The 135,179-nt window shown below is 54.5% G+C and overlaps 3 protein-coding genes, 42 non-coding genes and 10 pseudogenes across 45 annotated transcripts; all 55 read right to left on the reverse strand.

Annotated features, from left to right (window-relative positions):
- Window positions 1-31,988: 31,988 nt before the first annotated feature.
- LOC149338626 (U2 spliceosomal RNA) lies at window positions 31,989-32,181 on the reverse strand. Its single transcript, XR_016283915.1, has one exon. It is a non-coding gene; the product is annotated as a U2 spliceosomal RNA (small nuclear RNA).
- Window positions 32,182-33,078: 897 nt separating this feature from the next.
- Window positions 33,079-33,271, reverse strand: LOC149338627 (U2 spliceosomal RNA). Its single transcript, XR_016283917.1, has one exon. It is a non-coding gene; the product is annotated as a U2 spliceosomal RNA (small nuclear RNA).
- An 897-nt stretch (window positions 33,272-34,168) lies between these two features.
- On the reverse strand, window positions 34,169-34,361 carry LOC149338628 (U2 spliceosomal RNA). Its single transcript, XR_016283918.1, has one exon. It is a non-coding gene; the product is annotated as a U2 spliceosomal RNA (small nuclear RNA).
- Window positions 34,362-35,258: 897 nt separating this feature from the next.
- On the reverse strand, window positions 35,259-35,451 carry LOC149338629 (U2 spliceosomal RNA). Its single transcript, XR_016283919.1, has one exon. It is a non-coding gene; the product is annotated as a U2 spliceosomal RNA (small nuclear RNA).
- An 897-nt stretch (window positions 35,452-36,348) lies between these two features.
- Window positions 36,349-36,541, reverse strand: LOC149338630 (U2 spliceosomal RNA). The gene has a single exon (XR_016283920.1). It is a non-coding gene; the product is annotated as a U2 spliceosomal RNA (small nuclear RNA).
- An 897-nt stretch (window positions 36,542-37,438) lies between these two features.
- On the reverse strand, window positions 37,439-37,631 carry LOC149338631 (U2 spliceosomal RNA). The gene has a single exon (XR_016283921.1). It is a non-coding gene; the product is annotated as a U2 spliceosomal RNA (small nuclear RNA).
- An 897-nt stretch (window positions 37,632-38,528) lies between these two features.
- Window positions 38,529-38,721, reverse strand: LOC149338632 (U2 spliceosomal RNA). The gene has a single exon (XR_016283922.1). It is a non-coding gene; the product is annotated as a U2 spliceosomal RNA (small nuclear RNA).
- Window positions 38,722-39,618: 897 nt separating this feature from the next.
- Window positions 39,619-39,811, reverse strand: LOC149338633 (U2 spliceosomal RNA). The gene has a single exon (XR_016283923.1). It is a non-coding gene; the product is annotated as a U2 spliceosomal RNA (small nuclear RNA).
- An 897-nt stretch (window positions 39,812-40,708) lies between these two features.
- On the reverse strand, window positions 40,709-40,901 carry LOC149338634 (U2 spliceosomal RNA). The gene has a single exon (XR_016283924.1). It is a non-coding gene; the product is annotated as a U2 spliceosomal RNA (small nuclear RNA).
- An 897-nt stretch (window positions 40,902-41,798) lies between these two features.
- LOC149338635 (U2 spliceosomal RNA) lies at window positions 41,799-41,991 on the reverse strand. Its single transcript, XR_016283925.1, has one exon. It is a non-coding gene; the product is annotated as a U2 spliceosomal RNA (small nuclear RNA).
- Window positions 41,992-42,888: 897 nt separating this feature from the next.
- Window positions 42,889-43,081, reverse strand: LOC149338636 (U2 spliceosomal RNA). Its single transcript, XR_016283926.1, has one exon. It is a non-coding gene; the product is annotated as a U2 spliceosomal RNA (small nuclear RNA).
- Window positions 43,082-43,978: 897 nt separating this feature from the next.
- On the reverse strand, window positions 43,979-44,171 carry LOC149338637 (U2 spliceosomal RNA). Its single transcript, XR_016283928.1, has one exon. It is a non-coding gene; the product is annotated as a U2 spliceosomal RNA (small nuclear RNA).
- Window positions 44,172-45,068: 897 nt separating this feature from the next.
- LOC149338638 (U2 spliceosomal RNA) lies at window positions 45,069-45,261 on the reverse strand. The gene has a single exon (XR_016283929.1). It is a non-coding gene; the product is annotated as a U2 spliceosomal RNA (small nuclear RNA).
- Window positions 45,262-46,158: 897 nt separating this feature from the next.
- Window positions 46,159-46,328, reverse strand: LOC149338639 (U2 spliceosomal RNA; annotated as a pseudogene).
- Window positions 46,329-49,046: 2,718 nt separating this feature from the next.
- LOC149338640 (uncharacterized) lies at window positions 49,047-50,372 on the reverse strand (annotated as a pseudogene).
- A 115-nt stretch (window positions 50,373-50,487) lies between these two features.
- LOC149338641 (uncharacterized) lies at window positions 50,488-51,864 on the reverse strand. Its single transcript, XM_089550769.1, has one exon. It carries the CDS (start codon window positions 51,862-51,864, stop codon window positions 50,488-50,490), a length of 1,377 nt encoding a protein of 458 aa, XP_089406895.1.
- Window positions 51,865-52,953: 1,089 nt separating this feature from the next.
- LOC149338642 (U2 spliceosomal RNA) lies at window positions 52,954-53,146 on the reverse strand. Its single transcript, XR_016283930.1, has one exon. It is a non-coding gene; the product is annotated as a U2 spliceosomal RNA (small nuclear RNA).
- An 897-nt stretch (window positions 53,147-54,043) lies between these two features.
- LOC149338643 (U2 spliceosomal RNA) lies at window positions 54,044-54,236 on the reverse strand. Its single transcript, XR_016283931.1, has one exon. It is a non-coding gene; the product is annotated as a U2 spliceosomal RNA (small nuclear RNA).
- An 897-nt stretch (window positions 54,237-55,133) lies between these two features.
- On the reverse strand, window positions 55,134-55,326 carry LOC149338644 (U2 spliceosomal RNA). The gene has a single exon (XR_016283932.1). It is a non-coding gene; the product is annotated as a U2 spliceosomal RNA (small nuclear RNA).
- An 897-nt stretch (window positions 55,327-56,223) lies between these two features.
- LOC149338645 (U2 spliceosomal RNA) lies at window positions 56,224-56,416 on the reverse strand. The gene has a single exon (XR_016283933.1). It is a non-coding gene; the product is annotated as a U2 spliceosomal RNA (small nuclear RNA).
- An 897-nt stretch (window positions 56,417-57,313) lies between these two features.
- Window positions 57,314-57,483, reverse strand: LOC149338646 (U2 spliceosomal RNA; annotated as a pseudogene).
- Window positions 57,484-64,103: 6,620 nt separating this feature from the next.
- On the reverse strand, window positions 64,104-64,296 carry LOC149338647 (U2 spliceosomal RNA). Its single transcript, XR_016283934.1, has one exon. It is a non-coding gene; the product is annotated as a U2 spliceosomal RNA (small nuclear RNA).
- An 897-nt stretch (window positions 64,297-65,193) lies between these two features.
- Window positions 65,194-65,386, reverse strand: LOC149338648 (U2 spliceosomal RNA). Its single transcript, XR_016283935.1, has one exon. It is a non-coding gene; the product is annotated as a U2 spliceosomal RNA (small nuclear RNA).
- An 897-nt stretch (window positions 65,387-66,283) lies between these two features.
- On the reverse strand, window positions 66,284-66,476 carry LOC149338649 (U2 spliceosomal RNA). Its single transcript, XR_016283936.1, has one exon. It is a non-coding gene; the product is annotated as a U2 spliceosomal RNA (small nuclear RNA).
- Window positions 66,477-67,373: 897 nt separating this feature from the next.
- Window positions 67,374-67,566, reverse strand: LOC149338650 (U2 spliceosomal RNA). Its single transcript, XR_016283937.1, has one exon. It is a non-coding gene; the product is annotated as a U2 spliceosomal RNA (small nuclear RNA).
- Window positions 67,567-68,462: 896 nt separating this feature from the next.
- On the reverse strand, window positions 68,463-68,655 carry LOC149338651 (U2 spliceosomal RNA). The gene has a single exon (XR_016283938.1). It is a non-coding gene; the product is annotated as a U2 spliceosomal RNA (small nuclear RNA).
- Window positions 68,656-69,552: 897 nt separating this feature from the next.
- Window positions 69,553-69,745, reverse strand: LOC149338652 (U2 spliceosomal RNA). The gene has a single exon (XR_016283939.1). It is a non-coding gene; the product is annotated as a U2 spliceosomal RNA (small nuclear RNA).
- Window positions 69,746-70,642: 897 nt separating this feature from the next.
- On the reverse strand, window positions 70,643-70,835 carry LOC149338653 (U2 spliceosomal RNA). Its single transcript, XR_016283940.1, has one exon. It is a non-coding gene; the product is annotated as a U2 spliceosomal RNA (small nuclear RNA).
- Window positions 70,836-71,732: 897 nt separating this feature from the next.
- On the reverse strand, window positions 71,733-71,925 carry LOC149338654 (U2 spliceosomal RNA). Its single transcript, XR_016283941.1, has one exon. It is a non-coding gene; the product is annotated as a U2 spliceosomal RNA (small nuclear RNA).
- An 897-nt stretch (window positions 71,926-72,822) lies between these two features.
- LOC149338655 (U2 spliceosomal RNA) lies at window positions 72,823-73,015 on the reverse strand. Its single transcript, XR_016283942.1, has one exon. It is a non-coding gene; the product is annotated as a U2 spliceosomal RNA (small nuclear RNA).
- Window positions 73,016-73,912: 897 nt separating this feature from the next.
- On the reverse strand, window positions 73,913-74,105 carry LOC149338656 (U2 spliceosomal RNA). The gene has a single exon (XR_016283943.1). It is a non-coding gene; the product is annotated as a U2 spliceosomal RNA (small nuclear RNA).
- An 897-nt stretch (window positions 74,106-75,002) lies between these two features.
- On the reverse strand, window positions 75,003-75,195 carry LOC149338657 (U2 spliceosomal RNA). The gene has a single exon (XR_016283944.1). It is a non-coding gene; the product is annotated as a U2 spliceosomal RNA (small nuclear RNA).
- Window positions 75,196-76,092: 897 nt separating this feature from the next.
- LOC149338658 (U2 spliceosomal RNA) lies at window positions 76,093-76,285 on the reverse strand. Its single transcript, XR_016283945.1, has one exon. It is a non-coding gene; the product is annotated as a U2 spliceosomal RNA (small nuclear RNA).
- An 897-nt stretch (window positions 76,286-77,182) lies between these two features.
- Window positions 77,183-77,375, reverse strand: LOC149338659 (U2 spliceosomal RNA). The gene has a single exon (XR_016283946.1). It is a non-coding gene; the product is annotated as a U2 spliceosomal RNA (small nuclear RNA).
- Window positions 77,376-78,272: 897 nt separating this feature from the next.
- Window positions 78,273-78,465, reverse strand: LOC149338660 (U2 spliceosomal RNA). The gene has a single exon (XR_016283947.1). It is a non-coding gene; the product is annotated as a U2 spliceosomal RNA (small nuclear RNA).
- Window positions 78,466-79,362: 897 nt separating this feature from the next.
- Window positions 79,363-79,555, reverse strand: LOC149338661 (U2 spliceosomal RNA). Its single transcript, XR_016283949.1, has one exon. It is a non-coding gene; the product is annotated as a U2 spliceosomal RNA (small nuclear RNA).
- Window positions 79,556-80,452: 897 nt separating this feature from the next.
- Window positions 80,453-80,645, reverse strand: LOC149338662 (U2 spliceosomal RNA). The gene has a single exon (XR_016283950.1). It is a non-coding gene; the product is annotated as a U2 spliceosomal RNA (small nuclear RNA).
- An 897-nt stretch (window positions 80,646-81,542) lies between these two features.
- On the reverse strand, window positions 81,543-81,735 carry LOC149338663 (U2 spliceosomal RNA). The gene has a single exon (XR_016283951.1). It is a non-coding gene; the product is annotated as a U2 spliceosomal RNA (small nuclear RNA).
- An 897-nt stretch (window positions 81,736-82,632) lies between these two features.
- On the reverse strand, window positions 82,633-82,806 carry LOC149338664 (U2 spliceosomal RNA; annotated as a pseudogene).
- A 4,979-nt stretch (window positions 82,807-87,785) lies between these two features.
- LOC149338665 (uncharacterized) lies at window positions 87,786-89,446 on the reverse strand. Its single transcript, XM_089550343.1, has one exon. The coding sequence runs from the start codon at window positions 89,174-89,176 to the stop codon at window positions 87,869-87,871; it is 1,308 nt and encodes a 435-aa protein (XP_089406469.1). The 5' UTR covers window positions 89,177-89,446; the 3' UTR covers window positions 87,786-87,868.
- Window positions 89,447-90,250: 804 nt separating this feature from the next.
- On the reverse strand, window positions 90,251-90,443 carry LOC149338666 (U2 spliceosomal RNA). Its single transcript, XR_016283952.1, has one exon. It is a non-coding gene; the product is annotated as a U2 spliceosomal RNA (small nuclear RNA).
- An 899-nt stretch (window positions 90,444-91,342) lies between these two features.
- LOC149338667 (U2 spliceosomal RNA) lies at window positions 91,343-91,535 on the reverse strand. The gene has a single exon (XR_016283953.1). It is a non-coding gene; the product is annotated as a U2 spliceosomal RNA (small nuclear RNA).
- An 898-nt stretch (window positions 91,536-92,433) lies between these two features.
- Window positions 92,434-92,605, reverse strand: LOC149338668 (U2 spliceosomal RNA; annotated as a pseudogene).
- Window positions 92,606-98,285: 5,680 nt separating this feature from the next.
- LOC149338669 (U2 spliceosomal RNA) lies at window positions 98,286-98,480 on the reverse strand. Its single transcript, XR_016283902.1, has one exon. It is a non-coding gene; the product is annotated as a U2 spliceosomal RNA (small nuclear RNA).
- A 7,617-nt stretch (window positions 98,481-106,097) lies between these two features.
- Window positions 106,098-106,290, reverse strand: LOC149338670 (U2 spliceosomal RNA). Its single transcript, XR_016283883.1, has one exon. It is a non-coding gene; the product is annotated as a U2 spliceosomal RNA (small nuclear RNA).
- An 897-nt stretch (window positions 106,291-107,187) lies between these two features.
- LOC149338671 (U2 spliceosomal RNA) lies at window positions 107,188-107,380 on the reverse strand. Its single transcript, XR_016283884.1, has one exon. It is a non-coding gene; the product is annotated as a U2 spliceosomal RNA (small nuclear RNA).
- Window positions 107,381-108,277: 897 nt separating this feature from the next.
- Window positions 108,278-108,449, reverse strand: LOC149338672 (U2 spliceosomal RNA; annotated as a pseudogene).
- Window positions 108,450-114,165: 5,716 nt separating this feature from the next.
- Window positions 114,166-114,358, reverse strand: LOC149338673 (U2 spliceosomal RNA). Its single transcript, XR_016283885.1, has one exon. It is a non-coding gene; the product is annotated as a U2 spliceosomal RNA (small nuclear RNA).
- An 898-nt stretch (window positions 114,359-115,256) lies between these two features.
- Window positions 115,257-115,426, reverse strand: LOC149338674 (U2 spliceosomal RNA; annotated as a pseudogene).
- Window positions 115,427-122,068: 6,642 nt separating this feature from the next.
- LOC149338675 (U2 spliceosomal RNA) lies at window positions 122,069-122,261 on the reverse strand. The gene has a single exon (XR_016283886.1). It is a non-coding gene; the product is annotated as a U2 spliceosomal RNA (small nuclear RNA).
- An 897-nt stretch (window positions 122,262-123,158) lies between these two features.
- Window positions 123,159-123,328, reverse strand: LOC149338676 (U2 spliceosomal RNA; annotated as a pseudogene).
- A 2,622-nt stretch (window positions 123,329-125,950) lies between these two features.
- LOC149338677 (uncharacterized) lies at window positions 125,951-127,495 on the reverse strand (annotated as a pseudogene).
- Window positions 127,496-127,500: 5 nt separating this feature from the next.
- LOC149338678 (uncharacterized) lies at window positions 127,501-129,149 on the reverse strand. Its single transcript, XM_089550772.1, has one exon. The coding sequence runs from the start codon at window positions 128,875-128,877 to the stop codon at window positions 127,501-127,503; it is 1,377 nt and encodes a 458-aa protein (XP_089406898.1). The 5' UTR covers window positions 128,878-129,149.
- Window positions 129,150-129,964: 815 nt separating this feature from the next.
- On the reverse strand, window positions 129,965-130,157 carry LOC149338679 (U2 spliceosomal RNA). The gene has a single exon (XR_016283887.1). It is a non-coding gene; the product is annotated as a U2 spliceosomal RNA (small nuclear RNA).
- An 899-nt stretch (window positions 130,158-131,056) lies between these two features.
- Window positions 131,057-131,228, reverse strand: LOC149338680 (U2 spliceosomal RNA; annotated as a pseudogene).
- Between the last annotated feature and the right edge of the window lie 3,951 nt (window positions 131,229-135,179).

Below are 135,179 nucleotides of genomic sequence, written 5' to 3' on the forward strand. Positions count from 1 at the left end.
CAGGTTTGCTTCAGACTTGCTGTAATATTTTGCACAGCAGTCTGTAAAGCTGTATCGACCAGAGTTTCTGGTGTACAATGTACACATCATGTGCCACATTGCTGATGATTCTCTAATTTATGGGCCGCTGGACAATGTCAGTGCCTTTCCATTTGGAAACTGCTTGGTGCAAATTAAGAGATTGCTGCGCAGCAACAGAAAGCCGCTCGAACAGGTGAGTCGGAGGCTATCAGAGTTGGATAATTCACCCAGAGAATTGCCATTGAGAGTGCCGCCAACAGATGTATCTTCACTGAAAGCTGGTGTGGAGAAAGACACATGCTGTTTATTAAGCAATGGGTGCATTATAAGTGTAACGAAGCGGACTCCACAATTTATTTTTGGCCATAAGCAACTTCACTCCAGGAGCTTCTTCTCTCCTCCACTTTTGTCACAAAAGTTAGACTTTCCGCACAGACAATGCTTCACTTGATATGAGGATGTGGCCTGTGGAATGTTTTCAGTCCAAATGCGTGAAAATTTCGTGGAAGTCTGGACTCGTTGTATTGCCCCTCCTTCATCACAATCAGTAGAAGTGTATCATAGTTATACTTTTTTGAGTTGCCGCCGCGGTGGCTCAGTGGCTATGGTGCTCGGCTGCTGGCCCAAAAGACGCGGGTTCGATCCCGGCCGCGGCGGCTGGAATTTCTTTGGAGGAGAAATTCTAGAGGCCCGTGTACTGTGCGATGTCAGTGCACGTTAAAGAACCCCAGGTGGTCGAAATTTCCGGAGCCCTTCACTACGGCGTCTCTCATAGCCTTAGTCGCTTTGGGACGTTAAACCCCATAAACCAAACCAAACTTTTATGAGTTAGCGTGCCATGCTTAGTAAAAGCTTATTTTTGAGCACTGTATTTCATCTGCGTGATAGATGGTAGAAGTCAAAGAATATTCTCGTCTTCGTAGCGAGCAGAAATGTAATTAGTAGAAAAGTATTTTGAGTATTGCATTCCTCTCCATCACAGCTGCAAGTGTATCATAGTAGCAGTGCATTTTTCGGTGCATTTTCTCTCCTTCATGCCGCCGCGGCGCCTTAGTGGTTATGGTACTCGACTGCTGACCCGAAAGACGCGAGTTCGATCTCGGCCACGGCGGTTGAATTTCTTTGGAGGAGAACTTCTAGAGGCCCGTGTACTGCGCGATGTCAGTGCACGTTAAAGAACCCCACGTGGCCGAAATTTCCGGAGCCCTCCTCTACGGCGCCTCCATAGCCTTAGTCGCTTTGGGACGTTAGAGCCCATAAACCAATCTCTACTTCATAGCCAGTAGAAGCATGGTTAGTAGAAGTGTAATTTGAGTGTTGTATTCTTGCTCCTTCATTATGATTAGTAAAATTGCAATTTTGAGTGTCTTATTTCCTCTCTATCATGGTTGTGCATTTTTGAATGTTGTAATTACTCTCCATCATAAATGGTAGAAACAGCAAACCCCACGTTTATGGTTCTGTTCAAAGATTATGGCTACTTGTGTGCACCTTGTTCACGAGCTACTCTGATGATGGTGGAGGCAAAATATTGTAAAACATTCTCTAAATCTTGAAAGCGATGCCCCTCCCCTCTTAAGCAGAGTCTCAATATCTCATTGGCTTCATTGGCTGAAGCTGTTGCGTTTGGTTGCTTTGCGGTACCTTCTTTTGCTGTCAGCTATGCCTTGAAAGCATTGAATTTTCTTGAAGAAGCCTAGCCACATTCTCTGCCGTTAGAAGTGGTTGTGGAAGTAATTCGAACATGAGTATCTTTCTCTGAATGTGAGGTTCCTCGTTGCTACCTGACAGGAGCAGCCTATTGCGTGCATCTGTATTCTGGTGGTTCTTTCCAACTCAGTACATTAGATCATCATCATATGCTGAAAGACTCAAGCAAAGTTACGCTAGAATTGGGGTGAACATCTGTGGCACTGATTTTTATGGTCCAAGTATACAAAAGTGGTGGGTGGTCTGTCACAAAAACCACTTTGCATTTTTCAACGTACTTGTGAAATAATGTGCTGCAAATATGATAGCCAGGCCTTAATGGCCAAGTTGAGCGTAATGCACTCTCCTGTGCCTAAGGTATAATGCATAAGCTACAGATGCTTATTGCCCAGAGTTGTCCTCTTGCCGGAGCGCTGCGCCCACACTGTAAAATGATGTGTTATATGCAGTCAGGAGTAATTTGGTCTCGCTGTAGTGTTACCAGCACTACGCTTCAGAAGTAACTGTTTTAACCCATGAAAAGCTTTTGTCTCTTCAACTCCCACCTCAATTTCTGTCATTTTGCTGCAGTTCGTGCAGCACAGCAGCTTTTGTGTGCATTCTCTCCACGTAGTTATCATAAAAGGCTAACATACCAACAAGTGGCTGTGAGGCGTGCTCGTTGGTGCAGGGACCAAGTTTAGTCACTGATCGAGAGGCCTCCAAGTAGGTGCTGCACTGGTAGCTCCTTTTCACCGCTGTCTTATTAGTGCGAAAGCACTCGTACGCTCACCAACACTGACCAAAAACCTTGTCATCTTCCGATCTTGTGCTGTTGCCAAGCAACAGCGACGCTATGTTAGGTTAAAAAAATTGCAACAGTATCCACGACTGGGAGTCCAACCCGTGGCGGTGCGAACAGATCAGCTAGGCTATCGCTGCAGCCGAGCACGCCTTACGTTAAATTGCAGTGTACTCTTGTGCTGCGCTTTGCAAAATATTGTCTTCACCAACTTCCATCGGCGGCGGGAACAGATCAGATAAGCTTGAGCTCAATCAGAGCTTGACCTGAATCTAATATTGTCGCCAGACGTGCCAACGATCCAGCAAAACAAAACCATCAGCCAACCGGCTAAACATATGCTTTCGCGCGTCTTTTCTCTTTATGTTGAAACCCTGCCAATTTTCAAAAATACAGGCACTCTCAATGTGACCTTCTTGCAGACATGGAGTGTTCCCATCTCAAATCTGTCCGTCTTGAGGCTATGGGCACCACCATAGTGTCATGCCGTGTCTTTTCCTGCGACAAGCAACGAAATTCAACAAGCGGACGGAATCCTGAGGAAAGCCCTCAAGACGGCGCTTCACTTACCACAATCAACATCAACCGACAAACTACTGGCTCTGGGGCTACACAACAGTCTCGAAGAGCTCCAAGAAACGCAAATAATAGCGCAAATCGAAAGACTAAAACTATCGGCAACGGGCAGAAGACTCCTGAGCAGATACTGTGGTGAAGCTACAATAAAGGAGACACAAAGCACGGAGACGATACCAGACGAATACAGAAACACCGTCAAAGTAGCACCTATACCAAGAAATATGGACCCAAACCTACACATGGTGCGAAGAGAAGCAAGAGCAGAGTACGTACAAAGAACGCTGGCAACTAGAAACCACACTGTGCACGTAGACGCCGCTACATACACTGGTAACAGAAACCACAAGAAAAGCAAAGTGGCAACGGTGATCAATTCGAACCTAAAAGAAACCGCCAACGTGTCAATCCGGAACTGTACGGCAGTCGAGGCCGAAGAGGCAGCCCTGTCTCTAGCGGCAGCGGAGGGCTACCGATCCAACCGGTCCTTAACAATAGTCACCGACTCACAAGCTGCATGCCGCAACTACCTAAACGGCAGAATCAGCCACAGCGCGCTCCGCATTCTCCGCTCAAGTGGCAAAACCGAAAACCACCAGGCCAAACACACGATAGTTTGGGTGCCGGGACATACCGACATTACGGGACATCAGGAGGCGGATAGGATAGCTCGAGGGTACGCAACAAACCAAGCATCCAACATTCCCGACACCGCTGAGGAACCCGAGCCGGTAGCCCAAAGCTATACAGACATTCTGAACTCCTACAGAGGGATCAGACGAAAATACCCGCCTCATACAAACAACTCAATAGAAAAGACGCCGTAGCATGGCGACAGTTACAAACGGGAACATTCCCGTGCCTAAACATCCTAAGTAAATCTACCCCACACAATACAAGAGCGAGTGCCCGTGGTGTGGAGACAAACCAACATTATGCCATACCACATGGGCATGCCAGAAAATAGACAAGCTACCCATAATAGAAAACCCGAGTGCGGAACAGTGGGAGAGGATGCTATCCAGCGACATCCTGAAAGTCCAACAAGGACTAGTAAGTCGTGCACGCAGGGCAGCTACCCTCAGCGGAGCCCTGGACTAGGGGAACCGAACCTGATGATAAGATGGAAAACTCCATCTGAAGCCGCAAAAAAAAAATATTGTAAAATAGAGCAAATAAACGTTTTCCACCACCACCACCATGGTGCCAACCAACAGTGTTGTCCTTGCTTTGTCTGAGCATTGCAGTCATGTCCAATGCCTGTGTTGGTGAATAATTGCCTTGTTAATGTCTACATGCTCAGTACTCATCACTTGCTGCTGCTATGCAGCCCTCTCTGCGTGAGCAATGAAACCCTAAGCCTTGGAGAGCATCAGCTTACACTCAATGAAGAGCCACTGCGGGAGGTTCTCTCTGCGTAGGCCAGACATGAACCTCTCTTGGAACATCACATGTAGTTAGAGCATAAGGTTCCCCATCATGGTTGTAGCAGACATAGTAGTTGACGCAGCCCTTCCTTCAGTTGTTGCGTCTGCTGCTTGCAATGTCCCGAGTGTACAACTCAAAGCCAGCTTGCATAGTGCAGTTACATACTCACTCACAGATTCACCGAGCAACTGGTCACAATGTCGGTGTTGCCCTGCAAGCGCACTGTAATTCAGCATTTGTACAACATTAATTCAGTCCCGGTACCTCCAACATCATCGAACAAGTACCCTCTGTCACATCAGACATCTCTGTCTTGGATAACCCACATAAAAAGCAATATGTTCAAATGCCTCAAAAGTCTTAAGTTATCTCAGGTAAAGCCTCAAATAGGTGCCTCGCAAATTGAAAAACTGGCTTATCAAATGTCCATGCTTCCCATATTTGATTTGGCATCATCCATGTAGTCTCTATTTCAAGCAAATACTACATTTCGGAACTTGAGGCCATCCACCATCACGCAGCCTGTTCTATCACTTCAGGACACTCGAGAGAAATCAGCATCTCTGCACATAAGCGCTTCATCACTATACCCACACTGCAGTTGTGTCACATCATATCTTGGCTCTGCCTGCTGCACAGCCTCTTCTACTGCCAGCTACAAGAGGCCCACTGCTGGAGCCACTCATAAGAATATCCCGTCACCTTAGCCACAGCACCCCATAGACAGCATCAAATGCCACACATTTCTTTTTTTTCCCAGACGTGATAACGCTCTGAAAAACCCTACAAGATTACATAGTTTCATGAAGCAATCGCCAGTCATTTCTTGTGAAACTTGGATATTTCATCGGCTTTACCATCAATCATTCATTGATTTTTAACTGCGTATAATGCCGCACATACTTTTTCCTGTGTTTTTGCCTTGTTTCTTGATGCATTTTTGTCTGCTAAATTTTTTAGATCTCATAGCCTATAGTGTCTGTCCTCACTGTCCCTGCTTATATTAAATACGGATTTGCACCAGTTGTAGTCCCGTCTTGTGTAATATGCCTTTAAGAATGAAATAAATAAAATGAAAATTATGCACACCTTGAAACGTGATCATATAACCTAGCCCACACTCTTGCTACATTCTTTTGCTTGATGTGTCGTTGCTTAGAAGTATACATTCAGTAAAAAAGACGGTTGTAAGCAATGGTTTGCGAACAGTCGCCAGCCCTCATTTGTTGTGTTGGGACCCATGGTTTGATTTTTAGTCGCCAGTATCTTGTGACTGTGCTATGTAGCTCAACGAGTGAAATTGTGCATTATTTTTATTGCATCCAGCAGTATCAACGCCTTGTCTCAACCAGTGGTAACAAAGTCTTTACTTTCACTCCAACCTTTAGTGGCGTTTTCTTTTAATGTATTCTATGGTATGGAGACCATGGCAACAAAGAAGGCAAAAAGAAAGAAAATAAATTGTAATTTGTGGAGTTTAAGACCCAGTGTGAGACGTCAAGGAACCTTAGATGGCCTAAATTGATCCGGAGTCCTCCACTGCCGCGTCCCTCACAGCCCACGTGTTGCTTAGGGTCATTAAACCCCAGAAATTACTATTTTCTTTCTTTGCTTTCCTTTCTTCGCATGACCTGCATATCTTAACATAATCTCAGTTATACAATTTGGCAGCCCTGTTCTCATAATCTCGATGGTATGAACTCATGGTCAGGAAAGTGTGCAGCAAGTTATAATCTACACGTTGACTACTGACAGCAGCCGTTAAGAAGGGGGAAACACCTGTTATCATTTTGTGTTTTGTCAACAAGGATTTCTGAAAGACCAATGCTAAAAGCTCCTTTTTCAGCCCTCCCTCAGCCGCGACTGTCTTGAGGTTTCCAAAGTACACATCAAGCATTGCACAAAGATACAAATAAACCGAATGGCTGCAACAAAAGCTTAAATCCTCCAGTAGCGCACACTCACAGTGTTTATGGGGTACTTTGGTATTCTGGTAAAAAAATAAGCGCAAATGAACAAATCTAGGAAAAAAAATGACTGCAAGATGGAACCTCTTAATGATGAGTAATTTACGAATGAGCAAATGCAGTGAAAAAATAGCTGCGCAAAATGGAACCCTCCTAATGATGAGTAATATGTAAATAGGCTTACCTGCTAATCAATGTTCAGGTTGGGGGTTGTGCTATTCCTTGCTACATGGGCTGCTTCATGAGCACATGTTCCAAGGAAAAAACGATGAGGCTACACAGAAGGCATTGAAGGCCGAAAGACTGGTGGGGTCTTGGTTACTTGCTTTTCCCAGCACTGCAATATCTTTCAACTGAAACTTTCACCGTTATGGATGAAATCTTGATAGCACATGTAACATTTAAACTCAGTTTGCTGCAACACATTACATGTTCTCAAGCGCAACGTGCAAGGCATGCAAGTAACTGCCAGCATCTACTACCTCAAGCTGCTGTAATGTATGGTGAAGTGGCGTGAGTTATGGTTATAGATATTTTATGTTAGTTATTATGATATCTTGTATGCTTCACAGAAATAATAGTGGCCGTATTATGTTTTTTCGGGCGGCTTTATTCATAAGGTTTCCTGACATGAACATGTAATGGTTTCCAAGAATACACTTAGTCTGAGATGCCTTATCCAGAGTCATGAAGTATGCCTAACACTGGAAGGTACGCCTCGAAGACTAATGCGAAGTTGGGAAGATCCTGAAGGCACCTTTGTAATTTGGGGCGCTTCTTACTGCGGTTCTATGCAGTCGCGGTGCTCCCGTAAACGTTTTAGCGAAATATATAAGGTACCTCGGCACGACACTACCTCAAGGAAGAAGCGAACACCGGTCCCCCACCCGCATTTCAACCTTCACCCCCACCCCAACCTCCATGAAGCACCTTAGTTCTGCCGCAAGGTATCGGCCTACTAAATGCAGAAATAAAGACGTTTAAAAATATATATAGAAGGTAAGCAAACAAATGTGCTGTTTTAGAGCGCAGCTCTTAGGCGCCCGATTCTGCGTTTCACGGCGTCGCCGTTGCCGTCGCCGTTGTCCGTTGTATCCAGCAGTGGACACCCTTTAAGCTGCGAAAGCAATGGAGGGGGAGCTTGCAAAGGAGAAAGTACAAACACAACCTCCTCCCCTCCTTAGCAACCGGCGTGCCAGTTGGGGGGCGAAACTCTGATTGATTGATTGATTGATTGATTGATTGATTGATTGATTGATTGATTGATTGATTGATTGATTGATTGATTGATTGATTGATTGATTGATTGATTGATTGATTGATTGATTGATTGATTGATTGATTGATTGATTGATAACAACTTTTATTTCCACCGATGCATAGCAACCGTGGCGTCACACAGTAGCGGTAGAAGGAGCGCGCGCGTCAGCGGTGGCAGCTACACCGCCGCTCCTCCGCCAGACGTCGCGTTGCAGTCAAGAGAGTGAGACGCATGGCTACGAAGCGGCCCCGTGATTCTGCGCCAAGCGGTTCGGGGAAGCGGCAGTGGGTTGACCACAAGGCTTTCGGTAAGTTCACTTTAGAATTTCCAAAGTGTCTTCGGTATTTTTTTTTTTTACGAAAACAATCAGTGGGCAACGCGGCAGCCGGACGATGCAGCCGCATCTAAACTTCCTGGTCATCTCTGTGCAGGTGCTGCTGCTTTGGTCTGCTCCGGCGCAGGCCAGCGATGAACTCACGGTGAAGCGAAGCCAACCAGCCTACTACAAAGTCGAAAATTTTTACCAACGTGCGGTTTCTCCAGCCGACTTGCCGGCGGTTGATGGATTCACTTGGACAGCGCAAGTGACAGGGACATCAACGGAAGGGGCGTCTTTTTCGGGACTGGATTTTCATCGCAACGCCAGTGGGCTTGGCGGCACTGTAACAACCATGACCAACCTTCTCCTATTCTTCACTCAGGTTGGTGAAAAGCGTTTTGTAGCTTCTGTCAGAGACGACTGTCGTGGTCTACTAGTGCTGCCGAGCCCACAGGCAATTTGTGTTTTGATTGCTGATTGTTGGAACACAGTGGCACTGTTGTTGATGTGTAGCGGGGATATAGAAACGAATCCTGGTCCAAAGCAGAAAGAATTGTTCGAGCAGTTACTCTAGGGTCAGTCTGCCTTGCGAAGCGACATGAACCACTTAAAAGAAAAAGTAAACAACATGAAAAAATTATTCAGTGGCTTCCAATTGACGCTTATTCGGTTGGAGAAACGACTTGGCGACACTACACAGTTTTCGGACACCACTGAACAATTTTAAACCAGCCTGCAGTCTATTGAAGAAGTCATGACTTTTCAAACCAGAAAACTGACAGACCTAGAGGACCGTAGTCGGCGCTCGAATCTAGTCATCTACGGGGTTGCTGAAAGCCCTGATGAGACGGAGCAGTCATTAAGAGGAAAGGTAGATAAATAAATCTTCACTAATAAACTTAATGTGGAGGTCACATTTATTGGGCGCATTCACAGGCTTGGAAAGCAAAGCGGGAAGAGACCAGTCATCATATATCTCCAAAATTTTGCTGAAAAGGAAGCAATACAAGAAAACGTGAAGAAGCTAAAAGGGTCCGGCTTCTTCATACAAAATGATTATTCCCGTTCAACACTTCAGAAACGCAAGCTATTGTGGGAAAACGCAAAGGCAGAAAGGGATGCTAAAATGAAGGTTTTTCTAGTGCATGATAGGCTGAGGATCGAAAAAGATGTTTTTGTTTGGGATGAAACGCAAAACAGACGCATTAAAGTTACGGCTGGTCACCCTGCAGAAACTGAGGGTATGGAATCACCCACTGTGGACCCATCCACTGTGGACTCACCCGCGGTGGAATCAGCCGCTGTGGAATCACCCACTGTGGAATCTCATGCGTGACGTCACTCTCACACTCAAAAGAAGCATGTGCGTTTGCTAAACATAAATGCTCGAAGTGTCATTAATAAAACAGACAGCCTTGAAATAGGTTTACTCCAATACGATCCTCACATCGCTGTAATAACAGAAACTTGGCTTCGCAGTGAAATATTAGACGACGAAGTTTTTCCTCCCACATATCAGGTATTCCGAAACGACAGGTCATCTAGGGGAGGTGGTGTGGTTGTGCTTGTTAAAAACCAAATAGATGCTTTTATTCTGGACGTTGTCGCTGACCTTGAATGCCTGTGCCTAAAACTGACATGCTGGGGTTATAGCTTAGTTCTGTACGCAGCCTACAGGCCTCCTGATTCCCCACCGAGCTACTTAAGCAAACTGCAGAAACATATGTCACAATTTCAAAAGACCCGAACTCTTCTAATTGGGGATTTCAATTTACCTGACGTCAACTGGGAGCGGTTTCAAACATGTTCGCATCATAACCAAAGCATCGATGTCATGTTTGAGATAATGCTAGCGCATGATTTGATTCAGGTGGTGGATAAGCCAACACGCGTACATGGTTTGAGCAGTTCTGTTCTAGATTTGGTATTCACAAAGCGTGATATCCCTGAATATTCTGTACAAGTTGATCAAGGGCTCTCTGATCATTATCTAGTAGATGTTACCTTTCCTCTTTTGTCGCCTAAGAAACATCACAATTCTTCGATTAAAACTTTCAAAGATTACTCACGTGCCAATGATGCTTGCATATTAGATTATATGGAAAGCTGTCTGACTGAATACGGTGGCACTGACGCCTGCATCCTGTGGGACCGTTTTAAGCGCATGTGCCACTACTGCATTGAAAACCTTGTGCCAAGCAAACGAAAGAAAGTTAACAAACAGACTCCATGGATGACGCGTGATATCATACACCAGAAGCGCAAAATAAAACGATTAAAAAAGCAGCGAGTGCAACCTGGCATAATCAAGAAACTACAGGAGAATCTTTCACAGGCAGTCTGCGCTTCCAAAAATTACTATTTCAGTACGTCTCTACCAAACTTTATAAAGAACGCACCAGAAAAGTTCTGGAATTACATAACCGGAAGAAAGGCTGTTGTGTCACAGATATCAGTCAACAGTTCCATAATCACAGACCAGAGAGCCATTGCGCAGCATTTTAATACATTTTTTCAAAGCGTGTTTTCGAATTCCAGTTCATGTACCCCAATAGTCGCACAGTTTCATGACACCGAAGTCAATTTTGTTTCTTACGCTGGGTTATTTTCTATGCTACTGAACTTGAAAACCAAAAAAGCATGTGGCCCTGATAACATTCCAAACATTTTTCTGCGCAGATATGCCGAATCAGTTGCAAAGTTTCTGTATGTACTGTTTCAAGCATCCTTGCGAACTCGTAAATTGCCTGCTGACTGGAAGACCGCCCGAATCATCCCTGTACCTAAAAAAGGAGATCCTTTAATGCTGTCAAACTGCCGCCCAATCTCCCTTATTTCGTCTTAGTGTAAATTAATTGAACACGTCATTGCTGATCGCATAAATGAATTCTTAAATCGACACTCCATTTTATCCAAATTTTAGCATGGTTTTCGTAAAGGATATTCAGCAGTAACCCAATTAGTAACAATTGTTCACTCAATTGCATTGACCTTAGACAGTAATGGCCAAGTTGACCTAATATTTTTAGATTTGAGCAAGGCTTTTGACAAAGTCCCTCATGATAAATTAATTCTAAAGCTTAAATCTATTGGCCTTCCTGAGATATTAGTTACCTGGATTTCAAACTATTTAACTAACCGTAAGCAGTATGTCTCGATTGATGGAGAGGAATCGGGCGCTCTTGCAGTCACATCTGGAGTGCCTCAGGGGAGTGTGCTTGGACCTTTATTGTTCTTACTATATATTAATGACATCGTCGACACAACTGTTCCGGGCGTTGAGATTCGATTGTTTGCGGATGATTGCTAGCTGTACAGAGATATTACATGTTCTAATCACCAGATTGACCTAAACACCTCTCTAACATCTTTGCATGGTGACAGAGATGGGACATGGCTTTAAACAAAGAAAAAACAAACTTCCTTCAAGTGACACGTAAAAAAAATATTTTTGAGCACAGGTATCATCTCGGACAAACACCACTACAGGAAGTTTCCAGTTTTAAATACCTGGGTGTAACATTAACTAACAATCTGTCCTGGAATTCACATGTGGAAAATATCTGTTCGTCCGCCTTTCGCAAACTATGTTTTTTAAGAAATAAACTTTCCAAAGCCCCCCCCCCCCCTCAAGTTAAACTTCTCGCGTTTAACTCACTAATCAGGACTAAGCTCGAATATGCATGCGTGGTGTGGGATCCTTATACTAATACCAATATTAAGAAAATTGAAAGCATCCAAAGAAAAGCCATGAGATTTATTTATTCTTTGATTACCTTTTGATTCTCCGTCTGAGCTAATGAAATCTAACCATATCCAACCTCTTGAGGTAAGAAGAAAAAATATTCGACGAGAATTTCTTTCCTTGCTCATAAATAACAAACTGGCGCTTGATCCTGCACCCTATTTATCGTTTTTAGCTACACGCATCACACGTCACCATCATCCCGGTTCGCTTACCCCGTACTTTGCTAGGACTGACACTTTTAAATTTTTCTTTTTCGCGCGTACCATCAGTGAGTGGAATTCTCTGAGAGGATAAAATGTAAGCGCATAGTCATCCTGCATGCCTTTTTTGTTTTTAGTTTTTCTTTTTATTTTACTTGTCGTCCGTGTATCTGTGTTATCTCATATGTATTTGGTCTGCTTGGATCTGTAAGATAATCTGCAGTATGAAATAAATAAATAAAAATAAAAAATGCGCACTATCTGTCTCCCACTGCTGCGAAACCAATAGAGCAGGGCTTGGAAAGCAGAGGGAAAATTTTGTAATTGGCGGCAGCGACGGTGGTGATCGGACGCCCCCTTATCTGCTTTGTTTCGCCTTACAGATTTCAACTGCGAAACCTGCTGCGCTGGGCTCAAGACAGCTTTAAGTGTGACGTCACAGACCTTTGCGCCACCGCGCTTCTACCGGCCGAGCTGTAAACAGGTCACACGAGCAGCAGTGACGGTGGTGATCGGAAGCCCCCTTGTCTGCTTTGTTTCGCCTTACAGGTTGATGAAAAACCTACTTTTCTGCTTGCCAATTTTTCTTTCATCACCACTGTTGCTGCCGTGTTGCTCGGTGCTGCCTTGTTTTCTACCGTGCTCTTAGTTGTAGTGTTAGGAGAAAGATTTTCCGATTTCAAACCTGTATGTTGCACAAGCTATACCAAGGCTAACATGCCGGAGACATGCCCTTCCTGCAAAGAATGTCTGCCAAGTGACGGACTCGCCATCAAGTGCGCCGAATGTGTGTACGCATACCATCTCGGCAATTGCTCTGGTGTTTCTGCGTCAAAATATAAGGGGAACGGCGAGAAAGGTCACAAAGCATGGGGATGTCCAGACTATCGTAAAACAAACGCAAGAAGCTCTGACACACCCAGTACGCAACCTTACCTTGCTAGCTGTTTATCCAGCATATGTCAAAACTTGATGCTCTTGCTGGCCTGCCGGACGAACTCGACGAAGCGAAGAAGTACACTGAACTAATGTACAAAAAATACGATGAGATACTTGAGCAACAGGTGAAACGTGATAAAGAAATCTGTACCTTAAAGAAACGTGTTAGTGCACTTGAGACCAGAGTAGACGATGATGCTGTTGAGTCGTTGAAAATGACTGTGAACGACCTTGAGTGGCGAAACAGAAAGCTGAACTTTGAGGTGCACGGCATACCGGTGACAAATGATGAGAATATCATGGAAAAGGTAAATGGTGCAGCAGAATCTGTGAATTTGCCAGAGCTCACTTTGAATGACGTTGATTTTGTGCATAGATTTCCTTCAAAGCCAGGAAAAGTGGCCGGGGTCATTCTACGGTTTTCAAAGCTCTCAACTCGTGACATGTGGATTCAGAAGCGGTAAGTTTTTAGAGATGTTCAGTCGGATGTTTCAGTCACGGAAAACATGACCCGCCAAAGCCGTGAGCTGTTGTATTATATTTTGTTGTATTACACCCCATTACGAAATCTTGGCAGTCAAGTCTGGCAGAAGAATATTTTGTGTCTGCTATCGTCAACCGGGTAGCAGTTCTGCTCAGCTCTTTTTATTTCTTGGTTCTTTCCTATAATTTGCTAACATTAACCAATAACAGTTAATTGTAGGTGGCGATTTTAACATTGCATGCTAGCCAGTAATAACACAACAATCGAGTTCAATACTTTACTCAACGTTCATTCCTGTGAAAATGTCATCATGTCACCTAAAGGGATTACGACAGAATCAGAAACACTTTTAGATTTTTTCATAACAAACTCCATAACAGAAAGCTTGAAATCTGGCAGCATCGCTTATGCTCTCAGTGATCACATGCCAATATTACCATCTGTCAATCTCAGTGCGAATTCTCAACGACGACCGGACCAAATGTTATTTTATCGAGTTATAAATGATCACATGTTATGCGAGTACAAGGAACGCTTATCTATTGTTAACTGGCAACATGTTTTTGAGGAAAGCGACCCTGCTGAAGCATATGAAAGATTTTTAGAGATACTTACTGACATTTACAATGCTTCCTTTCCACTGAAGAAATTCTCCCAGTCAAAGAAAAGTAGGACACCATTGGTCGACAAGGACATGTTGCAGTTGATAAGAAAACAAGATAAACTTTACAGACTGTTTTTACAAAGTAGGTGTCCTGAAGCGCTGAAAACGTTCAAAAAATTTAGGAACTTCGTCACAAAGCAACTTCGGGTCGCTAAAAAGCAATATATTTATAACCGATTTAATTCAACTGGCAGACAATCTGAAAAAGTTTGGAAGGTTTTAAAATCTATCTTCGGTAATTCTTCCGAACCGACCACAAAAATTATTCATGAAGGGATTCAATTTAAAGGTGCTCGTCTAGCAAGTGCCTTCAAAGACTACTTTCCTTTGCTGATATATTAAACGGCGACGTAAATCTGTCTGATATGAGTGCCCAATTTGGGGAAACAGTATTTCTAACACCGGTTACAGAAAATGAAGTAACTACAGATTTTTTATCGCTTAATGATAGTGAAGCTACAGATGCGTCAGGTTTCCAGATAGAGCCCATAAAATTACTACCGACATTCTTGCACCATGCCTTGCCCAAATCTTCAACCTATCTTTGGGTTCCGGCGTTTTCCTGCGTCTTATGCAAAGGGCAAAAAATACAGCAGTATATAAAAAAGGAAACAAAAATGAAATGACAACTATCGCCCCATATCAACCTTACCTGTGTTTTCTAAAGGCCTCGAAAAAGTTATTCTTTAAGCGGCTATGCTGCTTTCCTGAAAGATATAACATTATCACTACAACTCAATATGGTTTTCGTAATAACACATCGACTGAGTTAGCTCTCCTTGCCTAGAAAGAATTCATACTAAAAAAAATTTTGAACAAAAAACCACGACACTTGAATTATTGTTAGATTTTTCATAGGTGTTTGGCCTTGTTAACCACTCTCTGCTGCTTAAAAAATTGGATCACTACGATACTAGAGGCATAGCCCATATGCTGATTTCCTTATACTTGCGTCATAGGTCTCAGTTTGTTAGTATTGCCGGTGAATGCTCCCAGTTGAAAGCGGTAGCTTCTGGTGTTCCGCAAGGGATCATTTTGGGTCCGTTTCTTTTATTGCATGAGCGATATTACGCCAGGTCTCAGCCTCTTCGTGTGGCCATGGCGGTAGGCACGTTTGACCTTTAGAGCGACCGCAGATGCCCCCCCGCCCCTTCAAGCCGTCGGGTGGTCGTGGCGGTAGGCACGGTGCGCAACAGATGGAGCGTCGTTGCCATAGTAACAAGACCGGCTGCCGATGGCCCCCAACTTCAAGCCGTCGGATGGTCGCGGCGGTAGGCACGCCGCGCTGCAGCTGCCGTCGCTACCGAGCGGAGGCGCTGTTGCGCTGCTCTCTCGCCAGATGTGAGGGAGAGGGGAAAGAATGGGTATAAAGCGCGTTCGCTTGCTTGCTGGATTCATTCGACATGCTACCCGATAAACAGGAATAGAAGCTACGCCGACTTGCAGCAGCCAGGAAGCAACAGCGGGCCCAAAAGACCGATGAAGAGCACGAACAGCGGCTTGATAAACGGCGAGCTCAGGATGCTGGCAGACAGACGCGCTGTGCGCTGCGCTTACGCAACCTACCGGGTTTAACCAAAGCTCATATTTCATAGGTTGTACGCTAAAAAGACGTTCACAGGAAAACGGATAGAGACGACAGGAAAGAAGCGCAACTTTCAACTTTAATGAGGACAAAAGAAGCCAGGCGCACTTATATATCCGCTGATAACCAGAGATGATCTGCGTGATGGAGCGTGAACCCAACAACAAAACAAAAGAGAGAGTAAAAAAGGCATATCTAAGTGACATTATAACGAACCCATATATGTAAACATATCAAACACGTGCCGAGGTATGGTAAAACAGTGGGATTCATATCGGCTGACAACAATGCATAACAATATGAGAAAACAGAGCTGTATGAAAGATGACACTGAAAAAGAAGGGCATAACACCATAAAAATATGCCTACCAACATGACGGAATTGATAACAAAGAAAAGAAACAAGTGTAAGATGAGGAGAAAAACGTACGTGTAAAGGGCGGCAAATAATGCACAAGCACATTAAAAGTTCTAAAACAGAAACTAAAACACAGAGAAGAAAACGGGTTAAGAGTCTAGATGTAACCATTCAAAAATGCAAGTTCTTTCCAAGAAAGGTTAACAGAATGCGTGCTAACGCACTTGTCTTTCCTTATGTCAATAAAAAAGGCCTCAATCACTTCTCTTTCAGTCTTGTCCTGAGCCTTGGCTAGAAACTTAGTTTCATTAAACTTGGGGTGGCAGTTTTGGCAACTGCTGCAGTGTAACGGAAGGTTACCTCCCGATTTGTTCTTCAGGGTGACGTTGTGCCTGCGGGCGCGCTCATTGAAAAAACCCCGGTTTGACCCACATACACTTTGCCACACGTCAGGGGAATCTCGTACACAACATTGACAGTGCAATGTGTGTACACGGTTTGATGCTCGATATTACCGGCCTTCTTAACACGCTTCTTGGTCACCATCGGACATAATTTCGCCAGTCTGCAAGTAACCGAAAAAACCACCTTAACCCCGTTACGAGACGCAACTTTCTTCAATTTGTGTGAAAGACCGTGCAGGTAAGGCATAACCTGCACAGGTTTCTGTTCTGTCTTATGTTTAGCATAAACCGATTTTTTAATTTTTTGCTAAAGGTTTCAGACATATTGTTGACCAGGTGTGCAGGGTAACCTGCAGAGGAAATTCGGTCGATCTAGCACTAGAAACTTTTGCCTGCCTTGTGGGCGCAAGATTTTTCTAATGCAGATTTCATGCAAAGAGATACTATGCCACGCTTTACCAGCTTGGAGTGGGCACTATCGTAGGGCAAAAATAACTCCTTTGAGCGCGGCTGATAAGCCCAACACACATGAGCATTTCTAAAAATAAGCTGTAGGTCAAGAAACTGGAGTCGATCATGAGCTGCACGTAGGGTTCACGCTCCATCACGCAGGTCGTCTCTGGTTATCAGCGGATATACATGTATAAGTGCGCCTGGCTTCTTTTGTTGCCATTAAAGTTGAAAGTTGCGCTTCTTTCCTCTCGTCTCTATCCGTTTTCCTGTGAACGTCTTTTTAGCGCGCAGCCTATCAAATATGAATATGTACCACTAGCCCGTCAAAATGCCTTACTTAACCAAAGCTAAACCTCAGATAATTATTTATATCACCACACAGTGAGCTGCATGTTCAAAATATTTTACTTTTTTACAAGTTCGCCTAGAAGTGCAATGAGCTTCTTTCTCGACGCCCTGCTTCGGCAAGAATGTCTAAGTGGAGCTCTCTCATCTCCGCTTGTTTATATTTGCTCTCTCTTGCTGCATCTCTGCGCTAGAGCTAGACGAGCAGTGGTGGCTGCTGGTGGTGGAGGTGTGGCGGTGGCTTTTCGACATCTTCAGCATCCTGCAAGGTGTCCTAGCCCCACGATTTTGTGAAACCTCTGGCATTGAGAATGCTGTTGAATATTTGAACGAAAATACTTGGAAGTCAGAGTGGAGCATTTTTTTTCCTCTGTACTTAAGCGCGCTTCAAAAACAGCCGTTAAACTCTGGAGCTGTGAGGGAAAGCTCACCTTCAGACAGCCTTGATACCGTAGCAGGAAAGGGCGGGTCAGAAAGTGAAGGCTCTCAGGGAACGATATGGAACGAAATGTGGATGGGCGCGGGACGGATGGAACACAAAGCAGCAGCGGTGTGGGCGGCCGCCACTGCTTTGCCACATCCCACACTCCTGCGCGCTAAGTGCCGAGCCGCAAAATAACGTCCTTCCCGCATTCTAGGTATGGCCCTGTAACTGCTATAAGGCTTATTTGTGACACGTGATGCATGCGTGTTTCATTCTTAAATTAATGTTTGCAGCAATAAAGGTCATTGTGAGAAATATTTGAAAGCATCATATGAACGGATTGCTCTGCTACATATTTTGCACATTTCTGGCCACAGGGGATCCATTCAAGACATTTTGATGAGTTATCAGATTCATGCTTGCTCTGTGTTGGGATCCTAAAAGAGACCCTTTCAGCAATCTATGATTGTGCTTGATCATGATCTATGATCATGTGTGCTTCTATGATTTCTCTTGTCGGCGAATGGCGGTTCCCACCTATCACAACGCACTCGTACAATGGCTCGCAGGCATCGTTGTCATCTTCGTCATCAACGTCAAAACTTTTCCAGTTTCTGCAGTGTTTCGCTATGTGTCCTACGATAGGCCCACGTGCGACATTATAATCATGCTCTTTTAATCTTTCGTTGATACCTCGGCCGGCTTGGCCGATGTATTGCTTCCCACATGATAACGGCAAAGAGTAGATGACTCCCTCCGGGAAGGGGACAAACTGTTTTGCATGCCTTTTCAAGCAGCCGCGTGGTTCCTTGTCGGCCGAATTTACTTTCTTCACCAGGCTGGACAATCGGATAGGTGCCGAAAACACGACGTCGACCCCCACATGCTTCCCAATTCCCTTCAGGTTGTGCAAGACCTGACGCAGATATGGCACAACGGCGACTTTTTTTCTTTTTCTCCTTTTCAGTTCTGCTCTTGACATCACATCTCAACTTTTTCTGCAGTTTTTCTGCGACGGAGACCGAAACTTCTGAAAGGTAACCGGCGTGTGTCAAACGATCTACTTGGTTGTGGAAAATTTGCTCCAACCTGTGCTCGCATGTTTTCTTTACAACTTTGTCAGAAACTGAATGCACAATACGAGCTTCGAATGGGCTGATCAATATGGCAGGACGGGTTTCTGACCAAAGGGCTTAAGAGCCAAACATACATGGGATGAAGTGAACTGAAAGGAAAGATCTAAAAACCTGATGGAATCATTAAGTGGTACTTCGTGCGTTAGTCACGGGTTTCAGGCAGTCAGAGAACACTGAAGAAACATGAAGGAACTGCTGCTCGAATTCGAGGTTGTCACACTCTAAAAACAGAAAATAGTCGTCTACGAACCTAAAAATGCCACAAACACAGGACCCTTTGAACCGCTCATTCAATCTTTGGTCGCGCAGAGCCAGGAACATATCACTGAGGATGGCTGCAAGGCATGAACCGATACAGATTCCATCTTTTTGAAAATATACATCACCATTCCACTCAGCAAAAGTAGACTCTAGGTAACAAGATAATTCGAGAAAGCTGCCAGCGGAAATGCCGCACTCATTCTGGAATGCAATGACTCCAAACTGGTTAATGAAGTGACTAAAAGAAGACATAATTTCAGCCTGAGGAATAGTGTCCCGTTCGTTGCGCTGTAGTCATGGAATATCTGAACCAACTCGCCCAGCAACTTCCCTTGTCGAATACCTTGTAGGCAACGGACAGTAAGCTGATCGGTCTGTAATTCTTCAAGTCCTTCAAAGGTTCATTGTAGCGACCAGAGAATGGTAAGGTCTTGTATTAGCTTATATTTGAAGAGTGAACGGAGGAAACTAGTCAAGCAGAAGGCTGTTGACGAGTTAGCTTAAGAGGGAAGGTAGAGGAATTCAAGATTTCGCTCCAGAACAGACCTTCCACTTTAACTGAAGAAGACGACCGTAATGTTGAAACATTGAACGATAATCTCGCAGCTATCGTTACGGAGTGCGCCGCAGAAGTAGGTGGTAGGCTGGTTCGACAGGACACCGGCATGCTATCTCAGGAGACTAAAGATCTGATTAAGAAACGCCAAAGCATGAGGACGTCTAACTCGACAAACAGAATAGAACTAGCCGAGCTATCGAAGTTAATAATTAAGCTAAAGGTAGCCGACATATTAAAGTTTAACACGGAGAAAATCGAGCATGCTATAGAGAACGGAGGTAACTTAAAAGCAATAAAGAGAAAACTAGGTGCAGGTAAAAACCAGGTGCATGTGCTAAGAGACAAAGAGGGCAATGTCATTAGCAATATGGAGAACATAGTTCAAGTAGCTGAAGAGGCTTACACAGATCTGTACAGTAGCGAATGTAATCAGGACCTTAGGGAGAGAGGGAGTCGAGTACAGCAATTGGACATCCCGCCAGTAACGAAGGAGGAAGTAAAGAAAGCCTTAGGAGCAATGCAAAGGGCGAAAGCAGCTGGTGAGGATCATTTAACAGCAGATTTGTTGAAGGACAAAGGAGAGATTGTGCTAGAAAAACTAGCCACCCTGTATACACACTGCCTAGTGACCTCACCTCGAGCGTACCAGGAGCTTAGAAGAAAGGTAACAATATCCTTATTCATAAAAAAGGAGACATCTAGAACTTGAGAAGATGAAATAGAAACACACTAAACAGCAAAATAGAAAAATTTGAAAAAGAATGAAAGCCTAACACTGACGGTTTCTTCTTTGTGTATCATTAAATTTAGTTTTCATGCTTGTTTTCATTGTTATCTTAGATTTACTTGAAATGTATGCAATTGTGTTTTCATTTACTAATATGCTGGTTTTTGAAACATTCCTATATAGCCACATTTTCAACATTATATCGCAGTTCCTTTGAATTCAAGCAATATTACTTGTTCATTCATGCAATCCATTGCATAATATTTTCTTTTGAACCTGAGCTTCTCTCAATGTTTTAGATGCTAAATGACTGCATTGCAATAATTCAGCCATGCATTTGCCTTCTTTCATTTATTTGCCAAGCTTTAGGTTCTTTCATAACCTTGCATCCATTTTCATCTCTTCACCCTTCACTGAGACACCTTTCACCATGCCAAATGTACCACCTTACATGAAACTCTTCTTCCACAAGGAACCAAGCATAACCGTTGTTAGACATGTGAGCGAAAAGTATGCAGTATTGCAAGTTTGAATGAGAAATTAATACAATTAGTTTTAAGGACTTCAATGTCATTATCATATAAACTGTGTAGTACAGGTTCTTCTGTAACAGGTTTGCTTAACACTCTAGTTGCAAGTTACATATCATAAGCTGAATCGTGTCATTCTTACAGATACAGTTCAAATAAATTGTCTGCGTTTGATTAAAAAAATTACCGACGATTACGTTACTTCCTAATGCGAAATTTGAGCGCAGCAAATAAGCTGTTTCACCTGTTCGATAGATTGAGGCAAAGAAATCGAGCAACACATGTATGCGCTATCACAGAATTTTTTTTTATTTTTCACACGTATTCGCAATTTCGGCTCGGGCGGTGCACATATACAGATCCGCCGCCACCGATCTGGCTCTCTGATTGCCACCGCACAGGGGTTGCATTGGAGGAGGAGCGAAGAAAAAAATTAAGTTCGAGCCGGCGCTTTGACAACCGGAGACTCGCAGGAAGAGGGGGGAGGGGGGCGGCGTGTACACCCAGCGGCAAACGATGGGGGCAGAAGCGCGCGCAGCAAGCGGACAACACGATAAAGGGAGGAGGGAAGAGATAGCAGCGACTGACTGATGCCGCTGACGCCGATAGCGCTGGGGGGATGAAAGGGGGGCGGAGCTGATTACGAGGCCGACGCCGACGACGACGCGAAACCCAGGAACGGACGTCAAAGAGCTGCGCTCTAAAATAATTGCTGAGGCTTAACTTGGTTAAGCCTGGAGAATGCGAAGCATCATCGTGTCGCGTAATTTGGAGGCGCACAACCACAGCGACGGCGCGAGGTGGGCCCCCGTTTCTCCACTGTCGTGACATCATCGTGTCACGTGGTGTGACGTCATGTATCACGTGATTTGGAGGCGCATAACCACGGTGCAGGGCTGAGAGAGAGAGAGAGAGAGAAAAGGACGGAAAGGCAGGGAGGTTAACCAGGCGATGCCCAGTTGGCTACCCTACACTTGGGGAGGGGAACAAAGGGGAAAAGAGGAAAAAGAGCGGCAAAGAAATGAGTCAAGTGGTAGCTAAAGTAGTATGCTTCGCATGAAATTACTCTGATCTCTAGTCTCAACGTACGTGGGTTTGCATGCTTTGACATCTGTACATACTTTCATTAATAAAGTAATTACAAAAGTCGAGCACAGTACCTGTAATCAGTTATCCGTTATTAAGGTTGTACCTTTCTCTGAGATAAAAAAACGTTTCTTTCAATAGAGGAATTTTTCATAATGATGGTAAAAACTGCTCACAACTCTCGTACGCGTGGAAAAAAATAATCTGAAAATAAGTAACTGAATCACAATGGAACTTAGCAACTATGTGCTCTGTAAGTCTGGGAATGTGAATATGTGAAACGATAGCATTCCACTCAACAATGCCTTGTTTTTCAGCACAGTGATTCCCTCAGAAAAGTAAAACGAAATAAAAAATTGCACTTTATGTACTCAATCTTAAATTTCTATCTGCAGGATTACAAATGGAACTCATAGTTTAGTATAAAAGGGATATCAAAATAGCAATACATATCACATGGAAATAGAAAAATAAGTTTAAGAAAATCAGACAAAATAGCAATACATATTACATGGAAAGAGAAAAAATCAGTTACAAAAAATGAGATCAAAAATAGCAATACGTATCACATCGAGAGAGGAAAAAAAAGTTGCAAAAATGAGATCAAAAATAGCAATACATGTGATATTTATTTATTATTTACCTGAAGCCCGAGCCCGGCCCAGGCCCGCGGGCCTGGGCCGGGCTCAGGCTTCAGGTCGCGGGCCCGGGCCGGGCTCGGGCCTCAAATTCAGGCCCGTGCAGTGCTCTAGTACCAAAACCAAACCAATCTCTTTGGTCTTGGCAAACTTCCGCAGCATACATAACAAAGTAGACACACTTAAACTATTCCATATGCCTGCTCTCTTGATATCATCGTGGGTACGGAAACGTTGCTAACAGAAGACGTTTCATGTCATGGCATCGCGTTTCCACCATCGTTCGTTTTATTTAGGAAAGATAGGGCGCATTCTCGACGAGAAGGAGGAGTGCTCATTGCGATTAACGGAGACTTGCATGCATCTCTTATCCCTATCGACTCTCCCTTAGAAATAGTCTGGATTTCTGTTCAACTTGGCCATATGCTTTACATTATAGGCGCCTGTTATAAACCACCAAGTAGCGAACCTGAATTCATTGAACTGTTAATCGACGCCATCGAGTAGATCCTTGTAAAGCACCCGAATTGCCTCCTATTGTATTTTTAGCAGCTGACTAACTTTCCTGCGATTAACTGGACGACGATAACTGTTGACTCCGATAGTTACCAACAGGAGAACATTAACTTCCTTCACTTGCTTCAGTATCACCACCTCACCCAAAGTGTGCACGAGCCCACTCGCGGTAAACATATCCTGGACCTCATCCTAACAACCCATCCTGAACGCTTAGAGATCCACGTCTTGGAAGAAATAAGTAACCACAAAGTTGTCCACTGTTCTCTTTCACTTCCACGGAGCGACAAAACAAAAACCAAAAAGCTTATCTACAACTACGCGCGTGCGGACGCTGAAAAAATGAACCTGTTGCTGAAAGCTTTCACAAATAGTTTTAAGGCCACTTTTCATAATCACACGACCAGTGAAAATTGAAAGTTGTTTCGTGGAAGACGAAAAGAAATTGAAGATTCCTGCGTTCCAAAACGAATGATAATCACACATACTAACAGTCCTTGGTTTACCACAGATGTCAATAAGAAGAAAAGAGCGTTTAGGAAAGCGGTTCGATCAAAGGAGGCTACTGCAAAAGGAAAACTACAAAAGCATTTCTAAAATAGCTGAAGAAACAAACTTCTCAAGACAAAAACAAATATTTTAATTTTACACTTCCTAGTTTGATAAAAACTCACCCTAAGAAATTTTGGAACACTGTTAATCCTAGAAGCGCTAGTACGGTTCCTGTTCTTTTGGGTGTAAACGGCACCATCCTACCTATAGAACAGTGTGCAGAACAATTCAACAGCCACTTCTACCAAGTTTTTACGACGAAATGCCCATTTACAATCCACTGCTGCTTCCTACGGCCGATATCCAGATTCCCTTTTCACTCATTCACATACCTGCGCTTGGCGTGGCTCGCGCAATTGAATGCCTACGCCCCACCACACCAGCCCAGGACCCGATGGTATCAAAGCAAAACTGTTAAAATAACCTGCCAGCACACAGCTTTGCTGCTATCTCTCCTTTTCCAACAGTCACTCGATACGACATGTGTGCCAGAAGATTGGAGGTCCGCTCATGTAATCCCGGTGTTTAAATCTGGAAACAGGTCCGTTCCTAATAATTACAGGCCAATTTCGCTAACCTTGATATCTTGCAAGTTATTCGAATATATAATATACACAAAAATTATCCAAGGTAGCACATTACAGCAAGCCGATACTAGAATACCGTTGGCAAAGCATGGCCCTAAGTAGGCCCACAGTTACCAATGTCCCTGATATTGGCTGAACCATTCACGACCGCATCTAATGATTGCCCTGAATGTCAATCGCTTTCCCAGTACCGACTGTTCCATCACTAAACCCCGGCTATCGTGGGCCAAGTTAGCCAGAATTTTCCCACTCTTTGCCATTGTTGGTTGTGCCATCACGAAGTCCTGGCTATCATGGCCCAGGTTAGCCAGAATTTTCCCGCTTTTTGCATTTTCAATTTTGCCATCTTAAAATCATGGCTATCACGGGCCATGTCAGCCACAGTTCCTCCACTGTTTGCCAGATTTGGCTATGCCATTTACGAAAACTGTCTATATGGACCTATAGCGTTGCCATCACTCATCAAGTATTAAAAATGTAATGGCATATGACGATCAACCTTGTGGTAACTGCTAAAACGATATGGCAACGGTCAATATTGCTACAACAGAGAGCGACAGTTTCTATAATTTTTCAGACTAGTAAAAAGTCACTTGAGCTCTTGATAACAGGTGTGAGAGCTCTATAAAGCTGTCTCATTTCAGTTTAACTAAAATTTGCATGCATACGTTGCCAAAGTAGATGTTTTACGGTGATCCTTGAGATCAAAACACATGTCCCTGGAGCACATTAATTATAGCATACGAGCAGTATTAGTGTAGTAGCGCAGTGATATTGCTCGACTACTTATACTGAAATTCTGCCATAACAGACATGCTACGCGGACTTTTAAGTGGCATTTGAGTCGAATGGTATTCATTGCCTCTAATGGCATTCGGACCGAACGGAGTTGTGCTGTCCTTCACAACAATTTCCAAACGCATTCAGAAACGTCCAAAACGCATTCGCTCGCTATATAGCTGCTGCCGTCGAGTTTATTTTTTTGTTCCTTCGCTGTTTTTGAGTGGAATAAAGACGTGACGACGCCTTTGGCGGTGGTCAGTGGACTGTGCCCTTTCCGCCCCAGAGGAATCGGTCTGCCGCATAATACCGACGACGACAAAATACAGACCAACGACCACAGGTGTAAAGAATTCTATCGTTTTAAGTAACTTCGAACGGCTGTACTAATCCCTGTACTAATTGCCTTTCAAAAGGTCCCGTAAATTTAGTAATCGAAGCATACGCGCTGGCGTGACCCAGTGGTAATGATTCGTGTAATAATATATGGCCTAGCCAAGCCGCTAATCAACAAACTATATTATTTTGTTTGAGAAGTGCGCAGACAGAGCTCACGCTGTTGCCTTTGTGGTATTTCTGGGCATAATGACCCACCTATTTTTCATGGAATATTATTTATTCAAAAGCGTATTTGCACGCTCTGCCCGGGCGAGTGTCTGGAAGCCAGCCCAAAGGAGCCTTGAACAAAAATCAAATAAGTTTCATTTGATTAAATTTTTGAATTAAAAAATCACTTTTTTTATTCGCTCTAGGAATTCACTGCCGCAGTGCGCAGCGCGTGTCTGCTTCATGGAGGTCGCGATACAAACATAATAGCTTAGTTGAAGTACATTCGCTAAACCGAGTTTGTGCGCAGTTTTAGCAACGTCCATAAACGAAGCAGTTGCCTCGTAATTTCGAATTCGGCGTTGCGCACGTGATATATTAGGCCGGTGCTTCATAAACGCCAGCGGACACGCGCTAGAGATTCCTATGCTTCCCTATGTTGTGCCCTGTGGTCGCGCCTTTGTCATGTTTTCTGTTTTGCTATTTCCTTCCTTTTCTGCAAATGGTTTAGTTTTGTTTATTGGTGCTTAACGTCCCAAAGCGAATCAGGCTATGACAGACGCCGTAGTGAAGGGCTCCGGAAATTTCGACCACTGGAGTTCTTTGTCGTGCACCGAGATCGCACAGTACGCGGGCCTTTGAAATTTCGCCTTCATCGAAATTCAGCCGCCGCGGCCGGGATCGAACCCGCGTCTTTCGGGTCAGCAGCCGAGCGCCGTAACCACTGAGCTACCGCGGATATAAAAAAATAAAAATAAGATACGAAAAATAAAAAGATAATAAAACACAGTGCGCCATGAAACGCTTTCGCCTTGCAGCACTTTAGACAGCTAAAGTGCCCTCTGAAATTTTTTATTGCTTTATATTTTTGTTATTGTGTGGCAACATTTTAGACCATCTTAAACTAACAGAAGCCGCATCATACGGCCCCGCAAAATACCCGAGTGTCTGAAGTAGTTTTGGCGACATCCTTCTTGAAGCTCCACGTTTTTCACTTCAAAGTTTTCAAGCTTTTTCTGAGGCTTTATAACAATACTTTGACACTTCCCTGTTCCCACCCACTTGTTTCTTATAGATATTGCCGTCTGTCCTGCCTGTGGCCATGTGACTCATTCTCCGAAAATTCCAACCCTTTTCACATGTTTTGGCCGCGTCCCCTCTCTCTTTCAAGTCCAATATCTTCCCACCTGTTCTCTAGGCCACGCTCTTTTCCAGGTAGCCGGAAAACCCCCGCCCCGCGAAGCGCTTTTTTTCTTTTTGATTGTAACTTTCTCGAAGCTGTTTTCCCTCGCGCGCAGCCACCGGCTTCGCCGTTAATGCACCCTTCCACGATCTCCCTTTCTCCTCCTTTCAGCTCGAGGGGCCTTTTCTCGGGACCACGAAACCCGTGTAAAGGATAATGACTCTCTCCCCTCCAACCCCCCCCCCCCCTCCCCTACCTTCGTCTCCCCTGCTCGTCTCGGAACCACGCGACGCATCACAATAACACATCCTTGACAAGGCAGAGCCCAACCACGTGCACAACCAGCGCGACGAAAAGGCATGCACACTCGAGCTGGCACCTTTCATAGACTGTGCAAGCGAAAAGCCACATCTCATATGTTAGGAGAGCTCTGACGCTGTTCATACCCTGGCCGCCTGCAAGATGTTATTTGTAAGTACTAAAATTCTTTTATCTTGATACGCGTCTGAAAGTAAAAGTGGTTTTGGTAGTAAATGTTGCTTTGACTACATGCACCTTTATTTTTTCGGCAGGAAAAGAGAGCGAGCCAAAACACGTGGACGACTTCTGTGTACCTAGTCTCATTGCGGAAGGGCTTGCTTGACGCCGTGCGCAGTGGAAATGTGTCCGAATGGTAAGAAGTTCATTTTTCGTCTTAAATTAATTTGCCGCTGCAGACCAGTCGGCACGAATATGCGTAATACTTCCGTACTGTTTGTTTTTGCCTTCTACACTTGCAGGCGGAATAGAAAATCCGCAATTGCTGGTTAAAGCTTTTGTCCAAGTTGTCTCCCAATGAAAAAAAGGCATTACTCTGGACTATCAGAGAAGTGCTTTTGTGGGATTTCCAACTCGCAGTTTCGTATCCAATTATAATATGCATGCGAAGCAACTAGGATAAACTGTTAGATTTTTTAAAAAGCAAAGATGCCCTGAGTCTCTTGCGTTCAGCGTATTTCTGAAAAAAATCGCAAGCCGTATTTTTAACCCCATTAAAGAAACTGATCAAAAATGTTGTTTATGATATTAAGATAAAATAGTACAACATGTTTTCAATATTTCACATTAATTAAGCATATTTTGTTACGGGTTTGTTTGTTTGTTTGTTTGTACCAGTGGTCTTGGTATTTCTGTCACTATACAATGTAATGTTCCCACTCCTACCTTAGTCCCGGAAAGGACTGGTAGTATGTAATCAATAAATAAATATATATATTTACCGGGGGGTGGGACACGACACATTAAATTAAAATGGACCATTTGGCACAAGGCAAGTTTAGTAAATTATATTGCACTTTGTGCAACTAGTGTGGTGTTGGTTCTTCAGCATAAATGAAAGATTATCCTGTAAAATATGTTGCCAGTGCCTTCAAGCAGACAGTGTCACAAAATGCGGTGTTATTTAATCATTTTTGTTCTTGTTCTGTGATGGCCATAACTAAACTTATCATGCATCTCTTTGCAGGCTCGGCGTTTCTTGAGGCCATCGTGCAAGAGCTGGACGAGGAATTTGTTCGAATGCAGTGCAACAGTCCTCTTGCAAGAGGAGTGCAACGATTCCTTCGGATATGTCTGATCAGTTCACTAGATGACAGCTCCGTTGAGACTTTATGGATGCCTTAGCCATGCCACAGCAGCTTGCCGAGCTGCGTTGTTCAAAGATCGGCACGAACCAAACTTGACAATAAATTATTTTCCTACAGCCTCTGCCACCATGCTCTTGGGCCCCCTTTCTTTACTTCCCAGGGTGGCTGGTGGTAGCGCAAGCCATCCTATGTGCGGTAAAAGCGTGATTCTTGTAACTGAAAGGAATTCTTTCGCACCCTCATTTATGAATATCTTAACCAGAACAAATCGGCTCTTCCCTCTACACTGACTCTATCGTTATTGATTTCTCTAAAGCCTTTGATCGCGCGCCTCATAACCGCCTGATGATAAAAATACGCAACCTGCAGCAACCACACAGTGGATTAACGCATTTCTAACAAACCGCTTTCAGTCAGTTAAGTTAGGGAGCTGTTTATCTATATGTACAGGCGTTACTTCAGTAGTACCTCAGGGTCCGTAGCTGGGTTCGCTGCTTTTCTTTATATAATAATAATAATGACATCACGTTGAACATAACATGAACAATATGATTATTTGCAGATGACTGTGAATTACCGATTAATAACGAGCCCTTGCGACATCATTGCTCTCCAGAGTGATCTTGGTGAGCTAACTAATTGGTGCGGCAGATGGCAAATGGTAATTAACGCAGATAAAAGTAAACATCTCCACTTCACTTCCATTGCTAACACCAGCCCCAATACCTACTCAGTTAATAATAGTATCATTGAAACTGCAGCGTCGGTAAAATACCTCGGAGTAAAATTGAACTCTAATTTTTTCTGGAGCGCTCATATTGATCTGATCACTACCAAAGCCTTAAAAAAACTTGTTCTTATACGCCCAATGCGCCAAGCCAACCAGGACATCAAAATACACGAATTCAACATGCTAATGAGACCTGCGATAGAATACACGTCGGTGATCTGGCATATCTTATAAAGATGTTGGAATCTACACAAAACAAAGCTACTCAACTCGTTGTTTCCCGTTGCTCTCGTTATCAGTGTAACAGCACTGAAAATATCGCTCTATCCCCAACCTCTGGTCATGCGCAGAAAATTCAGCCGTTTATCTTTTTCCCATACTCTCTACCACAGTAACACACCGTTTTCAAGTTATCCTCTCCCGGCACCACACACATCAGCTCGTACAGATCACATGACTAAAGCCCTTATCTCTCGGACAAAACGATACATACACTCACCTTTGGCCCTGCGTATTGAAAAGTGCAATTCGCTTCCTTCTGGCATTGGGGCTGTCCCTGAAACATCATCATTTCATAAGCTCTTTGGTGGGGGTACATTAATCCTTGGACTTATGCCTGGAACTCCCAGCCCCACTACACGGCTGGCAAGCACACGTGTACATTTTCGGCAGACTTTGCATGCTGTGCCAGTCACTGGAGAGAGTCGAACTTCAGTCATACTTGTTTAGCATATAGGGCCTACTTACAGATGCAGGGTACTCTTTCAGTAATTAACAATGTAATGCTTCCCCTTTACCATAGGCCTCTCCTCACATCATCACGAAATTAACCTGTGCAAACTGCTGAGAAGTACACTTTGAACTTTATAGTAGTGACTCAGCGCGGTGCACACACAACTGAACACATATGAGAATTGCGGTGTGCAGGCAACACGACCGCTCATGCTCATGCAATCTCAGTAGAAAAAGAACCACATCTTCGGAAATAAAGAGGGGAGATGAACATCTTCCTGCGAACCCAATATAAACTTCTATGCGTGACGCGATTCCTAAGAAGATGTAGTACAAGATTTCCCGAAACGAAGTACGAATTTTTATTTAAATGCCCAAAACTTCCTACACCCACCAGGGCCTGAAGGATGTTCAAAAATGGTGGCCTCCGAGGACCCACTGTTCATGTTTGTTCACGAATATGTGATGGTAATAGGCTGGTATACTGAGTATCTGTTCTAGGCCTGGGCATGTTCAGCCACGTGCCCAGATCCATTCTGCTGAGGATTCTGCCATAGCTTTTGTCCTCTGCTGGTTATGAGTATCTGTTTTTGACCTGGGCATGTTCAGCTACATGCCCAGATCCTCTATGCCATCCTTACCACTTTCTCAGTGGTAAGCTTTGCTATTCCTACCTGTGCTGCTTCTCTCCCAGTCCCTCTTCATTGTGGGCCTGATTTTCTTCCTTTCCATTCTGTGTTCAACTGCATGATGCTCGTTCAGCTGCTTGATCTGAAACCCAAAAACAGATTTACTTTTTTTTTCCGACTTTTTTTTTCCGACTTTTTTTTTCCGACTTTTTTTTTCCGACTTTTTTTTTCCGACTTTTTTTTTCCGACTTTTTTTTTCCGACTTTTTTTTTCCGACTTTTTTTTTACTTTTTTTTTCCGACTTTTTTTTTCCGACTTTTTTTTTCCGACTTTTTTTTTCCGACTTTTTTTTTACTTTTTTTTTCCGACTTTTTTTTTCCGACTTTTTTTTTCCGACTTTTTTTTTCCGACTTTTTTTTTCCGACTTTTTTTTTCCGACTTTTTTTTTCCGACTTTTTTTTTCCGACTTTTTTTTTCCGACTTTTTTTTTCCGACTTTTTTTTTCCGACTTTTTTTTTCCGACTTTTTTTTTCCGACTTTTTTTTTCCGACTTTTTTTTTCCGACTTTTTTTTTCCGACTTTTTTTTTCCGACTTCCGAGAAGCGATAATCCCGATAAGCCCGGGCTTGAAAACCCTCCGGATTAGCAGCACAGGTGGCGCCACATACCGGTGGACGGTGCAGCAGTTGGCTATTTGGCAATTGCGAGCGGCATCGCATGCCCTTATCTTTCCAGCCGGAGTGTCTAACATGGTAGGGAGTATTTTCACAGATAACGCTCGTTATCGGGTAAACGCCAGCAAGTCTGAGTGATAAGTGAAAGAACAGGACATGAGGGAGCACCCAGCGCACCGGTAACAGCGCTGGTGCCATTTCTCATCTCTCAATTGACAATTAGGGCAGGAGAACGCACAGATAAGCAAGTAGGTCTCGAAAACATCACAAACGGCAAATGGGGGAACAGGAGGGGGGGGGGGGAGTAAGAGTGGAGCGAGCGCGCTGACCATTCTCTAGTTGTGGCTAAGAATAGATACTACACTCGCATCTTAGCCAAAAGGCTCAGATCGTCTTAGCCAAAGGGCTAAGACTATTCCGCAAGACCGGTTTCTGTCTTGCTTCTCTCCCGCCCGAAAAACCTGCCAGACACGCCTTGAAAGGGCGAAAGGAAGCGCGCGGGGAGCAGGTTTCATCCCGAGGCCATGGGCGCCGCGGGAAAGGGATGTGACAATGCGCTGTTGGCCAAATGCCCGAGACTGCGCCGGCGGTGTGTTTTTTTTTTTTTTCCTCTTCTGCGAGCATCAAAATGCGCCGACTCGCGCAGCAAAGCGGATAGCGAATAAACGTGAAAGCACGTCACCGAGCAAGACACGAGAAATTGCCTGCAGCGTAGACCAGGCAGGCCGTCACACAGCACTGCGCGGCTTTGCTGTTTCTGAGCTGATTGTCGTGTTGGGATTTCGTGATCTGATTTTAGAATTAGGTTTTTGCTCCCCCAGGGATGGGGGAGTCGCTGGGCCGGTCCCGGAGGTAGTGCAATACCGGGTCGACCCGTGGCGGTGGTGGGGCAAGCCCCGAACACTCCGCCGCGCTCCAAAAATCAGTTTAACATCTTGGGTCCAAATAAGACCACATATCAGATATTAAGCTGATAAGAACAGATACTACACTTTGATCTTAGCCAAAAGGCCGAGAAGCGATAATCCCGATAAGCCCGGGCTTGAAAACCCTCCGGATTAGCAGCACAGGTGGCGCCACATACCGGTGGACGGTGCAGCAGTTGGCTATTTGGCAATTGCGAGCGGCATCGCATGCCCTTATCTTTCCAGCCGGAGTGTCTAACATGGTAGGGAGTATTTTCACAGATAACGCTCGTTATCGGGTAAACGCCAGCAAGTCTGAGTGATAAGTGAAAGAACAGGACATGAGGGAGCACCCAGCGCACCGGTAACAGCGCTGGTGCCATTTCTCATCTCTCAATTGACAATTAGGGCAGGAGAACGCACAGATAAGCAAGTAGGTCTCGAAAACATCACAAACGGCAAATGGGGGAACAGGAGGGGGGGGGGGGAGTAAGAGTGGAGCGAGCGCGCTGACCATTCTCTAGTTGTGGCTAAGAATAGATACTACACTCGCATCTTAGCCAAAAGGCTCAGATCGTCTTAGCCAAAGGGCTAAGACTATTCCGCAAGACCGGTTTCTGTCTTGCTTCTCTCCCGCCCGAAAAACCTGCCAGACACGCCTTGAAAGGGCGAAAGGAAGCGCGCGGGGAGCAGGTTTCATCCCGAGGCCATGGGCGCCGCGGGAAAGGGATGTGACAATGCGCTGTTGGCCAAATGCCCGAGACTGCGCCGGCGGTGTGTTTTTTTTTTTTTTCCTCTTCTGCGAGCATCAAAATGCGCCGACTCGCGCAGCAAAGCGGATAGCGAATAAACGTGAAAGCACGTCACCGAGCAAGACACGAGAAATTGCCTGCAGCGTAGACCAGGCAGGCCGTCACACAGCACTGCGCGGCTTTGCTGTTTCTGAGCTGATTGTCGTGTTGGGATTTCGTGATCTGATTTTAGAATTAGGTTTTTGCTCCCCCAGGGATGGGGGAGTCGCTGGGCCGGTCCCGGAGGTAGTGCAATACCGGGTCGACCCGTGGCGGTGGTGGGGCAAGCCCCGAACACTCCGCCGCGCTCCAAAAATCAGTTTAACATCTTGGGTCCAAATAAGACCACATATCAGATATTAAGCTGATAAGAACAGATACTACACTTTGATCTTAGCCAAAAGGCCGAGAAGCGATAATCCCGATAAGCCCGGGCTTGAAAACCCTCCGGATTAGCAGCACAGGTGGCGCCACATACCGGTGGACGGTGCAGCAGTTGGCTATTTGGCAATTGCGAGCGGCATCGCATGCCCTTATCTTTCCAGCCGGAGTGTCTAACATGGTAGGGAGTATTTTCACAGATAACGCTCGTTATCGGGTAAACGCCAGCAAGTCTGAGTGATAAGTGAAAGAACAGGACATGAGGGAGCACCCAGCGCACCGGTAACAGCGCTGGTGCCATTTCTCATCTCTCAATTGACAATTAGGGCAGGAGAACGCACAGATAAGCAAGTAGGTCTCGAAAACATCACAAACGGCAAATGGGGGAACAGGAGGGGGGGGGGGGAGTAAGAGTGGAGCGAGCGCGCTGACCATTCTCTAGTTGTGGCTAAGAATAGATACTACACTCGCATCTTAGCCAAAAGGCTCAGATCGTCTTAGCCAAAGGGCTAAGACTATTCCGCAAGACCGGTTTCTGTCTTGCTTCTCTCCCGCCCGAAAAACCTGCCAGACACGCCTTGAAAGGGCGAAAGGAAGCGCGCGGGGAGCAGGTTTCATCCCGAGGCCATGGGCGCCGCGGGAAAGGGATGTGACAATGCGCTGTTGGCCAAATGCCCGAGACTGCGCCGGCGGTGTGTTTTTTTTTTTTTTCCTCTTCTGCGAGCATCAAAATGCGCCGACTCGCGCAGCAAAGCGGATAGCGAATAAACGTGAAAGCACGTCACCGAGCAAGACACGAGAAATTGCCTGCAGCGTAGACCAGGCAGGCCGTCACACAGCACTGCGCGGCTTTGCTGTTTCTGAGCTGATTGTCGTGTTGGGATTTCGTGATCTGATTTTAGAATTAGGTTTTTGCTCCCCCAGGGATGGGGGAGTCGCTGGGCCGGTCCCGGAGGTAGTGCAATACCGGGTCGACCCGTGGCGGTGGTGGGGCAAGCCCCGAACACTCCGCCGCGCTCCAAAAATCAGTTTAACATCTTGGGTCCAAATAAGACCACATATCAGATATTAAGCTGATAAGAACAGATACTACACTTTGATCTTAGCCAAAAGGCCGAGAAGCGATAATCCCGATAAGCCCGGGCTTGAAAACCCTCCGGATTAGCAGCACAGGTGGCGCCACATACCGGTGGACGGTGCAGCAGTTGGCTATTTGGCAATTGCGAGCGGCATCGCATGCCCTTATCTTTCCAGCCGGAGTGTCTAACATGGTAGGGAGTATTTTCACAGATAACGCTCGTTATCGGGTAAACGCCAGCAAGTCTGAGTGATAAGTGAAAGAACAGGACATGAGGGAGCACCCAGCGCACCGGTAACAGCGCTGGTGCCATTTCTCATCTCTCAATTGACAATTAGGGCAGGAGAACGCACAGATAAGCAAGTAGGTCTCGAAAACATCACAAACGGCAAATGGGGGAACAGGAGGGGGGGGGGGGAGTAAGAGTGGAGCGAGCGCGCTGACCATTCTCTAGTTGTGGCTAAGAATAGATACTACACTCGCATCTTAGCCAAAAGGCTCAGATCGTCTTAGCCAAAGGGCTAAGACTATTCCGCAAGACCGGTTTCTGTCTTGCTTCTCTCCCGCCCGAAAAACCTGCCAGACACGCCTTGAAAGGGCGAAAGGAAGCGCGCGGGGAGCAGGTTTCATCCCGAGGCCATGGGCGCCGCGGGAAAGGGATGTGACAATGCGCTGTTGGCCAAATGCCCGAGACTGCGCCGGCGGTGTGTTTTTTTTTTTTTTCCTCTTCTGCGAGCATCAAAATGCGCCGACTCGCGCAGCAAAGCGGATAGCGAATAAACGTGAAAGCACGTCACCGAGCAAGACACGAGAAATTGCCTGCAGCGTAGACCAGGCAGGCCGTCACACAGCACTGCGCGGCTTTGCTGTTTCTGAGCTGATTGTCGTGTTGGGATTTCGTGATCTGATTTTAGAATTAGGTTTTTGCTCCCCCAGGGATGGGGGAGTCGCTGGGCCGGTCCCGGAGGTAGTGCAATACCGGGTCGACCCGTGGCGGTGGTGGGGCAAGCCCCGAACACTCCGCCGCGCTCCAAAAATCAGTTTAACATCTTGGGTCCAAATAAGACCACATATCAGATATTAAGCTGATAAGAACAGATACTACACTTTGATCTTAGCCAAAAGGCCGAGAAGCGATAATCCCGATAAGCCCGGGCTTGAAAACCCTCCGGATTAGCAGCACAGGTGGCGCCACATACCGGTGGACGGTGCAGCAGTTGGCTATTTGGCAATTGCGAGCGGCATCGCATGCCCTTATCTTTCCAGCCGGAGTGTCTAACATGGTAGGGAGTATTTTCACAGATAACGCTCGTTATCGGGTAAACGCCAGCAAGTCTGAGTGATAAGTGAAAGAACAGGACATGAGGGAGCACCCAGCGCACCGGTAACAGCGCTGGTGCCATTTCTCATCTCTCAATTGACAATTAGGGCAGGAGAACGCACAGATAAGCAAGTAGGTCTCGAAAACATCACAAACGGCAAATGGGGGAACAGGAGGGGGGGGGGGGAGTAAGAGTGGAGCGAGCGCGCTGACCATTCTCTAGTTGTGGCTAAGAATAGATACTACACTCGCATCTTAGCCAAAAGGCTCAGATCGTCTTAGCCAAAGGGCTAAGACTATTCCGCAAGACCGGTTTCTGTCTTGCTTCTCTCCCGCCCGAAAAACCTGCCAGACACGCCTTGAAAGGGCGAAAGGAAGCGCGCGGGGAGCAGGTTTCATCCCGAGGCCATGGGCGCCGCGGGAAAGGGATGTGACAATGCGCTGTTGGCCAAATGCCCGAGACTGCGCCGGCGGTGTGTTTTTTTTTTTTTTCCTCTTCTGCGAGCATCAAAATGCGCCGACTCGCGCAGCAAAGCGGATAGCGAATAAACGTGAAAGCACGTCACCGAGCAAGACACGAGAAATTGCCTGCAGCGTAGACCAGGCAGGCCGTCACACAGCACTGCGCGGCTTTGCTGTTTCTGAGCTGATTGTCGTGTTGGGATTTCGTGATCTGATTTTAGAATTAGGTTTTTGCTCCCCCAGGGATGGGGGAGTCGCTGGGCCGGTCCCGGAGGTAGTGCAATACCGGGTCGACCCGTGGCGGTGGTGGGGCAAGCCCCGAACACTCCGCCGCGCTCCAAAAATCAGTTTAACATCTTGGGTCCAAATAAGACCACATATCAGATATTAAGCTGATAAGAACAGATACTACACTTTGATCTTAGCCAAAAGGCCGAGAAGCGATAATCCCGATAAGCCCGGGCTTGAAAACCCTCCGGATTAGCAGCACAGGTGGCGCCACATACCGGTGGACGGTGCAGCAGTTGGCTATTTGGCAATTGCGAGCGGCATCGCATGCCCTTATCTTTCCAGCCGGAGTGTCTAACATGGTAGGGAGTATTTTCACAGATAACGCTCGTTATCGGGTAAACGCCAGCAAGTCTGAGTGATAAGTGAAAGAACAGGACATGAGGGAGCACCCAGCGCACCGGTAACAGCGCTGGTGCCATTTCTCATCTCTCAATTGACAATTAGGGCAGGAGAACGCACAGATAAGCAAGTAGGTCTCGAAAACATCACAAACGGCAAATGGGGGAACAGGAGGGGGGGGGGGGAGTAAGAGTGGAGCGAGCGCGCTGACCATTCTCTAGTTGTGGCTAAGAATAGATACTACACTCGCATCTTAGCCAAAAGGCTCAGATCGTCTTAGCCAAAGGGCTAAGACTATTCCGCAAGACCGGTTTCTGTCTTGCTTCTCTCCCGCCCGAAAAACCTGCCAGACACGCCTTGAAAGGGCGAAAGGAAGCGCGCGGGGAGCAGGTTTCATCCCGAGGCCATGGGCGCCGCGGGAAAGGGATGTGACAATGCGCTGTTGGCCAAATGCCCGAGACTGCGCCGGCGGTGTGTTTTTTTTTTTTTTCCTCTTCTGCGAGCATCAAAATGCGCCGACTCGCGCAGCAAAGCGGATAGCGAATAAACGTGAAAGCACGTCACCGAGCAAGACACGAGAAATTGCCTGCAGCGTAGACCAGGCAGGCCGTCACACAGCACTGCGCGGCTTTGCTGTTTCTGAGCTGATTGTCGTGTTGGGATTTCGTGATCTGATTTTAGAATTAGGTTTTTGCTCCCCCAGGGATGGGGGAGTCGCTGGGCCGGTCCCGGAGGTAGTGCAATACCGGGTCGACCCGTGGCGGTGGTGGGGCAAGCCCCGAACACTCCGCCGCGCTCCAAAAATCAGTTTAACATCTTGGGTCCAAATAAGACCACATATCAGATATTAAGCTGATAAGAACAGATACTACACTTTGATCTTAGCCAAAAGGCCGAGAAGCGATAATCCCGATAAGCCCGGGCTTGAAAACCCTCCGGATTAGCAGCACAGGTGGCGCCACATACCGGTGGACGGTGCAGCAGTTGGCTATTTGGCAATTGCGAGCGGCATCGCATGCCCTTATCTTTCCAGCCGGAGTGTCTAACATGGTAGGGAGTATTTTCACAGATAACGCTCGTTATCGGGTAAACGCCAGCAAGTCTGAGTGATAAGTGAAAGAACAGGACATGAGGGAGCACCCAGCGCACCGGTAACAGCGCTGGTGCCATTTCTCATCTCTCAATTGACAATTAGGGCAGGAGAACGCACAGATAAGCAAGTAGGTCTCGAAAACATCACAAACGGCAAATGGGGGAACAGGAGGGGGGGGGGGGAGTAAGAGTGGAGCGAGCGCGCTGACCATTCTCTAGTTGTGGCTAAGAATAGATACTACACTCGCATCTTAGCCAAAAGGCTCAGATCGTCTTAGCCAAAGGGCTAAGACTATTCCGCAAGACCGGTTTCTGTCTTGCTTCTCTCCCGCCCGAAAAACCTGCCAGACACGCCTTGAAAGGGCGAAAGGAAGCGCGCGGGGAGCAGGTTTCATCCCGAGGCCATGGGCGCCGCGGGAAAGGGATGTGACAATGCGCTGTTGGCCAAATGCCCGAGACTGCGCCGGCGGTGTGTTTTTTTTTTTTTTCCTCTTCTGCGAGCATCAAAATGCGCCGACTCGCGCAGCAAAGCGGATAGCGAATAAACGTGAAAGCACGTCACCGAGCAAGACACGAGAAATTGCCTGCAGCGTAGACCAGGCAGGCCGTCACACAGCACTGCGCGGCTTTGCTGTTTCTGAGCTGATTGTCGTGTTGGGATTTCGTGATCTGATTTTAGAATTAGGTTTTTGCTCCCCCAGGGATGGGGGAGTCGCTGGGCCGGTCCCGGAGGTAGTGCAATACCGGGTCGACCCGTGGCGGTGGTGGGGCAAGCCCCGAACACTCCGCCGCGCTCCAAAAATCAGTTTAACATCTTGGGTCCAAATAAGACCACATATCAGATATTAAGCTGATAAGAACAGATACTACACTTTGATCTTAGCCAAAAGGCCGAGAAGCGATAATCCCGATAAGCCCGGGCTTGAAAACCCTCCGGATTAGCAGCACAGGTGGCGCCACATACCGGTGGACGGTGCAGCAGTTGGCTATTTGGCAATTGCGAGCGGCATCGCATGCCCTTATCTTTCCAGCCGGAGTGTCTAACATGGTAGGGAGTATTTTCACAGATAACGCTCGTTATCGGGTAAACGCCAGCAAGTCTGAGTGATAAGTGAAAGAACAGGACATGAGGGAGCACCCAGCGCACCGGTAACAGCGCTGGTGCCATTTCTCATCTCTCAATTGACAATTAGGGCAGGAGAACGCACAGATAAGCAAGTAGGTCTCGAAAACATCACAAACGGCAAATGGGGGAACAGGAGGGGGGGGGGGGAGTAAGAGTGGAGCGAGCGCGCTGACCATTCTCTAGTTGTGGCTAAGAATAGATACTACACTCGCATCTTAGCCAAAAGGCTCAGATCGTCTTAGCCAAAGGGCTAAGACTATTCCGCAAGACCGGTTTCTGTCTTGCTTCTCTCCCGCCCGAAAAACCTGCCAGACACGCCTTGAAAGGGCGAAAGGAAGCGCGCGGGGAGCAGGTTTCATCCCGAGGCCATGGGCGCCGCGGGAAAGGGATGTGACAATGCGCTGTTGGCCAAATGCCCGAGACTGCGCCGGCGGTGTGTTTTTTTTTTTTTTCCTCTTCTGCGAGCATCAAAATGCGCCGACTCGCGCAGCAAAGCGGATAGCGAATAAACGTGAAAGCACGTCACCGAGCAAGACACGAGAAATTGCCTGCAGCGTAGACCAGGCAGGCCGTCACACAGCACTGCGCGGCTTTGCTGTTTCTGAGCTGATTGTCGTGTTGGGATTTCGTGATCTGATTTTAGAATTAGGTTTTTGCTCCCCCAGGGATGGGGGAGTCGCTGGGCCGGTCCCGGAGGTAGTGCAATACCGGGTCGACCCGTGGCGGTGGTGGGGCAAGCCCCGAACACTCCGCCGCGCTCCAAAAATCAGTTTAACATCTTGGGTCCAAATAAGACCACATATCAGATATTAAGCTGATAAGAACAGATACTACACTTTGATCTTAGCCAAAAGGCCGAGAAGCGATAATCCCGATAAGCCCGGGCTTGAAAACCCTCCGGATTAGCAGCACAGGTGGCGCCACATACCGGTGGACGGTGCAGCAGTTGGCTATTTGGCAATTGCGAGCGGCATCGCATGCCCTTATCTTTCCAGCCGGAGTGTCTAACATGGTAGGGAGTATTTTCACAGATAACGCTCGTTATCGGGTAAACGCCAGCAAGTCTGAGTGATAAGTGAAAGAACAGGACATGAGGGAGCACCCAGCGCACCGGTAACAGCGCTGGTGCCATTTCTCATCTCTCAATTGACAATTAGGGCAGGAGAACGCACAGATAAGCAAGTAGGTCTCGAAAACATCACAAACGGCAAATGGGGGAACAGGAGGGGGGGGGGGGAGTAAGAGTGGAGCGAGCGCGCTGACCATTCTCTAGTTGTGGCTAAGAATAGATACTACACTCGCATCTTAGCCAAAAGGCTCAGATCGTCTTAGCCAAAGGGCTAAGACTATTCCGCAAGACCGGTTTCTGTCTTGCTTCTCTCCCGCCCGAAAAACCTGCCAGACACGCCTTGAAAGGGCGAAAGGAAGCGCGCGGGGAGCAGGTTTCATCCCGAGGCCATGGGCGCCGCGGGAAAGGGATGTGACAATGCGCTGTTGGCCAAATGCCCGAGACTGCGCCGGCGGTGTGTTTTTTTTTTTTTTCCTCTTCTGCGAGCATCAAAATGCGCCGACTCGCGCAGCAAAGCGGATAGCGAATAAACGTGAAAGCACGTCACCGAGCAAGACACGAGAAATTGCCTGCAGCGTAGACCAGGCAGGCCGTCACACAGCACTGCGCGGCTTTGCTGTTTCTGAGCTGATTGTCGTGTTGGGATTTCGTGATCTGATTTTAGAATTAGGTTTTTGCTCCCCCAGGGATGGGGGAGTCGCTGGGCCGGTCCCGGAGGTAGTGCAATACCGGGTCGACCCGTGGCGGTGGTGGGGCAAGCCCCGAACACTCCGCCGCGCTCCAAAAATCAGTTTAACATCTTGGGTCCAAATAAGACCACATATCAGATATTAAGCTGATAAGAACAGATACTACACTTTGATCTTAGCCAAAAGGCCGAGAAGCGATAATCCCGATAAGCCCGGGCTTGAAAACCCTCCGGATTAGCAGCACAGGTGGCGCCACATACCGGTGGACGGTGCAGCAGTTGGCTATTTGGCAATTGCGAGCGGCATCGCATGCCCTTATCTTTCCAGCCGGAGTGTCTAACATGGTAGGGAGTATTTTCACAGATAACGCTCGTTATCGGGTAAACGCCAGCAAGTCTGAGTGATAAGTGAAAGAACAGGACATGAGGGAGCACCCAGCGCACCGGTAACAGCGCTGGTGCCATTTCTCATCTCTCAATTGACAATTAGGGCAGGAGAACGCACAGATAAGCAAGTAGGTCTCGAAAACATCACAAACGGCAAATGGGGGAACAGGAGGGGGGGGGGGGAGTAAGAGTGGAGCGAGCGCGCTGACCATTCTCTAGTTGTGGCTAAGAATAGATACTACACTCGCATCTTAGCCAAAAGGCTCAGATCGTCTTAGCCAAAGGGCTAAGACTATTCCGCAAGACCGGTTTCTGTCTTGCTTCTCTCCCGCCCGAAAAACCTGCCAGACACGCCTTGAAAGGGCGAAAGGAAGCGCGCGGGGAGCAGGTTTCATCCCGAGGCCATGGGCGCCGCGGGAAAGGGATGTGACAATGCGCTGTTGGCCAAATGCCCGAGACTGCGCCGGCGGTGTGTTTTTTTTTTTTTTCCTCTTCTGCGAGCATCAAAATGCGCCGACTCGCGCAGCAAAGCGGATAGCGAATAAACGTGAAAGCACGTCACCGAGCAAGACACGAGAAATTGCCTGCAGCGTAGACCAGGCAGGCCGTCACACAGCACTGCGCGGCTTTGCTGTTTCTGAGCTGATTGTCGTGTTGGGATTTCGTGATCTGATTTTAGAATTAGGTTTTTGCTCCCCCAGGGATGGGGGAGTCGCTGGGCCGGTCCCGGAGGTAGTGCAATACCGGGTCGACCCGTGGCGGTGGTGGGGCAAGCCCCGAACACTCCGCCGCGCTCCAAAAATCAGTTTAACATCTTGGGTCCAAATAAGACCACATATCAGATATTAAGCTGATAAGAACAGATACTACACTTTGATCTTAGCCAAAAGGCCGAGAAGCGATAATCCCGATAAGCCCGGGCTTGAAAACCCTCCGGATTAGCAGCACAGGTGGCGCCACATACCGGTGGACGGTGCAGCAGTTGGCTATTTGGCAATTGCGAGCGGCATCGCATGCCCTTATCTTTCCAGCCGGAGTGTCTAACATGGTAGGGAGTATTTTCACAGATAACGCTCGTTATCGGGTAAACGCCAGCAAGTCTGAGTGATAAGTGAAAGAACAGGACATGAGGGAGCACCCAGCGCACCGGTAACAGCGCTGGTGCCATTTCTCATCTCTCAATTGACAATTAGGGCAGGAGAACGCACAGATAAGCAAGTAGGTCTCGAAAACATCACAAACGGCAAATGGGGGAACAGGAGGGGGGGGGGGGAGTAAGAGTGGAGCGAGCGCGCTGACCATTCTCTAGTTGTGGCTAAGAATAGATACTACACTCGCATCTTAGCCAAAAGGCTCAGATCGTCTTAGCCAAAGGGCTAAGACTATTCCGCAAGACCGGTTTCTGTCTTGCTTCTCTCCCGCCCGAAAAACCTGCCAGACACGCCTTGAAAGGGCGAAAGGAAGCGCGCGGGGAGCAGGTTTCATCCCGAGGCCATGGGCGCCGCGGGAAAGGGATGTGACAATGCGCTGTTGGCCAAATGCCCGAGACTGCGCCGGCGGTGTGTTTTTTTTTTTTTTCCTCTTCTGCGAGCATCAAAATGCGCCGACTCGCGCAGCAAAGCGGATAGCGAATAAACGTGAAAGCACGTCACCGAGCAAGACACGAGAAATTGCCTGCAGCGTAGACCAGGCAGGCCGTCACACAGCACTGCGCGGCTTTGCTGTTTCTGAGCTGATTGTCGTGTTGGGATTTCGTGATCTGATTTTAGAATTAGGTTTTTGCTCCCCCAGGGATGGGGGAGTCGCTGGGCCGGTCCCGGAGGTAGTGCAATACCGGGTCGACCCGTGGCGGTGGTGGGGCAAGCCCCGAACACTCCGCCGCGCTCCAAAAATCAGTTTAACATCTTGGGTCCAAATAAGACCACATATCAGATATTAAGCTGATAAGAACAGATACTACACTTTGATCTTAGCCAAAAGGCCGAGAAGCGATAATCCCGATAAGCCCGGGCTTGAAAACCCTCCGGATTAGCAGCACAGGTGGCGCCACATACCGGTGGACGGTGCAGCAGTTGGCTATTTGGCAATTGCGAGCGGCATCGCATGCCCTTATCTTTCCAGCCGGAGTGTCTAACATGGTAGGGAGTATTTTCACAGATAACGCTCGTTATCGGGTAAACGCCAGCAAGTCTGAGTGATAAGTGAAAGAACAGGACATGAGGGAGCACCCAGCGCACCGGTAACAGCGCTGGTGCCATTTCTCATCTCTCAATTGACAATTAGGGCAGGAGAACGCACAGATAAGCAAGTAGGTCTCGAAAACATCACAAACGGCAAATGGGGGAACAGGAGGGGGGGGGGGGAGTAAGAGTGGAGCGAGCGCGCTGACCATTCTCTAGTTGTGGCTAAGAATAGATACTACACTCGCATCTTAGCCAAAAGGCTCAGATCGTCTTAGCCAAAGGGCTAAGACTATTCCGCAAGACCGGTTTCTGTCTTGCTTCTCTCCCGCCCGAAAAACCTGCCAGACACGCCTTGAAAGGGCGAAAGGAAGCGCGCGGGGAGCAGGTTTCATCCCGAGGCCATGGGCGCCGCGGGAAAGGGATGTGACAATGCGCTGTTGGCCAAATGCCCGAGACTGCGCCGGCGGTGTGTTTTTTTTTTTTTTCCTCTTCTGCGAGCATCAAAATGCGCCGACTCGCGCAGCAAAGCGGATAGCGAATAAACGTGAAAGCACGTCACCGAGCAAGACACGAGAAATTGCCTGCAGCGTAGACCAGGCAGGCCGTCACACAGCACTGCGCGGCTTTGCTGTTTCTGAGCTGATTGTCGTGTTGGGATTTCGTGATCTGATTTTAGAATTAGGTTTTTGCTCCCCCAGGGATGGGGGAGTCGCTGGGCCGGTCCCGGAGGTAGTGCAATACCGGGTCGACCCGTGGCGGTGGTGGGGCAAGCCCCGAACACTCCGCCGCGCTCCAAAAATCAGTTTAACATCTTGGGTCCAAATAAGACCACATATCAGATATTAAGCTGATAAGAACAGATACTACACTTTGATCTTAGCCAAAAGGCCGAGAAGCGATAATCCCGATAAGCCCGGGCTTGAAAACCCTCCGGATTAGCAGCACAGGTGGCGCCACATACCGGTGGACGGTGCAGCAGTTGGCTATTTGGCAATTGCGAGCGGCATCGCATGCCCTTATCTTTCCAGCCGGAGTGTCTAACATGGTAGGGAGTATTTTCACAGATAACGCTCGTTATCGGGTAAACGCCAGCAAGTCTGAGTGATAAGTGAAAGAACAGGACATGAGGGAGCACCCAGCGCACCGGTAACAGCGCTGGTGCCATTTCTCATCTCTCAATTGACAATTAGGGCAGGAGAACGCACAGATAAGCAAGTAGGTCTCGAAAACATCACAAACGGCAAATGGGGGAACAGGAGGGGGGGGGGGGAGTAAGAGTGGAGCGAGCGCGCTGACCATTCTCTAGTTGTGGCTAAGAATAGATACTACACTCGCATCTTAGCCAAAAGGCTCAGATCGTCTTAGCCAAAGGGCTAAGACTATTCCGCAAGACCGGTTTCTGTCTTGCTTCTCTCCCGCCCGAAAAACCTGCCAGACACGCCTTGAAAGGGCGAAAGGAAGCGCGCGGGGAGCAGGTTTCATCCCGAGGCCATGGGCGCCGCGGGAAAGGGATGTGACAATGCGCTGTTGGCCAAATGCCCGAGACTGCGCCGGCGGTGTGTTTTTTTTTTTTTTCCTCTTCTGCGAGCATCAAAATGCGCCGACTCGCGCAGCAAAGCGGATAGCGAATAAACGTGAAAGCACGTCACCGAGCAAGACACGAGAAATTGCCTGCAGCGTAGACCAGGCAGGCCGTCACACAGCACTGCGCGGCTTTGCTGTTTCTGAGCTGATTGTCGTGTTGGGATTTCGTGATCTGATTTTAGAATTAGGTTTTTGCTCCCCCAGGGATGGGGGAGTCGCTGGGCCGGTCCCGGAGGTAGTGCAATACCGGGTCGACCCGTGGCGGTGGTGGGGCAAGCCCCGAACACTCCGCCGCGCTCCAAAAATCAGTTTAACATCTTGGGTCCAAATAAGACCACATATCAGATATTAAGCTGATAAGAACAGATACTACACTTTGATCTTAGCCAAAAGGCCGAGAAGCGATAATCCCGATAAGCCCGGGCTTGAAAACCCTCCGGATTAGCAGCACAGGTGGCGCCACATACCGGTGGACGGTGCAGCAGTTGGCTATTTGGCAATTGCGAGCGGCATCGCATGCCCTTATCTTTCCAGCCGGAGTGTCTAACATGGTAGGGAGTATTTTCACAGATAACGCTCGTTATCGGGTAAACGCCAGCAAGTCTGAGTGATAAGTGAAAGAACAGGACATGAGGGAGCACCCAGCGCACCGGTAACAGCGCTGGTGCCATTTCTCATCTCTCAATTGACAATTAGGGCAGGAGAACGCACAGATAAGCAAGTAGGTCTCGAAAACATCACAAACGGCAAATGGGGGAACAGGAGGGGGGGGGGGGAGTAAGAGTGGAGCGAGCGCGCTGACCATTCTCTAGTTGTGGCTAAGAATAGATACTACACTCGCATCTTAGCCAAAAGGCTCAGATCGTCTTAGCCAAAGGGCTAAGACTATTCCGCAAGACCGGTTTCTGTCTTGCTTCTCTCCCGCCCGAAAAACCTGCCAGACACGCCTTGAAAGGGCGAAAGGAAGCGCGCGGGGAGCAGGTTTCATCCCGAGGCCATGGGCGCCGCGGGAAAGGGATGTGACAATGCGCTGTTGGCCAAATGCCCGAGACTGCGCCGGCGGTGTGTTTTTTTTTTTTTTCCTCTTCTGCGAGCATCAAAATGCGCCGACTCGCGCAGCAAAGCGGATAGCGAATAAACGTGAAAGCACGTCACCGAGCAAGACACGAGAAATTGCCTGCAGCGTAGACCAGGCAGGCCGTCACACAGCACTGCGCGGCTTTGCTGTTTCTGAGCTGATTGTCGTGTTGGGATTTCGTGATCTGATTTTAGAATTAGGTTTTTGCTCCCCCAGGGATGGGGGAGTCGCTGGGCCGGTCCCGGAGGTAGTGCAATACCGGGTCGACCCGTGGCGGTGGTGGGGCAAGCCCCGAACACTCCGCCGCGCTCCAAAAATCAGTTTAACATCTTGGGTCCAAATAAGACCACATATCAGATATTAAGCTGATAAGAACAGATACTACATAAAGGGAAGTTTATTTGACTTCCAAACCAATCCATCGGGTTGTACATAAACAACGTGTGGGCACAAAGATTGGGCCAAAATCAAACAGTTGCAGAGCCATCAGCGCGGCCTTGCCGGCTCACGCTACAAGTGTACAAAACAATCTCAATACAAGTACAAGAACACAAGTACATAAAACAGTTACATTAGAATGTGTCAATGTACATTCTCACACATGCAGGCCAAAAATTTTGACAGTGTCAAAACACAAGATCCACACCGGAAAGAAAAAGGGGGGGGGGGGGGGGGGTCTGGCTAGTAAGGCAGAGCCGGCATAGCCAGACCGTTCCCGCGTACAACAAAATACCGCGTGTGCCAGCGTCGCAGAAACTGGGCTTCTCCGTCTGTATCGAGTCGGTCAGACAAGTACTGCCAGAGGAGAAGCCGCAGGTTCTGCAACGCCGGGTACATTGCTCTCGCCGGTTGGCGGCGAGCTTCGGCCAGACACCGCCGGCGCCACAATACAAACATTGTGCATACAAAAACTAGCCTCGCGAAGAGGCCACGAGGGCGTCGGACACCTGGCCCGGCACGAACTGAAAACATGCGCGCAACTAGGCGCCACATCACTCTCGCAACAGAACATTCAAAGAAAATGTGGTGCGCAGTCTCTCTGGCACCACAATTCGGGCACCTATTGTCCGGCACCACGCGCCACGATAAGAGGCGCTCGCGGGTCGGCAGGACGCCCCAGCGCCGCCGCCACTCAAAGTCCCGTACTTCAGCCGGCAAGCGGCTCCTTGCCCATGACGACCACTTGTTTGGCGCCGTGCGGCGTTGGTCGTCGGGGCTCAAGCGGGCGCACGCGATCAACTCGCAGATGCGCGTCGGGGCAACCTCACATAGGTCCACGTTTGGAAGGTCGGACTCAAGAGACGTCTTGAGTCCGGCTGCAGCCCTGTAAAAGGGCGCGGGTGTCTCGGCCTGGGGACCGGTGTGTCGGCCTGGGAGAAACGCTCGCCTGGCAGTGCTCAGCCAGTAGAAGAGGAGCGAGCGCCCCAGGTACGCGTCGTTGTTGACCAAGCTCGCAACGAGCTTCGCGCTAAGCACGCGGGCCATGGTGGCAACGCAAGGCAGTCCGAGACCGCCACGGGCAGGCGGCAGTGTGCACAGGTGGCGGGCCACCACGGCTGCTCCGCCATCCCACAAGAAACATCCCGCGAGGGAAGCCAGGCGGCCCGCTGTTCGTCGCGGCATGGCCGCAACTCGCGCCACGTAAAAGGCGAAGCCGAACGCGCGGCTCTTGATGACCGCAACCCTCGACTCGAGAGTCGAGTTAAACTGGGCGGCGTGACGCAACGCGTCCGCGGTCCTCGAGACGACCTCGTCCCACGTGCGGGGAGAGACGCCGCCCTGGTGGAAGAGGACTCCCAGCACGCGGACGGCGTCTACGAAAGGGATGGGGACTGGAAGGGTGTCGTTAAAGGAGCCAAAACGAAGAGCGTGGCTCTTTTCCGGGTTCATCAGAGCTCCCGACAGAGAAGCGTACTCCTCGAACGTGGCCAGGAACTCCCTAACGCTCCGTACGTCGCGAACGAAGATGGAGATGTCGTCGGCGTAAGCCGAGACAACGACGGTTTCCTGCCCTGTCATTGGAAAACCTCGAATGCGCTGGTTGGAGGCGACGCGCCGCAGGAGAGGGTCCAACGACAGGACAAACAACGCCGGAGAGAGAGGACATCCCTGGCGCACGCCACGTGTGACTGGGAAGGACGAGGAGACTGTGCCGTTGACTAGGAGCTCCGCCGTGAGGTCACGGTACATGAGGCCTATTCGGTCGACGAAGCTGGACGGGAGCCCGAAGGCTCGCAAAACCGCGAACAGGTAGGCATGCTCCACCCTGTCGAAAGCCTTGGCCTGATCGAGGGAGAGGAACAGCCCGCTGACTCGCTTCTCATTCGCATACGCGAACACGTCTCGCGTGAGAGTGAGCGACGCGAAGATGGAGCGGCCGGGAACAGAGCAGGCTTGGAAGGGGCTCACCAAGTCCTCCAAGAAAGGACGCAAGCGACCCACTAGGAGGGAGGCGACCAACTTATAATCTGTGTTGAGCAGGGTAATGGGCCGCCACGCCTCGGGCCTTGACGGAGACCCCCCCTGCTTCGGAACGAGTGTGATTCGGCCTCGGCCGAACGACGAGGGTTTTTGGCCCTCTACGAGAAAACAGTTGACGAGGCGCGTCAAGAAATCCCCTACAACGGGGAAGAACGTCAGGTAAAAACCCGCGACTAGGCCGTCGGGCCCCGGAGCGGTCGCGTGGTTCATGCGCCGCAGCGTGGCCAAAACCTCTTCTTTCGATGCAGCGGAGCACAGTGCCAAGTCGGCGTCACCAGCCGGGCGGGGAAGATCTCCGCAAAAAGCGGCAACGGTGGCGTCGAAACTCGCGTCAGCGCGCAGATTCCGAGACGCGAAGAGCGACGCGAAATGCTCGCGAAACACTCTCTCGACGTCCGCGGAATCCTCCGAGAGCGAGCCGTCCGGCATAGAAACGCTATCTATGCGGGCGGGGCGCTCGTTCCTGTGACGTAGGCTCCGCGCGTGCATCAGGTCTGCGCTGTCTTCAGACGGCAGACGTAGGTCTGCTGCGACGCGGACGGCTTGAGATGCCTGCTCCAAAATACGGTGGTACCTGACACGGAGAGTGTCCAGGTACTCCCGCATTGCATAGGTCAACTGACCTCCCTGTTTCACAATGCGCATGCGGCGCAAAACGTCGTTGAGCGCGGCCGTTGTGCGCGCGCGCCTTGCTTTCCCGGCGCGAACTAGAATGTCTCGCCACTGCCCCTTGAGACAGTCCCACGCGTCGGGGCTGAAATCGCCGACTAGGGCGATCGACCGCGACAACTCCGCTCCGATCGCGTCTACACTCGGCGGGTCGTGCAGGACCGCGGGGTCCATGCGCCAGGACGCGAGCGACGCGCTGCGACCGGACGCGCACCGAAGAGAGACCGCGACCGGGTGGTGGTCGCTGAGGTCCCTAACGCCCGGCGGAAAGGGAAGGACCTCGCACGAGGCGAGGCTCTGGACGAGCGCGGGGGGCAGATAGACTCGGTCGAGTCTGCTAGCACTCCGACCCCTTACGCGGGTTGGCGCGAAGGCGTCTCCGTGTGCCGACACCCACGCGTCGGTGAGGTGCAGCTGGCGAACCAACTTGCCCAACTCCTTGGCGTGGTAGTTCGACGCGCCGTGACCCGGACCCTGAATGTCGCGAACAGTGTCGAGGACGCAATTAAAGTCCCCGACAAGGACGAGGGGCACAGGCTCGAGCAGGTGGGAGCCGAGCGAACGAAAGAATTCGTTAGTCAGGGAGCGCGTAACAGGCGCGTAAACGTTCACAAAGCGCACTCTGCGTCCGTCCAGAAAAACATCAACCACGATCACTCGGCCATCGTGGCCAAACGTACAGTGCGCGCCGGTGCGACATGCCGGCGACAAAAACACCACACCCACACCGCAACACCGTGAGTCCGTCAGGGTAAAAAAAGCATCAACATTAAAGCGAGAACGAAAAGAGATAACATCTGCAGGCGTGCGAAAATTGCATTCCTGCAAAAACAAAACATCGGCATGAAACGAACGCGCAAGGTGAAGCACCTCCCGTTGCTTGTCGGGAGAGCGGAAGCCTTGCACGTTAAAAGTAAGAAAACGAAACTCAGCCATCATAAACGCAAAAAGAAAACACAACAAAGCAAACAAAGCGAACGATCGAGAAAACAAACAAAACAACGACGGACTCACGGCAGAGTTCTGCAGGCAGAGTTCGTGGGTGCGGCCACACACCGGCGTCGCGGAGGCGCTGGGAGGGCAGGTCCAGGATCCCTGCAGGCGTCGTAGCTGGCGGCCCCGCGGCGACGGGGCGACGATGACAAGCGGTGCAAGCGGCTGTGCAGTGGCAAAGTCCGGTCGATGCACGCGGCTGCGGAAAGCACACACAGTCACACGCGCACCAACACAAACCACCGCACAGACACCGTCCATCGTTCGCACACAGCGCCGACGAAGCCAGCGCGCCGACGAGATAAGGGCGCCGGGCGAGCGCCGATAGCGCGGCGCCCGAGCCGCCGCTCGGCAGGGGAGGAGGACGAGGGCCGTTACGGCCGGGGGCCTCGGCTGACGTCGCCATGGCTCCTACTCGGAGTCGTGCGCGACTTCCATCGCGCCTCCCACCGTGTCGTCTTTCCTGACGCGCTTCTTGGGGGCCGCAGACGACGAAGCGGCCGCTCCGCTGTCCGACGAGGACATGGCGCGCTTGGTCTCGTCCGCGCCGACTGGTTGGGAAGCCTTGCGGGCTCCCTTACGTGCCCGAGTCGCGGCGCCAGGGCGCCTCTCAGGCAGGGCGGCAGGGGCACTGCCGGGCAGCAGGCGCGTCGCGCCAACGTTGTCACCGTCCTGGCTGAGGTCCTCCGAAGAGGTCGGCAGGTCGGACTCCGAGGGCCGCGTATCGGACGACTCGGCGCTCTCGGACTGGTGAGCCTGACCCGCAGACGGCAGGTCGTCGAACAACGCCGCCTCCAGGGACGGCATCTCATCAAGCTCCTTCAGGAGGACTGAAGCATCCGAGGCCTCGTCGTCGGAACCCGCACCCGACGTGTCCTCGTCGGATGCGACGTCGGAGCTCGCTCCGTCGCACGGCGACGCGAGGGTCACCGTCGAGTTAGAGGCGTCGTCGGCGTCGTCGCGACGCGACCCCGTCTCACGCGGCGTGCTCGTGGGCTCGCCGTTGCCCTCGGGGTCTGGGGGCTCCTTCGGCTTATCCGGGGGCTCGCCCGGCACGCCAGGGCGGTCGTTGGTCGCCGCCACGACGATGTTGTCTTGCGCGCGGGCAGCAGCCCCTGCAGCAGCGGCGGCGTAGGAGCGGGGGAGGACACAGTCCGCAGTCGCGTGTTGACCGCCGCAGCGCTTACACGTCGCGCTGCACGACTCCGTCGCGTGGCCGAAAGCGGAGCAGCGCCCGCACTTCACTGCCTTGCAGGCCGCTCCGAGGTGGCCCTCCGCACCGCACCGCGAGCACACGCGCCGCATTCCTCTGTACTCCAGCATTGCGCGGTGACCCGCGACGGAGAGGAAGTTCGGCGGCGGTCGCGTCATCTCCAACTTGACCAGGCGGCACCCGTTCCGGATGTAGCTCCGGCCCTTGAAGACAGGCTCGGTGATGGCACGCACCTTGCCGTAGGGAGCCAGGGCCGCGGCAAGGGCGTCGTCGCTGACAGACGGTCGAAGACGGAAAACCGTCACAAAAACCACTGGTGCGGCTAACTGCACCAGCGGCACTTCTTTTCCAGCGACGGAGAGGGACCCCGCCGCCACCATCTTCGCTGCTTGCGTCATAGTGCTAACAGCGCACAGAAAACGGGTACCGCCGAGGTGCTGCAAATATTGCAGCCCCCCGACACCGACGACAGCCTCGATCGCGTCGATTATGTCGTCCGCCGGAACGGGTTCCGGCACCACAAAGTTGAAGCATTGCGCCTCAGTGGGGCGCGTTGCGGGCGGCGGGAGGTCCATGGCCACGCCCTGTGCGCCGCGGCAGCAGGCCTGGCGCCGGGGAGCGGACGACTGGACCTCGGGAAACGCTGGAGCACGGGCGGCGTCCGAGAACGGAGCGCCCGCCGGGGCACGCACACGCACGGAAAAAAGGATCGCGAGCGGAGCGCAGCGCGACACGTCCGTCTCAGCCAAAAGGCCGAGAAGCGATAATCCCGATAAGCCCGGGCTTGAAAACCCTCCGGATTAGCAGCACAGGTGGCGCCACATACCGGTGGACGGTGCAGCAGTTGGCTATTTGGCAATTGCGAGCGGCATCGCATGCCCTTATCTTTCCAGCCGGAGTGTCTAACATGGTAGGGAGTATTTTCACAGATAACGCTCGTTATCGGGTAAACGCCAGCAAGTCTGAGTGATAAGTGAAAGAACAGGACATGAGGGAGCACCCAGCGCACCGGTAACAGCGCTGGTGCCATTTCTCATCTCTCAATTGACAATTAGGGCAGGAGAACGCACAGATAAGCAAGTAGGTCTCGAAAACATCACAAACGGCAAATGGGGGAACAGGAGGGGGGGGGGGGGGAGTAAGAGTGGAGCGAGCGCGCTGACCATTCTCTAGTTGTGGCTAAGAATAGATACTACACTCGCATCTTAGCCAAAAGGCTCAGATCGTCTTAGCCAAAGGGCTAAGACTATTCCGCAAGACCGGTTTCTGTCTTGCTTCTCTCCCGCCCGAAAAACCTGCCAGACACGCCTTGAAAGGGCGAAAGGAAGCGCGCGGGGAGCAGGTTTCATCCCGAGGCCATGGGCGCCGCGGGAAAGGGATGTGACAATGCGCTGTTGGCCAAATGCCCGAGACTGCGCCGGCGGTGTGTTTTTTTTTTTTTTCCTCTTCTGCGAGCATCAAAATGCGCCGACTCGCGCAGCAAAGCGGATAGCGAATAAACGTGAAAGCACGTCACCGAGCAAGACACGAGAAATTGCCTGCAGCGTAGACCAGGCAGGCCGTCACACAGCACTGCGCGGCTTTGCTGTTTCTGAGCTGATTGTCGTGTTGGGATTTCGTGATCTGATTTTAGAATTAGGTTTTTGCTCCCCCAGGGATGGGGGAGTCGCTGGGCCGGTCCCGGAGGTAGTGCAATACCGGGTCGACCCGTGGCGGTGGTGGGGCAAGCCCCGAACACTCCGCCGCGCTCCAAAAATCAGTTTAACATCTTGGGTCCAAATAAGACCACATATCAGATATTAAGCTGATAAGAACAGATACTACACTTTGATCTTAGCCAAAAGGCCGAGAAGCGATAATCCCGATAAGCCCGGGCTTGAAAACCCTCCGGATTAGCAGCACAGGTGGCGCCACATACCGGTGGACGGTGCAGCAGTTGGCTATTTGGCAATTGCGAGCGGCATCGCATGCCCTTATCTTTCCAGCCGGAGTGTCTAACATGGTAGGGAGTATTTTCACAGATAACGCTCGTTATCGGGTAAACGCCAGCAAGTCTGAGTGATAAGTGAAAGAACAGGACATGAGGGAGCACCCAGCGCACCGGTAACAGCGCTGGTGCCATTTCTCATCTCTCAATTGACAATTAGGGCAGGAGAACGCACAGATAAGCAAGTAGGTCTCGAAAACATCACAAACGGCAAATGGGGGAACAGGAGGGGGGGGGGGGAGTAAGAGTGGAGCGAGCGCGCTGACCATTCTCTAGTTGTGGCTAAGAATAGATACTACACTCGCATCTTAGCCAAAAGGCTCAGATCGTCTTAGCCAAAGGGCTAAGACTATTCCGCAAGACCGGTTTCTGTCTTGCTTCTCTCCCGCCCGAAAAACCTGCCAGACACGCCTTGAAAGGGCGAAAGGAAGCGCGCGGGGAGCAGGTTTCATCCCGAGGCCATGGGCGCCGCGGGAAAGGGATGTGACAATGCGCTGTTGGCCAAATGCCCGAGACTGCGCCGGCGGTGTGTTTTTTTTTTTTTTCCTCTTCTGCGAGCATCAAAATGCGCCGACTCGCGCAGCAAAGCGGATAGCGAATAAACGTGAAAGCACGTCACCGAGCAAGACACGAGAAATTGCCTGCAGCGTAGACCAGGCAGGCCGTCACACAGCACTGCGCGGCTTTGCTGTTTCTGAGCTGATTGTCGTGTTGGGATTTCGTGATCTGATTTTAGAATTAGGTTTTTGCTCCCCCAGGGATGGGGGAGTCGCTGGGCCGGTCCCGGAGGTAGTGCAATACCGGGTCGACCCGTGGCGGTGGTGGGGCAAGCCCCGAACACTCCGCCGCGCTCCAAAAATCAGTTTAACATCTTGGGTCCAAATAAGACCACATATCAGATATTAAGCTGATAAGAACAGATACTACACTTTGATCTTAGCCAAAAGGCCGAGAAGCGATAATCCCGATAAGCCCGGGCTTGAAAACCCTCCGGATTAGCAGCACAGGTGGCGCCACATACCGGTGGACGGTGCAGCAGTTGGCTATTTGGCAATTGCGAGCGGCATCGCATGCCCTTATCTTTCCAGCCGGAGTGTCTAACATGGTAGGGAGTATTTTCACAGATAACGCTCGTTATCGGGTAAACGCCAGCAAGTCTGAGTGATAAGTGAAAGAACAGGACATGAGGGAGCACCCAGCGCACCGGTAACAGCGCTGGTGCCATTTCTCATCTCTCAATTGACAATTAGGGCAGGAGAACGCACAGATAAGCAAGTAGGTCTCGAAAACATCACAAACGGCAAATGGGGGAACAGGAGGGGGGGGGGGGAGTAAGAGTGGAGCGAGCGCGCTGACCATTCTCTAGTTGTGGCTAAGAATAGATACTACACTCGCATCTTAGCCAAAAGGCTCAGATCGTCTTAGCCAAAGGGCTAAGACTATTCCGCAAGACCGGTTTCTGTCTTGCTTCTCTCCCGCCCGAAAAACCTGCCAGACACGCCTTGAAAGGGCGAAAGGAAGCGCGCGGGGAGCAGGTTTCATCCCGAGGCCATGGGCGCCGCGGGAAAGGGATGTGACAATGCGCTGTTGGCCAAATGCCCGAGACTGCGCCGGCGGTGTGTTTTTTTTTTTTTTCCTCTTCTGCGAGCATCAAAATGCGCCGACTCGCGCAGCAAAGCGGATAGCGAATAAACGTGAAAGCACGTCACCGAGCAAGACACGAGAAATTGCCTGCAGCGTAGACCAGGCAGGCCGTCACACAGCACTGCGCGGCTTTGCTGTTTCTGAGCTGATTGTCGTGTTGGGATTTCGTGATCTGATTTTAGAATTAGGTTTTTGCTCCCCCAGGGATGGGGGAGTCGCTGGGCCGGTCCCGGAGGTAGTGCAATACCGGGTCGACCCGTGGCGGTGGTGGGGCAAGCCCCGAACACTCCGCCGCGCTCCAAAAATCAGTTTAACATCTTGGGTCCAAATAAGACCACATATCAGATATTAAGCTGATAAGAACAGATACTACACTTTGATCTTAGCCAAAAGGCCGAGAAGCGATAATCCCGATAAGCCCGGGCTTGAAAACCCTCCGGATTAGCAGCACAGGTGGCGCCACATACCGGTGGACGGTGCAGCAGTTGGCTATTTGGCAATTGCGAGCGGCATCGCATGCCCTTATCTTTCCAGCCGGAGTGTCTAACATGGTAGGGAGTATTTTCACAGATAACGCTCGTTATCGGGTAAACGCCAGCAAGTCTGAGTGATAAGTGAAAGAACAGGACATGAGGGAGCACCCAGCGCACCGGTAACAGCGCTGGTGCCATTTCTCATCTCTCAATTGACAATTAGGGCAGGAGAACGCACAGATAAGCAAGTAGGTCTCGAAAACATCACAAACGGCAAATGGGGGAACAGGAGGGGGGGGGGGGAGTAAGAGTGGAGCGAGCGCGCTGACCATTCTCTAGTTGTGGCTAAGAATAGATACTACACTCGCATCTTAGCCAAAAGGCTCAGATCGTCTTAGCCAAAGGGCTAAGACTATTCCGCAAGACCGGTTTCTGTCTTGCTTCTCTCCCGCCCGAAAAACCTGCCAGACACGCCTTGAAAGGGCGAAAGGAAGCGCGCGGGGAGCAGGTTTCATCCCGAGGCCATGGGCGCCGCGGGAAAGGGATGTGACAATGCGCTGTTGGCCAAATGCCCGAGACTGCGCCGGCGGTGTGTTTTTTTTTTTTTTCCTCTTCTGCGAGCATCAAAATGCGCCGACTCGCGCAGCAAAGCGGATAGCGAATAAACGTGAAAGCACGTCACCGAGCAAGACACGAGAAATTGCCTGCAGCGTAGACCAGGCAGGCCGTCACACAGCACTGCGCGGCTTTGCTGTTTCTGAGCTGATTGTCGTGTTGGGATTTCGTGATCTGATTTTAGAATTAGGTTTTTGCTCCCCCAGGGATGGGGGAGTCGCTGGGCCGGTCCCGGAGGTAGTGCAATACCGGGTCGACCCGTGGCGGTGGTGGGGCAAGCCCCGAACACTCCGCCGCGCTCCAAAAATCAGTTTAACATCTTGGGTCCAAATAAGACCACATATCAGATATTAAGCTGATAAGAACAGATACTACACTTTGATCTTAGCCAAAAGGCCGAGAAGCGATAATCCCGATAAGCCCGGGCTTGAAAACCCTCCGGATTAGCAGCACAGGTGGCGCCACATACCGGTGGACGGTGCAGCAGTTGGCTATTTGGCAATTGCGAGCGGCATCGCATGCCCTTATCTTTCCAGCCGGAGTGTCTAACATGGTAGGGAGTATTTTCACAGATAACGCTCGTTATCGGGTAAACGCCAGCAAGTCTGAGTGATAAGTGAAAGAACAGGACATGAGGGAGCACCCAGCGCACCGGTAACAGCGCTGGTGCCATTTCTCATCTCTCAATTGACAATTAGGGCAGGAGAACGCACAGATAAGCAAGTAGGTCTCGAAAACATCACAAACGGCAAATGGGGGAACAGGAGGGGGGGGGGGGAGTAAGAGTGGAGCGAGCGCGCTGACCATTCTCTAGTTGTGGCTAAGAATAGATACTACACTCGCATCTTAGCCAAAAGGCTCAGATCGTCTTAGCCAAAGGGCTAAGACTATTCCGCAAGACCGGTTTCTGTCTTGCTTCTCTCCCGCCCGAAAAACCTGCCAGACACGCCTTGAAAGGGCGAAAGGAAGCGCGCGGGGAGCAGGTTTCATCCCGAGGCCATGGGCGCCGCGGGAAAGGGATGTGACAATGCGCTGTTGGCCAAATGCCCGAGACTGCGCCGGCGGTGTGTTTTTTTTTTTTTTCCTCTTCTGCGAGCATCAAAATGCGCCGACTCGCGCAGCAAAGCGGATAGCGAATAAACGTGAAAGCACGTCACCGAGCAAGACACGAGAAATTGCCTGCAGCGTAGACCAGGCAGGCCGTCACACAGCACTGCGCGGCTTTGCTGTTTCTGAGCTGATTGTCGTGTTGGGATTTCGTGATCTGATTTTAGAATTAGGTTTTTGCTCCCCCAGGGATGGGGGAGTCGCTGGGCCGGTCCCGGAGGTAGTGCAATACCGGGTCGACCCGTGGCGGTGGTGGGGCAAGCCCCGAACACTCCGCCGCGCTCCAAAAATCAGTTTAACATCTTGGGTCCAAATAAGACCACATATCAGATATTAAGCTGATAAGAACAGATACTACATAAAGGGAAGTTTATTTGACTTCCAAACCAATCCATCGGGTTGTACATAAACAACGTGTGGGCACAAAGATTGGGCCAAAATCAAACAGTTGCAGAGCCATCAGCGCGGCCTTGCCGGCTCACGCTACAAGTGTACAAAACAATCTCAATACAAGTACAAGAACACAAGTACATAAAACAGTTACATTAGAATGTGTCAATGTACATTCTCACACATGCAGGCCAAAAATTTTGACAGTGTCAAAACACAAGATCCACACCGGAAAGAAAAAGGGGGGGGGGGGGGGTCTGGCTAGTAAGGCAGAGCCGGCATAGCCAGACCGTTCCCGCGTACAACAAAATACCGCGTGTGCCAGCGTCGCAGAAACTGGGCTTCTCCGTCTGTATCGAGTCGGTCAGACAAGTACTGCCAGAGGAGAAGCCGCAGGTTCTGCAACGCCGGGTACATTGCTCTCGCCGGTTGGCGGCGAGCTTCGGCCAGACACCGCCGGCGCCACAATACAAACATTGTGCATACAAAAACTAGCCTCGCGAAGAGGCCACGAGGGCGTCGGACACCTGGCCCGGCACGAACTGAAAACATGCGCGCAACTAGGCGCCACATCACTCTCGCGACAGAACATTCAAAGAAAATGTGGTGCGCAGTCTCTCTGGCACCACAATTCGGGCACCTATTGTCCGGCACCACGCGCCACGATAAGAGGCGCTCGCGGGTCGGCAGGACGCCCCAGCGCCGCCGCCACTCAAAGTCCCGTACTTCAGCCGGCAAGCGGCTCCTTGCCCATGACGACCACTTGTTTGGCGCCGTGCGGCGTTGGTCGTCGGGGCTCAAGCGGGCGCACGCGATCAACTCGCAGATGCGCGTCGGGGCAACCTCACATAGGTCCACGTTTGGAAGGTCGGACTCAAGAGACGTCTTGAGTCCGGCTGCAGCCCTGTAAAAGGGCGCGGGTGTCTCGGCCTGGGGACCGGTGTGTCGGCCTGGGAGAAACGCTCGCCTGGCAGTGCTCAGCCAGTAGAAAAGGAGCGAGCGCCCCAGGTAAGCGTCGTTGTTGACCAAGCTCGCAACGAGCTTCGCGCTAAGCACGCGGGCCATGGTGGCAACGCAAGGCAGTCCGAGACCGCCACGGGCAGGCGGCAGTGTGCACAGGTGGCGGGCCACCACGGCTGCTCCGCCATCCCACAAGAAACATCCCGCGAGGGAAGCCAGGCGGCCCGCTGTTCGTCGCGGCATGGCCGCAACTCGCGCCACGTAAAAGGCGAAGCCGAAGGCGCGGCTCTTGAGAACCGCAACCCTCGACTCGAGAGTCGAGTTAAACTGGGCGGCGTGACGCAACGCGTCCGCGGTCCTCGATACAACCTCGTCCCACGTGCGGGGAGAGACGCCGCCCTGGTGAAAGAGCACTCCCAACACGCGGACGGCGTCTACGAACGGGATCGGGACTGGAAGTGGGTCACTAAACGAGCCAAAGCGAAGAGCGTGGCTCTTTTCCGCGTTTAACAGAGCTCCCGACAGAGAAGCGTACTCCTCGAACGTGGCCAGGAACTCTCTGACACTCCGGACGTCGCGAACAAAGATGGAGATGTCGTCGGCGTAAGCCGAGACAACGACCGCTTCCTGCCCTGTCATTGGAAAGCCTCGAATGCGCTGGTTGGAGGCGACGCGCCGCAGGAGAGGGTCCAACGACAGGACAAACAACGCCGGAGAGAGAGGACATCCCTGGCGCACGCCACGTGTGACTGGGAAGGACGAGGAGACTGCGCCGTTGACTAGCAGCTCCGCCGTGAGGTCACGGTACATGAGGCCTATTCGGTCGACGAAGCTGGACGGGAGCCCGAAGGCTCGCAAAACCGAAAACAGATAAGCGTGCTCCACCCTGTCGAAAGCCTTGGCCTGATCGAGAGAGAGGAACAGCCCACTGAGTCGCTTCTCATTCGCATACGCGAACACGTCTCGCGTGAGAGTGAGCGACGCGAAGATGGAGCGTCCGGGAACAGAGCAGGCTTGGAAGGGGCTCACCAGGTCCTCTAAGAAGGGCCGCAAGCGACCCACTAGGAGGGATGCGACCAACTTATAATCTGTGTTTAGCAGGGTAATGGGCCGCCACGCCTCGGGCCTTGACGGAGACCCCCCCTGCTTCGGAACAAGTGTGATTCGGCCTCGGCCGAACGACGAGGGTTTTTGGCCCTCTACAAGAAAGCAATTGACGAGGCGCGTCAGGAAATCCCCTACGACGGGGAAGAAAGTCAAGTAGAACCCCGCGACTAGGCCGTCGGGCCCCGGAGCGGTCGCGTGGTTCATGCGCTGCAGCGTGGCCAAAACCTCCTCTTTAGATGCAGCGGAAGACAGTGCCAAGTCGGCGTCACCAGCCGGGCGGGGAAGATCTCCGCAAAAAGCGGCAACGGTGGCGTCGAAACTCGCGTCAGCGCGCAGATTCCGAGACGCGAAGAGCGACGCGAAATGCTCGCGAAACACTCTCTCGACATCCGCGGAATGCTCCGATAGCGAGCCGTCCGGCATAGCAACGCTATCTATGCGGGCGGGGCGCTCATTCCTGTGACGTAGGCTCCGCGCGTGCATCAGGTCCGCGCTGTCTTCAGACGGCAGACGTAGGTCTGCTGCGACGCGGGCGGCTTGAGATGCCTGCTCCAAAATGCGGTGGTACCTGACACGGAGAGTGTCTAGGTATTCCCGCATTGCATAGGTCAGCTGACCTCCCTGTTTCACAATGCGCATGCGGCGCAAAACATCGTTGAGCGCGGCCGTTGTGCGCGCGCGCCTCGCTTTCCCGGCGCGAACTAGAATGTCTCGCCACTGCCCCTTGAGACAGTCCCACGCGTCGGGGCTGAAATCGCCGACTAGGGCGATCGACCGCGACAACTCCGCTCCGATCGCGTCGACACTCGGCGGGTCGTGCAGGACCGCTGGGTCCATGCGCCAGGACGCGAGCGACGCGCAGCGACCGGACGCGCACCTAAGAGAGACCGCGACCGGGTGGTGGTCGCTGAGGTCCCTAACGCCCGGCGGAAAGGGAAGGACCTCGCACGAGGCGAGGCTCTGGACGAGCGCGGGGGGCAGATAGACTCGGTCGAGTCTGCTAGCACTCCGACCCCTTACGCGGGTTGGCGCGAAGGCGTCTCCGTGCGCCGACACCCACGCGTCGGTGAGGTGCAGCTGGCGAACCAACTTGCCCAACTCCTTCGCGTGGTAATTCGACGCGCCGTGACCCGGACCCTGAATGTCGCGAACGGTGTCGAGGACGCAATTAAAGTCCCCGACAAGGACGAGGGGCACAGGCTCGAGCAGGTGGGAGCCGAGCGAACGAAAGAATTCGTTAGTCAGGGAGCGCGTAACAGGCGCGTAAACGTTGACAAAGCGAACTCTGCGTCCGTCCAGAAAAACATCAACCACGATCACTCGGCCATCGTGGCCAAACGTACAGTGCGCGCCGGTGCGACACGCCGGCGACAAAAACACCACACCCACACCGCAACACCGTGAGTCCGTCAGGGAAAAAAAAGCATCAACATTAAAGCGCGAACGAAAAGAGATAACATCTGCAGGCGTGCGAAAATTGCACTCCTGCAAAAACAAAACATCGGCATGAAACGAACGCGCAAGGCTAAGCACCTCCCGTTGCTTGTCGGGAGAGCGGAAGCCTTGCGCGTTAAAAGTAAGAAAGCGAAACTCAGCCATCATAAATGCAAAAAGAAAACACAACAAACCAAAACAAAGCGAACGATCGAGAAAACAAACAAAACAACGACGGACTCACGGCAGAGTTCTGCAGGCAGAGTTCGTGGGTGCGGCCACACACCGGCGTCGCGGAGGCGCTGGGAGGGCAGGTCCAGGATCCCTGCAGGCGTCGTAGCTGGCGGCCCCGCGGCGACGGGGCGACGATGACAAGCGGTGCAAGCGGCTGTGCAGTGGCAAAGTCCGGTCGATGCACGCGGCTGCGGAAAGCACACACAGTCACACGCGCACCAACACAAACCACCGCACAGACACCGTCCATCGTTCGCACACAGCGCCGACGAAGCCAGCGCGCCGACGAGATAAGGGCGCCGGGCGAGCGCCGATAGCGCGACGCCCGAGCCGCCGCTCGGCAGGGGAGGAGGACGAGGGCCGTTACGGCCGGGGGCCTCGGCTGAAGTCGCCATGGCTCCTACTCGGATTCGTGCGCGATTTCCATCGCGCCTCCCTCCGTGTCGTCTTTCCTGACGCGCTTCTTGGGGGCCGCAGACGACGAAGCGGCCGCTCCGCTGTCCGACGAGGACATGGCGCGCTTGGTCTCGTCCGCGCCGACAGGTTGGGAAGCCTTGCGGGCTCCCTTACGTGCCCGAGTCGCGGCGCCAGTGCGCCTCTCGGGCAGGGCGGCAGGGGCACTGCCGGGCAGCAGGCGCGTCGCGCCGACGTTGTCACCGTCCTGGCTGAGGTCCTCCGAAGAGGTCGGCAGGTCGGACTCCGAGGGCCGCGTATCGGACGACTCGCCGCTCTCGGACTGGTGAGGCTGACCCGCACACGGCAGGTCGTCAAACAACGCCGCCTCCAGGGACGGCATCACGTCAAGCTCCTTCAGGAGGACTGAAGCCACCGACGCCTCGTCGTCGGAACCCGCACTCGACGTGTCCTCGTCGGATGCGACGTCGGAGCTCGCTCCGTCACGCGGCGACCCGAGGGTCACCGTCGAGTTGGAGACGTCGTCGGCGTCGTCACGACGCGGCTCCGTCTCACGCGGCGCGCCCGTGGGCTCGCCGCTGCCCTCGGGGTCTGGGGGCTCCTTCGGTTTATCCGGGGGCTCGCCCGGCACGCCAGGGGTCTCGTTGGTCGCCGCCACGACGATGTTGTCTTGCGCGCGGGCAGCAGCCCCTGCAGCAGCGGCGGCGTAGGAGCGGGGGAGGACACAATCCGAAGTCGCGTGCTGACCGCCGCAGCGCTTGCATGTCGCGCTGCACGACGCCGTCTCGTGCCCGAAAGCGGAGCAGCGCCCGCACTTCACTGCCTTGCAGGCCGCTGCGAGGTGGCCCTCCGCACCGCACCGCGAGCACACACGCCTCATTCCTCTGTACTCCAGCATGGCGCGGTGACCCGCGACGGAGAGGAAGTTCGGCGGCGGTCGCATCATCTCCAACTTGACCAGGCGGCACCCGTTCCGGATGTCGCTCCGGCCCTTGAAGACGGGCTCGGTGATGGCACGCACCTTGCCGTAGGGAGCCAGGGCAGCGGCAAGGGCGTCGTCGCTGACAGACGGTCGAAGACGGAAAACCGTCACAAAAACCACTGGTGCGGCCAACTGCACCAGCGGCACTTCTTTTCCGGCGACGGAGAGGGACCCCGCCGCCACCATCTTCGCTGCTTGCGTCATGGTGCTAACAGCGCACAGAAAACGGGTACCGCCGAGGTGCTGCAAATATTGCAGCCCCCCGACACCGACGACAGCCTCGATCGCGTCGATTATGTCGTCCGCCGGAACGGGTTCCGGCACCACAAAATTGAAGCATTGCGCCTCAGTGGGGCGCGTTGCGGGCGGCGGGAGGTCCATGGCCACGCCCTGTGCGCCGCGGCAGCAGGCCTGGCGCCGGGGAGCGGACGTCTGGACCTCGGGAAACGCTGGAGCACGGGCGGCGTCCGAGAACGGAGCGCCCGCCGGGGCACGCACACGCACGGAAGAAAGGCTCGCGAGCGGAGCGCAGCGCGACACGTCCGTCTCAGCCAAAAGGCCGAGAAGCGATAATCCCGATAAGCCCGGGCTTGAAAACCCTCCGGATTAGCAGCACAGGTGGCGCCACATACCGGTGGACGGTGCAGCAGTTGGCTATTTGGCAATTGCGAGCGGCATCGCATGCCCTTATCTTTCCAGCCGGAGTGTCTAACATGGTAGGGAGTATTTTCACAGATAACGCTCGTTATCGGGTAAACGCCAGCAAGTCTGAGTGATAAGTGAAAGAACAGGACATGAGGGAGCACCCAGCGCACCGGTAACAGCGCTGGTGCCATTTCTCATCTCTCAATTGACAATTAGGGCAGGAGAACGCACAGATAAGCAAGTAGGTCTCGAAAACATCACAAACGGCAAATGGGGGAACAGGAGGGGGGGGGGGAGTAAGAGTGGAGCGAGCGCGCTGACCATTCTCTAGTTGTGGCTAAGAATAGATACTACACTCGCATCTTAGCCAAAAGGCTCAGATCGTCTTAGCCAAAGGGCTAAGACTATTCCGCAAGACCGGTTTCTGTCTTGCTTCTCTCCCGCCCGAAAAACCTGCCAGACACGCCTTGAAAGGGCGAAAGGAAGCGCGCGGGGAGCAGGTTTCATCCCGAGGCCATGGGCGCCGCGGGAAAGGGATGTGACAATGCGCTGTTGGCCAAATGCCCGAGACTGCGCCGGCGGTGTGTTTTTTTTTTTTTTCCTCTTCTGCGAGCATCAAAATGCGCCGACTCGCGCAGCAAAGCGGATAGCGAATAAACGTGAAAGCACGTCACCGAGCAAGACACGAGAAATTGCCTGCAGCGTAGACCAGGCAGGCCGTCACACAGCACTGCGCGGCTTTGCTGTTTCTGAGCTGATTGTCGTGTTGGGATTTCGTGATCTGATTTTAGAATTAGGTTTTTGCTCCCCCAGGGATGGGGGAGTCGCTGGGCCGGTCCCGGAGGTAGTGCAATACCGGGTCGACCCGTGGCGGTGGTGGGGCAAGCCCCGAACACTCCGCCGCGCTCCAAAAATCAGTTTAACATCTTGGGTCCAAATAAGACCACATATCAGATATTAAGCTGATAAGAACAGATACTACACTTTGATCTTAGCCAAAAGGCCGAGAAGCGATAATCCCGATAAGCCCGGGCTTGAAAACCCTCCGGATTAGCAGCACAGGTGGCGCCACATACCGGTGGACGGTGCAGCAGTTGGCTATTTGGCAATTGCGAGCGGCATCGCATGCCCTTATCTTTCCAGCCGGAGTGTCTAACATGGTAGGGAGTATTTTCACAGATAACGCTCGTTATCGGGTAAACGCCAGCAAGTCTGAGTGATAAGTGAAAGAACAGGACATGAGGGAGCACCCAGCGCACCGGTAACAGCGCTGGTGCCATTTCTCATCTCTCAATTGACAATTAGGGCAGGAGAACGCACAGATAAGCAAGTAGGTCTCGAAAACATCACAAACGGCAAATGGGGGAACAGGAGGGGGGGGGGGGAGTAAGAGTGGAGCGAGCGCGCTGACCATTCTCTAGTTGTGGCTAAGAATAGATACTACACTCGCATCTTAGCCAAAAGGCTCAGATCGTCTTAGCCAAAGGGCTAAGACTATTCCGCAAGACCGGTTTCTGTCTTGCTTCTCTCCCGCCCGAAAAACCTGCCAGACACGCCTTGAAAGGGCGAAAGGAAGCGCGCGGGGAGCAGGTTTCATCCCGAGGCCATGGGCGCCGCGGGAAAGGGATGTGACAATGCGCTGTTGGCCAAATGCCCGAGACTGCGCCGGCGGTGTGTTTTTTTTTTTTTTCCTCTTCTGCGAGCATCAAAATGCGCCGACTCGCGCAGCAAAGCGGATAGCGAATAAACGTGAAAGCACGTCACCGAGCAAGACACGAGAAATTGCCTGCAGCGTAGACCAGGCAGGCCGTCACACAGCACTGCGCGGCTTTGCTGTTTCTGAGCTGATTGTCGTGTTGGGATTTCGTGATCTGATTTTAGAATTAGGTTTTTGCTCCCCCAGGGATGGGGGAGTCGCTGGGCCGGTCCCGGAGGTAGTGCAATACCGGGTCGACCCGTGGCGGTGGTGGGGCAAGCCCCGAACACTCCGCCGCGCTCCAAAAATCAGTTTAACATCTTGGGTCCAAATAAGACCACATATCAGATATTAAGCTGATAAGAACAGATACTACACTTTGATCTTAGCCAAAAGGCCGAGAAGCGATAATCCCGATAAGCCCGGGCTTGAAAACCCTCCGGATTAGCAGCACAGGTGGCGCCACATACCGGTGGACGGTGCAGCAGTTGGCTATTTGGCAATTGCGAGCGGCATCGCATGCCCTTATCTTTCCAGCCGGAGTGTCTAACATGGTAGGGAGTATTTTCACAGATAACGCTCGTTATCGGGTAAACGCCAGCAAGTCTGAGTGATAAGTGAAAGAACAGGACATGAGGGAGCACCCAGCGCACCGGTAACAGCGCTGGTGCCATTTCTCATCTCTCAATTGACAATTAGGGCAGGAGAACGCACAGATAAGCAAGTAGGTCTCGAAAACATCACAAACGGCAAATGGGGGAACAGGAGGGGGGGGGGGGAGTAAGAGTGGAGCGAGCGCGCTGACCATTCTCTAGTTGTGGCTAAGAATAGATACTACACTCGCATCTTAGCCAAAAGGCTCAGATCGTCTTAGCCAAAGGGCTAAGACTATTCCGCAAGACCGGTTTCTGTCTTGCTTCTCTCCCGCCCGAAAAACCTGCCAGACACGCCTTGAAAGGGCGAAAGGAAGCGCGCGGGGAGCAGGTTTCATCCCGAGGCCATGGGCGCCGCGGGAAAGGGATGTGACAATGCGCTGTTGGCCAAATGCCCGAGACTGCGCCGGCGGTGTGTTTTTTTTTTTTTTCCTCTTCTGCGAGCATCAAAATGCGCCGACTCGCGCAGCAAAGCGGATAGCGAATAAACGTGAAAGCACGTCACCGAGCAAGACACGAGAAATTGCCTGCAGCGTAGACCAGGCAGGCCGTCACACAGCACTGCGCGGCTTTGCTGTTTCTGAGCTGATTGTCGTGTTGGGATTTCGTGATCTGATTTTAGAATTAGGTTTTTGCTCCCCCAGGGATGGGGGAGTCGCTGGGCCGGTCCCGGAGGTAGTGCAATACCGGGTCGACCCGTGGCGGTGGTGGGGCAAGCCCCGAACACTCCGCCGCGCTCCAAAAATCAGTTTAACATCTTGGGTCCAAATAAGACCACATATCAGATATTAAGCTGATAAGAACAGATACTACACTTTGATCTTAGCCAAAAGGCCGAGAAGCGATAATCCCGATAAGCCCGGGCTTGAAAACCCTCCGGATTAGCAGCACAGGTGGCGCCACATACCGGTGGACGGTGCAGCAGTTGGCTATTTGGCAATTGCGAGCGGCATCGCATGCCCTTATCTTTCCAGCCGGAGTGTCTAACATGGTAGGGAGTATTTTCACAGATAACGCTCGTTATCGGGTAAACGCCAGCAAGTCTGAGTGATAAGTGAAAGAACAGGACATGAGGGAGCACCCAGCGCACCGGTAACAGCGCTGGTGCCATTTCTCATCTCTCAATTGACAATTAGGGCAGGAGAACGCACAGATAAGCAAGTAGGTCTCGAAAACATCACAAACGGCAAATGGGGGAACAGGAGGGGGGGGGGGGAGTAAGAGTGGAGCGAGCGCGCTGACCATTCTCTAGTTGTGGCTAAGAATAGATACTACACTCGCATCTTAGCCAAAAGGCTCAGATCGTCTTAGCCAAAGGGCTAAGACTATTCCGCAAGACCGGTTTCTGTCTTGCTTCTCTCCCGCCCGAAAAACCTGCCAGACACGCCTTGAAAGGGCGAAAGGAAGCGCGCGGGGAGCAGGTTTCATCCCGAGGCCATGGGCGCCGCGGGAAAGGGATGTGACAATGCGCTGTTGGCCAAATGCCCGAGACTGCGCCGGCGGTGTGTTTTTTTTTTTTTTCCTCTTCTGCGAGCATCAAAATGCGCCGACTCGCGCAGCAAAGCGGATAGCGAATAAACGTGAAAGCACGTCACCGAGCAAGACACGAGAAATTGCCTGCAGCGTAGACCAGGCAGGCCGTCACACAGCACTGCGCGGCTTTGCTGTTTCTGAGCTGATTGTCGTGTTGGGATTTCGTGATCTGATTTTAGAATTAGGTTTTTGCTCCCCCAGGGATGGGGGAGTCGCTGGGCCGGTCCCGGAGGTAGTGCAATACCGGGTCGACCCGTGGCGGTGGTGGGGCAAGCCCCGAACACTCCGCCGCGCTCCAAAAATCAGTTTAACATCTTGGGTCCAAATAAGACCACATATCAGATATTAAGCTGATAAGAACAGATACTACACTTTGATCTTAGCCAAAAGGCCGAGAAGCGATAATCCCGATAAGCCCGGGCTTGAAAACCCTCCGGATTAGCAGCACAGGTGGCGCCACATACCGGTGGACGGTGCAGCAGTTGGCTATTTGGCAATTGCGAGCGGCATCGCATGCCCTTATCTTTCCAGCCGGAGTGTCTAACATGGTAGGGAGTATTTTCACAGATAACGCTCGTTATCGGGTAAACGCCAGCAAGTCTGAGTGATAAGTGAAAGAACAGGACATGAGGGAGCACCCAGCGCACCGGTAACAGCGCTGGTGCCATTTCTCATCTCTCAATTGACAATTAGGGCAGGAGAACGCACAGATAAGCAAGTAGGTCTCGAAAACATCACAAACGGCAAATGGGGGAACAGGAGGGGGGGGGGGAGTAAGAGTGGAGCGAGCGCGCTGACCATTCTCTAGTTGTGGCTAAGAATAGATACTACACTCGCATCTTAGCCAAAAGGCTCAGATCGTCTTAGCCAAAGGGCTAAGACTATTCCGCAAGACCGGTTTCTGTCTTGCTTCTCTCCCGCCCGAAAAACCTGCCAGACACGCCTTGAAAGGGCGAAAGGAAGCGCGCGGGGAGCAGGTTTCATCCCGAGGCCATGGGCGCCGCGGGAAAGGGATGTGACAATGCGCTGTTGGCCAAATGCCCGAGACTGCGCCGGCGGTGTGTTTTTTTTTTTTTTCCTCTTCTGCGAGCATCAAAATGCGCCGACTCGCGCAGCAAAGCGGATAGCGAATAAACGTGAAAGCACGTCACCGAGCAAGACACGAGAAATTGCCTGCAGCGTAGACCAGGCAGGCCGTCACACAGCACTGCGCGGCTTTGCTGTTTCTGAGCTGATTGTCGTGTTGGGATTTCGTGATCTGATTTTAGAATTAGGTTTTTGCTCCCCCAGGGATGGGGGAGTCGCTGGGCCGGTCCCGGAGGTAGTGCAATACCGGGTCGACCCGTGGCGGTGGTGGGGCAAGCCCCGAACACTCCGCCGCGCTCCAAAAATCAGTTTAACATCTTGGGTCCAAATAAGACCACATATCAGATATTAAGCTGATAAGAACAGATACTACACTTTGATCTTAGCCAAAAGGCCGAGAAGCGATAATCCCGATAAGCCCGGGCTTGAAAACCCTCCGGATTAGCAGCACAGGTGGCGCCACATACCGGTGGACGGTGCAGCAGTTGGCTATTTGGCAATTGCGAGCGGCATCGCATGCCCTTATCTTTCCAGCCGGAGTGTCTAACATGGTAGGGAGTATTTTCACAGATAACGCTCGTTATCGGGTAAACGCCAGCAAGTCTGAGTGATAAGTGAAAGAACAGGACATGAGGGAGCACCCAGCGCACCGGTAACAGCGCTGGTGCCATTTCTCATCTCTCAATTGACAATTAGGGCAGGAGAACGCACAGATAAGCAAGTAGGTCTCGAAAACATCACAAACGGCAAATGGGGGAACAGGAGGGGGGGGGGGGAGTAAGAGTGGAGCGAGCGCGCTGACCATTCTCTAGTTGTGGCTAAGAATAGATACTACACTCGCATCTTAGCCAAAAGGCTCAGATCGTCTTAGCCAAAGGGCTAAGACTATTCCGCAAGACCGGTTTCTGTCTTGCTTCTCTCCCGCCCGAAAAACCTGCCAGACACGCCTTGAAAGGGCGAAAGGAAGCGCGCGGGGAGCAGGTTTCATCCCGAGGCCATGGGCGCCGCGGGAAAGGGATGTGACAATGCGCTGTTGGCCAAATGCCCGAGACTGCGCCGGCGGTGTGTTTTTTTTTTTTTTCCTCTTCTGCGAGCATCAAAATGCGCCGACTCGCGCAGCAAAGCGGATAGCGAATAAACGTGAAAGCACGTCACCGAGCAAGACACGAGAAATTGCCTGCAGCGTAGACCAGGCAGGCCGTCACACAGCACTGCGCGGCTTTGCTGTTTCTGAGCTGATTGTCGTGTTGGGATTTCGTGATCTGATTTTAGAATTAGGTTTTTGCTCCCCCAGGGATGGGGGAGTCGCTGGGCCGGTCCCGGAGGTAGTGCAATACCGGGTCGACCCGTGGCGGTGGTGGGGCAAGCCCCGAACACTCCGCCGCGCTCCAAAAATCAGTTTAACATCTTGGGTCCAAATAAGACCACATATCAGATATTAAGCTGATAAGAACAGATACTACACTTTGATCTTAGCCAAAAGGCCGAGAAGCGATAATCCCGATAAGCCCGGGCTTGAAAACCCTCCGGATTAGCAGCACAGGTGGCGCCACATACCGGTGGACGGTGCAGCAGTTGGCTATTTGGCAATTGCGAGCGGCATCGCATGCCCTTATCTTTCCAGCCGGAGTGTCTAACATGGTAGGGAGTATTTTCACAGATAACGCTCGTTATCGGGTAAACGCCAGCAAGTCTGAGTGATAAGTGAAAGAACAGGACATGAGGGAGCACCCAGCGCACCGGTAACAGCGCTGGTGCCATTTCTCATCTCTCAATTGACAATTAGGGCAGGAGAACGCACAGATAAGCAAGTAGGTCTCGAAAACATCACAAACGGCAAATGGGGGAACAGGAGGGGGGGGGGGGAGTAAGAGTGGAGCGAGCGCGCTGACCATTCTCTAGTTGTGGCTAAGAATAGATACTACACTCGCATCTTAGCCAAAAGGCTCAGATCGTCTTAGCCAAAGGGCTAAGACTATTCCGCAAGACCGGTTTCTGTCTTGCTTCTCTCCCGCCCGAAAAACCTGCCAGACACGCCTTGAAAGGGCGAAAGGAAGCGCGCGGGGAGCAGGTTTCATCCCGAGGCCATGGGCGCCGCGGGAAAGGGATGTGACAATGCGCTGTTGGCCAAATGCCCGAGACTGCGCCGGCGGTGTGTTTTTTTTTTTTTTCCTCTTCTGCGAGCATCAAAATGCGCCGACTCGCGCAGCAAAGCGGATAGCGAATAAACGTGAAAGCACGTCACCGAGCAAGACACGAGAAATTGCCTGCAGCGTAGACCAGGCAGGCCGTCACACAGCACTGCGCGGCTTTGCTGTTTCTGAGCTGATTGTCGTGTTGGGATTTCGTGATCTGATTTTAGAATTAGGTTTTTGCTCCCCCAGGGATGGGGGAGTCGCTGGGCCGGTCCCGGAGGTAGTGCAATACCGGGTCGACCCGTGGCGGTGGTGGGGCAAGCCCCGAACACTCCGCCGCGCTCCAAAAATCAGTTTAACATCTTGGGTCCAAATAAGACCACATATCAGATATTAAGCTGATAAGAACAGATACTACACTTTGATCTTAGCCAAAAGGCCGAGAAGCGATAATCCCGATAAGCCCGGGCTTGAAAACCCTCCGGATTAGCAGCACAGGTGGCGCCACATACCGGTGGACGGTGCAGCAGTTGGCTATTTGGCAATTGCGAGCGGCATCGCATGCCCTTATCTTTCCAGCCGGAGTGTCTAACATGGTAGGGAGTATTTTCACAGATAACGCTCGTTATCGGGTAAACGCCAGCAAGTCTGAGTGATAAGTGAAAGAACAGGACATGAGGGAGCACCCAGCGCACCGGTAACAGCGCTGGTGCCATTTCTCATCTCTCAATTGACAATTAGGGCAGGAGAACGCACAGATAAGCAAGTAGGTCTCGAAAACATCACAAACGGCAAATGGGGGAACAGGAGGGGGGGGGGGGAGTAAGAGTGGAGCGAGCGCGCTGACCATTCTCTAGTTGTGGCTAAGAATAGATACTACACTCGCATCTTAGCCAAAAGGCTCAGATCGTCTTAGCCAAAGGGCTAAGACTATTCCGCAAGACCGGTTTCTGTCTTGCTTCTCTCCCGCCCGAAAAACCTGCCAGACACGCCTTGAAAGGGCGAAAGGAAGCGCGCGGGGAGCAGGTTTCATCCCGAGGCCATGGGCGCCGCGGGAAAGGGATGTGACAATGCGCTGTTGGCCAAATGCCCGAGACTGCGCCGGCGGTGTGTTTTTTTTTTTTTTCCTCTTCTGCGAGCATCAAAATGCGCCGACTCGCGCAGCAAAGCGGATAGCGAATAAACGTGAAAGCACGTCACCGAGCAAGACACGAGAAATTGCCTGCAGCGTAGACCAGGCAGGCCGTCACACAGCACTGCGCGGCTTTGCTGTTTCTGAGCTGATTGTCGTGTTGGGATTTCGTGATCTGATTTTAGAATTAGGTTTTTGCTCCCCCAGGGATGGGGGAGTCGCTGGGCCGGTCCCGGAGGTAGTGCAATACCGGGTCGACCCGTGGCGGTGGTGGGGCAAGCCCCGAACACTCCGCCGCGCTCCAAAAATCAGTTTAACATCTTGGGTCCAAATAAGACCACATATCAGATATTAAGCTGATAAGAACAGATACTACACTTTGATCTTAGCCAAAAGGCCGAGAAGCGATAATCCCGATAAGCCCGGGCTTGAAAACCCTCCGGATTAGCAGCACAGGTGGCGCCACATACCGGTGGACGGTGCAGCAGTTGGCTATTTGGCAATTGCGAGCGGCATCGCATGCCCTTATCTTTCCAGCCGGAGTGTCTAACATGGTAGGGAGTATTTTCACAGATAACGCTCGTTATCGGGTAAACGCCAGCAAGTCTGAGTGATAAGTGAAAGAACAGGACATGAGGGAGCACCCAGCGCACCGGTAACAGCGCTGGTGCCATTTCTCATCTCTCAATTGACAATTAGGGCAGGAGAACGCACAGATAAGCAAGTAGGTCTCGAAAACATCACAAACGGCAAATGGGGGAACAGGAGGGGGGGGGGGGAGTAAGAGTGGAGCGAGCGCGCTGACCATTCTCTAGTTGTGGCTAAGAATAGATACTACACTCGCATCTTAGCCAAAAGGCTCAGATCGTCTTAGCCAAAGGGCTAAGACTATTCCGCAAGACCGGTTTCTGTCTTGCTTCTCTCCCGCCCGAAAAACCTGCCAGACACGCCTTGAAAGGGCGAAAGGAAGCGCGCGGGGAGCAGGTTTCATCCCGAGGCCATGGGCGCCGCGGGAAAGGGATGTGACAATGCGCTGTTGGCCAAATGCCCGAGACTGCGCCGGCGGTGTGTTTTTTTTTTTTTTCCTCTTCTGCGAGCATCAAAATGCGCCGACTCGCGCAGCAAAGCGGATAGCGAATAAACGTGAAAGCACGTCACCGAGCAAGACACGAGAAATTGCCTGCAGCGTAGACCAGGCAGGCCGTCACACAGCACTGCGCGGCTTTGCTGTTTCTGAGCTGATTGTCGTGTTGGGATTTCGTGATCTGATTTTAGAATTAGGTTTTTGCTCCCCCAGGGATGGGGGAGTCGCTGGGCCGGTCCCGGAGGTAGTGCAATACCGGGTCGACCCGTGGCGGTGGTGGGGCAAGCCCCGAACACTCCGCCGCGCTCCAAAAATCAGTTTAACATCTTGGGTCCAAATAAGACCACATATCAGATATTAAGCTGATAAGAACAGATACTACACTTTGATCTTAGCCAAAAGGCCGAGAAGCGATAATCCCGATAAGCCCGGGCTTGAAAACCCTCCGGATTAGCAGCACAGGTGGCGCCACATACCGGTGGACGGTGCAGCAGTTGGCTATTTGGCAATTGCGAGCGGCATCGCATGCCCTTATCTTTCCAGCCGGAGTGTCTAACATGGTAGGGAGTATTTTCACAGATAACGCTCGTTATCGGGTAAACGCCAGCAAGTCTGAGTGATAAGTGAAAGAACAGGACATGAGGGAGCACCCAGCGCACCGGTAACAGCGCTGGTGCCATTTCTCATCTCTCAATTGACAATTAGGGCAGGAGAACGCACAGATAAGCAAGTAGGTCTCGAAAACATCACAAACGGCAAATGGGGGAACAGGAGGGGGGGGGGGGAGTAAGAGTGGAGCGAGCGCGCTGACCATTCTCTAGTTGTGGCTAAGAATAGATACTACACTCGCATCTTAGCCAAAAGGCTCAGATCGTCTTAGCCAAAGGGCTAAGACTATTCCGCAAGACCGGTTTCTGTCTTGCTTCTCTCCCGCCCGAAAAACCTGCCAGACACGCCTTGAAAGGGCGAAAGGAAGCGCGCGGGGAGCAGGTTTCATCCCGAGGCCATGGGCGCCGCGGGAAAGGGATGTGACAATGCGCTGTTGGCCAAATGCCCGAGACTGCGCCGGCGGTGTGTTTTTTTTTTTTTTCCTCTTCTGCGAGCATCAAAATGCGCCGACTCGCGCAGCAAAGCGGATAGCGAATAAACGTGAAAGCACGTCACCGAGCAAGACACGAGAAATTGCCTGCAGCGTAGACCAGGCAGGCCGTCACACAGCACTGCGCGGCTTTGCTGTTTCTGAGCTGATTGTCGTGTTGGGATTTCGTGATCTGATTTTAGAATTAGGTTTTTGCTCCCCCAGGGATGGGGGAGTCGCTGGGCCGGTCCCGGAGGTAGTGCAATACCGGGTCGACCCGTGGCGGTGGTGGGGCAAGCCCCGAACACTCCGCCGCGCTCCAAAAATCAGTTTAACATCTTGGGTCCAAATAAGACCACATATCAGATATTAAGCTGATAAGAACAGATACTACACTTTGATCTTAGCCAAAAGGCCGAGAAGCGATAATCCCGATAAGCCCGGGCTTGAAAACCCTCCGGATTAGCAGCACAGGTGGCGCCACATACCGGTGGACGGTGCAGCAGTTGGCTATTTGGCAATTGCGAGCGGCATCGCATGCCCTTATCTTTCCAGCCGGAGTGTCTAACATGGTAGGGAGTATTTTCACAGATAACGCTCGTTATCGGGTAAACGCCAGCAAGTCTGAGTGATAAGTGAAAGAACAGGACATGAGGGAGCACCCAGCGCACCGGTAACAGCGCTGGTGCCATTTCTCATCTCTCAATTGACAATTAGGGCAGGAGAACGCACAGATAAGCAAGTAGGTCTCGAAAACATCACAAACGGCAAATGGGGGAACAGGAGGGGGGGGGGGGAGTAAGAGTGGAGCGAGCGCGCTGACCATTCTCTAGTTGTGGCTAAGAATAGATACTACACTCGCATCTTAGCCAAAAGGCTCAGATCGTCTTAGCCAAAGGGCTAAGACTATTCCGCAAGACCGGTTTCTGTCTTGCTTCTCTCCCGCCCGAAAAACCTGCCAGACACGCCTTGAAAGGGCGAAAGGAAGCGCGCGGGGAGCAGGTTTCATCCCGAGGCCATGGGCGCCGCGGGAAAGGGATGTGACAATGCGCTGTTGGCCAAATGCCCGAGACTGCGCCGGCGGTGTGTTTTTTTTTTTTTTCCTCTTCTGCGAGCATCAAAATGCGCCGACTCGCGCAGCAAAGCGGATAGCGAATAAACGTGAAAGCACGTCACCGAGCAAGACACGAGAAATTGCCTGCAGCGTAGACCAGGCAGGCCGTCACACAGCACTGCGCGGCTTTGCTGTTTCTGAGCTGATTGTCGTGTTGGGATTTCGTGATCTGATTTTAGAATTAGGTTTTTGCTCCCCCAGGGATGGGGGAGTCGCTGGGCCGGTCCCGGAGGTAGTGCAATACCGGGTCGACCCGTGGCGGTGGTGGGGCAAGCCCCGAACACTCCGCCGCGCTCCAAAAATCAGTTTAACATCTTGGGTCCAAATAAGACCACATATCAGATATTAAGCTGATAAGAACAGATACTACACTTTGATCTTAGCCAAAAGGCCGAGAAGCGATAATCCCGATAAGCCCGGGCTTGAAAACCCTCCGGATTAGCAGCACAGGTGGCGCCACATACCGGTGGACGGTGCAGCAGTTGGCTATTTGGCAATTGCGAGCGGCATCGCATGCCCTTATCTTTCCAGCCGGAGTGTCTAACATGGTAGGGAGTATTTTCACAGATAACGCTCGTTATCGGGTAAACGCCAGCAAGTCTGAGTGATAAGTGAAAGAACAGGACATGAGGGAGCACCCAGCGCACCGGTAACAGCGCTGGTGCCATTTCTCATCTCTCAATTGACAATTAGGGCAGGAGAACGCACAGATAAGCAAGTAGGTCTCGAAAACATCACAAACGGCAAATGGGGGAACAGGAGGGGGGGGGGGGAGTAAGAGTGGAGCGAGCGCGCTGACCATTCTCTAGTTGTGGCTAAGAATAGATACTACACTCGCATCTTAGCCAAAAGGCTCAGATCGTCTTAGCCAAAGGGCTAAGACTATTCCGCAAGACCGGTTTCTGTCTTGCTTCTCTCCCGCCCGAAAAACCTGCCAGACACGCCTTGAAAGGGCGAAAGGAAGCGCGCGGGGAGCAGGTTTCATCCCGAGGCCATGGGCGCCGCGGGAAAGGGATGTGACAATGCGCTGTTGGCCAAATGCCCGAGACTGCGCCGGCGGTGTGTTTTTTTTTTTTTTCCTCTTCTGCGAGCATCAAAATGCGCCGACTCGCGCAGCAAAGCGGATAGCGAATAAACGTGAAAGCACGTCACCGAGCAAGACACGAGAAATTGCCTGCAGCGTAGACCAGGCAGGCCGTCACACAGCACTGCGCGGCTTTGCTGTTTCTGAGCTGATTGTCGTGTTGGGATTTCGTGATCTGATTTTAGAATTAGGTTTTTGCTCCCCCAGGGATGGGGGAGTCGCTGGGCCGGTCCCGGAGGTAGTGCAATACCGGGTCGACCCGTGGCGGTGGTGGGGCAAGCCCCGAACACTCCGCCGCGCTCCAAAAATCAGTTTAACATCTTGGGTCCAAATAAGACCACATATCAGATATTAAGCTGATAAGAACAGATACTACACTTTGATCTTAGCCAAAAGGCCGAGAAGCGATAATCCCGATAAGCCCGGGCTTGAAAACCCTCCGGATTAGCAGCACAGGTGGCGCCACATACCGGTGGACGGTGCAGCAGTTGGCTATTTGGCAATTGCGAGCGGCATCGCATGCCCTTATCTTTCCAGCCGGAGTGTCTAACATGGTAGGGAGTATTTTCACAGATAACGCTCGTTATCGGGTAAACGCCAGCAAGTCTGAGTGATAAGTGAAAGAACAGGACATGAGGGAGCACCCAGCGCACCGGTAACAGCGCTGGTGCCATTTCTCATCTCTCAATTGACAATTAGGGCAGGAGAACGCACAGATAAGCAAGTAGGTCTCGAAAACATCACAAACGGCAAATGGGGGAACAGGAGGGGGGGGGGGGAGTAAGAGTGGAGCGAGCGCGCTGACCATTCTCTAGTTGTGGCTAAGAATAGATACTACACTCGCATCTTAGCCAAAAGGCTCAGATCGTCTTAGCCAAAGGGCTAAGACTATTCCGCAAGACCGGTTTCTGTCTTGCTTCTCTCCCGCCCGAAAAACCTGCCAGACACGCCTTGAAAGGGCGAAAGGAAGCGCGCGGGGAGCAGGTTTCATCCCGAGGCCATGGGCGCCGCGGGAAAGGGATGTGACAATGCGCTGTTGGCCAAATGCCCGAGACTGCGCCGGCGGTGTGTTTTTTTTTTTTTTCCTCTTCTGCGAGCATCAAAATGCGCCGACTCGCGCAGCAAAGCGGATAGCGAATAAACGTGAAAGCACGTCACCGAGCAAGACACGAGAAATTGCCTGCAGCGTAGACCAGGCAGGCCGTCACACAGCACTGCGCGGCTTTGCTGTTTCTGAGCTGATTGTCGTGTTGGGATTTCGTGATCTGATTTTAGAATTAGGTTTTTGCTCCCCCAGGGATGGGGGAGTCGCTGGGCCGGTCCCGGAGGTAGTGCAATACCGGGTCGACCCGTGGCGGTGGTGGGGCAAGCCCCGAACACTCCGCCGCGCTCCAAAAATCAGTTTAACATCTTGGGTCCAAATAAGACCACATATCAGATATTAAGCTGATAAGAACAGATACTACACTTTGATCTTAGCCAAAAGGCCGAGAAGCGATAATCCCGATAAGCCCGGGCTTGAAAACCCTCCGGATTAGCAGCACAGGTGGCGCCACATACCGGTGGACGGTGCAGCAGTTGGCTATTTGGCAATTGCGAGCGGCATCGCATGCCCTTATCTTTCCAGCCGGAGTGTCTAACATGGTAGGGAGTATTTTCACAGATAACGCTCGTTATCGGGTAAACGCCAGCAAGTCTGAGTGATAAGTGAAAGAACAGGACATGAGGGAGCACCCAGCGCACCGGTAACAGCGCTGGTGCCATTTCTCATCTCTCAATTGACAATTAGGGCAGGAGAACGCACAGATAAGCAAGTAGGTCTCGAAAACATCACAAACGGCAAATGGGGGAACAGGAGGGGGGGGGGGGAGTAAGAGTGGAGCGAGCGCGCTGACCATTCTCTAGTTGTGGCTAAGAATAGATACTACACTCGCATCTTAGCCAAAAGGCTCAGATCGTCTTAGCCAAAGGGCTAAGACTATTCCGCAAGACCGGTTTCTGTCTTGCTTCTCTCCCGCCCGAAAAACCTGCCAGACACGCCTTGAAAGGGCGAAAGGAAGCGCGCGGGGAGCAGGTTTCATCCCGAGGCCATGGGCGCCGCGGGAAAGGGATGTGACAATGCGCTGTTGGCCAAATGCCCGAGACTGCGCCGGCGGTGTGTTTTTTTTTTTTTTCCTCTTCTGCGAGCATCAAAATGCGCCGACTCGCGCAGCAAAGCGGATAGCGAATAAACGTGAAAGCACGTCACCGAGCAAGACACGAGAAATTGCCTGCAGCGTAGACCAGGCAGGCCGTCACACAGCACTGCGCGGCTTTGCTGTTTCTGAGCTGATTGTCGTGTTGGGATTTCGTGATCTGATTTTAGAATTAGGTTTTTGCTCCCCCAGGGATGGGGGAGTCGCTGGGCCGGTCCCGGAGGTAGTGCAATACCGGGTCGACCCGTGGCGGTGGTGGGGCAAGCCCCGAACACTCCGCCGCGCTCCAAAAATCAGTTTAACATCTTGGGTCCAAATAAGACCACATATCAGATATTAAGCTGATAAGAACAGATACTACACTTTGATCTTAGCCAAAAGGCCGAGAAGCGATAATCCCGATAAGCCCGGGCTTGAAAACCCTCCGGATTAGCAGCACAGGTGGCGCCACATACCGGTGGACGGTGCAGCAGTTGGCTATTTGGCAATTGCGAGCGGCATCGCATGCCCTTATCTTTCCAGCCGGAGTGTCTAACATGGTAGGGAGTATTTTCACAGATAACGCTCGTTATCGGGTAAACGCCAGCAAGTCTGAGTGATAAGTGAAAGAACAGGACATGAGGGAGCACCCAGCGCACCGGTAACAGCGCTGGTGCCATTTCTCATCTCTCAATTGACAATTAGGGCAGGAGAACGCACAGATAAGCAAGTAGGTCTCGAAAACATCACAAACGGCAAATGGGGGAACAGGAGGGGGGGGGGGGAGTAAGAGTGGAGCGAGCGCGCTGACCATTCTCTAGTTGTGGCTAAGAATAGATACTACACTCGCATCTTAGCCAAAAGGCTCAGATCGTCTTAGCCAAAGGGCTAAGACTATTCCGCAAGACCGGTTTCTGTCTTGCTTCTCTCCCGCCCGAAAAACCTGCCAGACACGCCTTGAAAGGGCGAAAGGAAGCGCGCGGGGAGCAGGTTTCATCCCGAGGCCATGGGCGCCGCGGGAAAGGGATGTGACAATGCGCTGTTGGCCAAATGCCCGAGACTGCGCCGGCGGTGTGTTTTTTTTTTTTTTCCTCTTCTGCGAGCATCAAAATGCGCCGACTCGCGCAGCAAAGCGGATAGCGAATAAACGTGAAAGCACGTCACCGAGCAAGACACGAGAAATTGCCTGCAGCGTAGACCAGGCAGGCCGTCACACAGCACTGCGCGGCTTTGCTGTTTCTGAGCTGATTGTCGTGTTGGGATTTCGTGATCTGATTTTAGAATTAGGTTTTTGCTCCCCCAGGGATGGGGGAGTCGCTGGGCCGGTCCCGGAGGTAGTGCAATACCGGGTCGACCCGTGGCGGTGGTGGGGCAAGCCCCGAACACTCCGCCGCGCTCCAAAAATCAGTTTAACATCTTGGGTCCAAATAAGACCACATATCAGATATTAAGCTGATAAGAACAGATACTACACTTTGATCTTAGCCAAAAGGCCGAGAAGCGATAATCCCGATAAGCCCGGGCTTGAAAACCCTCCGGATTAGCAGCACAGGTGGCGCCACATACCGGTGGACGGTGCAGCAGTTGGCTATTTGGCAATTGCGAGCGGCATCGCATGCCCTTATCTTTCCAGCCGGAGTGTCTAACATGGTAGGGAGTATTTTCACAGATAACGCTCGTTATCGGGTAAACGCCAGCAAGTCTGAGTGATAAGTGAAAGAACAGGACATGAGGGAGCACCCAGCGCACCGGTAACAGCGCTGGTGCCATTTCTCATCTCTCAATTGACAATTAGGGCAGGAGAACGCACAGATAAGCAAGTAGGTCTCGAAAACATCACAAACGGCAAATGGGGGAACAGGAGGGGGGGGGGGGAGTAAGAGTGGAGCGAGCGCGCTGACCATTCTCTAGTTGTGGCTAAGAATAGATACTACACTCGCATCTTAGCCAAAAGGCTCAGATCGTCTTAGCCAAAGGGCTAAGACTATTCCGCAAGACCGGTTTCTGTCTTGCTTCTCTCCCGCCCGAAAAACCTGCCAGACACGCCTTGAAAGGGCGAAAGGAAGCGCGCGGGGAGCAGGTTTCATCCCGAGGCCATGGGCGCCGCGGGAAAGGGATGTGACAATGCGCTGTTGGCCAAATGCCCGAGACTGCGCCGGCGGTGTGTTTTTTTTTTTTTTCCTCTTCTGCGAGCATCAAAATGCGCCGACTCGCGCAGCAAAGCGGATAGCGAATAAACGTGAAAGCACGTCACCGAGCAAGACACGAGAAATTGCCTGCAGCGTAGACCAGGCAGGCCGTCACACAGCACTGCGCGGCTTTGCTGTTTCTGAGCTGATTGTCGTGTTGGGATTTCGTGATCTGATTTTAGAATTAGGTTTTTGCTCCCCCAGGGATGGGGGAGTCGCTGGGCCGGTCCCGGAGGTAGTGCAATACCGGGTCGACCCGTGGCGGTGGTGGGGCAAGCCCCGAACACTCCGCCGCGCTCCAAAAATCAGTTTAACATCTTGGGTCCAAATAAGACCACATATCAGATATTAAGCTGATAAGAACAGATACTACACTTTGATCTTAGCCAAAAGGCCGAGAAGCGATAATCCCGATAAGCCCGGGCTTGAAAACCCTCCGGATTAGCAGCACAGGTGGCGCCACATACCGGTGGACGGTGCAGCAGTTGGCTATTTGGCAATTGCGAGCGGCATCGCATGCCCTTATCTTTCCAGCCGGAGTGTCTAACATGGTAGGGAGTATTTTCACAGATAACGCTCGTTATCGGGTAAACGCCAGCAAGTCTGAGTGATAAGTGAAAGAACAGGACATGAGGGAGCACCCAGCGCACCGGTAACAGCGCTGGTGCCATTTCTCATCTCTCAATTGACAATTAGGGCAGGAGAACGCACAGATAAGCAAGTAGGTCTCGAAAACATCACAAACGGCAAATGGGGGAACAGGAGGGGGGGGGGGGAGTAAGAGTGGAGCGAGCGCGCTGACCATTCTCTAGTTGTGGCTAAGAATAGATACTACACTCGCATCTTAGCCAAAAGGCTCAGATCGTCTTAGCCAAAGGGCTAAGACTATTCCGCAAGACCGGTTTCTGTCTTGCTTCTCTCCCGCCCGAAAAACCTGCCAGACACGCCTTGAAAGGGCGAAAGGAAGCGCGCGGGGAGCAGGTTTCATCCCGAGGCCATGGGCGCCGCGGGAAAGGGATGTGACAATGCGCTGTTGGCCAAATGCCCGAGACTGCGCCGGCGGTGTGTTTTTTTTTTTTTTCCTCTTCTGCGAGCATCAAAATGCGCCGACTCGCGCAGCAAAGCGGATAGCGAATAAACGTGAAAGCACGTCACCGAGCAAGACACGAGAAATTGCCTGCAGCGTAGACCAGGCAGGCCGTCACACAGCACTGCGCGGCTTTGCTGTTTCTGAGCTGATTGTCGTGTTGGGATTTCGTGATCTGATTTTAGAATTAGGTTTTTGCTCCCCCAGGGATGGGGGAGTCGCTGGGCCGGTCCCGGAGGTAGTGCAATACCGGGTCGACCCGTGGCGGTGGTGGGGCAAGCCCCGAACACTCCGCCGCGCTCCAAAAATCAGTTTAACATCTTGGGTCCAAATAAGACCACATATCAGATATTAAGCTGATAAGAACAGATACTACACTTTGATCTTAGCCAAAAGGCCGAGAAGCGATAATCCCGATAAGCCCGGGCTTGAAAACCCTCCGGATTAGCAGCACAGGTGGCGCCACATACCGGTGGACGGTGCAGCAGTTGGCTATTTGGCAATTGCGAGCGGCATCGCATGCCCTTATCTTTCCAGCCGGAGTGTCTAACATGGTAGGGAGTATTTTCACAGATAACGCTCGTTATCGGGTAAACGCCAGCAAGTCTGAGTGATAAGTGAAAGAACAGGACATGAGGGAGCACCCAGCGCACCGGTAACAGCGCTGGTGCCATTTCTCATCTCTCAATTGACAATTAGGGCAGGAGAACGCACAGATAAGCAAGTAGGTCTCGAAAACATCACAAACGGCAAATGGGGGAACAGGAGGGGGGGGGGGGAGTAAGAGTGGAGCGAGCGCGCTGACCATTCTCTAGTTGTGGCTAAGAATAGATACTACACTCGCATCTTAGCCAAAAGGCTCAGATCGTCTTAGCCAAAGGGCTAAGACTATTCCGCAAGACCGGTTTCTGTCTTGCTTCTCTCCCGCCCGAAAAACCTGCCAGACACGCCTTGAAAGGGCGAAAGGAAGCGCGCGGGGAGCAGGTTTCATCCCGAGGCCATGGGCGCCGCGGGAAAGGGATGTGACAATGCGCTGTTGGCCAAATGCCCGAGACTGCGCCGGCGGTGTGTTTTTTTTTTTTTTCCTCTTCTGCGAGCATCAAAATGCGCCGACTCGCGCAGCAAAGCGGATAGCGAATAAACGTGAAAGCACGTCACCGAGCAAGACACGAGAAATTGCCTGCAGCGTAGACCAGGCAGGCCGTCACACAGCACTGCGCGGCTTTGCTGTTTCTGAGCTGATTGTCGTGTTGGGATTTCGTGATCTGATTTTAGAATTAGGTTTTTGCTCCCCCAGGGATGGGGGAGTCGCTGGGCCGGTCCCGGAGGTAGTGCAATACCGGGTCGACCCGTGGCGGTGGTGGGGCAAGCCCCGAACACTCCGCCGCGCTCCAAAAATCAGTTTAACATCTTGGGTCCAAATAAGACCACATATCAGATATTAAGCTGATAAGAACAGATACTACACACAAAGAGAAATTTATTGTGTACTCACTAACATGTACAGTACAAACAGGACGTCCCCTCAGGGATCGCACAAAAGGAACAAAAAAGGCCTGTGCGCTGTACTAAACAAACAGGCGCTCAAAGTAAAACGGTGCGGGTACGGGGCACTAAGTTACCCCTACAAATTAAAGAGCAGGCAAAGTCTAAAGTACCCTGCCAATCACTCCTCAACAAGGGCGGAGCGGATGGCCCCCTTACACTAAAAGATGGGGGGGGGGGGTGGGGGGGAGGGCACACGCTAAAGGGAAGAGGGGCGGGGTGTACACACATTGACACAATGGCACGCATCAAACAACTCTTGACATCGTAAAAAGAAAACCAGGGAGGGAGGGGGCTAGTAGGGCACGAGAGGCATCTCGAGCCTACCCTCCCTCACTACATAAAACCGCGTGTGCCAGCGTCGCAGAAACCGCGCCTCGCCGTCTGTTTCGAGTCGGTCAGACAGGTACTTCCAGACGACGAGACGCAGGTTCTGCAAGGCCGGGTACATGGCACGGGCGGGAGTGCGGCGCGCCTCGGCGAGGCACCTGCGCCGCCACAAAACAAACAACACTGAACAAAACACCAGCTGCTCGAAGCAGCCACGCCGGCGCCTGCCACGGGAGGTGTGGCGCACTTGAAACAGTCTGTAGACCAGGCGCCACATGGTTTTAGCCACGACGCACTCAAAAAATACATGCGAGAGGCTCTCAGGAGCACCACAGTTGGCGCACTCTGCGTTGGGGACAACGCCCCACCTGGCTAGGCGCTGGCGCGTTGGGAGGACGCCCCAGCGCCTGAGCCACTCAAAGTCGCGCACTTCGTGCGGCAGCCGCGCGTTCGACCAAACGCGCCACTTGGACGCTGCTGTCACTACACAAAGAGAAATTTATTAACAATCTGCGCTTGATATACATAGCTCTCAGACATATCAATTCGTCCGATCAACACAGAATGCATCGAGAAAACAAATGCGTCCAAAATTACGCAACAAACTAACAACAAGATTACCGGTAACACCAATAACAGCAACAAAGATACAGCGAATGCATCTTCAAAAGATCACAGGGCGAGAGCCCAAAATGGCTCTCTACAACAGAGCAAGAAAGTAAAAATTGTGAACCACTTTCACATTACAGCACAAAATGCCAAAGATGTGGGGGGGGGCTGGCTAATAAGGCAGAGCCTTCATCTCCAGCCTGCCGTTGCCCACAACAAAAAACCTCGTGTGCCAGCGCCGCAGAAACAGCGCCTCGCCATCATTCGCTAGCCGGTCAGACAGGTACTCCCAGATGACGAGGCGCAGGTTCTGCAGCGCTGGGTACATGGCGCGGGCGGGGGTTCGGCGAGCCTCTGCGAGGCATCGCCGTCGCCACAGAACAAACATCGTAGCGGCCACCACCAGGCGCGCGAAGGGGCCGCGTTGGCGTCTGCCTCGACCACCGCGCACTTGAAACATACGATACACTAGACGCCACATAGTACGGGCAACAATACATTCGTAAAATACGTGTATCACAGTTTCTTGCGCGCCGCAATTCGCACACTGTTCATTGGGCACGATGCCCCATGCTGCCAGGCGCTGGCGCGTTGGGAGGACGCCCCAGCGCCTGTGCCAGTCAAAGTCTTTCACTTCACTAGGGAGCCTGGCGGAGGCCCAGGCCCTCCATTGGGACGCGGATGTCCTCTGCTGCTCGTCTCGAGAGAGACGGCTGACACAAATCACTTCACTGACCCTAGAGGCGGGCGTATTGTAGAAATCAATGTCTGGAGCGTCGGCGTCGAGCGCCAACTTCAAACCGGCCACCGCCCTGTAATAGGGGGATGGCCGCTCGGCTTGGGGACCTGTGTATCGCGCAGACGTAAAGGCGCGACGCGCTGTGCTCATCCAGTACAATAACAGACCGCGGCCTGGATAGCTCTCCGATTCAAGAAGGCTGGCAACGAGCCTGGCACCAAGTGCCCTGCCCACTGTAGGAATGCATGGGAGGCCGAGGCCTCCCCTACTGGGCGGCAGTTCGAGAAAGCGGCGGGCGACAAGCGCGGGGCCGCCGTCCCACACAAACGTAACAATGAGAGACGCGAGGCGTCCCGCAGTACGGCGCGGGATTGTCGCTACCCGCGCGACATAGAAAGCGAAGGCGCAAACGCGCGTTTTAACCGCGACAGCCTTCGAACTGAGCGAGAGGTGGTGGGGCGCGGCGTCCGCGAGAGCTCGCGTGGCACGCGTCAGGACCTCCTCCCAGGCGCGGGGCGAGACACCGCCAGGTTCGAAAAGCACCCCGAGTACCCGGACGGCGTCCACGAAGGGCACCGCGACGGGCAGGGGGCCACGAAAGGAGCCGAAAGCTAGTGCGTTGCTCTTCGCCGGGTTGAGCTCCGCTCCCGAGAGCGATGCATACTCTTGAAAGATATGCAGGAAGGCTAAAAAGCTGTCCGCGTCTCTAACGAAGACGGAAATGTCATCCGCGTAGGCGGAGACAACGACGGTTTCCTGCGCGACCATCGGGAAGCCGCGGATGCGGCGGTCCGAAGCCGCCCTGCGCAGGAGCGGGTCGAGTGACAGAACAAAGAGGGCAGGCGAGAGCGGACACCCCTGCCGCACTCCCCGCGTCACAGAGAAATCTCCGGCGATGGCGCCGTTCAGCAAAAGTTGGCTTGTCAGGCCACTGTAGAGCTCCCGGATGACTGCCACAAAGTCTGGAGGCAGGCCAAAGCAGCGCAGCACGGCGAAGAGGTAGCCGTGCTCTACGCCGTCAAACGCCTTGGCCTGGTCGAGCGACACGAAGGCTCCACTAATCTGTTTCGCGCACGCGTAAGCGAAAACGTCACGCGTCAGCGTGAGCGAGGCGAAAACAGATCGCCCCGGTACGGCGCAAGACTGGAAAGGGCTAACCAAGTCGCCCAGGTAAGCCCGCAACCGCCTGACGAGCAGTGTGGCGACCAGCTTGTAGTCGCTGTTGAGGAGAGTGATGGGCCTCCAGGACCCGGGCTGCGATGGTGGCATGCCGTCCTTCAACAGCAACACAATCCGGCCCACACTGAACGAAGCTGGTTTCTGCCGAGACACCAAAAGGCCGTTCACCAGCCGGAGCAGCAAGCTTCCGACGGTGTCGAAGAAGACGGAGTAAAACCCAGCTACTAAGCCGTCAGGACCCAGGGCGGTGGACTGGTTCATGGCCCGCAGGGCCTCGCGGACTTCCTCCAGAGTGGCTGGAGAGCAAAGCGCGCTGCAGGCCTCGTCCGAGAGCTGTGGAAGCGGGCCGCAGAAAGCTGCGACCGCCTCCTCAAAGTCGCTACGCGCCGCCAAGCCGCGCGACGAACAAAGTGCCGCAAAATGCGACGCGAAAACGCGCCGGACCTCGGAAGGCTCCGACGAAGTCGAGCCGTCCGCGAGAGAAACTTCCTCGATGCGAGGCGGGCGGCCGTTCCTCTCGCTGAGCGAGCGAGCATAGCCGAGATCGGCGGCGTCGTCCAGCGGGAGCTGAGAGGCTTTGGCTAAACGCGACGCGCGCGCGCTCTCCTGCAACACGCGGTGGTACCTGACCCGCAAGGTGTCGAGGTACTCGCGCATTGCGAACGTCAGCTCGCCACCTTCCTTCACTATGCGCATACGGCGCATGATGTCGTTAAGCGCACCGGTCAGGCGGACACGGCGCGCTTTGCCTGCGCTAATGAGCACCTCGCGCCACGAGCTCTTCAAGGCGTCCCACACTGCGGGGGAAAAGTCTCTCACGCCAGCAACGGAAGTCGCCAGCTGGGCACGGACTTCCGCGATGCACACGTCGTCGTGCAACACGGAGAGGTCCATGCGCCACGTGAGGGGGGTGGCGGTGCGACCGGGCGAAGCCCGCAACACGACGGTAACTGGGAAGTGATCGCTAAGCGGCCGGGTTCCTTGCGGAAAAGGCACCACTGAGCACTCCGACAAGAGTGGTACCAAAGCGGAGGGAAGGTAGACGCGGTCTATCCTAGTCGCGCTCTGGCCCCGAACCCGCGTGGCGGCGAAAAGGTCGCCATGGAGAGCGACCCACGCGTCCTGCAGCTTAAGCTGTTTCACAAGCTTGCCCAGCTCCTTGGCGTGATAGTTAGATGCACCGTGGCCCGGACCCCTAACATCCCGCAAGGTGTCAAGTACGCAGTTGAAATCCCCGAGGAGAATGAGGGGAACGTCATCGAGCAGGTACGACGTGATCGACCGAAAGAAGTCGTTTGTCAAGCTACGGGTTACAGGCGCGTACACATTGACAAAACGCACTCTCCGGCCATCCAAAAACACATCTACCGCGATGACGCGGCCGTCAATGCCGTAAGTGCAGTGCGCACTAGTCCTGTACGCCGGCGAGAGGAAAATCACGCCCACGCCACAACACCGTGAGTCCGTTAAAGAAAAATACGCATCAACATTGAAACGCGAACGAAAAGTCAAAACATCAGAAGCAGAGCGGAAATTGCACTCTTGCAAAAATAAAACATCAACTCGATGCGCACGCGCAAGGTGTAGCACTTCCCGCTGCTTGTCGGGGTGCCGAAAACCTTGCGCGTTAAAGGAAACGAAACGAAAAGACGCCATCATAACAAAGCAAAAGGAAAACCGCACAACAAAACAAAGCAACAGAACATGGGAACAAAGGGAAAACTGACGGACTCACGGTAAAGTTTGTCGGGCAAAGTCTGTGGGCGCGACCAAACACCGGTGCAGGGACGGCGCTCGGGGAGGCGTCGGAGCTCCGTGCGAGGGCTCCAGGCGACCGGTCTCCGGCAGCGGCGGGCAGGCGACGACACGCTGATCGATGCGTCTAGCAGTAAGGTCCGTGCGGCACACGCGGCTGGGTGAAAAATACTCCAGTCACACGCGCACACACACACTGCACAACACAAACACAGTCCGTCGTTCGCAAGCCGCGCCGGCGAGGCCGATGCGGCTATCAGCTGATCACGCAGAGCGGTGGCGGGCGAGCGGCGCCGACTAAGCAGCGCCGAAGCCACCGCGAAGAGGGAGAGGAGGAGAGCGCGGCCGTTGCGGCCGACAAGCCGTGAAGGCGGCGCCATGGCGATTAACTTTCGGCGTCCGAGAAGTCCATCTCGGTGCCGTCGGGCGTCTTCCTCACTTTCTTGAGGGGCGCGGCCGCTCCCGAAGAAGAACCGCCGCTCTCGGCGGACGAGAGCTGCCTCTTGGCGTCGTCCGCCTGCGCCGTCTTGGCAGCGCGGCGCGTCAGAGAGAGCTTCGACGCGACAGGGCGCCTCGTAGCTGCGGCACCGGACGACGAGGCGTCCGTACCCGCGGGGGCTGGGCCGGAGACTGCCGGGAGCAGGGAACGCGGGGCGTTGTCGAGCGCCTCCAGATTAGCGGGGGGCACGTGGGGCAGCGACGGCCGCCGCACGTCGGACCGCGGGGACTCGACCGCAGCCGGCTGCGGCGACGGGGCCTGGCCCTCGGAGTCAACGGTGTCGGAAGTCGAAGCCTCCGAGTCCGACTGGGCAGTGGAATGCTTCTCCGGCGACTCGTCGTCGGAGGTGAGTCCGGAAGTCGCCGCGTCAGAGGCGGCCCCCAGGGTGACGGTTGACGACTTGTCGTCGTCGTCCTCCTCCTCCGCGGCCGGGGAGAGCTCCGCAGGACCGCCAGACGCCTCAGGATCCACACGCGGCCAGGGTTCCTCGCCAGGCCCCCCGGACGACCTGGCAGCCGCGGCAGCAGCGGCCGCCGCGTATGACCGCGGCACGACGCAGTCGGAGGTCGGGTGGTCGCCTCCGCACCTCTTGCACACCGGCTTACAGTTGGCGCCGATGTGCCCGTACGCGCCGCAGCGGCCGCAGCGCACCGCCTTGCACGTAGCGCCGAAGTGGCCCTCGGCGCCGCACCGGGAACAGACGCGCTTCATGCCCCGGTATTCGATCATGGCTCGAACACCGGCCACCGTGAGGAAGTTCGGCGGAGCCCGGGTCATTTCGAGCTTCACCAGGCGCGTCCCGTTCCCGATGCGGTTTCTGGACTGGAAGGCGACCTCGGTGATGGCGCGCACCTTCCCGTACGGCTGGAACGCCGCGGCGAGGTCCTCGTCGCTGACGCACGGGGGAAGACGGAAAACCGTCACGTGCACCACTGGAACACCCATTTGCTCCAGCGGCACCTCCTTTCCGGCGATGAGCAGCGAGCCCAACGCCACCATTTTCGCAGCCTGCGCCATGGAAGACACGGCGGCCAGGAAGCGGAAACCACCGAGGTGCTGCAAATACGTCAGCCCCCCGACTCCGAGCACCTCCTCGAGCAGGTCGATGAGGCGATCGGCCGGAACAGGTTCCGGCACAGTGAACAGAAAGCATTGCGCCTTTGTGGGGCGCACTGCAGGGCAGGGTCTTTCCATCGCGACGGCGCCCGGGTCACCACGACAGGAACGCGGCGCCGGGCAGCAGGACGGCAGGCGGGACCTCCGGAACGTTGAATCCGGGGGCCCGCCGGGAGCAGCGCACGCACGAAAAAACGATCGCGAGCGGAGCGCAGCGCGACACGTCCGTCGCAGCCAAAAGGCCGAGAAGCGATAATCCCGATAAGCCCGGGCTTGAAAACCCTCCGGATTAGCAGCACAGGTGGCGCCACATACCGGTGGACGGTGCAGCAGTTGGCTATTTGGCAATTGCGAGCGGCATCGCATGCCCTTATCTTTCCAGCCGGAGTGTCTAACATGGTAGGGAGTATTTTCACAGATAACGCTCGTTATCGGGTAAACGCCAGCAAGTCTGAGTGATAAGTGAAAGAACAGGACATGAGGGAGCACCCAGCGCACCGGTAACAGCGCTGGTGCCATTTCTCATCTCTCAATTGACAATTAGGGCAGGAGAACGCACAGATAAGCAAGTAGGTCTCGAAAACATCACAAACGGCAAATGGGGGAACAGGAGGGGGGGGGGGGGAGTAAGAGTGGAGCGAGCGCGCTGACCATTCTCTAGTTGTGGCTAAGAATAGATACTACACTCGCATCTTAGCCAAAAGGCTCAGATCGTCTTAGCCAAAGGGCTAAGACTATTCCGCAAGACCGGTTTCTGTCTTGCTTCTCTCCCGCCCGAAAAACCTGCCAGACACGCCTTGAAAGGGCGAAAGGAAGCGCGCGGGGAGCAGGTTTCATCCCGAGGCCATGGGCGCCGCGGGAAAGGGATGTGACAATGCGCTGTTGGCCAAATGCCCGAGACTGCGCCGGCGGTGTGTTTTTTTTTTTTTTCCTCTTCTGCGAGCATCAAAATGCGCCGACTCGCGCAGCAAAGCGGATAGCGAATAAACGTGAAAGCACGTCACCGAGCAAGACACGAGAAATTGCCTGCAGCGTAGACCAGGCAGGCCGTCACACAGCACTGCGCGGCTTTGCTGTTTCTGAGCTGATTGTCGTGTTGGGATTTCGTGATCTGATTTTAGAATTAGGTTTTTGCTCCCCCAGGGATGGGGGAGTCGCTGGGCCGGTCCCGGAGGTAGTGCAATACCGGGTCGACCCGTGGCGGTGGTGGGGCAAGCCCCGAACACTCCGCCGCGCTCCAAAAATCAGTTTAACATCTTGGGTCCAAATAAGACCACATATCAGATATTAAGCTGATAAGAACAGATACTACACTTTGATCTTAGCCAAAAGGCCGAGAAGCGATAATCCCGATAAGCCCGGGCTTGAAAACCCTCCGGATTAGCAGCACAGGTGGCGCCACATACCGGTGGACGGTGCAGCAGTTGGCTATTTGGCAATTGCGAGCGGCATCGCATGCCCTTATCTTTCCAGCCGGAGTGTCTAACATGGTAGGGAGTATTTTCACAGATAACGCTCGTTATCGGGTAAACGCCAGCAAGTCTGAGTGATAAGTGAAAGAACAGGACATGAGGGAGCACCCAGCGCACCGGTAACAGCGCTGGTGCCATTTCTCATCTCTCAATTGACAATTAGGGCAGGAGAACGCACAGATAAGCAAGTAGGTCTCGAAAACATCACAAACGGCAAATGGGGGAACAGGAGGGGGGGGGGGGGGAGTAAGAGTGGAGCGAGCGCGCTGACCATTCTCTAGTTGTGGCTAAGAATAGATACTACACTCGCATCTTAGCCAAAAGGCTCAGATCGTCTTAGCCAAAGGGCTAAGACTATTCCGCAAGACCGGTTTCTGTCTTGCTTCTCTCCCGCCCGAAAAACCTGCCAGACACGCCTTGAAAGGGCGAAAGGAAGCGCGCGGGGAGCAGGTTTCATCCCGAGGCCATGGGCGCCGCGGGAAAGGGATGTGACAATGCGCTGTTGGCCAAATGCCCGAGACTGCGCCGGCGGTGTGTTTTTTTTTTTTTTCCTCTTCTGCGAGCATCAAAATGCGCCGACTCGCGCAGCAAAGCGGATAGCGAATAAACGTGAAAGCACGTCACCGAGCAAGACACGAGAAATTGCCTGCAGCGTAGACCAGGCAGGCCGTCACACAGCACTGCGCGGCTTTGCTGTTTCTGAGCTGATTGTCGTGTTGGGATTTCGTGATCTGATTTTAGAATTAGGTTTTTGCTCCCCCAGGGATGGGGGAGTCGCTGGGCCGGTCCCGGAGGTAGTGCAATACCGGGTCGACCCGTGGCGGTGGTGGGGCAAGCCCCGAACACTCCGCCGCGCTCCAAAAATCAGTTTAACATCTTGGGTCCAAATAAGACCACATATCAGATATTAAGCTGATAAGAACAGATACTACACTTTGATCTTAGCCAAAAGGCCGAGAAGCGATAATCCCGATAAGCCCGGGCTTGAAAACCCTCCGGATTAGCAGCACAGGTGGCGCCACATACCGGTGGACGGTGCAGCAGTTGGCTATTTGGCAATTGCGAGCGGCATCGCATGCCCTTATCTTTCCAGCCGGAGTGTCTAACATGGTAGGGAGTATTTTCACAGATAACGCTCGTTATCGGGTAAACGCCAGCAAGTCTGAGTGATAAGTGAAAGAACAGGACATGAGGGAGCACCCAGCGCACCGGTAACAGCGCTGGTGCCATTTCTCATCTCTCAATTGACAATTAGGGCAGGAGAACGCACAGATAAGCAAGTAGGTCTCGAAAACATCACAAACGGCAAATGGGGGAACAGGAGGGGGGGGGGGGGAGTAAGAGTGGAGCGAGCGCGCTGACCATTCTCTAGTTGTGGCTAAGAATAGATACTACACTCGCATCTTAGCCAAAAGGCTCAGATCGTCTTAGCCAAAGGGCTAAGACTATTCCGCAAGACCGGTTTCTGTCTTGCTTCTCTCCCGCCCGAAAAACCTGCCAGACACGCCTTGAAAGGGCGAAAGGAAGCGCGCGGGGAGCAGGTTTCATCCCGAGGCCATGGGCGCCGCGGGAAAGGGATGTGACAATGCGCTGTTGGCCAAATGCCCGAGACTGCGCCGGCGGTGTGTTTTTTTTTTTTTTCCTCTTCTGCGAGCATCAAAATGCGCCGACTCGCGCAGCAAAGCGGATAGCGAATAAACGTGAAAGCACGTCACCGAGCAAGACACGAGAAATTGCCTGCAGCGTAGACCAGGCAGGCCGTCACACAGCACTGCGCGGCTTTGCTGTTTCTGAGCTGATTGTCGTGTTGGGATTTCGTGATCTGATTTTAGAATTAGGTTTTTGCTCCCCCAGGGATGGGGGAGTCGCTGGGCCGGTCCCGGAGGTAGTGCAATACCGGGTCGACCCGTGGCGGTGGTGGGGCAAGCCCCGAACACTCCGCCGCGCTCCAAAAATCAGTTTAACATCTTGGGTCCAAATAAGACCACATATCAGATATTAAGCTGATAAGAACAGAGTTTTTTCAGAAATGTTTCGGGACATTTCCTAGTTCTTATTTCAGCATATCTGATTATTGTTCGTTCCTTTTTATCGGAAGTCTCGTCTGTAAGCTTTATTCGCCCGCGTGTGTGGAGTGTGTGTGCTGTTGTGTGTGTAAGAAGTCTTCCAACACGTGACTGCGAGGTCCGCCGAAGCGCAACGCCCTCATTTTGCAGCCACGTGTGTGGAGTAGACTTCGCGAGAAGCTGCGATAGTGTCGCTCACTACCAGCTTCTTGAAGAGGCGCAAGTAGCTTTTGCTACAAAGACGCCTCATCACTTTGTCGTTGTTGGGGTCCCAAGAGCCGAGCGCTCCAACAACGACTGCCTCGATGCTGACCCGCTGGAATTTTCGCAGCAGGTACTGGCGAACGGGCTCGTACTTTACGACTTTATTCTCCCGCGCCGCATCGAAGGCAGTTTTGCGATTGTCAAAGGTGCAAGTGACGTCAATGACAATCGCCGACTCCCCTCGCGCCAGGACGAGGTCCGGCTTGAGGTTAGTCGTTCCCACGGGTTGGTTCTCGTGGGTGACGGTGAATCGCTTCTTCGCAGCTGTTTTCAGCCGGTTCACGATTTTGTTGTGCCGGGTCTGGTAGGCGGCGCTCTGACGCATGCAGTGGCAGAGAACGTGGGGGAGGGTTTCCTGTCCGTGTCCGCATACTCTGCACCGCTGGTCTCCTGCACGCACCCACGGCCTGGCCCCGTTCAGTGGCAGCAGGTTCAGCCTCGCCCTGTGGATGAAACGCCAGTCACAGAAACGGGTAAAGAGACCGGAACGCATGAAGTGAGAGCTGCTAGGATCGGCGGCGACGCACTCCATCACCTTCCCCTGACTGGGTTTTTGCTGGAGAGTGTGATTTCGTGCGCACGTCGCGATCGATCGCAGCTTCTTCACGACCTTCGTTCGGTGCTTCGGCGCCAAAGTTACGTCGGCGCAGGTGATGTAGGGGGCACCGTCCCGCATCTCCCACGTAACCTCGAGTCGCCGGGACGCCTTGCGCGCCTCCGTCCATACGGACTTCAGCTGCGTGGCTCGCGCCCTAAAGTCGCCCTCCGTCTCCCCGCTGAGGTAGGCTGCGACGTCCGCCTCGGTCACTTGTCGTCCTAGTCTTTTGGTCGTGACCTCGGTGACTGCTCGCTTCGCCAGGTCTCGAACCTCTGCGTCATGAGAAGAGAGCAATTTAAAGGCGCTGTCGATGCGGCAGATGTCGCTGAGCTCTGCTGCGAGGGGGATTCCCGCCGCGCCCGCTGCTGCGCTGCCGTAGATGTACTCGTTAGCCGCACTCACTGGAAGATAGAGAGTGCGTTTAATGAGTGGTCGCAGGGCTTCGTCGAGGCGTTCCCACTCTGCCTTCCCCAACAACCCGCACCGCATGGAGAAGTTGAGCGCTGGGTAGACAAATGTTTTAACAGCGTCCAACCTCTGCCACGGGGCGAGCATTGAGGTCAGCAGGCGGGTGCCTACGTCGATGGCCTGGTCGACTGTCGCCGTGTCCGGGAACACGCTGAAGCCGACGGGGCGCCCTAGAAAAGATTGAGACTCAAAGTCGTTAATGGTCGGGATGTCGATGCCGTCGATGTTGAAGACGGTCGGTCTCGTTCCCACGGGGGTCTTGCCGGAGAGGTGGAGCGTCTTGCACTTCGCAGGGTTGAGTTTTAGGCCCAACCTGGAAGAGAGCGCTGCCACTTGGTCGATTCGCTCTTGAAGTTGTTCCGGGTTGTCGGCGAGTGGGGTCAGGTCGTCCGCGTAGGCCAGGATGTTGTGCTGTCGCTCGTCTCCCTGGACTTCCCGCAGCACTGGGTCGATGACTAGGTTGAAGAGGAGTCCGCTGAGGGGGCAGCCCTGACGAATTCCGGCGGAGATGTCAATGGGCTGCGTTGCTCCGTCCTTCGCCACGATGCGGGTGGTGTTGTCGCGGTAGAGGTCGGCGACGATGGCGCAGAAGTCGTCCCCGGCGCCGGCTCCTCGAAGGGCGTCCACGATGGCGTTGTGGGCGACGGAGCCGAAGGCGTTGGCGAAGTCGAGGAAGGCGACGCACAGCTCCCCGCGGCCAGCCCGCGCCGCGTCAAGGCGCTCCTGCAACACGAAGTTGTGCTCGAACACGCCATCGTGCGGCAGGAACCCCTTTTGGCAGCGCGAGAGCGTCTCGTGCTCTCCGAACCAACGCTGCAGCCTGGATGCGAGGCAACCGGCGTACAGCTTTGAGATCGTCGAGCCGAGGGCGATGGGGCGCCAGTTGGTGACGTCCTCTAGTTGTCCCTTCTTGTGGATGAGAATGGTCCTGGACTCCTTCCACGCTGGGGGCACTCTCTTGAACTTGACGCAGGCGTTGAAGACGGCGGTCAGGAACTTGGCTTCCGGGTCGGTGGTGCGCCAGTGGTGGTAGGTGATGCGGTCGTTGCCCGGGGCGGTGTTCTCACACTTGCGCAGCTTGCGGAGAACTTCTTCCTCGGTGAAGTCGTCTAGGGGGAATTCCGACGCTTCGATGAGGCTCGTCTTGTTGAGGAGGAGGGTGGTGTCCGCTTCTTTCGGTCCCCAGGTGGTGGTGAAGTGGTCCTGTAGATCTTGCAGAGGGACCGGGCAGAGAGACGATTCGCCTTCCACGATCAGGCGTACGGCTCTACGGCGATTCCTGCGGTAGAGCGACTGGATCTGCTGAGCGTTCTCGGGGTTGATCGGGCGGCGCGGCTTACCGCCCGCCGGAGCCGGCGGCAGCTTTACCGCCTTCCCAACCTCCGCGATGGCTTCCTGCAAAACAGAGAGAAAGCCATCCCAACTCTCGTCAGAAACAGGCTCGCACAGCAAACGCCGGAGGCGTCTGGTGTGGTCGGCGAGAACGCCCTCGTCCTCGGTCAGGGATGCCAGGGGGTCGATGCTGTGTCCTTCCTCCTGTTGGCTTGACTCCGCTTCCTCTTCTCCTTGCGTTGGGCCGTCCTCTTCTTCCGGGAAGGTGGGTGCAGGTGATTCCTCTCGGTCGCTCTGCGTCGAGATGCGCTGCTCGCTGCTGGCTGGTGCAGGGCTTGCTGGTTCGTCTTCGCTGTCCGAGTTTCCTGCGGAGAAAAGAGAAGGCGATGAGGGTGGAGGGGGCGACCACGATGATTCGCTGCTCGGTGGAGGCGAGTCCGTCGGTTCCGTTTCCGATGCGGCGTCTTCGGACGGTGCTGGGGAGCGGCGAGTCCTGGGGCGAAGCGTTCTGGACGGCCCGGGGCAGGACGCGGGCGAGCCTGGTTGTTCCACTTCCGACGAGGAATCCTCCGACGCGGCTGGAGAGCGGCGAGTCCTCGGGCGACGAGTCACGGACGGCACGGGACGGGGCGGCTGAGCCTCTGAGGCCGCTTTCCTGCGGTGCCACGAGTGGTGGTTGTCCAATCCCTTCTTGGTAGTGAAGGTCAATGGACACTCAGCGCACTGGTGGCGGTTCTCCGCAGTAGCGGCCTCCTCGAACCTCCCTCCGGCAAGGCATCCGTGAACAGTCGGTCGGATCCCGATGTCCTCGTTGCACAGCGCGCAGAGGTTCACGATCCGACGAATGCGCACGCCATGGTTGCCTTCTAGGTGTCGAACGAGGGACTGCCGCCTGGACGTCCACACGGCCGGGGAGTACGCCATGGAGCATCCCTCTTCCGTGCATCGGAACGTGCGCGCCAGAGGAAAACACAACGTTAATGTGCTTCCATCACGGCGCGGCTGCGATCCGGGTCGGCATGGGCTAGACGCGGTGCTGGTCGGGGGGGACGCCATTCTGCTGGAAATAAAGGGAGAGAAATATAGAAGTCGGGGCGAAATTCGCCGATTACATGCAGCGAGGGATTTCCCTCAGTGCAAACACACGGCGAAGCGACTTCAAAGCGCGTGGCAAGGTGCCTCGCGGCTTTCTATGGCGGCGCCAGGCAGACGCGCCGGCGGGGTGAGTCAGCGGCGGCCGAGCGGCCGGGCTGGCGCGAGGAGGAGCGGAGGAAGCGGGAGAGAGAGAAAGCGAGCGGCCCAGGCGGGCGCAGAGGCAGAGACGAGCCTGAGCGGACGGGCTGGACGCTAGCGAGCGAGCGAACGCACAGACAGAGAAAGGGGGGAAGCAGAGACAATAGGTTGCGCCCACGTGGTACAAGCAGCGAGCAACGAGGGCGACAGAGTGGCCGAGCGCGGCACAGAGCGAGCGAGCAGAGAGAGAGAAAAACAGGTGGCCCTAACACGCCCAGAGCAAGCGAGCTAAGGAGGAAAGAGAGAGCGAGAGAGGCAGCTGCCAGGGGGCCGTAGAGTAAAGTAGCTCAGGGAGCGAGCCTCGTCGGACAGAGCGCCCGGTGAGACCAGAATAAAAGAGAAAGAAGGGGGAGGGAGTGAGAAAGGCGACAAACAGAAATAACACTTCTCGTCGCAATGGACGAGCCAAAAAAGAAATAACACTCAAAAAACAAAATATTTCATGCACACTTCTCGTCAAGCGACGAGGCAAGAGAGGAAAGAGAAAAAGACACAGAACAATAGCATGCACACTTGATCATGCAACAATAATCATGCAGCATGCAACGATGATGATCCGCCCAGGCAGCAGGAACCGTGTCGCCAGGTGATGGCCAAGCTTGCAGACAACCGGCAACCAGGGATTCCTCGGCAGGACCACTCAGGCTGCACCCGGCAGCGACTGAAAAGACAGATACACACAACAAATACAAAAAAACAAAAAAAAAGTCGCAGCACGACGGACAGATACGCAAAAAGTGCAGAATGGCGTGCCCCCAGACTACACTTTGATCTTAGCCAAAAGGCCGAGAAGCGATAATCCCGATAAGCCCGGGCTTGAAAACCCTCCGGATTAGCAGCACAGGTGGCGCCACATACCGGTGGACGGTGCAGCAGTTGGCTATTTGGCAATTGCGAGCGGCATCGCATGCCCTTATCTTTCCAGCCGGAGTGTCTAACATGGTAGGGAGTATTTTCACAGATAACGCTCGTTATCGGGTAAACGCCAGCAAGTCTGAGTGATAAGTGAAAGAACAGGACATGAGGGAGCACCCAGCGCACCGGTAACAGCGCTGGTGCCATTTCTCATCTCTCAATTGACAATTAGGGCAGGAGAACGCACAGATAAGCAAGTAGGTCTCGAAAACATCACAAACGGCAAATGGGGGAACAGGAGGGGGGGGGGGGAGTAAGAGTGGAGCGAGCGCGCTGACCATTCTCTAGTTGTGGCTAAGAATAGATACTACACTCGCATCTTAGCCAAAAGGCTCAGATCGTCTTAGCCAAAGGGCTAAGACTATTCCGCAAGACCGGTTTCTGTCTTGCTTCTCTCCCGCCCGAAAAACCTGCCAGACACGCCTTGAAAGGGCGAAAGGAAGCGCGCGGGGAGCAGGTTTCATCCCGAGGCCATGGGCGCCGCGGGAAAGGGATGTGACAATGCGCTGTTGGCCAAATGCCCGAGACTGCGCCGGCGGTGTGTTTTTTTTTTTTTTCCTCTTCTGCGAGCATCAAAATGCGCCGACTCGCGCAGCAAAGCGGATAGCGAATAAACGTGAAAGCACGTCACCGAGCAAGACACGAGAAATTGCCTGCAGCGTAGACCAGGCAGGCCGTCACACAGCACTGCGCGGCTTTGCTGTTTCTGAGCTGATTGTCGTGTTGGGATTTCGTGATCTGATTTTAGAATTAGGTTTTTGCTCCCCCAGGGATGGGGGAGTCGCTGGGCCGGTCCCGGAGGTAGTGCAATACCGGGTCGACCCGTGGCGGTGGTGGGGCAAGCCCCGAACACTCCGCCGCGCTCCAAAAATCAGTTTAACATCTTGGGTCCAAATAAGACCACATATCAGATATTAAGCTGATAAGAACAGATAAAGAGAAATTTATTGGACCCACAAGTACATAAAAGGGACCACAGTCCCTCGAACAGGCAAATGAACAATACAGCGACATTCGTCGCTCAATAACACGAGTCGCGAAAAAAAAGATACAAAAGGCGACAACCAACACAAACACCAACAAACTCCACGAGAGTCCGGATTGTCCTCAAATGTCCAGAACGCGCGGGGGAAGCACGCACTACGGTACATACCACCAACGCGCACGTCACACACTTAATAGGGCAGGAGCCGCACCGTCACGCGACCCCTGTCGGCGGCGATGAAGCGGGTGCTCCACCGCCGCAAAAACTCCTCTTCTGGTAGTTGGATTCTGTCCAAGCACGCCTGTTGGAACAGGCGCGCTCGTACGCGCTGGAGCAGGGGGAACATCGCGCGCTGAGGCCGACCCTGCAACGAAGCGACGCCACGCTGGCGCCACAAAACAAAGGCGCCCACACAAAGAAGGAGGCGCACAAAAAAGTCGCGCGGCCTAGTGCGCGCGTCTAAAGAAACAAAAAACATGCGAGACATGAGTCTCCAAAAAGTGCGCGCCACGACGCACTCGAACATGGCGTGCTCGAGGGTCTCGGTCGCACCGCACTGGGGACACCGCGAAGAAGGAGCGATGCCCCACGCGGCGATGCGGACCCCCGTCGGTAGGACACTCCAGCCTCGCAGCCAGCCGAAGTCGCGGACGTCGGGTGGTAACGAATGCGACGTCAAGTCCCGCCACCGCACCTGCCTGCTCCGCTGAAGCTGGTCTGGTGTAGCCTCCTGGATGGCAAGGAGCTCGCAAACGCGGGAGGCCTGCGTCTCAGAGACGTCGACCTCGGGCAAGGTGGCGGTGAGGGACTCGACCGTCCGGCAGACATACCGGTAGAACCCCGGCTGCTGTTCGGCTGAAGGACCTGTGCAGTTGCTAAAAAAGTGGCGCCGCGAAGTCCCGAGCAGGTATGCGAGGAGCCCTCTGCCCGGGTAGTCGGTGGACAGATACTACATAAAGGGAAGTTTATTTGACTCCCAAAACAATTGATCGGGCTGTACATAAACAACGTGTGGGCACAAAGATTGGGCCAAAATCAAGCAGTTGCAGAGCCATCAGCGCGGCCTTGCCGGCGCGCGCTACAAGTGTACAAAAGAATTCATCTCAATACAAGTACAAGTACACATGTACAATAAACAATAAACAATGACATCAGCATGAATCAAAATTCATTCTCACACGTGGAGGGCATAATTTTTAAACATTGTCAAACACAAAAGTCCAGACATGAAGGAAAATAGGGAGGGGGGAGGGAGGAGGGGCCTGGCTAATACGGTAGAGCCGGCATAGCCAGACCGCTCCCGCGTGCAACAAAATACCGCGTGTGCCAGCGTCGCAGAAACTGGGCTTCTCCGTCTGTATCGAGTCGGTCAGACAAGTACTGCCAGAGGAGAAGCCGCAGGTTCTGCAACGCCGGGTACATTGCTCTCGCCGGTTGGCGGCGAGCTTCGGCCAGACACCGCCGGCGCCACAATACAAACATTGAGCATACAAAAACTAGCCTCGCAAAGAGGCCACGAGGCCGTCGGACACCCGGCCCGGCACGAACGGAAAACATTCGCCCAACTAAGCGCCACATTACTCTGGCGACGGAACACTCAAAAAAGATGTGGTGCGCCGTCTCTATCGCACCACAATTCGGGCACCGGTTGTCCGGCACCACTCGCCACGACAAGAGGCGCTCGCGGGTCGGCAGGACGCCCCAGCGCCGCCGCCACTCAAAGTCCCGTACTTCAGCCGGCAAGCGGCTCCTTGCCCAGGACGACCACTTGTTTGGAGCCGTGCGGCGTTGGTCGTCGGGGCTCAAGCGGGCGCACGCGATTAATTCGCAAATGCGCGTCGGAGGAATCTCGGAGAGGTCAACGTCTGGTAGGTCGGACTCAAGAGACGTCTTGAGTCCGGCTGCAGCCCTGTAAAAGGGCGCGGGTGTCTCGGCCTGGGGCCCGGTGTGTCTTCCTGGGAGAAACGCTCGCCTGGCAGTGCTCAGCCAGTAGAAAAGGAGCGAGCGCCCCAGGTACGCGTCGTTGTTGACCAAGCTCGCAACGAGCTTCGCGCTAAGCACGCGGGCCATGGTGGCCACGCAAGGCAGTCCGAGACCGCCACGGGCAGGCGGCAGTGTGCACAGGTGGCGGGCCACCACGGCTGCTCCGCCATCCCACAAGAAACATCCCGCGAGGGAAGCCAGGCGGCCCGCTGTTCGTCGCGGCATGGCCGCAACTCGCGCCACGTAAAAGGCGAAGCCGAAGGCGCGGCTCTTGAGAACCGCAACCCTCGACTCGAGAGTCGAGTTAAACTGGGCGGCGTGACGCAACGCGTCCGCGGTCCTCGAGACGACCTCGTCCCACGTGCGGGGAGAGACGCCGCCCTGGTGGAAGAGGACTCCCAGCACGCGGACGGCGTCTACGAAAGGGATCGGGACTGGAAGCGGGTCACTAAACGAGCCAAAGCGAAGAGCGTGGCTCTTTTCCGGGTTTAACAGAGCTCCCGACAGAGAAGCGTACTCCTCGAACGTGGCCAGGAACTCCCTAACGCTCCGTACGTCGCGAACGAAGATGGAGATGTCGTCGGCGTAAGCCGAGACAACGACGGTTTCCTGCCCTGTCATTGGAAAACCTCGAATGCGCTGGTTGGAGGCGACGCGCCGCAGGAGAGGGTCCAACGACAGGACAAACAACGCCGGAGAGAGAGGACATCCCTGGCGCACGCCACGTGTGACTGGGAAGGACGAGGAGACTGTGCCGTTGACTAGGAGCTCCGCCGTGAGGTCACGGTACATGAGGCCTATTCGGTCGACGAAGCTGGACGGGAGCCCGAAGGCTCGCAAAACCGCGAACAGGTAGGCATGCTCCACCCTGTCGAAAGCCTTGGCCTGATCTAGGGAGAGGTACAGCCCACTGACTCGCTTCTCATTCGCGTACGCGAACACGTCTCGCGTGAGAGTGAGCGACGCGAAGATGGAGCGGCCGGGAACAGAGCAGGCTTGGAAGGGGCTCACCAAGTCCTCCAAGAAAGGGCGCAAGCGACCAACTAGGAGGGAGGCGACCAACTTATAATCTGTGTTCAGCAGGGTAATGGGCCGCCACGCCTCGGGCCTTGACGGAGACCCCCCCTGCTTCGGAACGAGTGTGATTCGGCCTCGGCCGAACGACGAGGGTTTTTGGCCCTCTACAAGAAAACAATTGACGAGGCGCGTCAAGAAGTCCCCTACGACGGGGAAGAACGTCAGGTAAAAACCCGCGACTAGGCCGTCGGGCCCCGGAGCGGTCGCGTGGTTCATGCGCTTCAGCGTGGCCAACACCTCCTCTTTAGATGCAGCGGAAGACAGTGCCAAGTCGGCGTCACCAGCCGGGCGGGGAAGATCTCCGCAAAAAGCGGCAACGGTGGCGTCGAAACTCGCGTCAGCGCGCAGATTCCGAGACGCGAAGAGCGACGCGAAATGCTCGCGAAAAACTCTCTCGACGTCCGCGGAATGCTCCGATAGCGAGCCGTCCGGCATCGCAACGCTATCTATGCGGGCGGGGCGTTCGTTCCTGTGACGTAGGCTCCGCGCGTGCATCAGGTCCGCGCTGTCTTCAGACGGCAGACGTAGGTCTGCTGCGACGCGGGCGGCTTGAGATGCCTGCTCCAAAATGCGGTGGTACCTGACTCGGAGAGTCTCTAGGTACTCCCGCATTGCATAGGTCAATTGGCCTCCCTGTTTCACAATGCGCATGCGGCGCAAAACGTCGTTGAGCGCTGCCGTTGTGCGCGCGCGCCTCGCCTTTCCGGCGCTAACTAGAATGTCTCGCCACTGCCCCTTGAGACAGTCCCACGCGTCGGGGCTGAAATCGCCGACTAGGGCGATCGACCGCGACAACTCCGCTCCGATCGCGTCAACACTCGGCGGGTCGTGCAGGACCGCGGGGTCCATGCGCCAGGACGCGAGCGACGCGCTGCGACCGGACGCGCACCGAAGAGAGACCGCGACCGGGTGGTGGTCGCTGAGGTCCCTAACGCCCGGCGGAAAAGGGAGGGCTTCGCACGAGGCGAGGCTCTGGACGAGCGCGGGAGGGAGATAGACTCGGTCGAGTCTGCTAGCAGTCCGACCCCTTACGCGAGTTGGCGCGAAGGCGTCTCCGTGCGCCGACACCCACGCGTCGGTGAGGTGCAGCTGGCGAACCAACTTGCCCAACTCCTTCGCGTGGTAGTTCGACGCGCCGTGACCCGGACCCTGAATGTCGCGAACGGTGTCGAGGACGCAGTTAAAGTCCCCGACAAGGACAAGGGGCACAGGCTCGAGCAGGTGGGAGCCGAGCGAACGGAAAAATTCGTTGGTCAGGGAGCGCGTAACAGGCGCGTAAACGTTCACGAAGCGAACTCTGCGCCCGTCCAGAAAAACATCAACCACGATCACTCGGCCATCGTGGCCAAAGGTACAGTGCGCGCCGGTGCGACACGCCGGCGACAAAAACACCACACCCACACCGCAACACCGTGAGTCCGTCAGGGAAAAAAAAGCATCAACATTAAAGCGCGAACGAAAAGAGATAACATCTGCAGGCGTGCGAAAATTGCACTCCTGCAAAAACAAAACATCGGCATGAAACGAACGCGCAAGGCTAAGCACCTCCCGTTGCTTGTCAGGAGAGCGGAAGCCTTGCACGTTAAAAGTAAGAAAGCGAAACTCAGCCATCATAAATGCAAAAAGAAAACACAACAAACCAAAACAAAGCGAACAATCGAGAAAACAAACAAAACAACGACGGACTCACGGCAGAGTTCTGCAGGCAGAGTTCGTGGGTGCGGCCACACACCGGCGTCGCGGAGGCGCTGGGAGGGCAGGTCCAGGATCCCTGCAGGCGTCGTAGCTGGCGGCCCCGCGGCGACGGGGCGACGATGACAATCGGTGCAAGCGGCTGTGCAGTGGCAAAGTCCGGTCGATGCACGCGGCTGCGGAAAGCACACACAGTCACACGCGCACCAACACAAACCACCGCACAGACACCGTCCATCGTTCGCACACAGCGCCGACGAAGCCAGCGCGCCGACGAGATAAGGGCGCCGGGCGAGCGCCGATAGCGCGGCGCCCGAGCCGCCGCTCGGCAGGGGAGGAGGACGAGGGCCGTTACGGCCGGGGGCCTCGGCTGACGTCGCCATGGCTCCTACTCGGAGTCGTGCGCGACTTCCATCGCGCCTCCCTCCGTGTCGTCTTTCCTGACGCGCTTCTTGGGGGCCGCAGACGACGAAGCGGCCGCTCCGCTGTCCGACGAGGACATGGCGCGCTTGGTCTCGTCCGCGCCGACTGGTTGGGAAGCCTTGCGGGCTCCCTTACGTGCCCGAGTCGCGGCGCCAGTGCGCCTCTCGGGCAGGGCGGCAGGGGCACTGCCGGGCAGCAGGCGCGTCGCGCCAACGTTGTCACCGTCCTGGCTGAGGTCCTCCGAAGAGGTCGGCAGGTCGGACTCCGAGGGCCGCGTATCGGACGACTCGCCGCTCTCGGACTGGTGAGGCTGACCCGCACACGGCAGGTCGTCAAACAACGCCGCCTCCAGGGACGGCATCACGTCGAGCTCCTTCAGGAGGACTGAAGCCACCGACGCCTCGTCGTCGGAACCCGCACTCGACGTGTCCTCGTCGGATGCGACGTCGGAGCTCGCTCCGTCACGCGGCGACCCGAGGGTCACCGTCGAGTTGGAGACGTCGTCGGCGTCGTCACGACGCGGCTCCGCCTCACGCGGCGTGCTCGTGGGCTCGCCGCTGCCCTCGGGGTCTGGGGGCTCCTTCGGCTTATCCGGGGGCTCGCCCGGCACGCCAGGGCGGTCGTTGGTCGCCGCCACGACGATGTTGTCTTGCGCGCGGGCAGCAGCCCCTGCAGCAGCGGCGGCGTAGGAGCGGGGGAGGACACAATCCGAAGTCGCGTGCTGACCGCCGCAGCGCTTGCATGTCGCGCTGCACGACGCCGTCTCGTGCCCGAAAGCGGAGCAGCGCCCGCACTTCACTGCCTTGCAGGCCGCTCCGAGGTGGCCCTCCGCACCGCACCGCGAGCACACGCGCCGCATTCCTCTGTACTCCAGCATGGCGCGGTGACCCGCGACGGAGAGGAAGTTCGGCGGCGGTCGCGTCATCTCCAACTTGACCAGGCGGCACCCGTTCCGGATGTCGCTCCGGCCCTTGAAGACGGGCTCGGTGATGGCACGCACCTTGCCGTATGGAGCCAGGGCAGCGGCAAGGGCGTCGTCGCTGACAGACGGTCGAAGACGGAAAACCGTCACAAAAACCACTGGTGCGGCCAACTGCACCAGCGGCACTTCTTTTCCGGCGACGGAGAGGGACCCCGCCGCCACCATCTTCGCTGCTTGCGTCATGGTGCTAACAGCGCACAGAAAACGGGTACCGCCGAGGTGCTGCAAATATTGCAGCCCCCCGACACCGACGACAGCCTCGATCGCGTCGATTATGTCGTCCGCCGGAACGGGTTCCGGCACCACAAAATTGAAGCATTGCGCCTCAGTGGGGCGCGTTGCGGGCGGCGGGAGGTCCATGGCCACGCCCTGTGCGCCGCGGCAGCAGGCCTGGCGCCGGGGAGCGGACGACTGGACCTCGGGAAACGCTGGAGCACGGGCGGCGTCCGAGAACGGAGCGCCCGCCGGGGCACGCACACGCACGGAAAAAAAGGATCGCGAGCGGAGCGCAGCGCGACACGTCCGTCTCAGCCAAAAGGCCGAGAAGCGATAATCCCGATAAGCCCGGGCTTGAAAACCCTCCGGATTAGCAGCACAGGTGGCGCCACATACCGGTGGACGGTGCAGCAGTTGGCTATTTGGCAATTGCGAGCGGCATCGCATGCCCTTATCTTTCCAGCCGGAGTGTCTAACATGGTAGGGAGTATTTTCACAGATAACGCTCGTTATCGGGTAAACGCCAGCAAGTCTGAGTGATAAGTGAAAGAACAGGACATGAGGGAGCACCCAGCGCACCGGTAACAGCGCTGGTGCCATTTCTCATCTCTCAATTGACAATTAGGGCAGGAGAACGCACAGATAAGCAAGTAGGTCTCGAAAACATCACAAACGGCAAATGGGGGAACAGGAGGGGGGGGGGGGGAGTAAGAGTGGAGCGAGCGCGCTGACCATTCTCTAGTTGTGGCTAAGAATAGATACTACACTCGCATCTTAGCCAAAAGGCTCAGATCGTCTTAGCCAAAGGGCTAAGACTATTCCGCAAGACCGGTTTCTGTCTTGCTTCTCTCCCGCCCGAAAAACCTGCCAGACACGCCTTGAAAGGGCGAAAGGAAGCGCGCGGGGAGCAGGTTTCATCCCGAGGCCATGGGCGCCGCGGGAAAGGGATGTGACAATGCGCTGTTGGCCAAATGCCCGAGACTGCGCCGGCGGTGTGTTTTTTTTTTTTTTCCTCTTCTGCGAGCATCAAAATGCGCCGACTCGCGCAGCAAAGCGGATAGCGAATAAACGTGAAAGCACGTCACCGAGCAAGACACGAGAAATTGCCTGCAGCGTAGACCAGGCAGGCCGTCACACAGCACTGCGCGGCTTTGCTGTTTCTGAGCTGATTGTCGTGTTGGGATTTCGTGATCTGATTTTAGAATTAGGTTTTTGCTCCCCCAGGGATGGGGGAGTCGCTGGGCCGGTCCCGGAGGTAGTGCAATACCGGGTCGACCCGTGGCGGTGGTGGGGCAAGCCCCGAACACTCCGCCGCGCTCCAAAAATCAGTTTAACATCTTGGGTCCAAATAAGACCACATATCAGATATTAAGCTGATAAGAACAGATACTACACTTTGATCTTAGCCAAAAGGCCGAGAAGCGATAATCCCGATAAGCCCGGGCTTGAAAACCCTCCGGATTAGCAGCACAGGTGGCGCCACATACCGGTGGACGGTGCAGCAGTTGGCTATTTGGCAATTGCGAGCGGCATCGCATGCCCTTATCTTTCCAGCCGGAGTGTCTAACATGGTAGGGAGTATTTTCACAGATAACGCTCGTTATCGGGTAAACGCCAGCAAGTCTGAGTGATAAGTGAAAGAACAGGACATGAGGGAGCACCCAGCGCACCGGTAACAGCGCTGGTGCCATTTCTCATCTCTCAATTGACAATTAGGGCAGGAGAACGCACAGATAAGCAAGTAGGTCTCGAAAACATCACAAACGGCAAATGGGGGAACAGGAGGGGGGGGGGGGGAGTAAGAGTGGAGCGAGCGCGCTGACCATTCTCTAGTTGTGGCTAAGAATAGATACTACACTCGCATCTTAGCCAAAAGGCTCAGATCGTCTTAGCCAAAGGGCTAAGACTATTCCGCAAGACCGGTTTCTGTCTTGCTTCTCTCCCGCCCGAAAAACCTGCCAGACACGCCTTGAAAGGGCGAAAGGAAGCGCGCGGGGAGCAGGTTTCATCCCGAGGCCATGGGCGCCGCGGGAAAGGGATGTGACAATGCGCTGTTGGCCAAATGCCCGAGACTGCGCCGGCGGTGTGTTTTTTTTTTTTTCCTCTTCTGCGAGCATCAAAATGCGCCGACTCGCGCAGCAAAGCGGATAGCGAATAAACGTGAAAGCACGTCACCGAGCAAGACACGAGAAATTGCCTGCAGCGTAGACCAGGCAGGCCGTCACACAGCACTGCGCGGCTTTGCTGTTTCTGAGCTGATTGTCGTGTTGGGATTTCGTGATCTGATTTTAGAATTAGGTTTTTGCTCCCCCAGGGATGGGGGAGTCGCTGGGCCGGTCCCGGAGGTAGTGCAATACCGGGTCGACCCGTGGCGGTGGTGGGGCAAGCCCCGAACACTCCGCCGCGCTCCAAAAATCAGTTTAACATCTTGGGTCCAAATAAGACCACATATCAGATATTAAGCTGATAAGAACAGATACTACACTTTGATCTTAGCCAAAAGGCCGAGAAGCGATAATCCCGATAAGCCCGGGCTTGAAAACCCTCCGGATTAGCAGCACAGGTGGCGCCACATACCGGTGGACGGTGCAGCAGTTGGCTATTTGGCAATTGCGAGCGGCATCGCATGCCCTTATCTTTCCAGCCGGAGTGTCTAACATGGTAGGGAGTATTTTCACAGATAACGCTCGTTATCGGGTAAACGCCAGCAAGTCTGAGTGATAAGTGAAAGAACAGGACATGAGGGAGCACCCAGCGCACCGGTAACAGCGCTGGTGCCATTTCTCATCTCTCAATTGACAATTAGGGCAGGAGAACGCACAGATAAGCAAGTAGGTCTCGAAAACATCACAAACGGCAAATGGGGGAACAGGAGGGGGGGGGGGGAGTAAGAGTGGAGCGAGCGCGCTGACCATTCTCTAGTTGTGGCTAAGAATAGATACTACACTCGCATCTTAGCCAAAAGGCTCAGATCGTCTTAGCCAAAGGGCTAAGACTATTCCGCAAGACCGGTTTCTGTCTTGCTTCTCTCCCGCCCGAAAAACCTGCCAGACACGCCTTGAAAGGGCGAAAGGAAGCGCGCGGGGAGCAGGTTTCATCCCGAGGCCATGGGCGCCGCGGGAAAGGGATGTGACAATGCGCTGTTGGCCAAATGCCCGAGACTGCGCCGGCGGTGTGTTTTTTTTTTTTTTCCTCTTCTGCGAGCATCAAAATGCGCCGACTCGCGCAGCAAAGCGGATAGCGAATAAACGTGAAAGCACGTCACCGAGCAAGACACGAGAAATTGCCTGCAGCGTAGACCAGGCAGGCCGTCACACAGCACTGCGCGGCTTTGCTGTTTCTGAGCTGATTGTCGTGTTGGGATTTCGTGATCTGATTTTAGAATTAGGTTTTTGCTCCCCCAGGGATGGGGGAGTCGCTGGGCCGGTCCCGGAGGTAGTGCAATACCGGGTCGACCCGTGGCGGTGGTGGGGCAAGCCCCGAACACTCCGCCGCGCTCCAAAAATCAGTTTAACATCTTGGGTCCAAATAAGACCACATATCAGATATTAAGCTGATAAGAACAGAGTTTTTTCAGAAATGTTTCGGGACATTTCCTAGTTCTTATTTCAGCATATCTGATTATTGTTCGTTCCTTTTTATCGGAAGTCTCGTCTGTAAGCTTTATTCGCCCGCGTGTGTGGAGTGTGTGTGCTGTTGTGTGTGTAAGAAGTCTTCCAACACGTGACTGCGAGGTCCGCCGAAGCGCAACGCCCTCATTTTGCAGCCACGTGTGTGGAGTAGACTTCGCGAGAAGCTGCTATAGTGTCGCTCACTACCAGCTTCTTGAAGAGGCGCAAGTAGCTTTTGCTACAAAGACGCCTCATCACTTTGTCGTTGTTGGGGTCCCAAGAGCCGAGCGCCCCAACAACGACTGCCTCGATGCTGACCCGCTGGAATTTTCGCAGCAGGTACTGGCGAACGGGCTCGTACTTTACGACTTTATTCTCCCGCGCCGCATCAAAGGCAGTTTTGCGATTGTCAAAGGGGCAAGTGACGTCAATGACAATCGCCGACTCCCCTCGCGCCAGAACGAGGTCCGGCTTGAGGTTAGTCGTTCCCACGGGTTGGTTCTCGTGGGTGACGGTGAATCGCTTCTTCGCAGCTGTTTTCAGCCGGTTCACGATTTTGTTGTGCCGGGTCTGGTAGGCGGCGCTCTGACGCATGCAGTGGCAGAGAACGTGGGGGAGGGTTTCCTGGCCGTGTCCGCATACTCTGCACCGCTGGTCTCCTGCACGCACCCACGGCCTGGCCCCGTTCAGTGGCAGCAGGTTCAGCCTCGCCCTGTGGATGAAACGCCAGTCACAGAAACGGGTAAAAAGACCGGAACGCATGAAGTGAGAGCTGCTAGGATCGGCGGCGACGCACTCCATCACCTTCCCCTGACTGGGTTTTTGCTGGAGAGTGAGATTTCGTGCGCTCGTCGCGATCGATCGCAGCTTCTTCACGACCTTCGTTCGGTGCTTCGGCGCCAAAGTTACGTCGGCGCAGGTGATGTAGGGGGCACCGTCCCGCATCTCCCACGTAACCTCGAGTCGCCGGGACGCCTTGCGCGCCTCCGTCCATACGGACTTCAGCTGCGTGGCTCGCGCCCTAAAGTCGCCCTCCGTCTCCCCGCTGAGGTAGGCTGCGACGTCCGCCTCGGTCACTTGTCGTCCTAGTCTTTTGGTCGTGACCTCGGTGACTGCTCGCTTCGCCAGGTCTCGAACCTCTGCGTCGTGAGAGGAAAGCAATTTAAAGGCGCTGTCGATGCGGCAGATGTCGCTGAGCTCCGCTGCGAGGGGGATTCCCGCCGCGCCCGCTGCTGCGCTGCCGTAGATGTACTCGTTAGCCGCACTCACTGGAAGGTAGAGAGTGCGTTTAATGAGTGGTCGAAGGGCTTCGTCGAGGCGTTCCCACTCTGCCTTCCCCAACAACCCGCACCGCATGGAGAAGTTGAGCGCTGGGTAGACAAATGTTTTAATAGCGTCCAACCTCTGCCACGGGGCGAGCATTGAGGTCAGCAGGCGGGTGCCTACGTCGATGGCCTGGTCGACTGTCGCCGTGTCCGGGAACACGCTGAAGCCGACGGGGCGCCCTAGAAAAGATTGGGATTCAAAGTCGTTAATGGTTGGGATGTCGGTGCCGTCGATGGTGAAGACGGTCGGTCTCGTTCCCACGGGGGTCTTGCCGGAGAGGTGGAGCGTCTTGCACTTCGCAGGGTTGAGTTTTAGGCCCAACCTGGAAGAGAGCGCTGCCACTTGGTCGATTCGCTCTTGAAGTTGTTCCGGGTTGTCGGCGAGTGGGGTCAGGTCGTCCGCGTAGGCCAGGATGTTGTGCTGTCGCTCGTCTCCCTGGACTTCCCGCAGCACTGGGTCGATGACGAGGTTGAAGAGGAGCCCGCTGAGGGGGCAGCCCTGACGAATTCCGGCGGAGATGTCGATGGGCTGCGTTGCTCCGTCCTTCGCCACGATGCGGGTGGTGTTGTCGCGGTAGAGGTCGGCGACGATGGCGCAGAAGTCGTCCCCGGCGCCGGCTCCTCGAAGGGCGTCCACGATGGCGTTGTGGGCGACGGAGCCGAAGGCGTTGGCGAAGTCGAGGAAGGCGACGCACAGCTCCCCACGGCCAGCCCGCGCCGCGTCAAGGCGCTCCTGCAACACGAAGTTGTGCTCGAACACGCCATCGTGCGGCAGGAACCCCTTTTGGCAGCGCGAGAGCGTCTCGTGCTCTCCGAACCAACGCTGCAGCCTGGATGCGAGGCAACCGGCGTACAGTTTTGAGATCGTCGAGCCGAGGGCGATGGGGCGCCAGTTGGTGACGTCCTCTAGTTGTCCCTTCTTGTGGATGAGAATGGTCCTGGACTCCTTCCACGCTGGGGGCACTCTCTTGAACTTGACGCAGGCGTTGAAGACGGCGGTCAGGAACTTGGCTTCCGGGTCGGTGGTGCGCCAGTGGTGGTAGGTGATGCGGTCGTTGCCCGGGGCGGTGTTCTCGCACTTGCGCAGCTTGCGGAGAACTTCTTCCTCGGTGAAGTCGTCTAGCGGGAATTCGGTCGCTTCGATGAGGCTGGTCTTGTTGAGAAGGAGGGTGGTGTCCGCTTCTTTCGGTCCCCACGTGGTGGTGAAGTGGTCCTGTAGATCTTGCAGAGGGACCGGGCAGAGCGACGATTCGCCCTCCACGATCAGGCGTACGGCTCTACGGCGATTCCTGCGGTAGAGCGACTGGATCTGCTGAGCGTTCTCGGGGTTGATCGGGCGACGCGGCTTACCGCCCGCCGGAGCCGGCGGCAGCTTTACCGCCTTCCCAACCTCCGCGATGGCTTCCTGCAAAACAGAGAGAAAGCCATCCCAACTCTCCTCAGAAACAGGCTCGCGCAGCAAACGCCGGAGGCGCCTGGTGTGGTCGGCGAGAACGCCCTCGTCCTCGGTCAGGGATGCCAGGGGGTCGACGCTGTTTCCTTCCTCTTGTTGGCTTGACTCCGCTTCCTCTTCTCCTTGCGTTGGGCCGTCCTCTTCTTCCGGGAAGGTGGGTGCAGGTGAATCCTCTCGGTCACTCTGCGTCGAGATGCGCTGCTCGTTGCTGGCTGGTGCAGGGCTTGCTGGTTCGTCTTCGCTGTCTGAGTTTCCTGCGGAGAAAAGAGAAGGCGATGAGGGTGGAGGGGGCGACCACGATGATTCGCTGCTCGGTGGAGGCGAGTCCGTCGGTTCCGTTTCCGATGCGGCGTCTTCGGACGGTGCTGGGGAGCGTCGAGTCCTGGGGCGAAGCGTTCTGGACGGCCCGGGGCAGGACGGGGGCGAGCCTGGTTGTTCCGCTTCGGACGAGGAGTCCTCCGACGCGGCTGGAGAGCGGCGAGTCCTCGGGCGACGAGTCACGGACGGCACGGGACGGGGCGGCTGAGCCTCTGAGGCCGCTTTCCTGCGGTGCCACGAGTGGTGGTTGTCCAATCCCTTCTTGGTAGTGAAGGTCAATGGACACTCAGCGCACTGGTGGCGGTTCTCCGCAGTAGCAGCCTCCTCGAACCTCCCTCCGGCAAGGCATCCGTGAACAGTCGGTCGGATCCCGATGTCCTCGTTGCACAGGGCGCAGAGGTTCACGATCCGACGAATGCGCACGCCATGGTTGCCTTCTAGGTGTCGAACGAGGGACTGCCGCCTGGACGTCCACACGGCCGGGGAGTACGCCATGGAGCATCCCTCTTCCGTGCATCGGAACGTGCGCGCCAGAGGAAAACACAACGTTAATGTGCTTCCATCACGGCGCGGCTGCGATCCGGGTCGGCTTGGGCTAGACGCGGTGCTGGTCGGGGGGGACGCCATTCTGCTGGAAATAAAGGGAGAGAAATAGAGAAGTCGGGGCGAAATTCGCCGATTACATGCAGCGAGGGATTTCCCTCAGTGCAAACACACGGCGAAGCGACTTCAAAGCGCGTGGCAAAGTGCCTCGCGGCTTTCTATGGCGGCGCCAGGCAGACGCGCCGGCGGGGTGAGTCAGCGGCGGCCGAGCGGCCGGGCTGGCACGAGGAGGAGCGGAGGAAGCGGGAGAGAGAGAAAGCGAGCGGCCCAGGCGGGCGCAGAGGCAGAGACGAGCCTGAGCGGACGGGCTCGATGCTAGCGAGCGAGCGAACGCACAGACAGAGAAAGGGGGGAAGCAGAGACAATAGGTTGTGCCCACGTGCTACAAGCAGCGAGGGCGACAGAGAGTGGCCGAGCGCGGCACAGAGCGAGCGAGCGGAGAGAGAGAAAAACAGGTGGCCCTAACACGCCCAGAGCAAGCGAGCCAAGGAGGAAAGAGAGAGCGAGAGAGGCAGCTGCCAGGGGGCCGTAGAGTAAAGTAGCTCAGGGAGCGAGCCTCGTCGGACAGAGCGCCCGGTGAGACCAGAATAAAAGAGAAAGAAGGGGGAGGGAGTGAGATAGGCGACAAACAGAAATAACACTTCTCGTCGCAATGGACGAGCCAAAAATGAAATAACACTCAAAAAGCAAAATATTTCATGCACACTTCTCGTCAAGCGACGAGGCAAGAGAGGAAAGAGAAAAAGACACAGAACAATGGCATGCACACTTGATCATGCAACAATAATCATGCAGCATGCAACGATGATGATCCGCCCAGGCAGCAGGAACCGTGTCGCCAGGTGATGGCCAAGCTTGCAGACAACCGGCAACCAGGGAGACCTCGGCAGGACCACTCAGGCTGCACCCGGCAGCGACTGAAAAGACGGATACACACAAAAAATACAAAAAAAACAAAACAACGACAAAAAAAAGTCGCAGCACGACGGACAGATACGCAGAAGTGCAGAATGGCGTGCCCCCAGACTACACTTTGATCTTAGCCAAAAGGCCGTACTACACTTTGATCTTAGCCAAAAGGCCGAGAAGCGATAATCCCGATAAGCCCGGGCTTGAAAACCCTCCGGATTAGCAGCACAGGTGGCGCCACATACCGGTGGACGGTGCAGCAGTTGGCTATTTGGCAATTGCGAGCGGCATCGCATGCCCTTATCTTTCCAGCCGGAGTGTCTAACATGGTAGGGAGTATTTTCACAGATAACGCTCGTTATCGGGTAAACGCCAGCAAGTCTGAGTGATAAGTGAAAGAACAGGACATGAGGGAGCACCCAGCGCACCGGTAACAGCGCTGGTGCCATTTCTCATCTCTCAATTGACAATTAGGGCAGGAGAACGCACAGATAAGCAAGTAGGTCTCGAAAACATCACAAACGGCAAATGGGGGAACAGGAGGGGGGGGGGGGGAGTAAGAGTGGAGCGAGCGCGCTGACCATTCTCTAGTTGTGGCTAAGAATAGATACTACACTCGCATCTTAGCCAAAAGGCTCAGATCGTCTTAGCCAAAGGGCTAAGACTATTCCGCAAGACCGGTTTCTGTCTTGCTTCTCTCCCGCCCGAAAAACCTGCCAGACACGCCTTGAAAGGGCGAAAGGAAGCGCGCGGGGAGCAGGTTTCATCCCGAGGCCATGGGCGCCGCGGGAAAGGGATGTGACAATGCGCTGTTGGCCAAATGCCCGAGACTGCGCCGGCGGTGTGTTTTTTTTTTTTTTCCTCTTCTGCGAGCATCAAAATGCGCCGACTCGCGCAGCAAAGCGGATAGCGAATAAACGTGAAAGCACGTCACCGAGCAAGACACGAGAAATTGCCTGCAGCGTAGACCAGGCAGGCCGTCACACAGCACTGCGCGGCTTTGCTGTTTCTGAGCTGATTGTCGTGTTGGGATTTCGTGATCTGATTTTAGAATTAGGTTTTTGCTCCCCCAGGGATGGGGGAGTCGCTGGGCCGGTCCCGGAGGTAGTGCAATACCGGGTCGACCCGTGGCGGTGGTGGGGCAAGCCCCGAACACTCCGCCGCGCTCCAAAAATCAGTTTAACATCTTGGGTCCAAATAAGACCACATATCAGATATTAAGCTGATAAGAACAGATACTACACTTTGATCTTAGCCAAAAGGCCGAGAAGCGATAATCCCGATAAGCCCGGGCTTGAAAACCCTCCGGATTAGCAGCACAGGTGGCGCCACATACCGGTGGACGGTGCAGCAGTTGGCTATTTGGCAATTGCGAGCGGCATCGCATGCCCTTATCTTTCCAGCCGGAGTGTCTAACATGGTAGGGAGTATTTTCACAGATAACGCTCGTTATCGGGTAAACGCCAGCAAGTCTGAGTGATAAGTGAAAGAACAGGACATGAGGGAGCACCCAGCGCACCGGTAACAGCGCTGGTGCCATTTCTCATCTCTCAATTGACAATTAGGGCAGGAGAACGCACAGATAAGCAAGTAGGTCTCGAAAACATCACAAACGGCAAATGGGGGAACAGGAGGGGGGGGGGGGGAGTAAGAGTGGAGCGAGCGCGCTGACCATTCTCTAGTTGTGGCTAAGAATAGATACTACACTCGCATCTTAGCCAAAAGGCTCAGATCGTCTTAGCCAAAGGGCTAAGACTATTCCGCAAGACCGGTTTCTGTCTTGCTTCTCTCCCGCCCGAAAAACCTGCCAGACACGCCTTGAAAGGGCGAAAGGAAGCGCGCGGGGAGCAGGTTTCATCCCGAGGCCATGGGCGCCGCGGGAAAGGGATGTGACAATGCGCTGTTGGCCAAATGCCCGAGACTGCGCCGGCGGTGTGTTTTTTTTTTTTTTCCTCTTCTGCGAGCATCAAAATGCGCCGACTCGCGCAGCAAAGCGGATAGCGAATAAACGTGAAAGCACGTCACCGAGCAAGACACGAGAAATTGCCTGCAGCGTAGACCAGGCAGGCCGTCACACAGCACTGCGCGGCTTTGCTGTTTCTGAGCTGATTGTCGTGTTGGGATTTCGTGATCTGATTTTAGAATTAGGTTTTTGCTCCCCCAGGGATGGGGGAGTCGCTGGGCCGGTCCCGGAGGTAGTGCAATACCGGGTCGACCCGTGGCGGTGGTGGGGCAAGCCCCGAACACTCCGCCGCGCTCCAAAAATCAGTTTAACATCTTGGGTCCAAATAAGACCACATATCAGATATTAAGCTGATAAGAACAGATACTACATAAAGGGAAGTTTATTTGACTCCCAAAACAATTGATCGGGCTGTACATAAACAACGTGTGGGCACAAAGATTGGGCCAAAATCAAGCAGTTGCAGAGCCATCAGCGCGGCCTTGCCGGCGCGCGCTACAAGTGTACAAAAGAATTCATCTCAATACAAGTACAAGTACACATGTACAATAAACAATAAACAATGACATCAGCATGAATCAAAATTCATTCTCACACGTGGAGGGCATAATTTTTAAACATTGTCAAACACAAAAGTCCAGACATGAAGGAAAATAGGGAGGGGGGAGGGAGGAGGGGCCTGGCTAATACGGTAGAGCCGGCATAGCCAGACCGCTCCCGCGTGCAACAAAATACCGCGTGTGCCAGCGTCGCAGAAACTGGGCTTCTCCGTCTGTATCGAGTCGGTCAGACAAGTACTGCCAGAGGAGAAGCCGCAGGTTCTGCAACGCCGGGTACATTGCTCTCGCCGGTTGGCGGCGAGCTTCGGCCAGACACCGCCGGCGCCACAATACAAACATTGAGCATACAAAAACTAGCCTCGCAAAGAGGCCACGAGGCCGTCGGACACCCGGCCCGGCACGAACGGAAAACATTCGCCCAACTAAGCGCCACATTACTCTGGCGACGGAACACTCAAAAAAGATGTGGTGCGCCGTCTCTATCGCACCACAATTCGGGCACCGGTTGTCCGGCACCACTCGCCACGACAAGAGGCGCTCGCGGGTCGGCAGGACGCCCCAGCGCCGCCGCCACTCAAAGTCCCGTACTTCAGCCGGCAAGCGGCTCCTTGCCCAGGACGACCACTTGTTTGGAGCCGTGCGGCGTTGGTCGTCGGGGCTCAAGCGGGCGCACGCGATTAATTCGCAAATGCGCGTCGGAGGAATCTCGGAGAGGTCAACGTCTGGTAGGTCGGACTCAAGAGACGTCTTGAGTCCGGCTGCAGCCCTGTAAAAGGGCGCGGGTGTCTCGGCCTGGGGCCCGGTGTGTCTTCCTGGGAGAAACGCTCGCCTGGCAGTGCTCAGCCAGTAGAAAAGGAGCGAGCGCCCCAGGTACGCGTCGTTGTTGACCAAGCTCGCAACGAGCTTCGCGCTAAGCACGCGGGCCATGGTGGCCACGCAAGGCAGTCCGAGACCGCCACGGGCAGGCGGCAGTGTGCACAGGTGGCGGGCCACCACGGCTGCTCCGCCATCCCACAAGAAACATCCCGCGAGGGAAGCCAGGCGGCCCGCTGTTCGTCGCGGCATGGCCGCAACTCGCGCCACGTAAAAGGCGAAGCCGAAGGCGCGGCTCTTGAGAACCGCAACCCTCGACTCGAGAGTCGAGTTAAACTGGGCGGCGTGACGCAACGCGTCCGCGGTCCTCGAGACGACCTCGTCCCACGTGCGGGGAGAGACGCCGCCCTGGTGGAAGAGGACTCCCAGCACGCGGACGGCGTCTACGAAAGGGATCGGGACTGGAAGCGGGTCACTAAACGAGCCAAAGCGAAGAGCGTGGCTCTTTTCCGGGTTTAACAGAGCTCCCGACAGAGAAGCGTACTCCTCGAACGTGGCCAGGAACTCCCTAACGCTCCGTACGTCGCGAACGAAGATGGAGATGTCGTCGGCGTAAGCCGAGACAACGACGGTTTCCTGCCCTGTCATTGGAAAACCTCGAATGCGCTGGTTGGAGGCGACGCGCCGCAGGAGAGGGTCCAACGACAGGACAAACAACGCCGGAGAGAGAGGACATCCCTGGCGCACGCCACGTGTGACTGGGAAGGACGAGGAGACTGTGCCGTTGACTAGGAGCTCCGCCGTGAGGTCACGGTACATGAGGCCTATTCGGTCGACGAAGCTGGACGGGAGCCCGAAGGCTCGCAAAACCGCGAACAGGTAGGCATGCTCCACCCTGTCGAAAGCCTTGGCCTGATCTAGGGAGAGGTACAGCCCACTGACTCGCTTCTCATTCGCGTACGCGAACACGTCTCGCGTGAGAGTGAGCGACGCGAAGATGGAGCGGCCGGGAACAGAGCAGGCTTGGAAGGGGCTCACCAAGTCCTCCAAGAAAGGGCGCAAGCGACCAACTAGGAGGGAGGCGACCAACTTATAATCTGTGTTCAGCAGGGTAATGGGCCGCCACGCCTCGGGCCTTGACGGAGACCCCCCCTGCTTCGGAACGAGTGTGATTCGGCCTCGGCCGAACGACGAGGGTTTTTGGCCCTCTACAAGAAAACAATTGACGAGGCGCGTCAAGAAGTCCCCTACGACGGGGAAGAACGTCAGGTAAAAACCCGCGACTAGGCCGTCGGGCCCCGGAGCGGTCGCGTGGTTCATGCGCTTCAGCGTGGCCAACACCTCCTCTTTAGATGCAGCGGAAGACAGTGCCAAGTCGGCGTCACCAGCCGGGCGGGGAAGATCTCCGCAAAAAGCGGCAACGGTGGCGTCGAAACTCGCGTCAGCGCGCAGATTCCGAGACGCGAAGAGCGACGCGAAATGCTCGCGAAAAACTCTCTCGACGTCCGCGGAATGCTCCGATAGCGAGCCGTCCGGCATCGCAACGCTATCTATGCGGGCGGGGCGTTCGTTCCTGTGACGTAGGCTCCGCGCGTGCATCAGGTCCGCGCTGTCTTCAGACGGCAGACGTAGGTCTGCTGCGACGCGGGCGGCTTGAGATGCCTGCTCCAAAATGCGGTGGTACCTGACTCGGAGAGTCTCTAGGTACTCCCGCATTGCATAGGTCAATTGGCCTCCCTGTTTCACAATGCGCATGCGGCGCAAAACGTCGTTGAGCGCTGCCGTTGTGCGCGCGCGCCTCGCCTTTCCGGCGCTAACTAGAATGTCTCGCCACTGCCCCTTGAGACAGTCCCACGCGTCGGGGCTGAAATCGCCGACTAGGGCGATCGACCGCGACAACTCCGCTCCGATCGCGTCAACACTCGGCGGGTCGTGCAGGACCGCGGGGTCCATGCGCCAGGACGCGAGCGACGCGCTGCGACCGGACGCGCACCGAAGAGAGACCGCGACCGGGTGGTGGTCGCTGAGGTCCCTAACGCCCGGCGGAAAAGGGAGGGCTTCGCACGAGGCGAGGCTCTGGACGAGCGCGGGAGGGAGATAGACTCGGTCGAGTCTGCTAGCAGTCCGACCCCTTACGCGAGTTGGCGCGAAGGCGTCTCCGTGCGCCGACACCCACGCGTCGGTGAGGTGCAGCTGGCGAACCAACTTGCCCAACTCCTTCGCGTGGTAGTTCGACGCGCCGTGACCCGGACCCTGAATGTCGCGAACGGTGTCGAGGACGCAGTTAAAGTCCCCGACAAGGACAAGGGGCACAGGCTCGAGCAGGTGGGAGCCGAGCGAACGGAAAAATTCGTTGGTCAGGGAGCGCGTAACAGGCGCGTAAACGTTCACGAAGCGAACTCTGCGCCCGTCCAGAAAAACATCAACCACGATCACTCGGCCATCGTGGCCAAAGGTACAGTGCGCGCCGGTGCGACACGCCGGCGACAAAAACACCACACCCACACCGCAACACCGTGAGTCCGTCAGGGAAAAAAAAGCATCAACATTAAAGCGCGAACGAAAAGAGATAACATCTGCAGGCGTGCGAAAATTGCACTCCTGCAAAAACAAAACATCGGCATGAAACGAACGCGCAAGGCTAAGCACCTCCCGTTGCTTGTCAGGAGAGCGGAAGCCTTGCACGTTAAAAGTAAGAAAGCGAAACTCAGCCATCATAAATGCAAAAAGAAAACACAACAAACCAAAACAAAGCGAACAATCGAGAAAACAAACAAAACAACGACGGACTCACGGCAGAGTTCTGCAGGCAGAGTTCGTGGGTGCGGCCACACACCGGCGTCGCGGAGGCGCTGGGAGGGCAGGTCCAGGATCCCTGCAGGCGTCGTAGCTGGCGGCCCCGCGGCGACGGGGCGACGATGACAATCGGTGCAAGCGGCTGTGCAGTGGCAAAGTCCGGTCGATGCACGCGGCTGCGGAAAGCACACACAGTCACACGCGCACCAACACAAACCACCGCACAGACACCGTCCATCGTTCGCACACAGCGCCGACGAAGCCAGCGCGCCGACGAGATAAGGGCGCCGGGCGAGCGCCGATAGCGCGGCGCCCGAGCCGCCGCTCGGCAGGGGAGGAGGACGAGGGCCGTTACGGCCGGGGGCCTCGGCTGACGTCGCCATGGCTCCTACTCGGAGTCGTGCGCGACTTCCATCGCGCCTCCCTCCGTGTCGTCTTTCCTGACGCGCTTCTTGGGGGCCGCAGACGACGAAGCGGCCGCTCCGCTGTCCGACGAGGACATGGCGCGCTTGGTCTCGTCCGCGCCGACTGGTTGGGAAGCCTTGCGGGCTCCCTTACGTGCCCGAGTCGCGGCGCCAGTGCGCCTCTCGGGCAGGGCGGCAGGGGCACTGCCGGGCAGCAGGCGCGTCGCGCCAACGTTGTCACCGTCCTGGCTGAGGTCCTCCGAAGAGGTCGGCAGGTCGGACTCCGAGGGCCGCGTATCGGACGACTCGCCGCTCTCGGACTGGTGAGGCTGACCCGCACACGGCAGGTCGTCAAACAACGCCGCCTCCAGGGACGGCATCACGTCGAGCTCCTTCAGGAGGACTGAAGCCACCGACGCCTCGTCGTCGGAACCCGCACTCGACGTGTCCTCGTCGGATGCGACGTCGGAGCTCGCTCCGTCACGCGGCGACCCGAGGGTCACCGTCGAGTTGGAGACGTCGTCGGCGTCGTCACGACGCGGCTCCGCCTCACGCGGCGTGCTCGTGGGCTCGCCGCTGCCCTCGGGGTCTGGGGGCTCCTTCGGCTTATCCGGGGGCTCGCCCGGCACGCCAGGGCGGTCGTTGGTCGCCGCCACGACGATGTTGTCTTGCGCGCGGGCAGCAGCCCCTGCAGCAGCGGCGGCGTAGGAGCGGGGGAGGACACAATCCGAAGTCGCGTGCTGACCGCCGCAGCGCTTGCATGTCGCGCTGCACGACGCCGTCTCGTGCCCGAAAGCGGAGCAGCGCCCGCACTTCACTGCCTTGCAGGCCGCTCCGAGGTGGCCCTCCGCACCGCACCGCGAGCACACGCGCCGCATTCCTCTGTACTCCAGCATGGCGCGGTGACCCGCGACGGAGAGGAAGTTCGGCGGCGGTCGCGTCATCTCCAACTTGACCAGGCGGCACCCGTTCCGGATGTCGCTCCGGCCCTTGAAGACGGGCTCGGTGATGGCACGCACCTTGCCGTATGGAGCCAGGGCAGCGGCAAGGGCGTCGTCGCTGACAGACGGTCGAAGACGGAAAACCGTCACAAAAACCACTGGTGCGGCCAACTGCACCAGCGGCACTTCTTTTCCGGCGACGGAGAGGGACCCCGCCGCCACCATCTTCGCTGCTTGCGTCATGGTGCTAACAGCGCACAGAAAACGGGTACCGCCGAGGTGCTGCAAATATTGCAGCCCCCCGACACCGACGACAGCCTCGATCGCGTCGATTATGTCGTCCGCCGGAACGGGTTCCGGCACCACAAAATTGAAGCATTGCGCCTCAGTGGGGCGCGTTGCGGGCGGCGGGAGGTCCATGGCCACGCCCTGTGCGCCGCGGCAGCAGGCCTGGCGCCGGGGAGCGGACGACTGGACCTCGGGAAACGCTGGAGCACGGGCGGCGTCCGAGAACGGAGCGCCCGCCGGGGCACGCACACGCACGGAAAAAAAGGATCGCGAGCGGAGCGCAGCGCGACACGTCCGTCTCAGCCAAAAGGCCGAGAAGCGATAATCCCGATAAGCCCGGGCTTGAAAACCCTCCGGATTAGCAGCACAGGTGGCGCCACATACCGGTGGACGGTGCAGCAGTTGGCTATTTGGCAATTGCGAGCGGCATCGCATGCCCTTATCTTTCCAGCCGGAGTGTCTAACATGGTAGGGAGTATTTTCACAGATAACGCTCGTTATCGGGTAAACGCCAGCAAGTCTGAGTGATAAGTGAAAGAACAGGACATGAGGGAGCACCCAGCGCACCGGTAACAGCGCTGGTGCCATTTCTCATCTCTCAATTGACAATTAGGGCAGGAGAACGCACAGATAAGCAAGTAGGTCTCGAAAACATCACAAACGGCAAATGGGGGAACAGGAGGGGGGGGGGGGAGTAAGAGTGGAGCGAGCGCGCTGACCATTCTCTAGTTGTGGCTAAGAATAGATACTACACTCGCATCTTAGCCAAAAGGCTCAGATCGTCTTAGCCAAAGGGCTAAGACTATTCCGCAAGACCGGTTTCTGTCTTGCTTCTCTCCCGCCCGAAAAACCTGCCAGACACGCCTTGAAAGGGCGAAAGGAAGCGCGCGGGGAGCAGGTTTCATCCCGAGGCCATGGGCGCCGCGGGAAAGGGATGTGACAATGCGCTGTTGGCCAAATGCCCGAGACTGCGCCGGCGGTGTGTTTTTTTTTTTTTTCCTCTTCTGCGAGCATCAAAATGCGCCGACTCGCGCAGCAAAGCGGATAGCGAATAAACGTGAAAGCACGTCACCGAGCAAGACACGAGAAATTGCCTGCAGCGTAGACCAGGCAGGCCGTCACACAGCACTGCGCGGCTTTGCTGTTTCTGAGCTGATTGTCGTGTTGGGATTTCGTGATCTGATTTTAGAATTAGGTTTTTGCTCCCCCAGGGATGGGGGAGTCGCTGGGCCGGTCCCGGAGGTAGTGCAATACCGGGTCGACCCGTGGCGGTGGTGGGGCAAGCCCCGAACACTCCGCCGCGCTCCAAAAATCAGTTTAACATCTTGGGTCCAAATAAGACCACATATCAGATATTAAGCTGATAAGAACAGATACTACACTTTGATCTTAGCCAAAAGGCCGAGAAGCGATAATCCCGATAAGCCCGGGCTTGAAAACCCTCCGGATTAGCAGCACAGGTGGCGCCACATACCGGTGGACGGTGCAGCAGTTGGCTATTTGGCAATTGCGAGCGGCATCGCATGCCCTTATCTTTCCAGCCGGAGTGTCTAACATGGTAGGGAGTATTTTCACAGATAACGCTCGTTATCGGGTAAACGCCAGCAAGTCTGAGTGATAAGTGAAAGAACAGGACATGAGGGAGCACCCAGCGCACCGGTAACAGCGCTGGTGCCATTTCTCATCTCTCAATTGACAATTAGGGCAGGAGAACGCACAGATAAGCAAGTAGGTCTCGAAAACATCACAAACGGCAAATGGGGGAACAGGAGGGGGGGGGGGGAGTAAGAGTGGAGCGAGCGCGCTGACCATTCTCTAGTTGTGGCTAAGAATAGATACTACACTCGCATCTTAGCCAAAAGGCTCAGATCGTCTTAGCCAAAGGGCTAAGACTATTCCGCAAGACCGGTTTCTGTCTTGCTTCTCTCCCGCCCGAAAAACCTGCCAGACACGCCTTGAAAGGGCGAAAGGAAGCGCGCGGGGAGCAGGTTTCATCCCGAGGCCATGGGCGCCGCGGGAAAGGGATGTGACAATGCGCTGTTGGCCAAATGCCCGAGACTGCGCCGGCGGTGTGTTTTTTTTTTTTTTCCTCTTCTGCGAGCATCAAAATGCGCCGACTCGCGCAGCAAAGCGGATAGCGAATAAACGTGAAAGCACGTCACCGAGCAAGACACGAGAAATTGCCTGCAGCGTAGACCAGGCAGGCCGTCACACAGCACTGCGCGGCTTTGCTGTTTCTGAGCTGATTGTCGTGTTGGGATTTCGTGATCTGATTTTAGAATTAGGTTTTTGCTCCCCCAGGGATGGGGGAGTCGCTGGGCCGGTCCCGGAGGTAGTGCAATACCGGGTCGACCCGTGGCGGTGGTGGGGCAAGCCCCGAACACTCCGCCGCGCTCCAAAAATCAGTTTAACATCTTGGGTCCAAATAAGACCACATATCAGATATTAAGCTGATAAGAACAGATACTACATAAAGGGAAGTTTATTTGACTTCCAAACCAATCCATCGGGTTGTACATAAACAACGTGTGGGCACAAAGATTGGACCAAAATCAAACAGTTGCAGAGCCATCAGCGCGGCCTTGCCGGCTCACGCTACAAGTGTACAAAACAATCTCAATACAAGTACAAGAACACAAGTACATAAAACAGTTACATTAGAATGTGTCAATGTACATTCTCACACATGCAGGCCAAAAATTTTGACAGTGTCAAAACACAAGATCCACACCGGAAAGAAAAAAGGGGGGGGGGGGGGGGGGGGGGGGGGGGGTCTGGCTAGTAAGGCAGAGCCGGCATAGCCAGACCGTTCCCGCGTACAACAAAATACCGCGTGTGCCAGCGTCGCAGAAACTGGGCTTCTCCGTCTGTATCGAGTCGGTCAGACAAGTACTGCCAGAGGAGAAGCCGCAGGTTCTGCAACGCCGGGTACATTGCTCTCGCCGGTTGGCGGCGCGCTTCGGCCAGACACCGCCGGCGCCACAATACAAACATTGTGCATACAAAAACTAGCCTCGCGAAGAGGCCACGAGGGCATCGGACACCTGGCCCGGCACGAACTGAAAACATGCGCGCAACTAGGCGCCACATCACTCTCGCGACCGAACATTCGAAGAAAATGTGGTGCGCAGTCTCTCTGGCACCACAATTCGGGCACCTATTGTCCGGCACCACGCGCCACGATAAGAGGCGCTCGCGGGTCGGCAGGACGCCCCAGCGCCGCCGCCACTCAAAGTCCCGTACTTCAGCCGGCAAGCGGCTCCTTGCCCATGACGACCACTTGTTTGGTGTCGTGCGGCGTTGGTCGTCGGGGCTCAAGCGGGCGCAAGCGATTAATTCGCAAATGCGCGCTGGGGGAACCTCACACAGATCCACGTTTGGAAGATCGGACTCAAGAGAGGTCTTGAGTCCGGCTGCTGCCCTGTAAAAGGGCGCGGGTGTCTCGGCCTGGGGCCCAGTGTGTCGGCCTGGGAGAAACGCTCGCCTGGCAGTGCTCAGCCAGTAGAAAAGGAGCGAGCGCCCCAGGTACGCGTCGTTGTTGACCAAGCTCGCAACGAGCTTCGCGCTAAGCACGCGGGCCATGGTGGCAACGCAAGGCAGTCCGAGACCGCCACGGGCAGGCGGCAGTGTGCACAGGTGGCGGGCCACCACGGCTGCTCCGCCATCCCACAAGAAACATCCCGCGAGGGAAGCCAGGCGGCCCGCTGTTCGTCGCGGCATGGCCGCAACTCGCGCCACGTAAAAGGCGAAGCCGAAGGCGCGGCTCTTGATAACCGCAACCCTCGACTCGAGAGTCGAGTTAAACTGCGCGGCGTGACGCAACGCGTCCGCGGTCCGCGAGACGACCTCGTCCCACGTGCGGGGAGAGACGCCGCCGTGGTGAAAGAGCACTCCCAACACACGAACGGCGTCTACGAACGGGATCGGGACTGGCAGGGGGTCATCAAATGAGCCAAAACGAAGAGCGTGGCTCTTTTCCGGGTTCAGCAGGGCTCCCGACAGAGAAGCGTACTCCTCGAAAGTGGCCAGGAACTCCCTAACGCTCCGGACGTCGCGAACAAAGATGGAGATGTCGTCGGCGTAAGCCGAGACCACGACCGTTTCCTGCCCTGTCATTGGAAAGCCTCGAATGCGCTGGTTGGAGGCGACGCGCCGCAGGAGAGGGTCCAACGACAGGACGAACAACGCCGGAGAGAGAGGACATCCCTGGCGCACGCCACGTGTGACTGGAAAGGACGAGGAGACTGTGCCGTTGACTAGCAGCTCCGCCGTGAGGTCACGGTACATGAGGCCTATTCGGTCGACGAAGCTGGACGGGAGCCCGAAGGCTCGCAAAACCGAAAGCAGGTAAGCGTGCTCCACCCTGTCGAAAGCCTTGGCCTGATCGAGAGAGAGGAACAGCCCACTGAGTCGCTTCTCATTCGCATACGCGAACACGTCTCGCGTGAGAGTGAGCGACGCGAAGATGGAGCGTCCGGGAACAGAGCAGGCTTGGAAGGGGCTCACCAGGTCCTCTAAGAAGGGCCGCAAGCGACCCACTAGGAGGGATGCGACCAACTTGTAATCTGTGTTTAGCAGGGTAATGGGCCGCCACGCCTCGGGCCTTGACGGAGACCCCCCCTGCTTCGGAACGAGTGTGATTCGGCCTCGGCCGAACGACGAGGGTTTTTGGCCCTCTACAAGAAAACAATTGACGAGGCGCGTCAGGAAATCCCCTACGACGGGGAAGAAAGTCAAGTAGAACCCCGCGACTAGGCCGTCAGGCCCCGGAGCGGTCGCGTGGTTCATGCGCTGCAGCGTGGCCAAAACCTCGTCTTTGGACGCAGCGGAACACAGTGCGAAGTCGGCGTCACCAGCCGGGCGGGGAAGGACTCCGCAAAAATCGGCGACGGTGCCGTCGAAACTAGCGTCAACGCGCAGATTCCGAGACGCGAAGAGCGACGCGAAATGCTCGCGAAAAACTCGCTCGACGTCCGCGGAATGCTCCGATAGCGAGCCGTCCGGCATAGAAACACTATCTATGCGGGCGGGGCGCTCGTTCCTGTGACGTAGGCTCCGCGCGTGCATTAGGTCCGCGCTGTCTTCAGACGGCAGACGTAGGTCTGCTGCGACGCGGGCGGCTTGAGATGCCTGCTCCAAAATGCGGTGGTACCTGACTCGGAGAGTCTCTAGGTACTCCCGCATTGCATAGGTCAACTGGCCTCCCTGTTTCACAATGCGCATGCGGCGCAAAACGTCGTTGAGCGCGGCCGTTGTGCGCGCGCGCCTCGCTTTTCCGGCGCGAACTAGAATGTCTCGCCACTGCCCCTTGAGACAGTCCCACGCGTCGGGGCTGAAATCGCCGACTAGGGCGATCGACCGCGACAACTCCGCTCCGATCGCGTCGACACTCGGCGGGTCGTGCAGGACCGCGGGGTCCATGCGCCAGGACGCGAGCGACGCGCTGCGACCGGACGCGCACCGAAGAGAGACCGCGACCGGGTGGTGGTCGCTGAGGTTCCTAACGCCCGGCGGAAAGGGAAGGACCTCGCACGAGGCGAGGCTCTGGACGAGCGAGGGGGGCAGATAGACTCGGTCGAGTCTGCTAGCACTCCGACCCCTTACGCGGGTTGGCGCGAAGGCGTCTCCGTGCGCCGACACCCACGCGTCGGTGAGGTGCAGCTGGCGAACCAACTTGCCCAACTCCTTCGCGTGATAGTTCGACGCGCCGTGACCCGGACCCTGAATGTCGCGAACGGTGTCGAGGACGCAATTAAAGTCCCCGACAAGGACAAGGGGCACAGGCTCGAGCAGGTGGGAGCCGAGCGAACGGAAAAATTCGTTGGTCAGGGAGCGCGTAACAGGCGCGTAAACGTTCACGAAGCGAACTCTGCGCCCGTCCAGAAAAACATCAACCACGATCACTCGGCCATCGTGGCCAAAGGTACAGTGCGCGCCGGTGCGACATGCCGGCGACAAAAACACCACACCCACACCGCAACACCGTGAGTCCGTCAGGGAAAAAAAAGCATCAACATTAAAGCGCGAACGAAAAGAGATAACATCTGCAGGCGTGCGAAAATTGCACTCCTGCAAAAACAAAACATCGGCATGAAACGAACGCGCAAGGCTAAGCACCTCCCGTTGCTTGTCGGGAGAGCGGAAGCCTTGCACGTTAAAAGTAAGAAAGCGAAACTCAGCCATCATAAATGCAAAAGGAAAACACAACAAACCAAAACAAAGCGAACAATCGAGAAAACAAACAAAACAACGACGGACTCACGGCAGAGTTCTGCAGGCAGAGTTCGTGGGTGCGGCCACACACCGGCGTCGCGGAGGCGCTGGGAGGGCAGGTCCAGGATCCCTGCAGGCGTCGTAGCTGGCGGCCCCGCGGCGACGGGGCGACGATGACAAGCGGTGCTAGCGGCTGTGCAGTGGTAAAGTCCGGTCGATGCACGCGGCTGCGGAAAGCACACACAGTCACACGCGCACCAACACAAACCACCGCACAGACACCGTCCATCGTTCGCACACAGCGCCGACGAAGCCAGCGCGCCGACGAGATAAGGGCGCCGGGCGAGCGCCGATAGCGCGGCGCCCGAGCCGCCGCTCGGCAGGGGAGGAGGACGAGGGCCGTTACGGCCGGGGGCCTCGGCTGACGTCGCCATGGCTCCTACTCGGAGTTGTGCGCGATTTCCATCGCGCCTCCCTCCGTGTCGTCTTTCCTGACGCGCTTCTTGGGGGCCGCAGACGACGAAGCGGCCGCTCCGCTGTCCGACGAGGACATGGCGCGCTTGGTCTCGTCCGCGCCGACTGGTTGGGAAGCCTTGCGGGCTCCCTTACGTGCCGGAGTCGCGGCGCCAGTGCGCCTCTCGGGCAGGGCGGCAGGGGCACTGCCAGGCAGCAGGCGCGTCGCGCCGACGTTGTCACCGTCCTGGCTGAGGTCCTCCGAAGAGGTCGGCAGGTCGGACTCCGAGGGCCGCGTATCGGACGACTCGCCGCTCTCGGACTGGTGAGGCTGACCCGCACACGGCAGGTCGTCAAACAACGCCGCCTCCAGGGACGGCATCACGTCAAGCTCCTTCAGGAGGACTGAAGCCACCGACGCCTCGTCGTCGGAACCCGCACTCGACGTGTCCTCGTCGGATGCGACGTCGGAGCTCGCTCCGTCACGCGGCGACCCGAGGGTCACCGTCGAGTTGGAGACGTCGTCGGCGTCGTCACGACGCGGCTCCGTCTCACGCGGCGCGCCCGTGGGCTCGCCGCTGCCCTCGGGGTCGGGGGGCTCCTTCGGTTTATCCGGGGGCTCGCCCGGCACGCCAGGGGTCTCGTTGGTCCCCGCCACGACGATGTTGTCTTGCGCGCGGGCAGCAGCCCCTGCAGCAGCGGCGGCGTAGGAGCGGGGGAGGACACAATCCGAAGTCGCGTGCTGACCGCCGCAGCGCTTGCATGTCGCGCTGCACGACGCCGTCTCGTGCCCGAAAGCGGAGCAGCGCCCGCACTTCACTGCCTTGCAGGCCGCTCCGAGGTGGCCCTCCGCACCGCACCGCGAGCACACGCGCCTCATTCCTCTGTACTCCAGCATGGCGCGGTGACCCGCGACGGAGAGGAAGTTCGGCGGCGGTCGCGTCATCTCCAACTTGACCAGGCGGCACCCGTTCCGGATGTCGCTCCGGCCCTTGAAGACGGGCTCGGTGATGGCACGCACCTTGCCGTAGGGAGCCAGGGCAGCGGCAAGGGCGTCGTCGCTGACAGACGGTCGAAGACGGAAAACCGTCACAAAAACCACTGGTGCGGCCAACTGCACCAGCGGCACTTCTTTTCCGGCGACGGAGAGGGACCCCGCCGCCACCATCTTCGCTGCTTGCGTCATGGTGCTAACAGCGCACAGAAAACGGGTACCGCCGAGGTGCTGCAAATATTGCAGCCCCCCGACACCGACGACAGCCTCGATCGCGTCGATTATGTCGTCCGCCGGAACGGGTTCCGGCACCACAAAATTGAAGCATTGCGCCTCAGTGGGGCGCGTTGCGGGCGGCGGGAGGTCCATGGCCACGCCCTGTGCGCCGCGGCAGCAGGCCTGGCGCCGGGGAGCGGACGACTGGACCTCGGGAAACGCTGGAGCACGGGCGGCGTCCGAGAACGGAGCGCCCGCCGGGGCACGCACACGCACGGAAGAAAGGATCGCGAGCGGAGCGCAGCGCGACACGTCCGTCTCAGCCAAAAGGCCGAGAAGCGATAATCCCGATAAGCCCGGGCTTGAAAACCCTCCGGATTAGCAGCACAGGTGGCGCCACATACCGGTGGACGGTGCAGCAGTTGGCTATTTGGCAATTGCGAGCGGCATCGCATGCCCTTATCTTTCCAGCCGGAGTGTCTAACATGGTAGGGAGTATTTTCACAGATAACGCTCGTTATCGGGTAAACGCCAGCAAGTCTGAGTGATAAGTGAAAGAACAGGACATGAGGGAGCACCCAGCGCACCGGTAACAGCGCTGGTGCCATTTCTCATCTCTCAATTGACAATTAGGGCAGGAGAACGCACAGATAAGCAAGTAGGTCTCGAAAACATCACAAACGGCAAATGGGGGAACAGGAGGGGGGGGGGGGAGTAAGAGTGGAGCGAGCGCGCTGACCATTCTCTAGTTGTGGCTAAGAATAGATACTACACTCGCATCTTAGCCAAAAGGCTCAGATCGTCTTAGCCAAAGGGCTAAGACTATTCCGCAAGACCGGTTTCTGTCTTGCTTCTCTCCCGCCCGAAAAACCTGCCAGACACGCCTTGAAAGGGCGAAAGGAAGCGCGCGGGGAGCAGGTTTCATCCCGAGGCCATGGGCGCCGCGGGAAAGGGATGTGACAATGCGCTGTTGGCCAAATGCCCGAGACTGCGCCGGCGGTGTGTTTTTTTTTTTTTTCCTCTTCTGCGAGCATCAAAATGCGCCGACTCGCGCAGCAAAGCGGATAGCGAATAAACGTGAAAGCACGTCACCGAGCAAGACACGAGAAATTGCCTGCAGCGTAGACCAGGCAGGCCGTCACACAGCACTGCGCGGCTTTGCTGTTTCTGAGCTGATTGTCGTGTTGGGATTTCGTGATCTGATTTTAGAATTAGGTTTTTGCTCCCCCAGGGATGGGGGAGTCGCTGGGCCGGTCCCGGAGGTAGTGCAATACCGGGTCGACCCGTGGCGGTGGTGGGGCAAGCCCCGAACACTCCGCCGCGCTCCAAAAATCAGTTTAACATCTTGGGTCCAAATAAGACCACATATCAGATATTAAGCTGATAAGAACAGATACTACACTTTGATCTTAGCCAAAAGGCCGAGAAGCGATAATCCCGATAAGCCCGGGCTTGAAAACCCTCCGGATTAGCAGCACAGGTGGCGCCACATACCGGTGGACGGTGCAGCAGTTGGCTATTTGGCAATTGCGAGCGGCATCGCATGCCCTTATCTTTCCAGCCGGAGTGTCTAACATGGTAGGGAGTATTTTCACAGATAACGCTCGTTATCGGGTAAACGCCAGCAAGTCTGAGTGATAAGTGAAAGAACAGGACATGAGGGAGCACCCAGCGCACCGGTAACAGCGCTGGTGCCATTTCTCATCTCTCAATTGACAATTAGGGCAGGAGAACGCACAGATAAGCAAGTAGGTCTCGAAAACATCACAAACGGCAAATGGGGGAACAGGAGGGGGGGGGGGGGGAGTAAGAGTGGAGCGAGCGCGCTGACCATTCTCTAGTTGTGGCTAAGAATAGATACTACACTCGCATCTTAGCCAAAAGGCTCAGATCGTCTTAGCCAAAGGGCTAAGACTATTCCGCAAGACCGGTTTCTGTCTTGCTTCTCTCCCGCCCGAAAAACCTGCCAGACACGCCTTGAAAGGGCGAAAGGAAGCGCGCGGGGAGCAGGTTTCATCCCGAGGCCATGGGCGCCGCGGGAAAGGGATGTGACAATGCGCTGTTGGCCAAATGCCCGAGACTGCGCCGGCGGTGTGTTTTTTTTTTTTTTCCTCTTCTGCGAGCATCAAAATGCGCCGACTCGCGCAGCAAAGCGGATAGCGAATAAACGTGAAAGCACGTCACCGAGCAAGACACGAGAAATTGCCTGCAGCGTAGACCAGGCAGGCCGTCACACAGCACTGCGCGGCTTTGCTGTTTCTGAGCTGATTGTCGTGTTGGGATTTCGTGATCTGATTTTAGAATTAGGTTTTTGCTCCCCCAGGGATGGGGGAGTCGCTGGGCCGGTCCCGGAGGTAGTGCAATACCGGGTCGACCCGTGGCGGTGGTGGGGCAAGCCCCGAACACTCCGCCGCGCTCCAAAAATCAGTTTAACATCTTGGGTCCAAATAAGACCACATATCAGATATTAAGCTGATAAGAACAGAGTTTTTTCAGAAATGTTTCGGGACATTTCCTAGTTCTTATTTCAGCATATCTGATTATTGTTCGTTCCTTTTTATCGGAAGTCTCGTCTGTAAGCTTTATTCGCCCGCGTGTGTGGAGTGTGTGTGCTGTTGTGTGTGTAAGAAGTCTTCCAACACGTGACTGCGAGGTCCGCCGAAGCGCAACGCCCTCATTTTGCAGCCACGTGTGTGGAGTAGACTTCGCGAGAAGCTGCGATAGTGTCGCTCACTACCAGCTTCTTGAAGAGGCGCAAGTAGCTTTTGCTACAAAGACGCCTCATCACTTTGTCGTTGTTGGGGTCCCAAGAGCCGAGCGCTCCAACAACGACTGCCTCGATGCTGACCCGCTGGAATTTTCTCAGCAGGTACTGGCGAACGGGCTCGTACTTTACGACTTTATTCTCCCGCGCCGCATCGAAGGCAGTTTTGCGATTGTCAAAGGGGCAAGTGATGTCAATGACAATCGCCGACTCCCCTCGCGCCAGAACGAGGTCCGGCTTGAGGTTCGTCGTTCCCACGGGTTGGTTCTCGTGGGTGACGGTGAATCGCTTCTTCGCAGCTGTTTTCAGCCGGTTCACGATTTTGTTGTGCCGGGTCTGGTAGGCGGCGCTCTGACGCATGCAGTGGCAGAGAACGTGGGGGAGGGTTTCCTGGCCGTGTCCGCATACTCTGCACCGCTGGTCTCCTGCACGCACCCACGGCCTGGCCCCGTTCAGTGGCAGCAGGTTCAGCCTCGCCCTGTGGATGAAACGCCAGTCACAGAAACGGGTAAAGAGACCGGAACGCATGAAGTGAGAGCTGCTAGGATCGGCGGCGACGCACTCCATCACCTTCCCCTGACTGGGTTTTTGCTGGAGAGTGTGATTTCGTGCACACGTCGCGATCGATCGCAGCTTCTTCACGACCTTCGTTCGGTGCTTCGGCGCCAAAGTTACGTCGGCGCAGGTGATGTAGGGGGCACCGTCCCGCATCTCCCACGTAACCTCGAGTCGCCGGGACGCCTTGCGCGCCTCCGTCCATACGGACTTCAGCTGCGTGGCTCGCGCCCTAAAGTCGCCCTCCGTCTCCCCGCTGAGGTAGGCTGCGACGTCCGCCTCGGTCACTTGTCGTCCTAGTCTTTTGGTCGTGACCTCGGTGACTGCTCGCTTCGCCAGGTCTCGAACCTCTGCGTCGTGAGAAGAGAGCAATTTAAAGGCGCTGTCGATGCGGCAGATGTCGCTGAGCTCCGCTGCGAGGGGGATGCCCGCCGCGCCCGCTGCTGCGCTGCCGTAGATGTACTCGTTAGCCGCACTCACTGGAAGGTAGAGAGTGCGTTTAATGAGTGGTCGCAGGGCTTCGTCGAGGCGTTCCCACTCTGCCTTCCCCAACAACCCGCACCGCATGGAGAAGTTGAGCGCTGGGTAGACAAATGTTTTAACAGCGTCCAACCTCTGCCACGGGGCGAGCATTGAGGTCAGCAGGCGGGTGCCTACGTCGATGGCCTGGTCGACTGTCGCCGTGTCCGGGAACACGCTGAAGCCCACGGGGCGCCCTAGAAAAGATTGAGACTCGTAGTCGTTAATTGTCGGGATGTCGATGCCGTCGATGTTGAAGACGGTCGGTCTCGTTCCCACGGGGGTCTTGCCGGAGAGGTGGAGCGTCTTGCACTTCGCAGGGTTGAGTTTCAGGCCCAACCTGGAAGAGAGCGCTGCCACTTTGTCAATTCGCTCTTGAAGTAGTTCCGGGCTGTCGGCGAGTGGGGTGAGGTCATCCGCGTAGGCCAGGATGTTGTGCTGTCGCTCGTCTCCCTGGACTTCCCGCAGCACTGGGTCGATGACGAGGTTGAAGAGGAGCCCGCTGAGGGGGCAGCCCTGTCGAATTCCGGCGGAGATGTCGATGGGCTGCGTTGCTCCGTCCTTCGCCACGATGCGGGTGGTGTTGTCGCGGTAGAGGTCGGCGACGATGGCGCAGAAGTCGTCCCCGGCGCCGGCTCCTCGAAGGGCGTCGACGATGGCGTTGTGGGCGACGGAGCCGAAGGCGTTGGCGAAGTCGAGGAAGGCGACGCACAGCTCCCCACGGCCAGCCCGCGCCGCGTCAAGGCGCTCCTGCAACACGAAGTTGTGCTCAAACACGCCATCGTGCGGCAGGAACCCCTTTTGGCAGCGCGAGAGCGTCTCGTGCTCTCCGAACCAACGCTGCAGCCTGGATGCGAGGCAACCGGCGTACAGCTTTGAGATCGTCGAGCCGAGGGCGATGGGGCGCCAGTTGGTGACGTCCTCTAGCTGTCCCTTCTTGTGGATGAGAATGGTCCTGGACTCCTTCCACGCTGGGGGCACTCTCTTGAACTTGACGCAGGCGTTGAAGACGGCGGTCAGGAACTTGGCTTCCGGGTCGGTGGTGCGCCAGTGGTGGTAGGTGATGCGGTCGTTGCCCGGGGCGGTGTTCTCGCACTTGCGCAGCTTGCGGAGAACTTCTTCCTCGGTGAAGTCGTCTAGGGGGAATTCCGACGCTTCGATGAGGCTCGTCTTGTTGAGGAGGAGGGTGGTGTCCGCTTCTTTCGGTCCCCAGGTGGTGGTGAAGTGGTCCTGTAGAGCTTGAAGAGGGACCGGGCAGAGCGACGATTCGCCTTCCACGATCAGGCGTACGGCTCGACGGCGATTCCTGCGGTACAGCGACTGAATCTGTTGAGCGTTCTCGGGGTTGATCGGGCGGCGCGGCTTACCGCCCGCCGGAGCCGGCGGCAGCTTTACCGCCTTCCCAACCTCCGCGATGGCTTCCTGCAAAATAGAGAGAAAGCCATCCCAACTCTCCTCAGAAACAGGCTCGCGCAGCAAACGCCGGAGGCGCCTGGTGTGGTCCGCGAGAACGCCCTCGTCCTCGGTCAGGGATGCCAGGGGGTCGACGCTGTTTCCTTCCTCCTGTTGGCTTGATTCCGCTTCCTCTTCTCCTTGCGTTGGGCCGTCCTCTTCTTCCGGGAAGGTGGGTGCAGGTGATTCTTCTCGGTCGCTCTGCGTCGAGATGCGCTGCTCGTTGCTGGCTGGTGCGGGGCTTGCTGGTTCGTCTTCGCTGTCCGAGTTTCCTGCGGAGAAAAGAGAAGGCGGTGAGGGTGGAGGCGGCGACCACGATGATTCGCTGCTCGGTGGAGGCGAGTCCGTCGGTTCAGTTTCCGATGCGGCGTCTTCGGACGGTGCTGGGGAGCGGCGAGTCCTAGGGCGAAGCGTTCTGGACGGCCCGGGGCAGGACGGGGGCGAGCCTGGTTGTTCCGCTTCCGACGAGGAGTCCTCCGACGCGGCTGGAGAGCGGCGAGTCCTCGGGCGACGAGTCACGGACGGCACGGGACGGGGCGGCTGAGCCTCTGAGGCCGCTTTTCTGCGGTGCCACGAGTGGTGGTTGTCCAATCCCTTCTTGGTAGTGAAGGTCAATGGACACTCAGCGCACTGGTGGCGGTTCTCCGCAGTAGCGGCCTCCTCGAACCTCCCTCCGGCAAGGCATCCGTGAACAGTCGGTCGGATCCCGATGTCCTCGTTGCACAGCGCGCAGAGGTTCACGATCCGACGAATGCGCACGCCATGGTTGCCTTCTAGGTGTCGAACGAGGGACTGCCGCCTGGACGTCCACACGGCCGGGGAGTACGCCATGGAGCATCCCTCTTCCGTGCATCGGAACGTGCGCGCCAGAGGAAAACACAACGTTAATGTGCTTCCATCACGGCGCGGCTGCGATCCGGGTCGGCATGGGCTAGACGCGGTGCTGGTCGGGGGGGACGCCATTCTGCTGGAAATAAAGGGAGAGAAATAGAGAAGTCGGGGCGAACTTCGCCGATTACATGCAGGGAGGGATTTCCCTCAGTGCAAGCGAACGGCGAAGCGACTTCAAAGCGCGTGGCGCGATGCCTCTGGGCTGGCTAGGGCGACGCCAGGCAGACGCGCCGGCGGGGTGAGTCAGCGGCGGCCGAGCTGGCGCGAGGAGGAG

The sequence above is a fragment of the Amblyomma mixtum genome, chromosome 6 (genome assembly GCF_055824585.1).
Source record: "Amblyomma mixtum isolate Tamu chromosome 6, ASM5582458v1, whole genome shotgun sequence".
In the NCBI taxonomy this organism is placed as follows: Eukaryota; Metazoa; Arthropoda; class Arachnida; order Ixodida; family Ixodidae; genus Amblyomma; species Amblyomma mixtum.

Bases quoted from the DNA above. Each gene is read 5' to 3' on its own strand.
- LOC149338641 (XM_089550769.1), bottom strand. From the start codon at position 51,864: ATGGACCTCCCGCCGCCCGCAACGCGCCCCACTGAGGCGCAATGCTTC.
- LOC149338665 (XM_089550343.1), bottom strand. From the start codon at position 89,176: ATGGAAAGACCCTGCCCTGCAGTGCGCCCCACAAAGGCGCAATGCTTT.
- LOC149338678 (XM_089550772.1), bottom strand. From the start codon at position 128,877: ATGGACCTCCCGCCGCCCGCAACGCGCCCCACTGAGGCGCAATGCTTC.